The sequence below is a fragment of the Lithobates pipiens genome, unplaced genomic scaffold, assembly GCF_037356315.1.
Source record: "Lithobates pipiens isolate NorthernLeopardFrog02 unplaced genomic scaffold, aLitPip1_a1.2 Scaffold_18, whole genome shotgun sequence".
Taxonomy (NCBI): Eukaryota; Metazoa; Chordata; class Amphibia; order Anura; family Ranidae; genus Lithobates; species Lithobates pipiens.
The window spans coordinates 167,690,824-167,829,964 of NW_027507758.1; the positions used below are offsets into that span (position 1 = coordinate 167,690,824).

Genomic DNA, 139,141 nt, shown 5'->3' on the forward strand with positions numbered 1-139,141 from the left:
TGCTAGCTGGACCATCAAGATGTGGCCATCTTATTACCAGCCCACTAGCGAGTGAAATTCTGCAGCATTTTGGGGCATTGATTTTATAATTGGGGTTTTTTAGCTTGGTCCCCTGCTGCCCTCAATGATTCCTCCCTCTGACCTGCATGTCACTAAAGGACACAATAGTGGCATAGGGCTTGGCAGAAGGAATCACCAACCCCAGTAGAAGGCCTGGAAATCAGCACTTGACTTATCAGATCAGACTTCAGGGGAAGATTTCTCTTTAACACTGTGGCGTTTGGTGGAATGGGCAACAGGAAAGGTATTTACTTTCTTCTTTTGTAAGGAGAGCTTTTTGGCCAATTTTGTTTTCCTGACAGGTTAATGTTAAAGTATAACTGTGTACATGTACAGATTAAAACCCAGTTAGTGGTACTCTGCATGAAAATAAATCACAGAGGTCATACATGCTTGTTTGTATATGCCTATTAACCTTTTCTAGCAAGCAACATATGCCAAAATACAGGTCAGAGACTACAACACGTGCTTTAAAAGAGCACGGCATTTCCAAAGCATGTAAACATAGCAGTGCCACCTTAATCTGCTCCATTAGCTGCTTTAAACATGTTCCATTCAAACTAAATGACACTGCTTCTGACAAATAATTTAATTTTCAAAGTGGTTCTAAAGGTTCAAGGTTTTTTTACTTTCGTGTATTCTACCTTCTTTGTGCAACAGCCCCCTAGCTCCCCCTATTACTCACTGTGATCTAGTGATGTTCGCAAGACCAATAGCTGTCAATCAAAGCCAGTGAGCCAATCAGAAGAGAGTGGGGACAGGGCTGAGCTGCGGCTTTGTGTGTGAATTGACAGGAGCGAGCCTGCTTTGGTGCCCCCATTGCAAGCTGCTTGCTCTGGGGGCACTCAGCAGGAAGGAAAGGTCAAGAGTGCCAGTGGGGAACCCAAAAACAGGAGGATCAGGATTGCTCTATAAAAAAAACCACTGCACAGAGCAGGTAAGCATGACATATTTGTTATTTAAAAATAAAATAAAAATGTCCTTTAATATTACTTTAATTTTGGTCAGCATAATGCCTTGTACGCACGATCAAACAATCCGGTGGAAAATCCCCCCGTGTGTAGGCTTCGGCGGACTTTTTTTTACCCAAAAGTCCGGCGGACTTAGAAAGTAGTTTTGCACTCCAATCTGTCCACCGGACTCGCATTTCGGCGGACAATCCGGCCGTGTGTGTGCTAGTCCGCCGTACTTTTGAAATGAATGGACTTTTCCTGTCCGGAGAAAAGTCCGCTCATTTTGAGCGCGTCTCCAGGTAGCCGGGCCAGCGAAGGAGGCGTCGCTGGCCCCGTCACCTGGTATGGACTTAAAGGGGAATCCCTATGCTGAAAAATCGGCGTGGGGGTCCCCCCCAGGTCCACATCAAACCCTTATCCGAGCATGCTACCCGGCCGGCCAGGAAAGGGGGGGGGGCGAGCGAGCGCCCCCCCCCCCCTCCTGAGCCGTACCAGGCCACGTGCCCTCAACATGGGGGGGTGCCTTGGTGCTTGATGCCTTGATGTCACAGTCCCAGAGGATGCATAATGGGCAGGGACATCATCTGGCGATGTCCCTATATAAGTCGCCGCGCCACGTCACACTGCCATTGTGAGCGGAGGCAGCGACAAGGCAACTTCTGAAGAGAAGAGCAGAAGACGGCGACAGCGGTGACAGAAGACCGGGCCACCGCCGGATTTCGATAAGCCCCCCGCCTGCAGACCTCGACAACCAACAGCCAGGGTTGTTGGGAAGAGGCCCTTGTCCTCATCAACATGGGGACAAGGTGCTTTGGGGTGGGGTGGCCGCGCGCCCCCCCTTCCCCAAGGCACCCCCCATGTTGAGAGCACACGGCCTGGTACAGCTCAGGAGGGGGGCGCTCGCTTGTCCCCACCCCCTTTCCTGGTCGGCCGGGTAGCGTGCTCGGATAAGGGTTTGATTTTTCGGTGTAGGGGTTCCCCTTTAAGTCCATACCAGGTGACGGGGCCAGCAACGCCTCCTTCGCTGGCCCCGGCTACCTGGAGACGTGCTCAAAATAAGCGGACTTTCCTCCTCGTGTGTGGGCGAGTCCGTTCATTTCAAAAGTACGGCGGATAGTCCGGCGGACTTAGTACGCCGTATTAGTCCGCTGAAAAAGTGCCGTGTGTGGGCAAGTAGCCCATTTGGAAAGTCCAGCGGACAGTCCGGCGGGAAGTCCGCCAGACTAAGTCCGCCGGATAGTCGGCTAAGTGTGTACGCGGCATAACTGACACTGGCATCTCTATCCACTCTCCCTGGTTACTTCTATATGCATAAAGCAATGACACATGACCATGACCACCACAGGAAAGGTTCTGAGGTCTTTGACATTCAGATGGTGACTGACAGACTGGATTCACCTTCTTCAAGCTGTGAGAGAGGCAAGATAGCAGTGACTCCAGATAAAAGTGTGTACCAGAATTATAGCTCCGGATATCCCTGAGACTCCTTGGGACTACCAGAACACTGGACCACCTGCCATATTACTAATATGATGTGCTCCTACCCATCCACCCTAGCAGTGACTGACAGGGGAGTACCTGTATCTCAGGAGCAAATTGGAATACATTTTTTATTCACTAGATTTGTACCATTGAGTTGTTTATTGCAAGCTTAAAAGTTTATATTTGTCAGTTTTGGAAAGGAAATAACCACTAGATGACTGCAGTTTGTAGATTAGCATTCTTATGCCGTGTACACACGATCGGAATTTTGGTCGGAAAAAGATGGTTTTCCCAATGGAATTCCAATGGGATTTTGCTCAAGCTGTCTTGCATACACACGGCCACACCAAATTCCGACCGCCAAGAACGCGGTGATGTACAACACGTACAAGGGGGCTAGAAAAAGGAAGTTCAATAGCCAGTAGCCAATAGTTTCCATCTCGTATTTGAATCTGAGCATGTGTGAGTTTTTTCATGTCGGAATTGCATACATGCGATCGGAATTTCCGATAGAAAGTTTTTCCATTGGGAAAATTGAGAACATGCTATAAATTTTTTGCTGTCCCCTTCGGAGTGTCCCTTTACATCAGGGTCCCCATTGGAGTCCTCCCTTACATCAGAGTCCCTCTTTACGTCAGTGAAATACTCCCATCACACATGTTTCTGGAGGCGACCTCTACTGTAACGTGTGGGTGCTATAACAAAAGCCAGCTGGGAATCGGTATTAACAGGTTAAAGTATACATTGCCAGCACACCATGGATCATCAAAAAGCATTCAAAAAAGTTTATTATAGTGATCACATCAAAGCAAAGGGTTGCAACATTTTGGGGCCACACAAGACCCTTTCATCAGGCATGTGATAATTAAACCAGCTGCCATTATTACCGAGAAGAGATGTTGGTTTTCATCAAGCCTTAAAGGGGCACTAAAGGTTAGTGTTTTTTCACCTTAATGCATCCTATGCATTAAGGTGAAAAAACACCTGTCCGTGACTGGCCCCCCAGCTCCCGCGTTTTCCTTACCTGAACCCTCAAACTTGTCCCATGGGGACACGCTCTCTCTCTGCAGGGGGTTCTCAGCTATTGATTGAATAGATTGATAGCAGCACAGCCATTGGCTCCCGCTGTTGTCAATCAAATCCAATGGCGTGACCGCCGAGGGGCGTGGCCGAGTCCTGCATTCGGCGTCTATGGACGCCGAATGCTGGACTCAAGAGCGTGCCCGCAAGGTAACCACCCAGGAGAGCGCTTCTCCCAGGGGGCTATCTGATGCGGGGAGGAGCCGAGAGAGCCATCGAGGGACCCCAGAAGAGCAGGTTCGGGGCCACCTTTAGTGTCTTTTTTAACAATAGTCCCCTCGTGCATTGTGCCATAATTTAATTAGCATTAACTGCTCCAGCTCTCAAGAAAGCCAAATTTTTTTTCTCTCTGGTATGTGTTGGCTGTATTTGGTGCCTTAACTATTAAATGTTTCAAAATGTCCTTCAGGTGAGATGAACTTATGCACCAGGTGCTCCTCGGTACACATCCAAGAAGGCAAGAAATTGTGTGAGACAGTAACAAAGAATTTTTAGTCCGTAACATAAAGTACCCAGACAAGGGCATGCTAGGGTGATATGATATTTTAGTGGTTGAGTTTTCATCTACTTTAACAAACTATGCTTGCGTTCTATGAATTGCAGTGCTGGAGTAAATGTCCTTATATGCCCTGCCCGTGTGCACAGATCTGTACACCCAAAAAAGAGGAGATGGCTATGATGTGCAAGGCGGTGGGGGCTGTGCTAAGGAATTGACCCTTCCTGAACAGGTAGAATTTACTTAAGTTCATTTATTTCAGTTCAAAGTCACATTGTGGGCCAATAAAAATTCCTTTATGGAAAAATAAAATGCTGCACGTAACTATTTAAAATACTTGAGATTTCTGTGCTTTTGCCTGCATTTTTTTTGTTTGTGATAGCCTGTTTAACCACTTTCAGACCGGACCAATTTGCTGGTCAAAGACCAGACCACTTTTTGCGATTCGGCACTGCGTCGCTTTAACTGACAATTGCGCGGTCGTGCGACGTGGCTCCCAAACAAAATTTACGTTCTTTTTTTCCTATAAATAGAGCTTTCTTTTGGTGGTATTTGATCACCCCTGCGGTTTTTATTTTTTGCGCTATAAACAAAAATAGAGCGACAATTTTGAAAAAAACGCATTATTTTTTACTTTTTGTTATAATAAATATCCCCCAAAAATATATAAAAAAAAAAAATTTTCCCTCAGTTTAGGCCGATACGTATTCTTCTACATATTTTTGGTAAAAAAAAAAACGCAATAAGCGATTATTGATTGGTTTGCGCAAAAGTTATAGCGTTTACAAAATAGGGATAGTTTTATAGCATTTTTATTAATAATTTTTTATTATTTTTTTTTTTACTAGTAATGGCGGCGATCAGCGATTTTTATTGTGACTGCGACATTGTGGGGGACCCATCGGACATTTTTGACACATTTTTGGGACCATTGTCATTTATACAGTAATCACTGCTATATAAATGCAGTGATTCCTGTGTAAATGACACTGGTAGTGAAGGGGTTAACCAGTGGGTGGCAGTGTAGGGGTTAAGTGTTCCTAGGGGCGTGTTACTAACTGTGGGGGGGTTGGGCTTTCATTTAGTGAACACTGATCTCTGCTCCAATCACATGGAGCAGAGATCAGCGTCACTAGTTGCTAGGCAGAATGGAAAAATGTTGTTTACAACGGCACTTCTCCATTCGGCCGCTCCGTGAGACGATCGCGGGGATGCCCGCGGCGATCGAGTCCGCGGGTCCCGCGACCTGACTCACGGGGGTCCCGACCAGCGCGGGAGCGCGCTGCCGCCGGCGCGCTCCCGACGGCAGGGCGGCAAATTTAAAGGGACGTACATGTACGCCCATTTGCCTGCCCATGCCATTCTGTCGACGTACATCGTCGTGCGCTGGTCGGCAAGTGGTTAAGCAAATATTAAAGTGGAATCTAACTTTGTCTGCGAACCACAAACAGAAATTGATATTTGATTCAAATTAAATATTAAAAGCAAACCCCCTTATCCATCCATCCATTCTCCATGCTTTATTTTGTTGAGAAATCCCTTTGCAAAATACCCCCTAGAATTTCAAGCTGTTGCCATCTTGAGTAAGGGTAGATGATTTACGTAGCATTTACTTCCTGGAATCCATCTGCCCATAGCTCAAGCATGTAGGCAGGAGGGCATACTTAGCTGAGAAAGCCCCTTCTCCCCTCCCTAGATGAAAGAAAAAAGATGCCCATGAAACCGGTTCTGCAATCACAGAAATGTAAAAAAAAGTTTCAAACAAGTATACCTTCCTTTCTATTTACTAAGGCTAGGAGCATAAGGATTGAAAATAGTTAGCTTTGATTGAAAGAGTAAAAACTTACTCTTTACAAGAGAAGTATAGGTTTGGCTTTTTTTTTTTTATATCATACTTCCCTAGGTGGATGTAGCATTGATCCGATGCTGCATCTGTTCCCCGCCATCTCTAAGGGTGAGAACTGAGTGATCAAAAACACTGATCACTCAGTTCTCCCAGCCGTTCTGAACAGAGATCTGGTGACTGTCAGTCACCGCTCTCTGCTCTGCCCTGCCCTGAGCTCACTGAAGCACTGGGCTGTGGAGGGGGCGGGAGCGGTCGGCTCAGGCTCTCAATGGCTCACTCAGAGGCTGAGCCAGGTGCTGGTCAAGGCTTCTGGGTGGATCCCTAACATATGGTCATGATCTTTCCCCAGCCTGAATCAGCTCTTCGGCCTGCTGTCTGCTGAAAATGGGTCACAGGAGTGCAGATCAAACTGTGATCCACAGGAAAAGTACAGCCAAATTAGCTTTGGCTGTACTTCTTAAGGGCAGATGCAGTGATTGTAGTAAAACCATGCAGAATGTAATTATAGTATTATTAAGTCTAATAAGTAATAAATCTACCTTTAACACAGATTTCACTTTGTTAATTATTGACCTACATAGTTAGTCAGGTTGAAAAAAGACACAAGTCCATCTAGTTCAACCACAAAAAAACTAAAAATAAATAATAATAATATCATACAATCCCATATACCCGATTCTATACCCACAGTTGATCCAGAGGAAGGCAAAAAACCCCAGCAGAGCATGATCCAATTTGCTAAAGCAGGGGAAAAAATGTCCTTCCTGATCCCCCGAGAGGCATTCGGTTTTACCCTGGATCAACTTTACCTATAAATGTTAGGACCCAGTTATATTATGTACACTTAGGAAATAATCCAGGCCTTTCTTAAAACAATCTACTGAGCTGGCCAGAACCACCTCTACAGGGAGTCTATTCCACATTTTCACAGCTCTTACTGCGAAGAAACCTTTCCATATTTGGAGATGAAATCTCTTTTCCTCTAGACGTAAAGAGTGCCCCCTTGTCCTCTTTGTTGACTGTAAAGTAAATAACTCAACACCAAGTTCACTATATGGACCACTTCTATATTTGTACATGTTGATCATATCCCCCCTTAATCTCCTCTTATCAAGAGTGAATAAATTCAGTTCCTCTAATCTTTCCTCATAGCTGAGTTCCTCCATGCCTCTTATCAGTTTGGTTGCCCTTCTCTGCACTTTCTCCAGTTCCCCGATATCCTTTTTGAGAACTGGTGCCCAAAACTGAACTGCATATTCCAGATGAGGTCTTACTAATGATTTGAACAGGGGCAAAATGATCTCTCTCTCTCTGGAGTCCATACCTCTCTTAATACAGGAAAGGACTTTGCTCGCTTTGGAAACTCGACTCCAGCCAAATTGTTTTATTTATTTTTTATATGGGGTGAGGAAGTTATGTTTATATTAGTTTCTATGCGCCTGTTGTAATTTGCCATCATGTCCTGTTTTTTTATGGAGGCAGTGTTGCCAATAGGGTTGCCACCTCATCCCTTTAAACCTGAACACATATATTAATTATAAAAAAACAAAAAAGTAAACGCTGCACTGAGAAAATTAAATAATGGAAAGCTGCCAGCACCATAAAGTTCGATACTAAACTCAAATAGAATAAATTAAAATAAAGATGCAGCGCTTAATATTTTAAAATAAATTATTGGATATTGGTGAAAATTCTCAATAAATCAACACAGAGCAAAATATCACACTAAAGGGCTAAAGGTGACATCTCACTCACCATAACAAAACAAATGTGTTCTAAACGTGAACAACCAATAGTAAAAGTAATGGTGAAAAAAACTCTTACAGAGAAAATGAAAGCAGCCGTCATATAAAAAAAAAAAAGAAATAAAGTTGAATTAATCATAAAAGTGACACATATATTAAAATTGCTAGACCAATCACTGAAGAAAAAAACAAAAATATAAATAAAATTCCATAGTGTAAGTGTAAAGTGCTGCTCCAAAAGAAGTAATGGTGAAAAAACAGATCCCGCATCCAGGATAATTCACACCTAAGTGAGTATTGAGGTTCAATACCGACTGCAGATGACCACCATAGAGGCAGTCTTACCAGGCACAGGGAAATTCAGGTCTCCCACAGAACCTATACCGGCTTTCGCAGTTGAAGCTGTGACTGTAATACTCCCTTGGTGTAGTACAGTGATTCCCAACCAGGGTTCCTCCAGAGGTTGCTAGGGGTTCCTTCAGCATTGAGCAATTTCTGCCTCTCAGATAAGTTCCCACTTACACTATTGATCTTTTTAGCTACCTGTAAGGAGGTAATTCTTCCCAATGACTACAAGTGTAAGGATCATTCTTCCCACTGACCATCACACTAATGTATCATGAGTTGTAGATTTCAAATTTTTAGCAGCCCCCCCCCAGACCAGAGAACTATTTCAAGAGTTCCTCTGTGTTGAAAAGGCTGAGAAAGGCTGGTGTAGTATTTCTTAAGAAATGTTATATACCAAAACGAAATGCACTTACAGAAAATTCCATCCATTAAAAGCGTAGCAACAATCGTATAACAATATCAAAGTCTCCACAGGCTTCCTCCCGCCTACTACATACCGTGTTTCCCCGAAAGTAAGACAGTGTCTTACTTTCTTTTTATCCCCAAAAGCCCCACTATGTCTTACTTTTGGGGTATGTCTTATATTGGAAAAAAATCCCAGCATGCAGAGCTGCACTGCGCTACAGAAGAGGACTACAAGTCCCAGCAAGCAAGGCTGCACTGCATTACAGAGGACTACAAGTCCCAGCATGCAATGCTGCACTGTACTACAGAGGAGGCCTACAAGTCCCAGCATGCAAGGCTGCACTATGGAGGACTACAAGTCCAAGCATACAAAGCTGCTATGCTCAGCAGAGGAGAACTGTAAGCCCACACAGCCCGGTATGTTGGGACTTGTAGTCCTCCTCAGCTGCATCTTGCGGTTACATAATAAGAGCTGCAGAGAATCTCTTCACACCCCCCCTCCCCCTCCCCCTCCTTGGTCTCTCTCTGTATGACCAGCACTGACCTGTACCGGGAGGACACAGAGCCAGTGACACCTGTCGGCAGTGATCCGGGACCTGGCGCAATAATCCCCTTCTCTGTGGTTGCGTCGCGCCGTTGTGATCAGTCTCGGGCAGCGGCTGTCACTCACAGCCGAGCAGAGTGAAGCCACCTCCCCCTCCTCTTGTATGGCTACACAGTGCTGTGTATGGAGGAGGAGGAGGAGGGGGAGGCGGCTTCAGTGAAGCCGCCTCCCCCTCCTTCTCCTTCATGGACAGCACTGTGTAGCCATACAAGAGGAGGGGGAGGTGGCTTCACTCTGCTCGGCTGTGAGTGACAGCCGCTGCCCGAGACTGATCAGAACGGCGCTGTCTCTTCAGTCGGAGGGGGAGGGCGCTGGCCTGGCACCCCCCCCCCAGGGTGTGGCACCCGGTGCGGCCCGGACTCTTAGTACGCCACTGGAGGCGGCAATACCCCCGTGTTTCCCCGAAAGTAAGACATATGTCTTACTTTCGGGGTACGGCTTATATTAGCCGACCCCTCTGAAACTCCCGATACGTCTTACAATCGGGGGTGTCTTACTATCGGGGAAACACGGTAGATAGGTAGGGTTTTAAGAGGAGTTTTTTAGCTGTAAAAATGCTCTAAGGTTTTAAGCCATACACTTTTGTGGGAGTATAATTTTGCTAAAAAACACAACAGCTAAAAAATGAAAAAACTAAACTAAAAAAAACCCGAAAAACGAATTCTACAGCTACAGCTTTCTACAGCTAACACTGCTGGTGTTTTTTTTAACATCTGGTATGCATGAGGCCTAAAAATGACTAACACAACATTTTACTGGCGTTTCTAAAAGTTACAAAATTACATTTTTAAGTGTAACATTCAGGCTACAAATAAGTACAATATTATACAATACAAATAGCAATGTGATTTAAAGGTAGACATTAGGGGCCAAAAACATATTTCTTATCTTATTTTCAATATAGTAAGTAAGTAGCTCAGGGACAGGACTCAGGAGGGCAATAAATTAGAATAGGCAGGCACACACACATGAAATTGACTCTCACAGTGACAACAGCAGCAGTGAGCAGCATCACAGATAATGTTGATACCTCACCAACACGACACGTCCCCTCCTGAGTAACAAGTCTCTCTCCACGCCAGGTGATCCCTTCAGTCCTCTCCAGTCCAAACAGCACTGACAGCAATGCTCCTGGCTTGCCTTGCTCCAGTCCCAGTCCCACAGACCCGCACACTCGGCTCCGGCTCCCTTGCACCATGACATCCAATGATATGCTCAGGCACCACCTCCGCCAGACCTGCCCTTCCGCCGGCGCCTTCAGAAAACACTATAGCAGGCACTCAGATGGTCTCGGCCAGCTCTGGACCTGAACTGTGCATGTGCACTTCCGAGCCAAGCGTCACAGCCATATTTTTTACTGGCAACCTTTCACCTGTCACTGGCATTTACTGGCAGGGGAAAAGTGCCGTTGCTGGCTGCCAGGAAAGATACTGACATTTGACAACACTGCATGGAGATTTAGCATCAAATATCACAGACAGGCAACATTTATTCCTCTATATGCCAAAGTGAGACTTGGCAACAGGTTATTGTTGCTAAAGAGGTATTATATCAGCTCTTCCTTTCCTTTTTTTTGTTAAATAATATTGCTTCTCCAGTCCCTTCCTTTCATGAAATTACAGATACCATTTTTTTTTTAAATATATTATTTCATGAAGCCTGCACTTCTGTCTTTCTCACCTAGGTGACATTGTACCCCAAAACTCCCCTGAGATACCTATGTCATGCATCCAAGGAGGCTTCTAGACAATTTACATTACACTGTGCATAGTCTAGGCAATCTGTACCACACTGTACATGCACTGGAATGCTGTATTTTGGCTATAGTATAGATGCAAGAATATACCTGCGATCAAATTTCTGGTCAGAAAATTCCAATGTCTGAGATGAACAGAATATGCAACTATTGGAGGGAAAGCAGATGTCAACTGTTTTTGGTAATTTAAAGTGGTACGATTTCTGTGTAAATATACAACTTGTGTGAGTCCTTAGTGCAGTTCAGGGACTCACTGGTGAGGAGCTTTGATATAAAAAGGAGTGTTCAAGTTGATTACAACTTTGGAGTTAATATTCCTAGCAGTTTTACTCGCATTGCCTTGCTGGAAGAATATCACTGATGGCTCAGTAACAAAAAATAAATAAAAATTACATCAACATTTTTGAGTTGATTTTGCACACATATTTATTATATATCTATCAAACAAATGTTATTTCAAAGTTCTGTCTTGTCACCATTTACAATAAATATTGTACTTCAAAACATTTCCAAGTTTTGTTCCTGCCAAGCGCTTTTCAAATTCAGCATCCATTTCTTGACTTTGAGCTTCTGAGAAATAATTTTTCCAGTCTCCAACTTCCCCTAGAAACAGATGAAATATTAAAAATATAATGTTCAAATTTAAATAAATATTACCGGGGCTGAATAAAACAAATAGTACATTTCTACAATTGTATTATTACAGTGGTAATGTTAGGTTGAAGGGGCCATAGATATAGGTCATACGGTAAGTATGAAATATACAGTACAAATTACAATACCTTCATAATTTACAAGTTTGTCTATGCACTCAGCAATGCAATAAGCTATTGATCTATTCTAACTGTATTACAAGCCTGCCAAGTCTGCAGAGAAGCCTGCTAGCTTCTTTCAAAGAAGTTTTGCCCCTACATATCCAGCTCAAGGTGGGTGGATAATTCCTAGCATTTGTGAACTACTGACTAGACCATGTGTCAAATGGGTCATCACAATTTTATTCTCAGGGTATAAAATCACATTTTGTTAGTTAGTGGACTTGCAGCAGGACTTTGAGGAACTCCAGGCTCAGGGGTTGTAGTGATCTTAGTACCCATGGAAAGGTTTGGAATTTGTTCAGTTCTGCATTTTAAAGCCCGTAAAAATTATAAAGTTCAAGATGAAGTCAGTCCAGTCAGTTGTGGTGTCCCTGCATCAGGGGGATTTCCTGGCATCCATAGATATCAAGTACCCATTTACCAGGGACACCAGCATTTAGCTATAAAGGCAAAGCACTATCAAATTTCAGCCTAGATACAGCTCTACGAGTTCCAAATTGTTGGCACCAGCTTACCTGCCTACGAGGTTACATATAAGTATATGTATACGCTGTTTTTTGATCTACCTCTGTATGTGCCTGATCATTTTTAATAAAAGTTAACAAAGCAGTTTTACACTATGTGCAGCCTCTGTTCCTTTCTATGTGGGTATTGCCCGGCCTACATGCTGACCTATGGAGTGGCTAAGGTTTAAATTGGCAAGTCGCTGTGATGACTGGAGGCTTCTTCCCAACATGCTTTCTGATCTCGGTTATAAGGATCAATTGTATCTTGTAAGAGGATATTGTTTCTGTGGTTCAGGGCACAGTGTGTTTTTTCATCCCTTCAAGATATTTTCACCAGATTGGTGTATGACAGAATGCTTTACTTCTCTTGAACTTTTTTGGTTTCTTCAAGCACATTGAAGATTTTCACATCATTGGACTTTGATATATATCTGAGTTGATGCAAACCTATTATGTATATTTATTGGTTGTGACATCTAGTGTTGGGATGTTTAGCGGGTGCAGCTCTGAACACATTTTTCCAGAAGAAGAAAATATTTTTATTTAATAGAACCTGTGGAGTTGCCTGAAGAAGAGGGATGTGCATGGCTGCACTGACATCACTGATGCAGATCTCATATTAAGGGATCAGTTCATAATGGGCCTGAAGGCTGGCCCAGTCCAGAGGGCCCTGCGAGGGAAGGTTTAGGTGCAACCCATAATGTGGTGGTGGATGCAGTTGCGTGGGAACAGGAGTAAATACATGCAACGGTGGCAGCCACCAAGATATTTGCACCTGCATACTTCAAAGAGGAGGCCCTGGCACCTTTAACCCTGTCGCCCATGCAAACCTACTGACAAAACTAGTTCAAGATGTGGCCACCTTGAAACAGACAGTCTTGAATTCTAGACTATTTGTTTATCTCAATGACATCATCATTTTTTCCAAGACATTCGAAGAACAAGTGAAACATCTGGATTGGGTTTTCTTCCATGTGTTCTCTCACTTGGCACTAGAACCCAGCAAGTGCCACATGATCAGACAAAAGATAAAGAACTTGGGGCCCATTGTCAAGACCAGAGGTGTCTCCCTGACCTAAATCCCACAACAACCCTTACCAGTGTCGTCACCAGGGTTGGTGTCACCCGGTGGTGGAAAAATTGGCATCACCCCCCCTCCACCAACTATAGTCTCCCTTCAGTACAGACCCCCCTCCCTCAGTACAGACCCCCTTCCACTAACTACAGACCCCCTCACTCAGTATAGACCCCCCTCAGTGCAGACCCCCCCCTCCATCAGTGCAAACCATCCCCTCCATCAGTGCAGACCACCCCACTCAGTGCAGACACCTCTCTATCAGTGCAGACCTCCCCCAGTGCAGAGTTCAGACCCCCCTGGTGCAAACCCCCCTCCATCAGTACAGACCCCCTCCATCAATGCAGACCCCTCCTCCATCACTGCATACCCCCCTCAGTGCAGACCCCCAGTGCAGACCCCCCTCTATCAGTTCAGACCCCCCTCAGTGCAAGCCCCCCCTCCATCAGTGCAGCCCTACCTCACTGCAGACATTAAACTTTACAGACCTACGAACAGAACAGCAGCGTGTCCCTTGGACTCCCTCCTCCCTCTCACACAGCGGAGTAGATGTAAACAGAGGAAGGGGAGGTGGCTCCAGTCTGCTCCACTGTGTGAGACAGCCGGTAAGATGTGAAAGATCAGTGTATGGGGTGAAGACCACGTGGCGTTAGTGGTACCGCTGCCCACAGGTGTCACCTCTTTGGCGGGTGTCACCTGGTGCGTTCCGCCCCCCGCCCCCCCATCGACGCCACTGTCCCTTACCACACTTAAAGCAATGGCATCTGTGAATGGTTCAATTGCACCCTGCTGGGAATGCTGCAGACCCTAGAGCTAAGTCGCAATTATTGGTGGTACCAACACATGGGAGCCATAATATGGGCCTACACCAACACGGTCCACAAATACACAGGTAATACGCCCCTTCTTCATGATGTTCAGGCGGTATGGTCAAATGCCTTTGGACCTCCTGTTGGGGACACTGGGATCACTTCCCGCTCAGAACGCCTAGTTCCCAGGTAAAGGAACAGTAGGGTTTGATGGAGAAAGCCAAGCAGTTGGTGTCAGAGAAGCACAAGAATGTGGCTCCTGAACCTCTCTGCAACCGGGGGGACTGGGTGTTGATAAAGAATGCCAACCCGGAGAAGCAAGCTAGAGCCTAAGTGAGAGCGCACCCTGTATCTGGTGGTAGGGCAGCCTTTCCCACCTACCCCTGTTTATAATCTGGTCTCAGAGGGGCCTGACTCTCAGAATGGAAATATGCTGAAACCCATTGATGGCCAGGAGGCATTTGATGCCATGGATTTACCCCTGATGTGTGAAGCTCCAACTGACTGGTACCTGCCACCCCTCATGATCAAGCCTCTGGCCTATCACAGTTCCAAGCATGGCGACATTGAATACGTAAGGCCCGAAAGCCCATACACCCCATCCAGTGCCACTGACAGTATTGACACATCCAAAGATTCACCTGATCCCCTACTGTCTGAGTCACTGTCTGCAGCTGAACTCTTACCAAGCAACTTTACAGAGAATCCAGAGAGCTGGCGCTATTTGTAGTCTAACTGCAGGCAGCTGCCTGCAAGATATTCTGACTATGTTGTTTAACTTGTTTATTGTTCTGCCATAATTATACTTTGAATGTGCTTTTATTGCTAGTATTATTGCTGCATCCATGTTGTGATGCTGAGGACTGCATCTGTTAAAGATGGGGGTATTGTAGGCAGGTTCAGTCTATTTTCTCCACTACAAGTGGTGCTCTCCACAGCAGCACTGCAGTTAGAGGGGAAGTCAAGAGAAACATAGTTCCTCTATGGTTACCTGGGTCACTGAGGAAGCAACCAATTGGATGCAGCCTCCCCATGTGACTGACAGCCATCTTGGGTCAGGCAGAGCCATTTTAAGGCCCTGGCTCCCAGGTTTTGTTCGCATTTGTGAGTTGGTAGAGTAGAGACAGGTACTCCACTTGTTAGGGACAGCACTAGTGGCAGCAAAAGCTTAGGGATTGCAACCACTCTGGACACCTGCCTATTGGGCATAATATGGCCAGGCTGCATTCTTTCCCTCTCTACAGATGCTGACAGTTGGCTACAGACTGCTCTCTACATGCTGATGGAAGAGTGTTCCTGGTTGGGCTGCCTTCCCCCTGGGTTATTTGTGAACTATTCCTGCATCATTTCAATATAAGTTCTTTGGCTGCACTGGGACTGAGTGCGTTATTCCACCGCATCACACCTACATGTCAAGCATGAAGAAACACTGTTTCGGGAAGCAGCACATGTTAAGTGCATGCTATACTCTCTGCCATCAAGCTTTACATGCAGCAGTGTAACTGCACTATATAATTATTTTTTTGGGTTTGCCTGACTCATTGTGGCACTACTTTGGCACAACCCAGCTGGTAAGTATCTAAAGCAGAGCAGTGTCCTCCAATGAAAGAAAAAAGAAAATTAGAATGTTTTTACTCACCATAAAATACTCTTCCACGCATTCATTGGAAAACACAGCACCTGCCCTTCTAGCTTGCTGGTGCCACATGTGTAAATACTTTTGTTCTTGTAATTTTCACTGCTATGCTATGCAACTGAATGCCCAAGGATGTGGAGAAGGTTTTGGCCATCAGCAGGGGCTGCCCTCCGGGATGTATTTCTTTTTAAACAAACCTAGTTCCCAACTCCTGCAGGTGGCAATATATCTATTTGGAGAAAGTAGAGCTGTGTCCTCCAATGAACACAGAAAGCAGAATCTTACAATGGGTACAAAAATCCCAATTTTCCAATTTACCACTCATCATGACTTTCTTAATTGACAAAAAATGAAAGCGTTGTTTCCTTTTTGCATTTTTTTTTCTTTATTACAAAACTAGAACTAAACATGTGATTAGTACCTAGGAAGTTGGCATGTGACCAGAATGACTGTGTCGGTTTAAGCAGAAAGAGTAACAAGTAAACCTCTAATTAATTTGGCTAAAATCCTTGCAACATACTGTACATACAGTAGTTTACCTGAGAAAGATTGTTTTTTTCCCCAACAAGACTAGACTTATTGTTGCGATTACATTTTCAATGGTCTAAACTATTTGTGGAAAATCAGTGCAGTATATTAAATAATTTGACCATGCAATGCAGGTACTTTTTAAAGAAAAGGCAAATGTTATAAACAAATCTGTGCTTTGCATAAGCAGTATACTGTAGAGTTACTGTACAGTTTTTCCATGGCGTACCTTGCACTGTATTATCCTGAGTCACGATGCTGGTATTTTGGGGGGTTATTCCAGTTCTAATTAGGTTTATTTTGCAATCCTAAGAAATATTGAAGTGCGCTGCTCCAAACACAAACATGCAACAAACCTGTGCCTTCAATGCTGCTGGATGCTGGCATTCATCAGGACTTGCCCAGCCTACTGAAAATGAGTATCAAAAAGAATAAAGAGATGTACACCAGTTGCCAGCTCAGTCACCATGTGTAGAACAATGACTTCAGCTTGTCTACTAATGCATTTCACCTTCCCACAGACTTAGTCATAGAGATCAGTCATAGAGGCCCTCTATAACTAAGCCAATAAGAGGGTGAAATGTGTCAGGGCATGACTTGAGAGGAGACAAGCCAAAGCCGTTTTTATACATGTGGTGATTGGGCTGGCAACTGGTGTGCTGCTCCCTATTCTTTTTATTTTGTCTTTCAAATACTGCTGGTATATCACTGCAGGTGCATCATTTGCTGCAATAGTTCCCAATGTTCCAAATATTATAGCTTTAACTCAAAAGTACAATTTTTTATATATTCCAGCTTACAGAATGTCTCCAATTTACAAGCCAACCTCAATGCACTGTTTAATTGGGAAACAATGTTAAAAAAATAGGTTTAATATTGATAAATATAAAATTATGTGCTTGGGGGCTAAGCATATGCATATATCATACATAATACATCAATTGGAATCAATGGTGGAGAAGGATTTGGGTGAAAATAAAGGAAAGAAAGCCTAAAAAATAAAATGAATGCAGCTAACACATCTAAGAATTGCTAAGCTACAATATAATAAATGTTTTTGGATTTAATACAGCTTTAAGGAAGACAAAAAGTGAAGCATTAAAGCCTTAGAGAACAAGGCAATGCTCTAGGTTTCACCAATCCACCAAATTAAAATTTAAAATATAATGATACATTATACAATATATATAATTTTCTTGCCTTTTCGAAAGATAGCGTCGCCAATTTCACCATGTGTGTTTTTGGAATTATCCTTCATAGACTTAAATGTTCCTTTAACAGCAATATCTTTAACTTGCTCTTCAGTAAGAGGCATAGAAAAAAAATCTGAAATCTTCTTAATTGATCCTTCTAGATCCTATATGAATTTCAAGGAGTGTAAAGTAAAAAGTTAATTCATGATATTCTAATATCTGATATTATCAATAATACTATAGTGGTTGTAAACCTCAGACATGTAATATGAACAACACGCATCTGTTTTATACTGTTTTATTTCCTCTAACCAAATAACTGAGTGTAATTTCTTTCTGATGCCTTGTTCCTCTGTTCTGTGAGTCACTTCAGACAGATTTTCCTGACACCAAGAGATAAAAAGGTGAAGTGGGAGGAGAGCTCAAGTACACAGATTGTGATTTATATCCTTGGCTCTGCATGTTCTCCATGTACTGTATGAAGGGGAGGGTGTTCCCCTTCCCTCCAATCGGGGTTCAGAGTCCCCCTCATCTAGATCTGTGCTGTGAGACTTCAGATCCCTGCCTCCTGCTGCTAGAGCAGAGAAAAAATCCTTTGATTTATGAGGTTGATTTACTGAAATTGGAGAGCGCAAAATCTTGTCAATTAAAGGGATTCTAAAGTAAATTAGTTTTTTCTTAAAATAACAAACATGTTATACTTACCTCCACTGTGCAGCTCATTTTTCACAGAGTGGCCCCGAACCTGCGCTTCTAGGGTTCCTCGGCGGCTGTCTCTGCTTCTTCCCACAGGTACTTCTCACGCTCATGCGAGCTCCATCGCATGGTGAGAAGCACTTGCGGGTGCTCTCCCGTGATACAGCCGGCGGATATAGCCGCTCACTGTATCACACGGCCCTGCCGCCGGCGCACCGCATAATTGGATGTGATTGACAGCAGCCCGAGCCAATGGCTGTGCTGCCTTCAATCCATCCACTCCAGCCAATCAGCGGCCAGGCTGAGTGGTGAAGAGGATGGCAGGGGCGAGCGCAGGACTTTCGAGGGGTGAGGTAAGTAAAACGGGGGGGGGGGGCTGGGGGTGTCAGCACTGTGCATAGAATGCATTAAAGTGAAAAAAACATTTACCTTTACAAACCCTTTAACCCTTTCCCGCCGAGCGTACGCAGATATGCGTACTCGGCTTCCGGGTGTTATACCGGGATGATGCCCGCACCTGCAGGCATCATCCCGGTACCGTTTTTTGCAGCAGGCGATTGGCTATCCAGGTATAACAACCGATGCGGCTAAAAGCCGCTCGGCTGTTATGCCGGAGGAGCGGGAGGGGACGTCCCCCCCTCCCGCCGCCTCTCACCGCTGCTACCGGTGCTCCCGCTCGATCGGGAGCACCGATTCCGTGTCCGATGGCTCCGGCTGCTGCGGAGGAACTGGAACAAAGCCGTAATCGGCTTCGTTCCAGTCTCCTCATCGTAAACACGGAAGCGCCGTCATGACGTCACTTCCCGTTTACTCAGCTGCCAATGGCGCCGGTTTTAAAAAAATATCCGGTATTCAGAATCGCCGTTTTCGGCGATCTGAATACATTGAAGTGTAAAGGAGGGGTGGGGGGTCTTTTAGACCCCCGATCCCTCCACAAAGAGGACCTGTCACCACCTATTACTGTCACAAGGGATGTTTACATTCCTTGTGACAGCAATAAAAGTGATCAATTTTTTTTTTTAAAACAATTTAGTTATTTTAAAATAAAGAAAAAAATAAATAAAAAATTTTTAAAGCGCCCGCCGTCCCCGCGAGCTCGCGAAGCAAAGAAAACGCATACGGAAGTTGCGCCCGCGTATGTAAACGGTGTTCAAATCACACATGTGAGGTATCGCCGCGATCGTCAGAGCGAGAGCAATCATTCTAGCACTAGACCTCCTCTGTAACGCTAACCTGGTAACCGTAAAAATTTTTTAAAGCGTCGCCTATTGAGATTTTTAGGTACCGTACTTTGTCGTCAATCTACAAGTGCGCGCAATTATAAAGTGTGACATGTTTGGTATCTATTTACTCGGCGTAACATTATCTTTCACATTACGCAAAAAAATTGGGCTAATTTTACTGTTTTTTTTTTTTTTTTATTCATGAAAGTGTCCCTTTTCCCAAAAAGTTGCGTTTAAAACACCGCTGCGCAAATACCGTGTGACATAAAATATTGCAACAATCGCCGTTTTATTCTCTAGAGTCTCTGCTAAAAAAATATATATAATGTTTGGGGGTTCCAAGTAATTTTCTAGCAAAAAATATGGATTTTAACTTGTAAACACCAAATTCCAAAAATAGGCTTAGTCATGAAAGGGTTAAGCTTTGACAAAAACCTGGAAACTGGTTTCTATGCAGAGCCGCATCAGATTTTGCACTCTCCAATTTTAATAAATCAACCCCTACAGTATGTGTTTTTAGAATGATCTACTGAAGTTATAGGTTACAGATAAACAGGTACAATGTACGAATGAGACTTTGTTTCATCTCCGTGTATCATCTGAGGCGAGTCCCTTCTGTGGGAATATCTGAGGGTTTTCAACTACGGTAAGTACATTCCTTACTTTAAAAAGTGCCCTTCATGACTCAGAACATCACAATAACCATTTTGGAAGAATCATGTTTTTAACTCTGCACAACTTACAATGAATTCAGTACAAGAGCCTTGCTAACTCTATGAGAAAGTAGTCCTCAAATAGTCCATGTGGAAGTAAACTACCCAGATCACAGGGCTGTAATACCATAATGACAATCATGGACCAGTGTTTAGGGCAGAAGATTAGAGGGGCAGCACCAAGCCTCAAAATTTACAATCCTAGATAATATTTTAACTTGTTTTACTGAACTCTAACCTCTAGATATTTATGGCTAAATCTTAAAAGAGAACTAAAGGGGAACAGGGGTGAAGAGGAAGGCTCTTTATAGTTAAGGAAGAATAAAATGCCCTATACTTTCTTGTAGCCAGTATATTTGAAAAGTAGTTCTTCGATTAAAAAGACAACATGCATTCAATATGCATTTTAACATCATTTTTACTAAAAAATATCCAATGGCATAAGGGGTAGAGAATAGTACAGTGTGATGTCTAAATACAGTCCTGCGTTCCTAGAGATCAGACACCCACCCACTGTGAAGTTTTAGAGCAATAAACTAATCTTAGTATACATAGTAAGCATTGGTGGTCATCTCAGTTGAAGGTTAAAGGTTAAACCTCAGCAAAGTTTAAACTTTCAGTAAAAATATTGCAGAATGTTCACCTACTTCCTTCATATCTTCAAAAGTCATCAACAAAACTGTGTCTGTGTCAAGATATTTATTCCAAACAACAGCATGGTCAAAGTAAGAACCCCAGACAACTGAAATAACCAAAAGAAAGTGATTACCACAATATTTTCTCAGAAATACTAGTGTATATAATTAAAAATATAACAAATTAATCTCCACAGAAGAGATGGTATGGGCTGAGAATGTTTCTATTAAATTAATTGATTCTTTTAAAACCTATGTGCTTGGAAGTAGTTAGCACTATACACTATTATATGACTTGTGATTTGCAGGAACTCAGTTCCAGATACCTTGCTATTATAGCCTCAAAAAAGACTTGTCTGAGGTCCTAGAGAGCACCATAAATATGTTACCCATAGGTGATATAACATTTGACCGGAATAAACAAAATAAAATTAGAATAATTTAAAATGAGCAGCTGATATAACAGTGTCTGTCCCCTATGTTCCAGAGAATTGCATATGTAGCACCCCCTTGACCCCCAGTGGCATGGTGACACCTGCAGAGACAGATGTGGGCCCCAGACCTGTAGTTAAAATGAGGGACTGAAAGCCCCAGTCACTTTCTGTCCTTTTAAGGATTTTATTGGTCATAACACACAAGGAGGTGATAGTAGATCATTTAAAGACTTCTTCATATCCAGCTTCACTATGTCAGTTACTTTAAGCCAACCCAGCAACACTGTAGGTAGTATCCTAGCTGGTACACAAACTTTCATCTCTCCTGCTGGTTCCAGTTTCCTCTGTACTTTTTCAGTGCATCCCTCTCCAAGAGAGTCACCAGCCTTCTTCCTGGCTTTCTCCAGCAAGGTCTCTATTTTGGTATCCCCCATCGACAGGCAGGATGGTTCCAGGACCACTTCAGGCCTATCTCCACTCCCAGAGCACATGCTAAGCCCCACACATGCTTTTAGACTTAAGAGCCTAGTTCAGTCCAGCAGCACCTCCGGAGTCCTCAGCATAGGAAAGAAAATGGTTCACAAGGCCAGCCCCAAATATTGATACCCCCCCCCCCCAGAATGCACCAGTGACCTGAGCCTCCTACTGGTTGATAAAGAAAAAAGGCAAGAACACCCCGACTAATCCTAATCTTGTCCAGATCGATAGGGTTAAGGGGATTAACCCTATTCAGTCCCCCTGTTAAACGATCTGTACACACAGTCAGCTGGGGGTAATTGGTGTCAAAAACAGTAAATACCCCCTGGGGTTGTAGCCCTCTAAACAAAAAGCATATATTAGGAAAGGACTGGAAATTTCCAAAAAGGTATTCTTCAAGAAGGGTATACTGGATATAACAGAATGTTATTGATAGCTCTCACCCCACAGATAAATAGTACAAAAATTCAATATAATTAACTCCTCCAATACAAACAATTAAAATTAAGACAAGCTCTTAATGAGACACTGGTGTCTAACATATGTACTCATCCGCACCATCCATTCAATCCACACACATTACTCTATTGGAAAAAAAATTTGAACCATGCATGGTATTAAAAAATTTTAAACTCTCAGGATGGAAAAGGTACAGCGCTTAGTGAAGCCATAGGATGACGGAAATACAGCGCTGTAAGAGTAAACATGCCGGTGTTCACATCACACAAACGTAGTGATGTCTCTAAATGCTTACATGCTTCGGTTGTAACCAAGCTTCCTCAGAGCATGAGGAAGCTATGGTTCCATTAAGCGTTATACCTTTTCTATCCTGAGACTCTGTTAAGGTCTGTGCCCTGGTGACTGGAGAATATTGTAAGACTGTCGTTTCTATATATACAATGTTACTATGCCACTGAAATTGCTGGAAAAAATCCGAGCTCTGTGAATATAGAACCCTGATGTGTTTTGCAAGTTGATACTTATGTGGCAATCTACTGTACATGTGATGAGGCTGTCTGTATGAGAAACAGAAAGTATCTAAGAAGTAAAAGAAGAGCATGAGACAAGATGTCAAACGGTGAGCTGTGTTTGATAAATGGAAAGACTGCCTATTTAAAGCTATACCTGCTTGTTTCCTTGTCTAATTGCCTGACTGATACACCTGGCTTTGAAGATAAGCCTCTATGAAGTCCTACCAGGGGTCCTTTCATTTACTTGGATTAGATACTTCTTTACACAGTCACCTTCATTCAAAGGTAAAGCTAACAGGATATCTGTAGCAATAAAGTTGTCACGTTAGTGGAGTCAATCAACACATCGATGGAATTTTGAATAAGACTATCTAAAGATCTTTCATTATATCTTCCAATATCTTCCAATTTTTTTAATTCCATGCACGGTTCAAATTTTTTTTCCAATAGAGTGATGTGTGTGGATTGTATGGATGGTGCGGATGAGTACATATGTTAGACACCAGTGTCTCATTAAGACCTTGTCTTAATTTTAATTGTTTGTATTGGAGCTGTTAATTATATTGAATTTTTGTAGAGCATATCATCTCGAAAGGGATGGAACTTCCCTGGGTGTTGATTTTGGGAAGGTTTATGGATCAGAATATGTCAGTAGTGTTTACAGCTTTTTTCACACCTGCCGATATAAAATTTGCACACTATTGCAGTATATATATATACTGTACATATATATATATATATATATATATATATATATATATATATATATATATATATATATATATATAAATTATACATACGAAATTACAACGTTTTTAGCACACTACCTTTTCCACTCATGAAGTCGGAGAAAAATGTATCAAAGCTATCGTAGGTGGGAAGTATTGGATTGCTATTGTAGAAGTGAAACAGTGAAACAGCTGTATCCTTTGGATTGCGAAACATCACCAAAATCTACCAAAAAGATAACCAGAAATTACTTTTGAACATAGTATTTGTTAACCACAGCAGAACAGGCATAGGTATTAATGAATACATAAACCCAAACTCTTTTTGCAGTTGTAGATAGAGTAGGCAATAGGTAAAAACACCAGACAGGGGCTTTTACCCATCTCCCATTAGGGAGAATTGTCTCAAATACACAACATTAAGTGAAATAAAATATCTTCAAAGCAAGGGGCAATGTAGCCATTGGAAGATTTCTCCTCTAATCTTGTTCCAGTAACTTTTCAAAGTAGACATATCAGAAAGCGAGAAGAAAACACACCAAAGAATGGGAAATTCCTCTTAGACACTTGTTAGTGTACTAAAACAAGTTTCCTCATTGGAAGATATTACTTCTATTCCTGTTCAGATGACATCTCTAAAAAACCTTTTATGGTTATATTTTTATTACATATATCCATGCTGATGTGCTCTTGGGGCCCTTTCACGTTGGCATTCCGATCAAGTCCTCCTGTCAGTTTTTTAGATGGACCTGATGGATGTAAATAGGGGTATGCAGGTGTAAAACAGACACAAGTCTGAGTCTATTCAGGTCCAGAGAAAAAAAAGAAAAGAGGAGGACTACTTGGACTGTGGACATCAGTGTCCGTTTACATCCAGGCTGCCCATACAGCTAGCATGGGTCTACCTATGTCTGCCGGGCACAAACTGAATGGACACCAATGAGTGATTTAGCAAAAGAAAACTAGGCAGAGCTGATGCCACTAATTCCACAAAAGGTTGTGTTATCAGCTAAAAGCAAAATTGAGAGTCTGAGTGCATTTCTGGCAGATAAAAGAAGAAAACATGAGGAAATGTGCATGTATTGCAGACATTTCTGTCTATTTTTTTATTTTTTTGCCCTGTCATACACTATTAAAGATGTCTATTATGCCCTTGGCAACTATATTGCAGCTTTTATTTTTATATTACACATTTGAAAATAATAGCAGATTTAAAATTCTTGTGATCACTGGTATTTTTTTCTTGCACTAGCATGCCCCAATATTTTTTTGGAGTAAAAAAGTCCATATCACTTTTATACATGTTATTACTAAACAATAACCTTTGGACATGAAATTAGACATGCTGTGTAACTTACCTTTACTTTCTTCTCAAAGAATGATTTTGGGATGTCCTCGTAATGGAAATGGGTCGTTAAGACTCGTGGGGAAGAGTCAGCTTTTAGCTTCTGCATTATAAACATCAAAACACATATTCAGTTTCACTTTATGTATTATATTCAGGGCTAAAGAAGAGCAAAAAAACATTTTTAGTCAGATAAATAAGAACAAGTGCATAAGAATATTTAATATTTTAATTTCTTGCCAGCAGACACAGTTCTTTGCTTCTTTTCACGTTTTGCTTGCTGCCCCTACTTTCTCTTTAGAAAGTCAAGAAAAAGAAACTCTATAAACCATTTAAAAAAAAAAATAGATTACTGATTACCTTATAGTAGTTGTTCTCATGTAGATTTTTCCATTACCTTGGGAAAACTGAGGAAGTGGAAACTTAGCTGCTGTGGAATCTGAGAAGAACAGAGCCTTCTGGAAGCAACTATGACTTGTGGGGTATGTAGTCCCCAGGGAGACTGAACCTGTATTACTTTGGGACTAGATATCCCAGCATTACCAGAGCTCTGCAGGGAAAAAGGGAAGGACTATTCCAGAACTCCAGGTCTTCCACAATCCTCACAGTCCCCACCCCTCTAATTGGCTGGGAGTAAGCTGTGAGGCACACATACCATTTCCTGAATGGTGAGGAGGAGAGGATGAGAGTAGTCTGGGACCAGGAAATGGTTGTGCTGCATGCATAGAGTGTGCTGACAACTGGGGATGGTGAGCACTAAACAGCCTGCCACAGAGCTTACCAAGGCAGGAAGAGAGAGCCGTCTGATAGCCCGGATAGGACCGATGTCACTGTGAGGTAAGATACACTGCTCAGTCAGTGTCAACAAGTGACCTATGGGGAAGACCCTCCACCCTGGGAGATGGGAGGCTGTTCTGGGAGGGGAAGAGGAATTATACCTGTAGGGGTGATAGGGGACTTGGGATGGAATCTTGTCAAGGATGATGATTTGGGGGTGGAACTCTGCACTCTGTATATAGCATCCTTGACCCTGCACACTGTACATAGCACCCTCCTGGACCCTGCACTCTGTACGTAGCACCCTCCTGAACCCTGCACTCTGTACGTAGCACCCTCTGGTACCATGTACTCTCTATGTAACACCTTCCTGAACTCTGCACTCTGTACATGTACACTCTGTAGCACCCACCAATTTTCACATATTCGCCTCCTCCACCTTCTACCACAAGTTCTCTCCCTTCCCAAAGCACCCCCCAGTATGTATCTGACCCCCCCAGCACAAGTTCACTGCCTTCCCAAAGTGCCCCCCAGCACTTATCTGATCCCCTCCTCTACCAAACCAAGTCTTTACCCCTCCCAAAGCACCCCCCACCTTCTAGCACACGTCCTATCCACTCCCAAAGGCCTCCCCAGCACATTAAAGGGGTTGTAAATGCTTGTGTTTTTTCACCTTAATGCATCCTAGGCATTAAGTTGAAAAAACACCTGTCATTTACTGGTCCCCCATTTCACTTACCTAAACCCTCGAACTTGACCCACGGGGTCGCTCTGTCTCTCTGCCCATGGTTCTCGGCTGTTGATTGGATAGATTGATAGTAGCACAGCCATTGGTTTCCGCTGCTGTCAATCAAATACAATAATGCGAGGAACGGGGCCGAGTACTCCATTTGGCCTTGGACGCCGAATAATGGCAACTAGAGTGCGCTCGCAAGGTAAACCCCGGGAGAGAGGGGGTTATCTGAGATGGGAAGGAGCCGCAAGAGCCACTGGGGAACCCCAGAAAAGCAGGTTCGGGGCCACTCTGTGCAAAACGAGCTGCACAGTGGAGCTAAGTGTGACATGTTTGTTATTTAAAAAAAAAAAAACCTTTAGTGTCATTTTAATAACCCCATCTTTTAGCTCAAGTCCTCTCCCCCCCAAAGCACCCCTCGCAGTATACAGTATATATGTCCCCCACTCTACCTCACAAGGCCTCTACCTCCTAATGCAACCCCCAGCACATACCTGAAGCCTGGGTTTTTGCTTAATCATGCCCCTTAAGCCCCTCCCACTGTATAGTTTGGCCATACCCAGTTTTCGTGTGCTGCAGGCTTCTACTTGCCCCAAGTGTCCCTCATTCTCAAGTTTGAAAGTTGGGAGATATAGAACACCATGGTCAAAATTGGTGTAGCCACCTGATCATCAATGAATCCTGAACAAAGAGCAGAAAGAGACAATGGGTGACCCCGCCCCCCGACAACACGGGGAAAGTCATAAGGAAGTCCCCATGCGCCAGAGGGGGTGGGGTCACCGGGTGGCCCCGCCCTCCGTTATATAAGAACTGTCACCTCAACAGAAGCGTCACACAGGGGAAGACTCCCACTGAAGTGGATCGTGCGGAGGACGGAGCGGAGAAGAAGATGCCAGACGAGAAGACCGTAGGAAAAAGTGGAGGAAGAAGCAGGGGAAGAAGAAGAAGAACACCGAAGGAAGACCAGAAGAAAGAAGATGGAAGAAGCGGGGGAAAAATAATAAATTAATAAAGGAATTGTCAAAAACCATCTCTTATCTTTTTTAACATTTTTGACAATTTTTTCGTGAAATGGTAGTGGTACATTTGTACCCCATTACCAATTCACACAAGGGGTGGTGGGCTGGGATCTGGGGGTCCCCTTGTTAAAGGGGGCTTCCAGATTCCGATAAGCCCCCCGCCTGCAGACCCCCACAACCACCGGGTAAGGGTTGTGGGGATGAGGCCCTTTTCCCCATCAACATGGGAACAAGGTGCTTTGGGGGGCTACCCCAAAGCACCCTCCCAATGTTGAGGGCATGCGGCCTGGTGTGGTTCAGGAGGGGGGCACTCTTTCATCCCACCTTTCCTGCGGCCTGCCAGGTTGCGTGCTCGGATAAGGGTCTGGTATGGATTTTTGGGGGGACCCCACGCCATTTTTTTTTACATTTTGCCACAGGGTTCCCCTTAAAATCCATACCAGACCTGAAGGCCCACAACATTTTCACCACCACGCCATTTTTTTAAAATTTTGGCACAGGGATCCCCTTAATATCCATACCAGATCTGAAGGGCCTGGTGTGGAATTTGGGGGGCCCCCACACATTTTTTTTTACATTTTGGTTCGGGGTTCCCCTGTGGGAAAATCCCATGTAATTTTTATCAATAAACTTTTATGTGTATTGCCGAGACAGACAATTCATTAGAGCTGCGAGTAGTTTTAAATTCGTTTTTTTCCTTTAGAAATGTAATTTTGCTGTCAGACTGTTCTAAACACGGGAAACATGCGCCACTTTACAGGCATACTATAGACACCCCCCAGGTACGAAATTTAAAGGAATATTACACTTTTATTGTTTCACTTTAAGCATTATTAAAATCACTGCTCCCGAAAAAAACTACCATTTTTAAAACTTTTTTTGTGCATTGATACATGTCCCCTGGGGCAGGACCCAGATCCCCAAACACTTTTTATGACAATAACTTGCATATTATTAGCCTCTAAAATTAGCACTTTTGATTTCTCCCATAGACTTTTAAAGGGTGTTCCGTGGCCTTCGAATTTGCCGTGAACACCCCAAATTGTTCGCTTTTCGGCAAACGGGCGAAAAGCCAATGTTCGAGTCAAACTCATGTTCGACCCAAACATAAAGCCCATCCCTAATGCAAATTAATATCAGCTGGTACAGCAGGCATGTCCAAAGTCTTGAACGTTTTGAACGGCCCGCCTGGTTATCTAAAAATATATATCTTTTGTGGCCCCCGACTATCTCCTAGCGCCGGGGCCACAAAAGAGATATAGTCTCAGTCCAGCGGATTCGGAGATGGGAGGCGGTACGAGCGCCGCGCACACAGGAGTATTTCCTGTTTACACGGCAGCCTCTGTAATAGGACGTCCCATCTCCGCCATTGGACGACTGTTCTGTCCATCAAAGGAGGCAGGACTTTCTCTTAAAGAGGCTGCTGTGTAAACAGGTGATTCTCCTGTTCTTTGACGCTCGTCCTGCCCCCTCCATGTCCCCTCCAAGGCTGCACTGACCATGAGTACATTCCTGGCTAATGGTGGCTGCATTCCTGGCTAATAGTGAGTGAAATCCTGGCTAATTGTGCTGCATTCCTGGCTAATAGTGAGTGAAATCCTGGCAATGGTGGCTGCATTCCTGGCTAATGGTGGCTGCATTCCTGGCTAATGTGGCTGCATTCCTGGCAATGGTGAGTGAAATCCTGGCAATGGTGGCTACATTCCTGGCTAATGGTGGCTGCATTCCTGGCAATAGTGAGTGAAATCCTGGCAATGGTGGCTGCATTCCTGGCTAATGGTGGCTGCATTCCTGGCAATGGTGGCTGCATTCCTGGCTAATGGTGGCTGCATTCCTGGCAATGGTGAGTGAAATCCTGGCAATGGTGAGTGAAATCCTGGCAATGGTGGCTGCATTCCTGGCTAATAGTGAGTGAAATCCTGGCAATGGTGGCTGCATTCCTGGCTAATAGTGAGTGAAATCCTGGCAATGGTGGCTGCATTCCTGGCTAATGGTGGCTGCATTCCTGGCTAATGTGGCTGCATTCCTGGCAATGGTGAGTGAAATCCTGGCAATGGTGAGAGAAATCCTGGCAATGGTGGCTGCATTCCTGGCTAATGGTGGCTGAATTCCTGTCTAATGGTGAGTGAAATCCTGGCAATGGTGAGTGAAATCCTGGCAATAGTGGCTGCATTCCTGGCAATTGTGAGTGAAATCATGGCAATGGTGGCTGCATTCCTGGCTAATGGTGGCTGCATTCCTGGCAATGTTGAGTGGAACCCTGGCAATGGTGTGTGAAATCCTGGCAATGGTGGCTGCATTCCTGGCTAATGTGGCTGCAATCCTGGCAATGGTGAGTGAAATCCTGGCAATGGTGGCTGCATTCCTGGCTAATGGCTGCTGCATTCCTGGCAATAGTGAGTGAAATCCTGGCAATGGTGGCTGCATTCCTGGATAATGGTGGCTGCTTTCCTGGCTAAGGGTGGCTGCATTCCTGGCAATAGTGAGTGAAATCCTGGCAATGGTGGCTGCATTCCTGGCAATGGTGGCTGCATTCCTGGCTAATGGTGGCTGCATTCCTGGCAATGGTGGCTGCAGTCCTGGCTAATGGTGGCTGCATTCCTGGCTAATGGTGGCTGCATTCCTGGCAATGGGGCTGCATTCCATTCTAATGGTGGCTGCATTCCTGGCTAATGGTGGCTGCATTCCTGGCAATAGTGGGTGAAATTCTGGCTAATGGTGGCTGCATTCCTGGCTAATGGCGGCTGCATTCCTGGCTAATGGTGGCTGCATTCCTGGCAATGGTGAGTGAAATCCTGGCAATGGTGGCTGCATTCCTGGCAATGGCATGTGCATTCCTGGCAATGGCGTGTGCATTCCTAGCAATGGCGGGTGCATTCCTGGCAATGGTGAGTGAAATCCTGGTAATGGTGGGTGCATTCCTGGCAATGGTGGGGGCTGCGTTCCCAGCAATAGTGGGCGCGCAGATGGGCACTGACCCTTATTTTGCTTCACAGTTCTTTATTTAAAATTTTAAGTTTTTTTCCTGAAATTCCCTCTTAAAGTGAAGGTGCGTGCTATTCGCCAATAAATACGGTATATCCAAATAACACGCCCGAGCTCATCTCTTCAACACACACAGCCACAAAGGCAAGAGAATTTTTTTGGGCCGTGTATTAGTGTTCAAACAAACACACTTAGCCCCTGTACACACGGTCGGACATTCTGCCAACCAAATCCGTCGGATTTTGGCCGACGGATTGTGTCTGGCGGATTGTGTCCGAAACTGTTGCATACACACAGTCGGACCAAGTTGTCGGAAAATCCGATCATTCAGAACATGATGGCGTTATTTAGTTACGATGGGACTACATTCAGACTAGTAGCCAATAGCTTTGGTCTAGAGAGGCACGGAACTAAGCCAGAGGCTGGGAGGAGGGCCGGACATGACGAAGGCTGAGGGGAAGAGCGGAAAGAGTTAAGGTAAGGAGGTGAGGTAAGGGGGGTGGGGCCGGAGAAAAAAGAATGAAGGGGGCGGAGTGTTATTTAAAGGAAGGGGAGGAGCTCACACGGCAGCGCGGGCAGAAGAGGAAAAGAGTTGCAGAGTGAGGACCGGCTCCGGGATCAGGTGCTAGTGCGGAGGCGCGAAGCGGCAAAGGGGGGGTGGGTACTCGGTGGACTGTCCGGTACGGCGGGTGGGTTTTTTGTGCCACGAAGCGGGGGAGGAATCCAGGTTGGGATGGAGGGCTTGGACGCTATATTCGATCGGCTGCGGGCCGCAGCGGCATCACGTGGGACAGATTGGCTGCAGAGTCAGGTGGCGGCCATCACGGATTCGGCGGTGGGGGGGCCGGGAGCAGGGGGGGAGACTACTCCACGCGCTCGGCGGTCTCGGCCGCCGGAACGCTTTTCCCCTGGCCCCTCTACTAGAGCCCAGCGCCACCCTAGGAGCCCGGTGACGGACCCGCCGGCCCCCCCGGCGAAACGTTTGGGCACCGCAAGGCCAGGGGGGTCCGGGCGGAATCCTCCTCATTGGCGGGGCTCGGGGAGTCGGGCTGGAGGGTCGGAAGTGGCCAGCTCCCCGCCAGCGAGGGCAGTGCAGGAGGGGACGGCGGTCCCTCAAGGAAGCGTGGCGCCTTCGCCACATGGGGGGACTCAGCGGAGGAGGAGCAGTGTAACGCCTGTGCGCCAGCTACCAGACGCTGCGGGCAGGTCCGGACGGTCGGTGGGGAGAAGAGTGGCGGAGGATGTGCGGGGGAGGGATGTCGGACCGGTGAGGAGACCGATGGCGGCGGCGGCCACGCGGAGCGGAGCCAAGGGGAGGACCGATGACGGCGAGCGGGCTACAACGAGCAGTGGTCGATCTGCGGCCGCTGGGGTGGAGCCGCCCAGTGGGCTGACGGCGCCTCTGCTACCCACGGCAGGTGAGCGATCCGAAGGTGAGCTGTCGGGCTCAGAGGAGGAGATCCGGGACGGCGTTGCGGCGGCTGGAGCATCCGGGGAGGCGGCTGACGGGAGCAGACCCAGGCAGCCAGGTAAGGCTTTCACTCTCTCTCCTATTACTGTTAATGCTGATTTGTGTGGGATTGATGGGGGAGATGTGCGGGTTTCGGGGGGTGGCGTGGCGCGGGACACAGTGGGCCCGTTGGGGACGGGCTGTAGGCCCGACGCCGGCGGGTCACAGGATCCACTGCACTCCTTATTGGGGGGGCTGCAGGTGCTGCTTCAACGGTTTGCGGCCGGGGCCGCGGGGGTTCACCCGGGGGCGGCTCCGTGGGTTGGGGGCCCGGGGGGGCACTTGGGGCTGGGGTCACTGACACCGGGGGGCGGTTTGGGAAGTCCCGGGCTGAGTGGGGTGCTGGGGTCCCCTGGGGGACTGGAGGCCCCGGGGGGGCCGGGTGCGCGGCAAGAAGCGCCGCGAACAGTGGGAACTCCGCTGGAGGAAGGCTCCACGCCCGTTACAACGGCCCCACCGGTGGTAGTGCCGGTGGCGGTATCAACGACGGGGGACGCTGCGGTAAGTACGGCTGGGGCAGAAAAGAAGGGGGAGGCAGCGGCGCCCAGGGTTGATGTGGTCAGGATAGCGGACGCTGCGAAGTGCGAGGTGTATGTGTGCTATGAAGGGCCACTGGGCGCGCATCTGAAACAGGAAGTGCGGGATAAGATCGTCAAGGGTGAGTATGTGGAGATATTTTCCTTGCTTCCCCTCGAAAAGTTTAATTTGGATAGGGTGAAGCCGGACGACTCTAAGAAGGACGACGAGGAGAAGAGGCGGTATAGGCTTATACCGCGGACGTTCGCAAACTGGCTGCAGGCGTTCGCCATCATGGCCAGCGTTATAGGGGAAAAATCTCCGGAACACTGCTCGGCTCTCTTCTGCTACATGGACGCCATTGGGGAGGCACATAGGGTATACGGGGGCTCGGCATGGCTGCGGTACGACGAGCAATTTAGGCAGAGGAGGGCGGTTCGGCCGGATATCAGGTGGGATCACAAGGATATCAGCCTGTGGATGCGGTTGATGTCGTCGGCACGGGCTCCGTCGCAGTTTTTTCAGGGGGGGGGCGGGGGTACCCCCGCCTCGGGACAGCAAGCCGGTAAGAAGTTTGGAGTGTGCTGGCAATTCAACGAAGGGTCTTGCAAGTTTGGCGGGTCCTGTCGTTTCCGGCACGAATGTTCCGGCTGTGGCGGGAGCCACGCCCTGTCCCGGTGCTTTAAACGGGGGAAGCGCGGGGCTGACGCTGCATTTAAGAGGGACAACGCCGGTGAGGGTGGAAAGGATGCAACCTTTCCTAAATAGGTACCCGAATAGGGAGGCGGCGAGAGTGTTGGGGGAGGGGTTTTCTGTGGGTTTCAAAATTCCGTGCTCCATGGCTGGGGTGCCGCCGATGGCGCGGAACTTGCGTTCCGCGCTGTTGCATCCGGGGGTAGTTTCCGCGAAATTGGATAAGGAGGTCGCGCTGGGGAGGATGAGTGGCCCTTTCCTAGATCGCCCGTTGGCGGATCTGGTGGTGTCCCCGTTGGGGGTGGTGCCTAAGAAGGAACCCAACAAGTTTCGGCTTATTCACCACCTTTCGTTCCCGAAAGGCGGCTCCGTGAATGACGCGATTGACCCGGAGGCTTGCACGGTGTCCTATACTTCCTTTGACGCGGCGGTGGGTTGGGTGCGCCATTTTGGGAGGGGGGCGCTCATGGCCAAATCGGACATTGAGTCAGCCTTTCGGTTGTTGCCGGTGCATCCGGATTGTTTCCGTTTGCTGGGGTGCTGTTGGCGGGATCGTTTTTACGTGGATAGATGCCTGCCCATGGGATGCTCCATTTCCTGTGCCCTGTTTGAGCTTTTTAGCTCTTTCCTGGAATGGGTAGTGCGGGATTTATCCGGGTGGGGTTCTGTTATCCATTATTTGGATGACTTCCTGGTGGTGGGTCCTCCGGCTTCCAATGTGTGTGCGATCCTTTTGGCCACGTTGCAGCACGTTGCGGAGAAGTTCGGGGTCCCGCTTGCACCGGACAAGACGGAAGGGCCGGTGACGGTGTTGAGTTTTTTGGGCATCGAGCTAGATACGGTCGCCATGGAGTGCCGGCTACCGAGGGACAAGGTGGAGGGACTCCGGCTAGAGGTTAGGGAGCTGCTGGGGGTGCGTAAAGTGCAGCTCCGGAGGCTGCAGTCGGTTTTGGGCAAGCTCAATTTCGCTTGCCGCATCATCCCCATGGGGAGGGTTTTTTGCCGACGGCTGTCGGCGGCCACGGCGGGAGTCTCAAGTCCGACTCACTTCGTGCGGTTGACGGGGGAACATAGGGAGGATTTGCGGGTCTGGCACACGTTTTTGGAGGACTACAATGGACGTTCCGTGTGGATGGATGGGCCGGTGAGTAATTTCGACCTGGAGCTGGTGACGGATGCGGCGGGGTCGACGGGCTATGGGGCGTATTTTCAGGGTCAGTGGAGTGCCACGGCCTGGCCACAGACTTGGGTGGAGGAAGGGTTGACTAAGAACCTGGTGCTGCTGGAACTGTTTCCGGTGGTAGTGGCATTGGAATTGTGGGGTGGGTCCTGCCGGAATCTGAAGATTCGGTTGAATTGTGACAATATGGGAGTCGTGCAGGTGGTTAATCGGATGTCGGGTTCTTCTCCTCCGGTGATTAGGTTGCTGCGTCATCTGGTGCTGCGGTGCCTGCAGATGAACATATTGTTGTATGCCGTGCACGTTCCGGGGGTGGATAATAACCTGGCCGATGCCTTGTCTCGCTTTCAGTGGCAGAGGTTTCGGGACTTGGCGCCGGGAGCGGCAGAAGAGGGGGTCCCCTGCCCGGAGCGGCTTTGGACCATTGCTTCGGGATCGCCGCGGGATGGATCAGGAGGTCGGTGAGCGAATCGACGTGGGCAGCATATAGTCGAGTTTGGGGTGAGTGGCTGGAATTTTTACGGCTGGCGGATGCCGAGCTGGGGGACGTGGGGGCGGACAGTGGTTTGTTAGTTTTGTACTTTGTGGTCAGACAGATGGAAGGGTTGGGGTCGGTTTCTGGGATTGAACGGAAGCTGGCGGCGCTGGCTTTCTGGTTTAAGTTGCGGGGCGAAATGGATGCGACAAAAGGTTTTTGGGTGCGTCAGGCGCTGAAAGGGTACCGGAAGGGTAATCAGAAGAAGGACGGGCGGAGGCCGGTGACTTTTGCGATTTTGGGCGTGATTAGCCGGCAGTTGGGGGGTCTGTGTACGTCAGGTTATGAAGCGCACCTGTTTCGTACGGCTTTTTCATTGGCCTTTTTCGGGGCCTTCCGGGTGGGTGAGTTGGTCAGCCCGGCAAAAACTGTTGGGGGGGGTTTGTTGGGACAGGATGTTACAGTGGGGGATGGGTACCTGTGTTTGAAACTACGCCGGTCTAAAACGGATCAGTCGGGTAAAGGGGTGGACGTTTGGTTATATGCATTGCCGGGTTCGGAGATCTGTCCGGTGGCGGCGGTGACGGAGTTCGTAAAAATGCGACCGCAAGGGGAGGGCCCGCTGCTGGTGCATCGGGATGGGAGTTTTCTGTCCAAATTTCAATTTATTACGGTGTTTCGCAAATGTTTGAAGGCAGGGGGGTTTGACGGGGCGCAGTTTGCTTCGCACTCCTTCCGCATCGGGGCAGCCACAGAGGCTGCCAGATGCGGGTTGGACGAGACTGCGGTAAAACGGATAGGGCGATGGGAGTCCAAACGTTTTAGGTCCTATGTGCGGCCGCACTTGGTGTAGGCTGTTTCTGATGGGTCGGGGTGGGCTTCAGGCTGGTGTGATGGGGTGTTGATTTTTGTCTGTGTCTTTTCAGATGGAGGTTTACCACGCCTCGTCTGGATTCTCGGACACTCATATGTTTTTTGGGGGGCTCGGCGCGCAGATGTCAGACCGGAAGGAAGACAGCTGGGGATCCCACGTAGAGAGGCTTGCATCAGGTGGTTGGGTATCCCGGGGATGAAGTGGGGTAGGGTCATTCCTGAAGTTCACAGGTACGCGAGGCTTGATAGGCCCCCGGATGTGCTGGTAATCCATGCTGGGGGGAATGATTTGGGGCTTAGGTCTACCCGGGATATCATAGCGGATGTGAAGTGCGATTTTTTGACACTTCGGAGGGATTTCCCTGACATGGTCATAGTCTGGTCGGACATTGTAGCACGTACGGCATGGCGGATGGCACGGTCTGTAGTCAGACTCAATAAGGCCAGAATAAAAGTTAACAAGGTGTTGGGGAGGTTTGTAACACGGAATGGGGGTTTAGTGGCGCGCCACATGGAGTTGGAGGTTAATGTTGGGATGTACCTTCGGGGGGATGGGGTCCATTTGACGGCAGTGGGCATTGATCTATGGGCGTTGGGATTGCAAGATGGGATTGAACGGGCCCTGCGGGTGTGGAGGTGCCCTTAAGGATAAGGGGGGTCATCCTTGCGGGCTGTGGCGGTGTCTCTTGGTCTTTGATGGGGCAAAAAAGGAAGCAGATGATGGAAATGTGGGGGGGGAGCTCATAGGGATATGGCCCCTCCCCTTTTTTGGTGTATCACAGCGGAAGGGTAGGCTGGATACGGGATTTGGTGGCATTGCGGGTAGGTGGTTGTCTCCAGGCTTATAAACGGCCGGAGGCCTAGTATGGTTAAAAGGTGGTCCCGCAGTGTAATGGTAAAAGGTTATGTTTAAAAGGTGGAGCGTGGTACCGTCAAAGACCAACTGACTGGGAGTTCGTTAAAATTGCCGTTACCAAAAAGTGTTATATATATATATAGATATTTAATAAAGTTATTTAAGTTATTGGTTTGAAGAGTGTTAATAAAAGGCTGCTATGGCCAGTTATACTCCAAACTCCTGTGTGGCATGTTTATTGGGATAAGGGAAAATGGATAGAATAACGGTTATGGGGATTATATAAAGTAAAAGAAGGTTAATTACCTGGGGTAGAAAGTATGGAGAGATATGTCCCTAATGCATTGGTCAAGAGAGGCACGGAACTAAGCCAGAGGCTGGGAGGAGGGCCGGACATGACGAAGGCTGAGGGGAAGAGCGGAAAGAGTTAAGGTAAGGAGGTGAGGTAAGGGGGGTGGGGCCGGAGAAAAAAGAATGAAGGGGGCGGAGTGTTATTTAAAGGAAGGGGAGGAGCTCACACGGCAGCGCGGGCAGAAGAGGAAAAGAGTTGCCCACCCACCCGTCCCATAATTTAAAAAAAAAAAAAAAAAAAAAAAAAAAAAAAGTGATGAGGTGTCATTGGTGTTGTGGTCGTTCTGTTGTTTGTGTTTTCTTTCTTGCAGGTTCGGTGCTGAAGGTCGTCATAGCAGCTGTAGCGGCGGTGTCTCTTGGTCTTTGATGGGGCAAAAAAGGAAGCAGATGATGGAAATGTGGGGGGGGAGCTCATAGGGATATGGCCCCTCCCCTTTTTTGGTGTATCACAGCGGAAGGGTAGGCTGGATACGGGATTTGGTGGCATTGCGGGTAGGTGGTTGTCTCCAGGCTTATAAACGGCCGGAGGCCTAGTATGGTTAAAAGGTGGTCCCGCAGTGTAATGGTAAAAGGTTATGTTTAAAAGGTGGAGCGTGGTACCGTCAAAGACCAACTGACTGGGAGTTCGTTAAAATTGCCGTTACCAAAAAGTGTTATATATATATATAGATATTTAATAAAGTTATTTAAGTTATTGGTTTGAAGAGTGTTAATAAAAGGCTGCTATGGCCAGTTATACTCCAAACTCCTGTGTGGCATGTTTATTGGGATAAGGGAAAATGGATAGAATAACGGTTATGGGGATTATATAAAGTAAAAGAAGGTTAATTACCTGGGGTAGAAAGTATGGAGAGATATGTCCCTAATGCATTGGTCAAGGAATTTGATCTGAGCATGCGTGGCACTTGGTCTGATCAAAATTCTCTACACATGATCGGAGTATGTCCGATCGAACCAGTTGGTCGGAAAATATTTCCAACATGTTGGAAAATTGGGTCCGATGGATATTCCGACGGAATCAGCCCGATGCATACCACACACAGTCGGATTATCCGACAACACGGTCCGATAGGACACATTTGGATTCTCCGACCGTGTGTACAAGGGCTTAGACTGAATTTTAATGGTTCAAAGAATGTCAGGCAAAATGGTCGGCCCTCGCGCATGTTCACTTCAGCAATACTGGCCCTCTTTGAAAAAAAGTTTGGACACCCCTGTGATACAGTCTCTGATGGCCTATAAAAGGTATCTCATTACTAAGGTGTCACACAAGAAACATCTCATGATGGGTAAAAGCAAAGAGCTCTCTCAAGACCTTTGCAACCTTATTGTTGCAATACATACTGATGCCATTGGTTACGAAAGGATTTCTAAACTTCTGAATGTTACAGTGAGCATTGTTTGGGCCATAATCTGGAAGTGGACAGAACATAATTGCACCATAAACTGGCCACAACCAAGTTCACCTCGCAAGGTTTCTGACAGAGGAGTGAAAATAATTATCAGAAGAGTTGTCCAAGAGCCAAGGACCAAATGTGGAGAGCTTCAGAAAGACCTGGAATTAGCAGGTACAATTGTTTCAAAGAAAACATTAAGTAATGCACTCAACCGCCATGGCCTGTATGCACGCTCAGTACGCAAGACTCCATTGCTGAAGAAAAAGCATGTTGAAGCTCATTTAAAGTTTGCTGCACAACATTTAGACAAACCTGGGAAATACTGGGAGAATATAGTCTGGTCAGTTGAAATAAAATTTTTATTCTTTGGATGACATAATACACACCATGTTTGGAGGTCAAATGGCACTACACATCACCTCAAAAACACCCCCATACCAACAGTGAAGTTTGGATGTGGAAACATCATGGTGTGGGGCTGTTTTTCAGCATACAATACTGGCAAACTTTATATCATTGAAGGAAGGATAAATGTAAAAATGTACCAAGACATTCTTGATAAAAATCTGCTGCCATCTACTAAGATGATGAAGAAGAAATGAGGGTAAATATTTCAGCAAGACAATGATCCCAAATACAAAACCAAGGAAACTCTCAATTGGTTTCAAAGAAAGAAAATAAAGCTGCTAGAGTGGCCCAGCCAATCACCTGATTTGAATCCTATAGAAAATCTATGGAAAGAACTATCTGAGTTCATAGATGAAGCCCATGGAACTCTCAGGATTTTAAGACTATTTGTGCGTAAGAATGGGCCAAAATCACACCGGAGCAATGCATGCGACTAGTTTCTCCATACCGGAAGCATCTTGAAGCTCTCATTACCAACAAAGGATTTTGTACAAAGTATGAAATAAATTTTGGTTAGCGTGTTTAACCACTTGAGATCCGCGCTATAGTCAATTGACGGCTACAGCGCGGATCTCCTTTTCCGGGACTTTGTCTATTGACGTCGTCCCGTGCACGAGTGGCCTGCGCGCCCCCTGTGGGGCGCGCGCGGCGCGCTCTGTGATCGGCGAGTCTACGAGACTCGCCTGATCACCGATCCGTGCAAGGGGTCGATCCCGACCCCTTATCACGTGATCAGCTGTCAGCCAATGACAGCTGATCATGTGATATAACGGAGCCGGTAATCGGCTATTATTCCTCCTCGCGCTGTCAGCGCGAGGAGAAAAAAAAAAAGCCGATCACCGGCGGCCGTGATCGGGACATCAGTCCCGATCACGGCCAGCACTGCTAGTGCCCACCTGCAACCCTGTCAGTGCCCACCTGCCCCCTGCCAGTGCAACAATAAAAAAAGTAAGTGCCCCCCGTCAGTGCCACCCAGCAGTGCCCATAGTGCCACCCAGCAGTGCCCACAGTGCCACCCCGCAGTGCCCACATTGCCACCCAGCAGTGCCCACAATCTGCCTTAACAAAGGTGCTGCACCCGTGCCACATATCCGTGCCCATCAGTGTCATCTACCAGTGCCCAGCAGTGCCGCCCATCAGTGCCCAGCAGTGCCACCTATCAGAGCCACCTATCAGTGCCACCTATCAGTGCCCATCAGTCCCATCTATCAGTGGTACCTATCAGTGCCCATCCGTGCCACCCATCCGTGCCACCTATCCGTGCCACCCATCTGTGCCACCCATCCGTGCCATCTTATGTGCCCATCTTTGCCCATCAGTGCCGCCTTATCTGTGCCCATTGGTGCTGCCTTATCTGTGCCTATTTGTGCCGCCTTAACTATGCCTATCAGTGCCCACCAGTGCAGCCTATCAGTGCCCACCAATGCAGCCTATCAGTGCCCACCAATGCAGCCCATCAGTGCCCACCAGTGCAGCCTATCAGTGCCCACCAATGCAGCCTATCAGTGCCCACCAATGCAGCCCATCAGTGCCCACCAGTGCAGCCTATCAGTGCCGCCTCATCAGCGCACTTCAATGAAGGAGAAAAATGACCCGTTTGCAAAATTTTATAACAAACTTTTAAACATGATTTTTTTTTTTTGCATCTTTTTTTGTTTTTTTAGCAAAAAATAAAACTCCGAGCTGTAATTAAATACCACCAAAAGAAAGCTCTATTTGTGGGAAAAAAATGATAAAAATTTCATTTGGGTACAGTGTTGTATGACCGCGCAATTGTCATTCAAAGTGCATCAGCGCTGAAAGCTGAAAATTGCTCTGGGACTGAGGGGGGTTTAAGTGCCCAGTAAGCAAGTGGTTAATACCTTTTCCTTGTGTCATTAATTTTATTACACATAACTTGTGGAGGTAAGTAAACACCCAGGTCGGGGAAGGGGGGTAAGGGTTCAATTTAGGACAGCTTATGGAGCTGGGGGTTAATAATTAACTGTAAACTTGTTCTTCAGGCCATATACTGTACACTTAGAATGGTATAGTGTACTGAGAATTCTGCTTCTTGAGTTGGGAAAATACATTTAAGCCCCATACACCCTATCAGATTGTCTGCTGATTTTTTCCATCAGATTTACCAAAACCATATAATGAGGTCAAACCTTAAGGGTTTCAATGTGTATGCAATCAGGCAGGCCCTTGTACTACATGGTTTTGGTAAACCTGAAGGAAAAAATCAGCAGACAATCTGATAGTGTGTATGGGGCTTTACAGGTCTTAATTCCTGTTGTGAATACATATAGCACATATAACACACATAGGGGTTTATTTACAAAAGGCAAATCCACTTTGCACTGCAAGTGCACTGAAAGTGCACTCGGAAGTAAAGTCGCTGCAGATCTGAGGGGGACATGCAAGGAAAATAAAAAAACAGCATTTTAGCTTGCACATGATTGGATGATAAAATCAGCAGAGCTTCCACTCATTTACGATCTACCCCTTAGATTTAGAGCGACTTCCAAGTGCACTTGCAGTGCAACGTGGATTTACCTTTCGTAAATAACCCCCATAGTCTTGCACTACTAAGAAGTAGAAGTAATTCCTAGAGCTATTTAAAGCAGACATTTGATTGTTGTTAGCATACTTCTTATCCATACCCCTCTCTTTTATACAACACTAGTAAATAAAAATTGCACATACCTCAAATTTATCTGGGAATTTGAATTCTATCATTGGGATGATGGCAGATGGTTGTTTATTGTGCACTGCATGAACAATGCTATGTAAAAGCATTGTAGTCCAGTTTGAACCTAAGAATGCCAAGAAGAAGAGCACATGCATAAAATATGAACAAAATGCAATTATACATTTACTGTAAACTTTAAAAACACAAAGCTATCCACATTTATAGTATATAGTATGCAATCATACCTCTAAAACACTATATACAGTGGTGTGAAAAAGTGTTTGCCCCCTTCCTCATTTCCTGTTCCTTTGCATGTTTGTCACACTTAAGTGTTTCGGAACATCAAACCAATTTAAACAATAGTCAAGGACAACACAAGTAAACACAAAATGCAATTTGTAAATGAAGGTGTTTATTATTAAAGGTGAAAAAAAATCCAAACCATCATGGCCCTGTGTGAAAAAGTGATTGCCCCCTAAACCTAATAACTGGTTGGGCCACCCTTAGCAGCAACAACTGCAACCAAGCGTTTGTGATAACGTGCAATGAGGCTTTTACAGCATCCTGGAGGAATTTTGGCCCACTCATCTTTGCAGAATTGTCCTAATTCAGTTACATTAGAGGGTTTTCGAGCATGAACGGCCTTTTTAAGGTCATACCACAACATCTCAATAGGATTCAGGTCAGGACTTTGGCTAGGCCACTCCAAAGTCTTCATTTTGTTTTTCTTCAGCCATTCGGTGGTGGACTTGCTGGTGTGTTTAGGATCATTGTCCTGCTGCAGAACCCAAGTTCGTTTCAGCTTGAGTACACGAACAGATGGTCGGACATTCTCCTTCAGGATCTCTTGGTAGACAGCAGAATTCATAGTTCCTTTTATCACGGCAAGTCTTCCAGGTCCTGAAGCAGCAAAACAGCCCCAGACCATCCCACTACCACCACCATATTTTACTGTTGGTATAATGTTCTTTTTATGAAATGCAGTGTTCCTTTTACGCCAGATATACTTGGACACACACCTTCCAAAGAGTTCCACTTTTGTCTCATCGGTCCACAGAATGTTGTCCCAAAAGTCTTGGGGATCATCAAGATGTGTTGTGGAGAAATTGAGACGAGCTTTGATGTTCTTTTTGCTCAGCAGTGGTTTTCTCCTTGGAACTCTGCCATGCAGGCCATTTTTGCCCAGTCTTTTCCTGATGGTGGAGGCATGAACGCTGACCTTAACTGAGGCAAGTGAGGCCTGCAGTTCCTTGGACGTTGTTGTGGGGTCTTTTGTGACCTCTTGGATGAGTCGTCGCTGCGCTCTTGGGGTAATTTTGGGCGGCTGGCCACTCCTGGGAAGGTTCACCACTGTTCCATGTCTTCGCCATTTGTGGATAATGGCTCTCACTGTGGTTCGCTGGATTCCCAAAGCTTTGGAAATGGCTTTATAACCCTTTCCAGACTGATAGATCTCAATTACTTTCTTTCTCAATTGTTCCTGGATTTCTTTGGGTCTCGGCATGATGTGTAGCTTTTAAGGATCTTCTGGTGGACCTTACTGTGTCAAGCAGCTCCTATTTAAGTGATGCCTTGATTGTGAACAGGTGTGGCAATAATCAGGCCTGGGTGTGGCTAGAGAAATTGAATTCAGGTGTGGACAACCACAGTTATAGTATGTTTTAACAAGGGGGGCAATCACTTTTTCACACAGGGCCATGATGGTTTGGATTTTTTTTCACCTTTAATAATAAACACCTTCATTTACAAATTGCATTTTGTGTTTACTTGTGTTGTCCTTGACTATTGTTTAAAATGGTTTGATGTTCCGAAACACTTAAGTGTGACAAACATGCAAAGGAACAGGAAATGAGGAAGGGGGCAAACACTTTTTCACACCACTGTATATATGCTCCTAATGGGCAGACGCTATTATTTTTCAAATTTATTTGTCTGAAGCTGCAGTTGGCTCAGGCTAATTTTTTCCTAAAAGTTCTGGTTTCTGTGCCAGTCCAGCTGGGTTGCACTGGTTCCCACTTGACCATAGGTGTCGCTGTCATCGCCGGTAGGTGTGGAAATGCAGCAGGTTGGATGTATTGAATACCAACTCTTGCTCAGAAATAGCTCAGTGGGAGTGGTTTCCCTGCTGTCCATTCTGGGAGAGGGTATTTAAGCTACCGACGCCATTTTTGGTGGTTTGTTTTCCAGGGTCCGCTATCCCGACTTCATGGCCCTTCTGGCCTGGGGTCTGTGTTGCATGGTCCTGCGCCTGGGGCCGGCTAGCCTGAGGCTCTGCAACTGAGAAGGTAGGCCCAGAAAAGTCTTGGGGCCTACTGATCCAGGGGTGGTCCTGTGCTGTCTCGCCTGCAGGGAGAGGCCAAGAAAACTGGAGGATCCAGCGGAGGACTTTTCTAGTAGAGGACCGAGCACAAGGCTGGTGTCTCTGGAGGAGCCTGGAAACTCAGTTGGAGGACGCAACCTGGATCGATACTCATACAGTAATGCCGGGTTGGCTGAAAGAAACTGGTACTGTATGGTGGTTCTTTAAAACTCTCAAGATTTCTTAGTTCAATTGACAAGTCGGTGGCAAAGACTTGTTGAGCATCTCATCAGCTGCTAGGTCAAGTGAGAGGGGCCTATCCGATGGTTGCTGGATCCAGTTTGTGGAGCTGTTTGTCCTCTGGATCTGCCCAATACCTCTAGCCCGCAATTACTAGGTTCCTGAACTCCCCCTTTATCCTTTGACCCTCTATTGAAGGACTTTTGTGCTTATCTTGAATAAATGTTAAAAAAAAAGGACTAAGCCCTTGTACACACGGTCGGACATTCCGACGGAAAATGTCCGATCGGACCGCGTTGTCGGATAACCCGACCATGTGCGGGCTACATCGGCTGTTTCCGTTGGAATATCCGACCGACAAAATTTTAGAGCTGGGCTATAAAATGTTCCGACAACATGATCTGATCGGACTTTGTCCGATCATTTGTAGAGAATTCCGATCGGACAAAGTGCCACGCATGCTCAGGTCAAATTCCTAGACCAAAGCTATTGGCTACTAGCCTGAACGTAGTCGTAACAAAATAACGTCATCACGTTACGAACGATCGGATTTTCCGACAACTTTGTCCGACCGTGTGTATGCAACACCAGTTTCGGACAAAATCCATCTGACAAAATCTGAAGGATTTTGTTGTCAGAATGTCCGACCGTGTGTACAAGGGCTAAGTGTCAGATTCAACATCATTTGGGCTACTTTCCAATGGGACCCCTGTGACAGAGAGGCGAGCAGGTGAGGTAATGGTAAGCCCAAATAAAACCAGCAGCTCCTTCGGGGGTTAGTGCTATATATATATATATATATATATATATATATATATATATATATATATATATATATATATATATATATATATATAGCGGTTATGAACAAGCTATGTGCTGTAGGTTTGTTCTTAAAGTGATTGTAAAATCAGAAGGTTTTTTATCTTAAAGCAGTGGTCATCAACCCTGTCCTCAGGGCCCACTAACAGGCCATGTGTTATGTATTACCTTGTATTACCTTGGGGAGATGCAAATACTGCAATCACTGAGCAGCAAATGATATCACATGTCATGTATATGGCTGGGTTCACACTGCTGTGGCTGGGAGACCCGGATGTGATTCGCACCGCACTGCAGTGCAAATCACATCCGATCTCTGTGCGATGCGAGTTCAGCCATACAGATAGTATGGCTGAATTCGCATCGCACCCACCCCAAACTCGCACAGGACCCTTTTTTTGGTCCGCAGCAGAATCGGATCGCATGGGTGTTCACACCATGCGATCCGATTCCTGTCTGAGTTTGCAGATCGCACTGCAATATGCAAACTGATCTGGGGGTGTCATTAACGTTTCACTGACACTCCCAGCAGTTTGCATAGGGCAGTGTGAACTGCCGGCGGGAGGCATGCAATGCGGGAACCCGCTGCGGATTCGCGGCGTTCCCGCATCACTTCAGTGTGAACCCAGCCTAAAAGTTATCTTGCAAACCTGGCCTGTTAGTGGGACCTGAAGACAGGGTTGATGACCACTATCTTAATGCATTCTAAGCATTAAGATAAAAAGCCTTCTGTGTGCAGCAGCCCCCCTTATACTTACCTGAGCCCCATCTATGTCCAGTGATGTCCACACGTGCCTTGGCCATCTGGCACTCTCCCTCCTGATTGTCTGAGACCATATGCCATACACTGCATCAAATTGGTCTGCATGGCTGTCATTCCAAAAGGAAGCCTCTTCTAAAGATAATGCACAAGAAAGCCAGCAAACAGTTTTCTGAAGACAAGTAGACTAAGGACATTACTGGAACCATGTCCTATGGTGTCAAGCAAGTGTGGCGGCAACCAGGTGAGGAATACAAAGACAAGTGTGTCTTGCCTACAGTCAAGCATGGTGGTAGGAGTGTCATGGTCTGGGGCTGCATGAGTGCTGCTGGCACTGGAGAGCGACAGTTGATTGCGGGAACCATGAATGCCAACATGTACTGTGGCATACTGAAGCAGAGCATGATCCCCTCCCTTCGGATACTGGCCACACAAAAAATGTACATGTTGGGCCCAATTAGGGAGTCCTGGAGTAGAGGAGAGAAGGGGATCAGCTTAGGGACAGCATGACATGTGCGGACTGCACAGTCACTCTGTTAAAGGGCATAGCTGTTTATCCTTTAAGAGAAGGGGAGGGGCAAGCAAGGGATGCTCACGCCGGGAGAGAAGGAGGCGAGGGGAGGAAGCAACGTCAGGAAGCGACGGGGAGAAAGATTGACATGCTCCCACCGTTCTGTCCTCCTTCCCCACAATAATGGCGGCACCAGGGGGATCCTACACACTGTGCTTCAGAAGAGGGAAGGGCCATGGTGGAGAGCCTGTGAGTAAGAGGGATGCGGAGGAGGCGCTGCAGGGATCCCAGCAGCCTGACGTTTGTTATATGCAGAGGGAGGGGCCACCCGTCACCTGACCCCCGCCCCTGACGCGATTGGGGAAGCTGGGCTTGCCCAATGACGTGTGGGTGACCGGCCCCCCTCTGATGTAACGGAAACCTGCGTTACATCAGAGGGGGCGGGGTCACCCATACGTCATTGGGGAAGCCCGGCTTTCCTCACTAGCATCAGAGGGGGTGGGGTCAGGTGATGGGTGGCCCGCCCTCAGCATATAACAAACGTCAGGCCGCTGGGATCCCCGTAGTGTCTCCTCCATGGAGACAGAAGATGGATGGATGCGCTGCGCTGCGCTGGATCAGATCAGCCATCGCTGGACCCCGGAGAGATGATCATCCATCGCTGGATAGCAAGAGTGGATTACCACCACTGGAATCTTTTTTTATTTTTTTATTTTTAATAAAGGAATTTTTCAAAAGTGTGTTTGTCTTATTTAACTACTTTTTACACTTTCTTTGTGAAATGGTAGGGGTACCTTTGTACCTATAGTGAGAAAAAAACGTGCTATCCACAAAGAACAAATAAATAATAGCTGCCAGCACCACAGACTTACTGCAACAAACAAAATGGTGAAATAATAAAAAAGGTGCAGCGCTTAGATTATGACAATATCTATATAATCTTTTACCAGTGTAAATAATATAATCAACTTTAATAGTGAAAAAAACTCTGCATAAATTAACACTATTAATGATTCTATGTTTTAGACAACACTATATCCAAATATACAAAAAAAATTGATATACATATATCCACCCAGTTGAACGTGTTAAGAGTCCATAAGTGAAACAATATAGTGACAAAGTGCAATATCTTGAGAAGTTATAGTGACTTCAGTGAATACTTTGCAGAAATCCATCACCACTTGAGAGGAGGCTTACCAGATGTTATGGACCCAGTTAGGTATATACCTAGTGAGTCACACGAGTTTATTGATGTAAATCCACATGAAAAAACAGCTGGCAAAACTTGTAACTTCTCATGGGTACCAGAGTAGACAGAGAGATGACCCAAAAATAGATGAAATGGCTATCCACCTTTTGGGGTGACTGAGGACAGAGATTCTTCCACGTATATTATAGGCCAAAAAAGAAGAAAATACAGCCTCATAGTGAAATATCGTTTAAAACTTTTATTAACATTAAAAGCGTAAATGGGTACTCACATATTACAGGCAAATACAAGTATGGAAATAAAATCTGGCAACGCAGTGGCATCAACGAGCCCTACCTGACGTGTTTCTCCTAAACAGGCATCATCTGGGGACCTTTGTACCCCCTTACCATTTTAAACGGGGGGCCGGGATCTGGGGGTCCCCTTGTTAAAGGGCGCTTCCAGATTCTGATAAGCCCCCCGCCCGCAGACCCCCACAACCACCGGCCAGTGTTTCGGGGATTAGGCCCTTGTCCCCATCAACATGGGGACATGGTGCTTTGAGGGGTCACAGACCCCCAAAGCATCCTCCCAATGTTGAGGGCATGTGGCCTGGTACGGTTCAGGAGGGGGGGGCACTCTCTCGTCTTTTCCCTCTTTTCCTGCGGCCTGCTAGGTTGCGTGCTCGGATAAAAGGTCTGGTATGGATTTTTAGGGGGACCCCCACTTCAATTTTTTTTTTATTTGACACGGGGTTCCCCTTAATATCCATACCAGACCTGAAGGGCCTGGTAATTGAATTTGGGGGAACCCCACGCTTTTTTATTCATCAATGACTTTCAATGAGTGTTCTCTGTATTACGGGAGCCGACAATTCTTTATAACCGTGAGTGATTTTAAATGATTTTTTTTCTGCAGAAATGACACTTTGTGCAGGGACAGTTCTAAGCACGGGAAACATGCGCCCCTTCACAGGCATACTATAGACACCCCCCAGGTTCGAAATTTAAAGGAATATTACACTTTTATTGTTTCACTTTAATCATTATTAAATTCACTGCTCCCGAAAAAAGGCAGTTTTTAAAACCTTTTTTGCATTGATACATGTCCCCTGGGGCAGGACCCAGGTCCCCAAACACTTTTTAGGACAGTAACTTGCATATTAGCCTTTAAAATTATCACTTTAGATTTTGAACGTTCAAGTCCCATAGACTTTAATAGGGTTCTAAAGTTCACATGAAGTTTGGGTCTGTTCGCAGGTTCTGGTGCGAACCGAACCGGGGGGTGTTCGGCTCATCCTTAGGCAAAAGTGGATATTGAATCTACTTTCCGGCTTTTACCGGTTCACCCGGAAAGCTTTCGTTGGCTGGGCTGCACATGGAATGGGGCATACTATGTGGATCGTTGCCTCCTGATGGGATGCTTTATCTCATGTGCTTTCTTTGAAACGTTCAGCTCCTTTTTGGAATGGGTGGTATGGGACGTCTCTGGGATCAACTCGGTTATTCACTATCTGAACAATTTCTTATGTGTCGGCCCACTGGGTTCCAACGTTTGCGCCTATTAGGGACATTACTTTTTTCAGACGAAAACGAAATTCTGAAACGAAATATTTCAGTCTGCACATGTCTAGTATAGGGTATCAGGTACCTTGCGGTTAACGAGGGGTTAACCAGGAAGGGGTGAAAAGGTGGGTCACTGTGAAGGATGGGTACCGTTTCACAGTCTGGGAGTTGCGATTGGAGACCAAAGTTGATACGAAGTTTGTCACAGTGACCAGTGGTGTGTGTTCCCCTCCAAGACCCCAAAAAGTACAGAGAAGGTTATTATAAAAGTTATTTTAAATGTTATTTATTTAAATTTATGTTAATTTGTTAATAAAAGGCCGGCAAGGCCATTTACTCAAATACATTGTCACATTTTTTTGTGGGGAGGGATTTGGAGGGATTAGAAATTATGTTTAAGGGGTGGAAGAGACTGGGGGGATAAGTCCTTCACATGTCAAGGGGTGTACTCACTTGTTGCCAGCAGTTTAGACATTAATGGCTGTGTTGAGTTATTTTGAGGGGACAGCAAATTTACACTGTTATACAAACTGTACACTCACTACTTTACACTGTAGCAAAGTGTCATTTCTTGAGTGTTGTCACATGAAAAGGTATTATAAAATATTTACAAAAATATGAGGGGTGTAATCACTTTTGTGAGATACTGTATACATATATATATAGATAGATAGATAGATAGATAGATAGATAGATAGATAGATAGATAGATAGATAGATAGATAGATATACACACTCACAAATACACACCATATATTTGCTGCCCTTCCTGAATCCAGGGACTGCCATTGCCATGGCAAGTGGAGGACAATCAATAAACATCCATTTACTGATCATCTCTGCACCGAATGAAGTCAAATGTGATGAGCTTCTCATCACATCCAATTTCAGAGCTGTCAGTACCTGGCTACTGTCATTGAAGAAGCTGATCAAGCATGCTCTGTGCTTGATCAACTTCACTGAATCAAGGGATGACCTGATGTCTCCCTAAGGAGGACCTGTCATGCTATCACATAGGGTCTGGTAAGCTCTGTATGCGATAGTAATAAAATTAAGTGAAAAAAAGGTTTTTTTGTTTTTTTTTAAATGTTATGCATAAACAATAATAAAACAAATAGTTCCCTTAACACGTGCTGGGTGTGCCTGTGTACAAAAACATATACAGTGCCTTGTGAAAGTATTCGGCCCCTTGAACTTTTCAACCTTTTGCCACATTTCAGGTTTCAAACATAAAGATATAAAATTTTATTTTTTTGTGAAGAATCACCAACAAGTGGGACACAATTGTGAAGTGGAACGAAATCTATTGGATAATTTAAACTTTTTTAGCAAATAAACTGAAAAGTGGTGCGTGCAAAATTATTCGGCCCCTTTACTTTCAGTGCAGCAAACTCAGTCCAGAAGTTCAGCGAGGTTCTCTGAATGATCCAATGTTGTCCTAAATGACTGATGGTGATAAATAGAATCCACCTGTGTGTAATCAAGTCTCTGTATAAATGCACCTGCTCTGTGATAGTCTGAGGGTTCTGTTGAAAGCGCAGAGAGCATCATGAAGACCAATGAACACACCAGGCAGGTCCGTAATACTGTTGTGGAGAAGTTTAATGCCGGATTTGTATACAAAAAGATTTCCCATGCTTTAAACATCCCAAGGAGCACTGTGCAAGCAATCATTTTGAAATGGAAGGAGTATCAGACCACTGCAAATCTACCAAGACCTGGCCGTCCCTCTAAACGTTTAGCTCAGACAAGGAGAAGGCTGATCAGAGATGCAGCCAAGAGGCCCATGATCACTCTGGATGAACTGAAAAGAAATACAGCTGAGGTGGGAGAGTCTGTCCATAGGACAACAATCAGTCGTACACTGCACAAATCTGGCCTTTATGGAAGAGTGGCAAGAAGAAAGCCACAATGCAAAACGATATGTTTGGCATAAAAGCAACACAGCTCATCACCCTCAACACACCATCCCCATTGTCAAACATGGTGGTGGCAGTATCATGGTTTGGGCCTGCTTTTCTTCAGCAGGGACAGGGAAGATGGTTAAAATTGAGGGAAGATGGATGCAGCCAAATACAGGACCATTCTGGATGAAAACCTGTTGGAGTCTGCAAAAGACCTGAAACTGGGACGGAGATTTATCTTCCAACAAGACAATGATCCCAAACATACAGCAAAATCTACAAAGGAATGGTTCACAAATAAACGTATCCAGGTGTTAGAATGGCCAAGTCAAAGTCCAGACCTGAATCCAATCGAGAATCTGTGGAAAGAGCTGAAAACTGCTGTTCACAAATGCTCTCCATCCAACCTCACTGAGCTCGAGCTGTTTTGCAAGGAAGAATGGGCAAGAATTTCAGTCTCTCGATGTGCAAAACTGATAGAGACATACCCCAAGCGACTTGCAGCTGTAATCGCAGCAAAAGGTGGCTCTACAAAGTATTAACGCAAGGGGGCCGAATAATTTTGCACGCCCCACTTTTCATTTTTTTATTAGTTAAAAAAGTTTCAAAAATCCAATAGATTTCATTCCACTTCACAATTGTGTCCCACTTGTTGGTGATTCTTCACAAAAAATAAAATTTTTATATCTTTATGTTTGAAGCCTGAAATGTGGCAAAAGGTTGAAAAGTTCAAGGAGGCCGAATACTTTCGCAAGGCACTGTATCAGTTATCATCACACATACAAGAGTGAGAGTAGCAATTTCAGGGCCATCCTTCATGGGTAACTCTAAACAAATGACTTGTAAGGGCTTTTAAAGCAGTGCCTATGTACAAATGTGGATATCATTGACGCATGCAATTTGGCTTGACATGGTAGCTATCCATTTACTTGATATAAGCTCATGTTTTATATGTTACCAAAAACACTGGGCAATATTTTGTGTATGTGTGCACTAAAATAACTTAAAGGCTAAGTTCATCTTTTAGAAAAAAAGATGGTATGGAAAAAAAGGTAGGTAAAAAAATGTGCATTTATTATCTTTTTCCTAAGGAGCCTGCAGAGCATTGCACCTGTGATCAGCAGATTTCAGCATTCTCAAACTCCTGCAGACTCTCATGGTAACACATACAACATACGGGCAGCTCCTGTAGCAGGAAGAATAAATGAACTACCAAAATGTTCACCAGCACCCTTGTAGATCATTGAGAACCGCAATGACCACCATTTTATTCTCCAGAGGCTCTGCTTTTTAATGCTTAGTTCATTTTTAGTTAGTCTTCAGGCCTAAAATGTACATTTAATTATGTTCACAAAAGAAAAAAAAATGCAAAAATGGCTCAGGCGGTAAAAGGGTTGGACAAACAGCATTTTTTTTCCATTTCTCTGCATATTATAAAAATAGATTTAGGGGATTAAAAGAAACCCAGTAAACAAAAGTCCCACATATGCTAGAAATAAAACAGTGGGAAAATTATGTTGCTATATGAAGTATTTAAAAGTTACTATTGAGTAAACCTCCGCATATCAAAAATGAGTAAACTGCTACATACAAAAACGTCCATTTGGTCATAAATGGGTTAATATGTAGTTAATTTCCGTAAAGTTAAATCTGAACCAATTCTATTACATTTTCACTTACCACACTTAGGATAAGCTGACAGCATAACATCATCCTCACGTGTCTCAAATGTTTCCAAAGCTTTAAATGTGTCTATGTCACATATTGCAGTTGGATACAACACTCCATCGTATGTAAAAATTAACTTATCCTTTGGGATATTTTTAGAAGCCTCAAATGCTTTTGTGACCTCTTGGAGAAATTGTTTAGTGTCTACCATTATAATGGAATTGAGACTTCAAAATCTGAAATGCTGGAGCTCTAGAGATCGGACTGCCGTGTTTTATTCCCATTCCTTGGTTTTAATTAAAGGAGCTGAGAAGTATAGGGAGTAACCTGAGGCAGATCAGGTTACCTAATTTTGATTACATTGTGATATTTCAGTATGAAATGAGGACAGGAAATAGTAGGCTTAGTTTGTACAAAGGGCAATGTGACAGGATCATAACAAAGTCCAGGTTCCATTTATTAACAGCTGATCCCTTGCGCTGTTTTTTTTTTTCATAATGATTTTTATTTAAGAGAAAAAGTAACAAGCATAGATTTTGAACAGTAGCTGTGTGATTAACAATTGGTAATACAGATTTGCGTTCTATGTGAGATTCATTTAACAATGCATAAACCTTGAGAACATTGGTCCAGTTCCAAATCATTCTATGGGTCCATGTGGACAACAGCTATAAGCAACAAGTAACTCAAACAAAAAAGTTCTTTAGAGGTCTATTTGCTTATGGATATAGTGGTCATGGTCATTGGTTTCTAAGAGGTAAGTGGCAGAGAGGAGTCGGTTGTGGTGTAGGTTAGATACATCGCTGGGTGAGATTCGTAAAAGATCGGGTTCACGTTGAATAGGATAAGATGGGCTTAAGTGGTGCATGCATGGTGGTCTTTTGAGAATGGCTTAGTGAGGGGAGTAGGGGAGAGGAGGAGGAAAGTGTGAGGTTGGGAAGTGTAGGGGATGAAAAAGAAAAGGGCAAGAGAGAGAAAGAAAGAAAAATAAAGGGGGGAGGGTAAGGGTAGTTGTTCGTCTCCTATTTCCCTCTTTATCAGCTAACCTAATATGTGTCACTCCTAAGAGTTTGTGTGTGTCTCAGAGTGGGGGTGACCCTTAATGGGATAGGATCAAGGGAACAAGGTTTATGTGACATTATGGAGGTATTTTAATTATTGGGAGTTATAGTTTAGGTAGGATGGTTCTATTATTGGCTGGGCACATTGTGCAGCCGGGAGAATTCTGTGGTCGACTTGAAGTGTTTCCAGCATTCCCATTTGGTTACAAATTTTTTGAGGGCGTCTCGTGTGATGTGAATTAATTCTTCCATTTCCACCTTGTTAATTCCGTTGAACCATTCCTTAATTGACATGAGAATTAATGTGGCAAACTTCCTGCCAAAAGTTTTGGATGTTTGGGCAGGACCACCAAATATGTAATAATGTGAATTCAGGCTCCAGCAAGATTCTGGGATTGTGTGTTAAGTTTTGTGTAAAAGGGATGGGGTACGGTACCAGCGGAATTGGATTTTGTATCCATTCTCTTGAGTGGAGACATTTACAGAACCTTTGTGTATATTGAGGTATATTCCGATTCTTCTTGTGATAGGGTGAGGGAAAGGTCTCTTTCCCAGGTTTTACATGCTTTAGTATCGTTAGGATGATAATTCGTGTGGAGAAGTGAGTGCATGGTGGATATAAGATGATGTTGTTGAGATTTTTGTATGCTGAGCATTTCAAGAGGTGTGAGTTGTCTTGAGCAGAAATTGTTTTTTGTCTAGGGATTTGAGATAGTTTGTGAGCAGAAAAAACGTCCAGGTAGAAATGGGTGGTTTGTCCATTCGGGTAGACAGGTGAGAGATCCATAAATGTTTCCCATGTTCGTAAAAATTATGGACTAGGATTTGGTCTTCCGACCAATAATCTTTTATGAATTGGTGATTCATACCTGGGGGGGGGGGGAGTCTAGGTTCATTCTAATTGGGGTTAGCGGGCCTGGGGTGGTCAATAAAGATATGTGGGTGCAAACTTTGTGAACACATTGTATGGTGGGGTCAATTGATGGGTTTGAGCATAGTTATTATTATTATACAGGATTTATATAGCGCCAACAGACTTGTGCATCGCTTTACAACTTGGGGTAAATAGTACAGTTACAAAACAATACAATACAGGAGGGAATCATCATCAGAGCTTACAATCTAGAAGGAAGGGTCAAGTGGAACAAAAGGCAACAGTGGTGGGGGGATGATCAAATGTGGTGGGGGATAATCAAATTAAAATACAGTTGTTAGGTGTGAGAGGGACAGGCTTCTCTGAAGAGGATGGTTTTCAGGGATTGTCTAAAAGCTAATAGAGTTGGAGATAATCAGATTGGAGGGGTACCATAGGATTGGAGAGGCTCTAGAAAAGTCCTGGAGGTGAGCATGGAAAGAGGTGATGAGGGGGCTAGGGAGCAGGAGGTCTTGAGAAGAAGGAAGATAATTATTAGGGTGGTATTTAGAGACTAGATGAGTGATGTAGCTGGGGGCAGAGTTGTGGATGGCTTTGTAAGGCCCCATACACACTATCAGTTTTCCTGCTGAGTTTTTCCTTCAGATTTACCAAAACCACATAATATGAGGTCAAACCTTAGGAGATTCAATGTGTATGCAATCAGGCAGGCCCTTCTACTACATGGTTTTGGTAAACCTGAAGGAAGAAATCAGCAGATAATCTGATAGTGTGTATGGGGCTTTAGTAGTTGTTAGTATTTTGAATTTAATTTGTTAGTTGAGCAGGAGCCAGTGGAGGGATTGATAGAGAGAAGCAGACACAGAGCAATTGGTAAGGTGGATAAGTCTGGCAGCAGCATTCATGATGGATTGAAGGGGGAAAGACTATGTAGAGGTAAGCCAATAAGGAAGTAGTTGCAGTAGTCGAGGTGAGAGATGACCAGGGAGTGAATTAAGAGCTTTGTTGTGTCGTTGGTTAGAAAGGGGCATATTTTGGAGATGTTGCGGAGGTTGAGGCGGCAATATTTGAACAGTGATTGGACGTGGGGCTTAAAGGAGAGTTCAGAGTCCAGGATTACACCTAGGACCTTAGCATATCGGGATGGGCTTATAGTTGCGCCATCAATTTTGACAGAGAGGTCAGGACAAGGGGCACGTGGGGGAGGAAAAATGATAAATTCCGTTTTGGATAGATTAAGTTTGAGGAAGTGGGGTGACATTCAGACCGATATATCCGATAGTAAATTAGCGATATGTGAGAAGACTGAAGGAGTGAGCTGAGGAGTAGAGAAATAGATTTGAGTGCCGTCGGGATAGAGATGGTATGACCCAGGGAGGAGGTGTAGATTGAAAATAGGAGAGGTCCAAGAACAGAACCTTGCGGGACCCCAACAGAGAAAGGAAGAGGAGAGGAGTAGGTAGAATTGTAATGCCCCGTACACACGATCAGACTATCCGGCGGACTTGGTCCGGCGGACCAGAGTCCACCGGATAATCCGCCCGTGTGTGGGCCCCCGGCGGACTTAGTGCCCGGCCGTTCAGGAAAGGGGGTGGGGATGAGCGAGTGACCCCCCTCCTGAGCCCTGCCAGGCCGCGTGCCCTCAACATGGGGGGGCCTGCGGCCCCCCACGCAAGAGCACCTTGTCCCCATGTTGATGAGGACAAGGGCCTCTTCCCGACAACCCTGGCTGTTGGTTGTCGGGGTCTGTGGGCTGGGGGCTTATCGGAATCCGGGGGCCCCCTTATTAAAAGGCCCTTTTAGGAGGGGGGTCACTCGCTCGTCCCCACCAACTTTCCTGACTGGCAGGGCTCTAAGTCCACCAGTCTTTTGGGGGAAAAAAGTCTGCCGGAGCCCACACACGGGGGGATTGTCTGGTGAACTCTGGTCCCGGCCCCCACCCTATGTGAATGAGTATGGGGTATAATGTATCCCTACCCATTCACCTGGTGAAAAAAGTGTAAATAAAACACAACACAAGGTTTTAATATAATTTATTGCACAGCTCCGGTGGTCTTCCGTTTGGGGGGTTCGCTATCTTCTGCTCTTTTGCTAGCTCTTTTACTAGTGGAGGAGCCCAGCTTTCTTCTTCGTCATCGCCGCCGTCCGGGGGTCTTCTTCCGACTTCAGGGGTCTTGTCCCCCCCCTTCAGTTCTTCTTTCCGGTCCTCTGCTTTCTTCTTCCAGCTCTTTTACTAGCAGTGGCCCGGTCTTCTATCACCGCCGCCACCTTCTCTTCTTCTCTCCTTCTTCTCTTCTTCTTCCTTGAGATGTTGACTCGACGCTGTCTCTGGCCGCAATGACAGGAACGCGTTGTGCTTCGACTTATATAGGGACAAGGGGGTTGTCACCGGATGATATCCCCGCCCTTTATGATGTAACAGTCCCAGCATCCTCCAGGACTGTGACATCATAAGGGGACGGGGTCACCATGTGACATCATCCGGTGACCCCGGCCCTTGTCCCTATATAAGTCGCCGCACAATGCATCGCTGTCATTGCGGCCAGAGACAGCGTTGAGTCAACATCTCAAGAAAGAAGAGAGGGCAGCGGTGGTGGTGACAGAAGACTGGGCCACCACTAGTAAAAGAGCTATAGGAAGAAAGCGGAGGCTTCGGTAAGAAGAACCGAAGAGAGGGACAAGACCCCCAAAGTTGGGATAAGACCCCCGGACGACGACGACGGCGAAGAAGAAAGCCGGGCTCCTCCGGTAGTAAAAGAGCTAGCAAAAGAGCAGAAGATAGCGGAGGAGTCCGGCGAGAAGACCCCCCAAGACGGAAGACCACTGGAGCTGTGTAATAAATTATTTTAAAACCTTGTGTTGTGTTTTATTTACACTTTTTTCAAGAGGTGAATGAGTAGGGGTACATTGTACCCCATACTCATTCACATAGGGTGGGGGGCTGGTATCTGGGGGCTCCCTTATTAAAGGGGGCTCCCGGATTCCGATAAGCCCCCCACCTGCAGACCCCGACAACCAACGGCCAGGGTTGTCGGGTAGAGGCCCTTGTCCTCATCATCAAGGGGACAAGGTGCTTTGGGGTGGGGGGCCGCAGGCGCCGCGTAACCCATGTTGAGGGTACGCGGCCTGGTATGGCTCAGGAGGGGGAGTCGCTCGCTCGTCCCCACCCCCTTTCCTGACCGGCCGGGGCTGTGTGCTCAGATAAGGGTCTGATATGGACCTTGGGGGGGACCCCCACGCCGTTTTTTCAGCATAGGGCTTCCCCTTTAAGTCCATACCAGGTGACAGGGCCAGCGACATGTCAATCTCGCTGATAGCCATGTTCAAAATGAACTGACTTTTCTCCGTGTGTGGACAAGTTTGTTTATTTCAACAGTCCGGTGGACTCCCGCCATAGTCCAGGGGTTTGTCCGCCAGACCTAGTGTGCTGGCAAAGTCCGGTCGTGTATGGGCAGGTCCGCTCATTTGGAAAGTCCAGTGGACCTCCACTGCAAAGTCCGGTGGTAAGTCCCCTGGATAGTCCGATCGTGTGTACCCGGCATAAGTAACACTAAAGGTGCGATTGGATAAGTAGCAAAAGAACCAGCGTAAAGTACAGTCATGGATACCAAAGGGGTGGAGATTTTTGAGGAGGGGATGGTCAATTGTAGCAAAGGCAGCTGAGAGGTCGAGGAGTAGGAGTACAAAATATGGTTTTGGCCGTTAGTAGATTGTTTGTTAGTTTTAGCAGAGCAGTTTCTGTGGAGTGTTGAGGACGAAATCCAGACTGAAGGGGATCAAGAAGGCTATTATCAGCAAAGTGGACGCTCAGTCAGTTGTAGACCAGACGTTCAAGGAGTTCGGCTAAAAAGGGGAGCAAGGAGATGGGGTGTAGGTTATTAAGATTGGATGGGTCTAGTGAGGGCTTTTTAAGTATGGGGCTGACAGGTGTTTGTTTTACAGAGTTGGGAAAGATACCAGAAGAGAAGGAGAGAATAAAGATGTGGGTTACAGAGTGTAGAATAGAGCTAGAGCAAACGTAAACGTAGCATTTGAGAGGGCACAGGATCCAGAGGGCAGGTGGTAAGATGGGTGTTAGCAAGTAGTTCAGCAACTTCATCTATAGTTGTGGGGTTGAAAAAGGGAAGTAATGAGTGTACCTGTGGGCATGAGGTATAATGTGTGGAGGGTATCTGAACAGTAGAGATCACCTCACGAATTGTATCAATCTTCTGTTTGAAGTGATTGCCGATCTCCGAGGCTATGAGTGAGTTGATGGGTGGAGGCATTGGAGGATGAAGTAGAGGGCTGAAGGTAGAGAAGAGTTTTCGGGGACAGGATGATAAAGTGTTAATGAGAGAGATGAAATAGTTCTGCTTGGCAGTGAGGAAATCTACAACTGAGTGGAATGTGCGCTGATTCAGCAGAAGGAAACAAGATATACCTGTGCTCAGATTCCAGTAGCTTGTACATGCATATAATCTACCAGGTGCTAAAGGGGTGTGACCACATTAACACAAAAAACTGTCTGAACCCTCTGCACACTGCTATACCCTTTAATGGAAACTTTACACTAAAAGTATGGATATTTAGTTCATAAACATTGCAATACATGTTTAAGCTGGCCAACTGTGTCAAAGTATTCTCTCTTTAGCCAGTTCTACTCTGCTTTGCCACTGCAAATGATACTGTGGACACAATGCCAACCTGGGACACACAGACAAAAAATGGGGGACAGCTACATGGTTTAGGTCTGACCCCTGACCTGTAATACAATGGAAACAAACTATACCTATGCTCAACCATGACGCAGTTGGCCAGCTTAAACATGCATTGCAATATTTGTGAATTAAATATCCCTATTTTTTCATTGCAAAATTTGCTTAAAAGGGTATAGCAGTGTGCAGAGGGTTCATCCAGTATTTTTAGATTCAACAAAAGGATCCTGATGATGCGCTTCTTTTCTCTGCAGCACAATCTGTCCTCCTGTGAGTGTCAGAGACTGTCCAATACAGCCTGAGAAATCCTGAGACAGTAGGATCAACTCCTACCAAACAGCGGGACATCCTAAAAATTATGGACCCCAAGCTGCACATCCTCCAAGTCTGCTGAGTGCTACATACCACTTCGGAGCTGACAGAGTTCTTGGTCATGAGGAACTTCCTCTGCCCATGGCTGGCATATTGGGCCATGAAGGCTTGCCGGGAGTGTGAGACTTGCTCTGTGCACAAAGCCCCTCCTGAAAAGACCACACCTATAACCATCACCACCTCTAAGCCCTATTAGCTGGTCATCATGGGCTTTTTAACTATCTCTAGCTCGCCTTTAGGGTATTGCTATGCCCTATATAAAATGTAAAGAAATCCAAGCTAAACATCAAAACTCACAAAGTAAAGCAGCCACCAAACAATTGTGATATCAATCACTAATCAGTAAATATATTCAAAGGTAGCGCTACATTTACAAAATAACAAATTAAATCATAAACAAAATACAGTGCAACAAAAAAAATGCAACAAAAATAAAGTGCAAAGTGCTTGTGCAAGAAAGTTCATAAATTCATTCAGAATTATATTATAATTGGTTGGACAATGCTCATTACACCACCTGGTGTCCCAATCTCCAGCTCATCCTCTACTAGGATCCTTTCTTCCACCATGCAATGTCACCCTATGCCCTAGTTTTTGTCGACCACTTCACCAGGTTCATGGTGGTGGTCCCCACTATGGTCCAGACAGCCCCAACCATGACTAAATTGTTCTGGGGGCAAGTTGTCCAGCCATGCGGTTGTCCCAAAGGTATACTCTCAGACCAGATCTTTCCTCCAACTTCACTGTATGGCTGTATGATGTAGCTTTAGATCATCCCATTAAGAGACCCGTACACACTATCGACAAGCTGTTTGCTAAACTTCCGTTACTCTAGGTAATCACTTGCATTTTCACACTACTCCATTCAACACAATGATTTAATAACCACTCAGTGACTATGTGTGTGCCTGTTGATTACATTATGCCTCTTCTGTGCCTGTTGATTACATTATGCCTCTTCCAGTAACTTTAGATGAGGCAAGGACAATGTTTTAATCCTTTATTTAAGAAAGTGCAAAAAAGATATCTCACAGTCCAACAGATAACAGCATTATTCTTTCCAAGGCACAGATCAATGCTAGTGTCTTCAGGGTGAACCCCAAGTTCAGATGACTTTACATGGGAATGCAGGCCGCACCTACCCTCCCCGAATACCAAAACTTATATAGCTTATTTAAATAATGACTCAACACACTTATTGGCAAAGAATTGGCCGCTGCACTTTATTGGTATATTCAAATCAATAAATAAATAATAATCATAATCCGATAATTTTATTGCATCATAAAATTCTTATATTTCCAACGATCAACTTCAAAACAGCTCAGTCTTAAAGGACTCGAGCATACATAAATCTTTTAACCAAAGTCCCCCCTACATAATGTAGGGTGACAGACCACATAAACGTGCTTAGCGACAAGAGAAGGGGGGGGGTGGGAAGCTTGTTGCACCTTCACTGCCTGGCTGGGAACAGGTGTAAGTGCCCCTGTGAGAGGGTCCTATATATAATAAGCCCCCTTTCTAGAACATTCCCCATAGGTCACGTGACCATTTGGGATTTCACCAATAGCCTTGCAACCCTTAACCCCGCCCCCAGCCCAAGGGACATTAACCCAAATACATTAAGCTGTATATAGCCCTAAATATTTACAATATTGCTTCTATCCTCTTATTAATAAAGGGAGGGGCGGCCACATGCCCATGCTGTCGGGCTCAAAGCCTTGAGCCCTCATAGTTCATTCTGATACTGATGGATGCCCCTTTTGCTTCCCAGGTGTCATTCTCAATCTCCCTCCCTTATAGGTACACGATCTCTCTCTTCTGCAAAGGGAAACCTCTGTGGTGCTGTCATCAGGGGGAAGCGCTGAACTCACTCTGTACCAGACCATTGTCCCTTTTATATCACACAGGACCAAAGAACTGGACCCAGAAAAGAACCCATCAAAAAGACCAATGAAACAGCAAAGGCATTAATTCCTACCCCCGCCAGCACAGCGCCTAACTATTTCAACCTGCCCACATGCACACCGATGCAGTATGCTGCTCAAACAACAAAAGCAACTAGTCATTAGTACATGCAACTCACTGTATGTTAATTGTTACTGCTGAATGATAACTGCATAGTTTTAATTATAATTATTAATTTGCCTTTTATCACCTGGTGAATTGGTGAGAAATAAAAATTGTATGATCTTTTGATAAATTTGAAGTAACTTGAAAATAGGGCTCATGTATCAAATGCTATTGTTAATAATTGGTAAAGGAATATATTGCTTAAGAAGGATAAGGAGAAAAGAAAAACCAAACAGGTCCAGTGGGTAAAAGGGTAATAAAAAACTTTGTACAGAGGTTAGTTCACTTAATAGGAAGATTAGAGCGAGCACTGAGAGTTTATGGCTATTGCACACTTTACTTTATATTGCACTTAAATACACAACTATGCACCTATTTAACCCCTTAATGTCTGAAGATAAAACAAATCATAATCCCTGACCGGTGTTTTGCAACTTTGACATGTGCTAGTAAAACTGTACATATCATTGCAACTACTTAGTGCATCAATTATTCTTTGTTCTTTTCAGGATATTGCCATTGTCATTACCCAATAAAAAACAAAACAAAATAACTCATAATACATTTTGGCCATACCATATACAGTATGTATACATTACTTGATCTGAAATATTTAATCTATTTTTTTTTTTACATCAATTCATATATCCATATAAAGTGACAGTAATATTAGAAGGATATAAGAAAAAAAGGCAAGTTGGATTTCTCAATCTGCATTCCATGAACAAAGTCCCATCTAATTGGAAAGTCCACACACTAAAGCCCCGTACACACGAGCGGACTTTTCAACATCCAAAGTCTGACGGGATGATTCCGGCAGACTATTCGATCGTGTGTGGGCTGCAACGGACTTTTGATTCGCAAAAGTCTGACAGACTTTAGAAAATGGAACATGCTTCAAATTTTTCCGACGGAACTCTGCCGGACCCAGTTCCTACCGAAAAATTTGCTCGTGTGTATGCTATTCCGACGGACTAAAACCGACGCTAGGGCAGCTATTGGCTACTGGCTATGAACTTCCTTATTCCAGTCGTACGTCATCACGTTTGAATCCGTCGGAGTTTGGTGTGATTGTGTGTGGCCAAGTCCGCTCATTCGGAAAGTCCGTCAGAACTCTGTCAGAACTCCGGCAGAACTCCGGCAGAACTCCTTCAGAAGTCTGTCGGACATAAGTCTGGTCGTGTGTACGCGGCATAAGATTGCACAGTGATCTACCACCAACACCTCCGATTGTGTGCAAGACCGGGGGACAGATCGCCCCTGTTGAAAAATGCTCTTACCAGTCTAAACTGGAAAATAAGCTCCCATCAATAATCACAGGTGTCACTCTATGGCGAGGTGTCCCTTTCTCACACAGCGGTTCAAATGTTGGCTCTTTACACTGATACTCTCATGCGGAGGTAAAGAGCCAATTTTTGAACTGATGTGTGAAAGAGGGACACCTCGCCATAGAGTGACACCTGTGATTATCGATGGGAGCTTATTTTCCAGTTTAGTCTGGTAAGAGCGTTTTTCAACAGGGGCGATTTGTCCCCCGGTCTTGCTCACGATCGGAGGTGTTAGTGGTAGATCACTGTGCAATCTTAGTGTGTGGACTTTCCAATTAGATGGGACTTTGTTCATGGAATGCAGATTGAGAAATACAACTTGCCTTTTTTTCTTATATCATTCTAATATCACTGTCACTTTATATGGATATATGAATTGATGTAATGTTATGTAGGGCTGCCTGATGTGAGTCATTCTTTTGTGTATTTAATCTTGTTATCTGACAGGTGTATGGTAGCAGCTTCAGCCCTAATAGGCTTTAATAGTAAGGAGGTGCATTATAGTGCACCTACCGGTCCATTGATCTCATTAGATTCATAAGCGCTTGGATTTTGGGAGGGCTAGGATTCGCTTTTTAATACTATTGAAAGTGTTTTATTATATCTTTTGGACAAGTGCAAAATTTAAAAAAAAACTGTTTATTTTGCCAGTATTCTTAGGAGCTGGTCATTTCCTGTGCTTACTGTTCTACAGATGGGGTTATGAAAATAAGGAGGAGGACAGAACAGGTGAGCACTGTGTTTTTTCGAATTCATCCGAAATGAAGTAGGCAGGGCTGTCACCGTGTGTTAAGGATTTCGGAACTAAAATACACTCCTTTCTCAATTCAAAGAGTGACACAGACACTTTTTACAACTGTGTCTTGCATATGTTTAGCAAATGTTGGTGCACATGAAAGATGTACTGATCAGAAAGAAGTACATACCTGTACATGGGGGCATGGGTTTCCCAAACTTTAAGAACTACTATTTGGGTCACGTGACACATCTTCCCCAAATATTGCATGCAATATTGAAAATGTCAATTCACCGTTTATTTACCCCAAAAAAAGCAAAAGTGCTAAGTAAATACTGCATAAAACAGCATTAAAGTCAATTCACTAAAGGAAAAAATTAAATGAATGCGTTGAATAGGTAGTGGTCCAGGCATGCTATACTGAAGAAATGGAAAAAATATAATATCCAATCTGAAATAGTCTCTATCTTTTTGGAATAGTAGTCTCTCAACAGTAATGCATAGAAACAAACATACTGTATCGATAAAAACCCAGAAATGTAACATTTAGTGAAATATATTTATTTTCTTCTATCATTTCACCAAGTTTTCAGTGACATTGTTGTTTATATACAAGCATATACATCATTTGCTACAAATGTTACAAATGTTTAGGCATTCTCATGTTTATTTCTTTTGTTTGTATTGGTACAGTATGACATAAAAAAGTGGAGAAACAAAAAGCCAAATCTGACACATTCCATTCAAAACTTCAAAAATATACTGGACAAAATTATTGGCATCTTCTCAAAATTGTAAAAAATAATTATATTTAAAGTTTGTGATGCTCCTGTAATTTCTAATTAAGCTCGCCTGTATCAAGTAACAGGTGCTGACAATATAGAAATCATACCGCCAACCTGTTAAAATGGCGAACATTTGGCTTAACTTTTCTGTTGTGTGTCTCTGTGTGCCACACGGAGCCTAGAGGCGATTCAGTTCGCATTGTGCGCTTTACAACTAGTTAATTCATTCATTCATGGAGAAGAGAAAGAGCAGCAAAGAATTGTCTGAAGATTTGTGAAAAAGCATGCACAATCTCAAGGTTAAAAGTCCATCTCCAGAGATCTTAATGTTCCCGTGTCCACTGTGTGCAACGTTTTCATGAAGTTTACAGCCCATGGCACTGTAGCTAATCTCCCTGGATGTGGAGAAAAATCTATCAAAGATTGCAATGAAGGATTGTTTGAATGGTGGATAAAGAACCTTGATCAACTTCCAGACAAATTCAAGCTGATCTTCAGGTACAGAGTACAACTGTGTCAGCTTGCACTATATGTCGCAATCTGAAGGAAAAGGGATGCTATAGTAGGAGACCCAGGTGGACCCCACTGCTGACACACAAACATAAAAAATCCAGGTTGGAGTTTGGCAAAAGCCAAAATCCTTTTAGGAGAATGCGCTGTGTACAAATGAGAATGTGCTGTGTACAGACAAAAAAAATACAGCTTTTTGGTAAAGCCCATCATTATACTTTTTTTCAGAAAAATAAACTAGGCCTTTAAATAAAAAAATACAGTCCCTACAGTCAAACATGTTGGAGCTTCACTGATGTTTTGGGGTTGCTTTGCTGCTTTAGACACTGAATGTGCATAGCATTATGAAATCTGATGACTACCAAAGAATTCTGGGGTGCAATGTTGAGCCCAGTGTCAGATAGTTGGGTCTACATCAGAGGTCATGAGTCTTACAACAGGACAGTGACCCAAATCACATGTCAAAAAGCACCCAGAAATTGATTAAAACATCCATACCATACCTCACAACTTTTCAGGATGGGAACGAGGAACACCTATTAGCAAAAGCATGTGTGATAATACACACCACTTGCCCTGCCCATATAACCCCCCTGGCGGTATTCCCGAGTCTGGCTCAGGGTGGAAGTTTTATACCAAAAGCGGTAACCCCGAGCCAGACTCGGGACCGCATCGCTGGATCCAGGAGGACGTTTACTTACCTTCTCCCTTGGATCCAGCGATGTCCTCCCACTGTACGAGCAGCTCATCCTCTGCTCTATTCATCACGGAGCCTATCTCCGATCCATGCGAGCGATGCGACACACGGGGACGGAGATCGGTGCCAAATTCAAAAAGTGAAACACACAGTATACATACAGTATAATGTAATCTTACAGATTACATTGCTGTATGTAATTATTTTGATCCCCTTTCTCCCTAGTGGTCTGCTCAGTGCCCTGCATGCAGTTTTATATTTTAAAAACTGTTCTTTATGCCTGGAAACTGGAGATTGTCCATAGCAACCAAAACTGTCCCTTTACATCAAAAATTATTTTAGACCAGCTAGAAAGCAGCGATAATAAATTGGAATCACTCGCAGAATTGAGGGATAGCGATTTGTGGGGAGATCCGTCATCAAATACTGAAAAGTAATGACAGTGACAATTCTGCAACTGAGAAAATTTCAGTGTTTTTGATTTGATTACATTATTAAATATTTTTTATTATTGTTATATTATTATTTGGTATAATTATTTATAGTTATTTATTATATTATAATTTATGATTTCATTTTTCAAACTTTATCATACCCGGGATGTCTGCTAGACTCTGGTTTGGACAGATTTAAGTGAGTTATTGCTAAGAATTACAGGACTACAATATAAAACGCCAAATTTTCATGCAAAATAATTGTACCGCTTTTAACACCGAAAATCTGAAATAATCATACCGCCAGGGAGGTTAAAGGTGATTTATACAGAAACAGATTAGTTAAACCCAAAAGTGCTTTTTTGATCACCACTTTTAACACCACTTCCTTTACACCGGCTTTTGAAATGTAAAAATGCAGCAATTTAGAAACTTGATGAAAGGTGTAGCACTGTGAAACACTTTTTAAAAGATAAATAGCGCATTTTTTATATTATACTATACTATATAGATCACATGAAAATGAGGCACAAATAAGGAGGAAAGAGGGATGGAGGGACTTTGTCCCAAATCAGGGACCAGGGCAGCCACCAGAAATTGTTGGGTCCCTTACACAGCTTTAGGCTTGGGCACCCACCAACATTCCCCAGGGCCTGCCCACAGGCCATCTCATTAAGTCTGCACATCAGCCACCCCACCTGTATGCACTTAGCCCCCTCTTCACACCTGTATGCACTCAGCCTCCCTCACACCTATATGCACTCAGCGACCCTCATCCCTGTATGCACTCAGCCCCCCTCAACCCTGTATGCACTCAGCCCCTCTCACCCCTGTATGCACTCAGCCCCCCTCAACACTGTATGCACTCAGCCCCCTCACACTTGTATGCACTCAGCCCCCTTCACACCTGTATGCACTCAGCACCCCTCACACCTATATGCACACTCAGCCCCCTTCACACCTGTATGCACTCAGCAACCCCCTCACACCTGTATGCACTCAGCAACCCCCTCACACCTGCATATGAATCAGCCCCCTCATATCTGTACACACTCAGCACCTCCCTCACATATGTATGCACCAGTCCCCCTTGCACCTGTACACACTCAGCCCCCACATACCTGTATGCACTCAGCCCCCCTCATACCTGTATACACTCAGCACCCCCCTCACACCTGTACACACTCAGCACCCCCCCCCATACCTGCATGCACTCAGCAACCCCTTACACCTGCATATATGTTAGCCCCCCTCACACATGTATATGTCCCCCCCCCCCCTCACTCCTGTACACACTCAGCCCCCCTCCTCACACCTGTACACACTCAGTCCCCCTCCTTACACCTGGATGCACTCACCCCCTTCTCACACCTGTATGCACTCAGCGCCCCCCCCCCCCCCCTCAATCCTGTATATATGTCAGCCCCCCTCACACATGTGTTTGTCAGCCCCCCTCACTCCTGTATATATGTAAGCCCCCCTAACTCCTGTATGTATGTCAGCCCCCTCACTCCTGTGTATATATAAGCCCCCCTCACTCCTGTATATATGGCAGCCCCCTACATATACACATCTGTAAACACACAAAGCTCTGGCCGCTCCATGTACACAAACAGCCCCCATCCTTTTTCTTCACAGCCCCTACTTGGAAATTAGGTCTTCCTACCTAGTCCCAGCTCTTGTTTCAACAAACCTGACATGTTGCTGAGACACAGAAGAGCTGCAGCCAATGACACAGAGCAGCAGAAGCTGCCAAGATCGTTTAAGTACTGCACAACACGGCTCCAATTCACCCGCTCCTACCTTCTCTTGGCCTGGTCGGACCCCTCCAGATGCTCGGGCCCCTTACAATTGTATTGGCTGTCCCCCCTGATGGCGGCCCTGTCGGGGACAGTCCCTCTAAATCAGGAACAGTTGGGAGTGTCTAATCCCTTGTTAGAACACATGTAATGAGAATAATTTAAAGTTTCACAAATATCTTTAGAGATAGCTTTGGTGAAAATATTCACATAACAAAATCGGATTAGGAATAGACAAGTATCAGTGGCGGAACTACCAGGGTTGCAAAGGTCTCACTTGCAACTTGGCCCTGGCATTCCACCACCATGGCGGGCTCCAAGACAGCAGGAAGGGGTCTGCTGCAGGACAGACCATGCTGGCTGCATCAATAGGCTGAGCAATGGTAAACTGGGTGCCCCAGGTCATGGCCCTGGCACATAGCAATACCTCTGTTGTCCAATAGCCTCCTCTCTTCCTAAAATGTCATAAGCTGGTCAGGAAATTAGATGTCTAATTTATGCATAATATATGTTCCTTGAAAGCCCAAAGGTGCTCTTGGGATTTTGTGTCTTTCTAGCTGTAAAAAAAGTCTCACACATATTTGGAAGGTATAGCAGAATGTTTTTTGGGGTGTAATTATAACTATGTCTATGCTGTGTGAGAAATAACTTGTTAAAATGGCAACTTTGTAAAAAAAAAAAAAAAAAAGATTACATTTTTTAATTTTCAAAAAAGTTGTGACCAAAAAATTACAACTTTAAAACATTCACCATGACTCTAATTTTCAATTACTAAATGCCATGGACTGTCTACTTTTCAAAAGGGGGTCATTTGGGGGTTATTTGTATTGTCCTGGCATTTTAAGGTCTTGAAAACTGTCTACAGGACTATACATGACAGAAGAAATCAATACATCAGGATTAATCAATTTTCAAATATGTATACCATAGTTTGTAGACTATAACTTTCGCACAGACTAAATAATATACACTGATTTGGTTTATCTTTACTAAAGATATGTGGCATAATAGATTCTGGCCTAAATTTATAAAGAAGGATTATTATTTTTTTTTGCAAAATTACAAACAGAAACTAAGAAAAGGGTGTTTTTTTAATCAACATTTTCAGTATTGTTTGTTTATATAGCAAAAAATAAAAAATCCACTGGTAATTAAATACCACCAAGAAAAAAGCTCTATCTGTCTCAAAAAATGATAAAGATTTAATTTGGGTACAGTGTTGCATGACAAAATGTGCAGCACTGAAATCTGAAAATTGGCATTGGTAGGAAGGGGGTGAAAGTGTCTGGTATTGAAGTGGTTAAAGGGTTAAAACATGGAGAAATGTGTTCCAGAGGTGTACTAAATATGTGTTTATTTTTAATTTTTTTCCTTAATAAAACTGTACAGCACTTGTTTTTTGTTAGAACTATAATAACATTTGAGAGAGAATAGTAGTTTCACGTGACAGTAAAAACATACCTTGAAATTTGCAGAGTCACAATGACAGGACGAACTTTTGACCAGTGTACACACCCAGTCAAGCTGCGCTGATATCTTACATATGTTTTTTTTCCTGCTATGATTGAATGATCTTTAGTATAAGCTTGATATACAAAGGAATAAACACAAGGTTACGTAATTAACATTTATGCAGTATATTATAAATATATCATTACACATTCTAAAAAAATATACTATTATTATTTTTGTTTTATTTTTGCAGTCCTCAGTACAGTGACAAGGACATATGCAACCATTTTGGGAGGTATAATCAGTACACAGGCATCACTACAATTCACAAAAAGTGAAAATATAACAAATGTAAACTATATACATTCAATGTGGGGATCGTGAGAAGGGAAATGAGAAGTATGAAGGGAAGCGGGATGTCACCTTAAGGTAGTCACTGTCTAGTAGAGTTGGGGAAACGGTTCAGGCCAAGCAAGTTCGACCCGAATATCGCCTGTTTGCCCATTCGGCAAACACCTGAATTTGCAGGATGTTCACTGGGTGCTGCACAGTGCATTCTGAGCCCTGATTAGGCAACTTTGCCCAGTCAGGGCACAGTAAAAAGCTGGTTGTAAGGAGTGGGTCTTGAAGCCGACAGTGGCGTCCTTAACAACCGATGAGTCATCAGCTGTCAATGGGCTTCCCCACTGAGAGCTGAATAAATGAAAAACATTGCCGGCAATAAATAAGGGGAAAAAACAGCGTGGGGGGTCTCCCCCAATCCATACCAGGCCCTTCGGGTCTGGTATGCCCTCCCTGCCCCAAATTGCTATGTTAGATGCACCAATTCCTGCCAACAAGGCAGGAGTACAGAAGAGGGATGATTTTGATGACTTTTTGTTTCATACAAATGAGTTTATATTAGATTGTAGCTTCCTCAATTGCTGGGACAAAAGCAGGTGGGGTAGGGTCCTAAAGAAGTAGAGTTTGTGGTGCAAAAGGAACATTTTTGCCAGGGCAATCCATCCAGGCCAGGAGACTTTAACCACTTCAGCCCCGGACCAATTGTCAGCCTAAGGACCAGAGGTCTTTTTACAATTTCACACTGCACTGCTTTAACTGGTAATTGCGCGGTCATGCAATGTTGTACCCAAACAAAATTTGCATCCTTTTCTTCCCACAAATAGAACTTTCTTATGATGGTTTTTCATTGCCTCTGCGATTTTTTTTGCGATATAAATGGAAAAAGACCGAAAATTTCGAGAAAAAAATATATCTTCTACTTTTTGTTATATGAAAAATCGAATAAACTAAATTTTAGTCATACATTTAGGCCAAAATTTATTCAGCCACATGTCTTTAATAAAAAAAATGTCAATAAGCGTATATTTATTGGTTTGCGCAAAAGTTATAGTGTCTACAAACTAGAGTACATTTTTTGGAATTTACACTGCTTTTAATTTATGACTGCCTATCTCATTTCTTGAGGTGCTAAAATGGCAGGGCAGTACAAACCCCCTCCCCCAAATGACCCCATTTTGGAAAGTAGACACCCCACGGAAATTGTTGAAGGGCATGTTGAGCCCATTGAATATTTTTTTTTGTCTCAAGTGATTGAATAATGACACAAAAAAATAAAAAATAAAAAGTTTACAAAAAGTTGTCACTAAATGATATATTGCTCACACATGCCATAGCTATATGTGGAATTGCACCCCAAAATATATTCTGCTGCTTCTCCTGAGTACGGGGATACCACATATGTGGGTCTTTTTGGGAGTCTAGCCGCGTATGGCACCCCGAAAACCAATCACTGCCTTCAGAATTTCTAAGGGTGCAAATTTTTGATTTCACTCCTCACTACCTATCACAGTTTCGAAGGCCATAAAATGCCAAAATAACACAAAACTCCCCCCAAATTACCCCATTTTGGAAAGTAGACACCCCAAGGAAATTGCTGAGGGGCATGTTGAGCCCATTGAATATTTCTTTTTTTGTCCCAAGTGATGGAATAATGACACACAAAAAAAAAAAGTTTACAAAAAGTTGTCACTAAATGATATATTGCTCACACATGCCATAGTTATATGTGGAATTGCACCCCAAAATATATTCTGCTGCTTCTCCTGAGTACGGGATACCACATATGTGGGCCTTTTTGGGAGTCTAGCTGCGTACGGGACCCCGAAAACCAATCATTGCCTTCAGGATTTCTAAGGGTGCAAATTTTTGATTTCACTCCTCACTACCTATCACAGTTTCGAAGGCCATAAAATGCCAAAATAGCACAAACCCCCCCCCAAATGACCCCATTTTGGAAAGTAGACACCCCAAGCTATTTACTGAGAGGCATGTTGAGTCCATGAAATATTTTATATTTTGCCACAAGTTGCAGGAATATTACAATTTTTTTTTGCACAAAGTTGTCACTAAATGATATATTGCTCACACATGCTATGGGCATAAGTGAAATTACAACCCAAAATAAATTCTGCTGCTTCTCCCGAGTACAGGGATACCACATGTGGGGGACTTTTTGGGAGCCTAGCTACGTACGGGACCCCGTAAACGAAGCACTGCCTTCAGGATTTAAATATAAAACGCTACCAATAAAAACTGTTAGCGATCGCAGGGATCAGGCCTGACTCTGCGAACGCTGCAGTTATGTGTTTAGTGTTTTGTAAGTGACAGTGATCGATCGATACTGCACTTGGGGGGGCTGGGCGGAGGGGCAAAACGCAGGTGCCAGCAGGTATCTGAGCTGATCCCGCTAACAATGTGTTTTTTTTTAACCCTAAACTGCTGGGAACGCTAGTATAGATCTGATCAGATCAGATATTGATCTGTTCAGATTCTATACCACTATGGGAGGTTTATGCTTTGCGCGTGGGTGTTAGCGGTACTGGCACTAACCTAGAGCTGCCTGGGGCGACGCAGACCCTGACCCTAAAACCTAATTGATATCACCCGCCGGGTGATCAGGGGGTTAAACCTTTATTGGGTAATAAATGGTGGGTGCCCTGATGCTATAAAAAGCAAACTAACTAACCAGAGTCACCCGTAACACTTATACAGTGATCGCTGGTGAAAGGGTTAACTACGGGCAATCAGGGGGTTAAAAACATTATTGGATAGTATATGGGGGTACCTAGCGCTATAAAAACCTGGCGGTGAACCTAAAAAAATAACTAGCTACCTAGCGGCACCAGTGACACTAATGCAGCGATCAGAAAAATGATTGCTTAGTGACACTGGCAAAAGGGGGTGAAAGGGTTAACTAGGGGCAATCATGGGGTTAAAACCATTATTGGGTAGTATATTGGGGTACCTAGCGCTATAAAAGCCTGGCAGTGAACCTAAAAAAATAACTAGCTACCTAGCGGCACCAGTGACACTAATGCAGCGATCAGAAAAACGATTGCTTAGTGATACTGGCAAAAGGGGGTGAAAGGGTTAACTAGGGGCAATCAGGGGGTTAAAACCGTTATTAAGTAGTATATCGGGGGAACCTAGCGCTATAAAAATCTGGCGGTGAACCTAAAAAAATAACTAGCTACCTAGCGGCACTAGTGACACTAATGCAGCGATCAGAAAAACGATCACTTAGTGACACTGGCAAAAGGGAGTGAAAGGGTTAACTCTAGGGGCAATCAGGGGGTTAAACCTTTATTGGGGGGGTAGGGGGGTGATCGGGGGTTGGATTTCTGTGCCTATGTGTACCTACATGTCAGTGCAGTGTTTGGTGCACTTACTTTCTGTGTTCTCCTCGCAGTCCGGTCAAAAAGACCGCCCTGAGGAGAATGACATCACTTCCTCCCTGCCTGTGTTTACAATACACAGCGGGGGAAGCTTCTCATTCGCCAGGAGGGATCGAGAGGGGATGGCCAGAAACCAAAAGCCATCCCCTCATCCCGGATCGCTCCTGAAGCGAAACGGACCGCCGCATCCAGCGGGAGGGGGTCCGTTCGGACCTCCCACCCGCTGGAAGGCAAGCACGTACATGTACGTGCTTGTGCCTGTCGGTGCCATTGCACCGACATACATTGCCATGCGGCGGTCCTTAAGTGGTTAACTTGCTTCAAGTCTTTTGAGATTTGTTATGCAGCTTTTCGACAAATCTGTTGTAGTTCATAGTAAGAATGTTGCTAGAAGGTGCAGTCAGCTGTACACCTAAATATGAAAGAGAATTGTTTGGTTCCCAGGAGAGAGAGGTTAAGCTAGAAATTAGATTTTTGAGGGAAGAATTGAGGTAGATATTTAGCATGCTAGACTTGGAGTAATTGGTTTTATATAAAGAGATGGAGCCGAATAACTCTAGGGTGCTTTGTATAGTGGGTAGGGAAACTAAAGGACTGGAGTGGGAAAGGAGGACATCATCCTTGTACAGGACTATTTGAAACTCCTCTGAGCCAACCAGGATGCTTGAGGTGTTATAATTGGATCTTATTGACACCGTGTCAGGAACCATGAATCAGACTGAGACAGAAGTGCAGTAAAAATGACACTATTTAATAAAAAGGTAAAATGGTATAAACAGACCAAGCGTAGTCAAAACATAGCCAGAGTTCAGTAACCAGGACGGGTAGTCAGAACAGGCCAGAGAAACATGAGTCCGAAGATCAGCGAAGTCAGGTGCAGCAAGCAGGATCAGGAACCAGAAGGGAAATCAGCCGAGCAAAAGTCTTTAACAGGAAAACACAACAGAAAGAGTCTGGATATGTTGACCAAGGCAAAGGCACAGAAGATCTGATCCATGCAGTTTAAATAGATAGCAAAGCTAGCTGATGAGCAGGAATTGAAGAGCATCGTGGAGTGAAGAGTGCAGGCGAATTACAGTCAGCTGAGCACAGAGCTTTGAGAAGGAAGGGCTGAGCCCAGCCCTGACATACTGCCAGATGTTCCATGACTAGGGTAAATATAATAGGGGTAAGTGGGCACACCTGACAGCTCCATTTGTGATGTCAAAGGGGTCAGATAAAAGGCCAGAGGTCCAAACTCTGGCACTGGGGAAAGTATAAAGACCCAAAAACGCTGAGATGATATGGGGCGCTAAAGCCATATTTTAACAGAACCTGTTTTAGATAATTTCAGTGCACCCTGTCGAAGGCCTTCTCTGCATCAAGAGACAAGAGCAGAGAAGGCCTTCGGCTGCACTCTGCCCTATGAATCAGGTCTATAAAGTGACAGGTTCCATCAGAGGCCTGACGTCCCTCCAAAAACCCTACTTGATCTTTGTGAATAAGCAATGGGACATATTGGGAAATCCTGGAGGCTAGTAGTTTTGCAACAAATTTAATATCTACGCTCAGAAGTGAAATGTGTCAATAGTTAGCTGGGTTATCTGTGGTTTTGCCAAGTTTGGGAATTGTCACTATAAGGGCTTCTAGAGATTCTTTAGGGATTTTTCCTGAATTTGCAAAGGAAGAAAATGCTTTTAGAAGATGGCGTGGCAGCAAATCTTTGAAGGTCTTAGATTACTTTAAGAATTTCTTCAGTTGCGAAGGGTCTAGAAAGATCGTTTAGTTGGTTGGGTTGGAGAGTGGGCAAGTTGTTGGATGATAGGAAGCTCTGAATGGCTGCTTGGGTAGGATGAGGGTCTACTCTTGGACCTTTTTGCTGCCTTTGATACAGTTGACCACCCCCTCCTCCTCAAAAGACTCAATTTTATTGGTCTCCATGGCTCTGCTCTCCATTGGTTTGAATCTTAGCTATCTCATCACACCTTCAATGTCACATCACTAATTTACTAACAGACATATCAGCCTGGATGTCAAATCCCTTCCTCAAACTGAATCTATCTAAAACTGAGTTCTTAAAATTTCCTCCCCCACGTGCCCCTTCCCCTGACTTCTCTGTCAAGATCAATGGCAGATCTATCAGTCCGTCCCCACATGCCAGGGTGCTAGGGGTAACCTTAGACTCTGAACTGTCCTTTCAGGCCCACATACAATCCCTGTCCAAATCATGCTGCCTTAGCCTCCGCAACATTTCCAGAATACGCCCCTTTTTAACTAATGACACCACCAAGCTTCTAATTCACTCCCTGGTTATCTCTCGCCTTGACTACTGCAACTCCCTCCTCATTGGATTACCTTTATATAGACTAACCCCCCCTTCAGTCCATAATGAATGCCGTTGCAAGACTCATCCACCTTACCAACCATTCAGTGTCCTCCCCCCTCTCTGCCAATCCCTCCACTGGCTTCCACTCACCCAACTTATAAAATTCAAAGTACTAACAATAATTTACAAAGCCATCCATAACTCTGCCCCCAGCTACATCACTAACCTAGTCCCAAAATACCAACCAAGCCCTCCCAAGACCTCCTGCCCCCTAGCTCCCTTGTCACCTCCTCCCATGCTCACCTCCAGGATTTCTCCAGAGCTTCTCCCATCCTTTGGAACTCCCTACCCCAATCTGTCCGACTGTCCCCTAATCTATCCATCTTTAGCTGATCCCTGAAAACCTTTCTCTTTAAAGAAGCCCATCCTGCTTCTAATTAACACTGTTTTATTTCCTCCATCAGCTCATCCCCCACAACTATTACCTTTTGTATCAATTGACCCTTCCTTTTAGATTGTAAGCCCTAACGAGCAGGGCCTTCTGATTCCTCTTATACAAAATTGTAATGTAACTGTAATGTCTGCCTTCATTTTGTTAAGCCCTGCACAAACCGTTGGCGCTATATAAAACCTGTATTATAATAATAATAATAATAATAATACAGGGTAATCTTTCAAATTATACAATTAAGCATAAAATTCACTGAATCTATTGGCAAAATCTTGTGGGTTAGAGAGTTTTTTGCCTTGAGAGTCTAGCAAGAAGGAGATTTTGGATTGTGCCATCTTAGGTTTTTATTGTCTTGCCAATATTGTGCCTGGCTTATTGCCCTGGGCATACCAGCTGGTACGCATTTTTTTGACATAATAAAAATTGCCGTGTAGCAAAGAGTGTAGTTGAGTCCTTAATTTATGCAATTCCTCCTCATCTTCAGGGTTGGAAATAGACTAGTGGGAGCACGCAACTACTCTAATATCATAAAGTAGTTTAAAGATGGCTTGTTCACATGTCCTATTCTCCTGTGCACCAAATTTGATTAGAAGCATTCTAATGAAAGCATCATCAGATCCAGATCCAGAATTGACCTCGAAAAACTGTTGAATCTCAGACCTGATCTTTTCCTGGTAAGATAGGTGGGAAAAAAGGGGGGAGTTTAACCTCCAGATTGTTTGTTGTCATTTAGATGGAAAAGCATAGAGTTCCAGTGAAACTGGAGCATGATTGGACTATGTAATCAGACCAATTTGAGTGGAGCTCACACATTGGAGTAGATGTTTGTTGACCAGGAAGAAATCAAGTCTGGAATAAGACTTTTGCATGGATGAATAGAACTTGTAGTCTCTCTCCGAGGCATGAACACACCTTCAGGGGCCATAAAGATCCTCCAGTAGTTCATAAGAGGTTAGGGCAGTAGACCGTCTTCTACAAGAATTAGTCCAGTCATGGGAGTGATTTAAGATGGTATTAACCACTTTCCACCTGCGCTATAGCCAAATCATGGCTACAGCGTGGGCTTCCAGTGCCGGAGTGCTTCGAACTCGGATGATCACAGAATCCAATGACAGCTAATCAGGAAGTAAACAGAAGCTGGTTACTGTTTATTTTTTTTTTCTCCTCATGATCAGAGTGAGGAGAAAGAATAAAGAGAGTAACCGGCTTCTGTTACAGGGATATTGGTACCATTCTGTGCTGTTAATCAGTTCCCATGAGTGCCATCTATCAGTGTCCACCAGTGCCAGCTTTTAGTGCCATCAGTGCTGCGCATCAGTGCCTCATCATCAGTGTCACCTACCAGTGCAGCCTATCAGTGTCATATACCAGTACCCTTCAGTTCCACCCTTCAGTACTCATCCTTGCCTCCTCCTTTTGATTTTGGTATGCGTCTAGGAATTTTGTTGTTTATCCCCATTGGTATACCAGGTTGAGGTCCCTGAGAACTTTAGTTATTAGGGAGAATTCCTTCTGCATCTGTGCAGTGGTGCCAGAAATATCAGCAAACAGAGCAATTTTTGAGTAAGTAACAGGAAGGGTGTGTACAGATCTAGCGACCTTCATAATTTTGCCTTTTTTATGAAAAAAAGTGGATGTGGGCTAAAACATCTCTTGGTATGGATGTAGGCAGATATTTAGGTTTGTAGATCCTATGTGCATGGTCAATTAAAAGATCAGATGGGGAAAGAGATGGGATGAGTTTAAGGAAATTCTGCTGGAGAAATGGGACCAGATCGGAATTTTTAACAGTTCCAGGTATACCCCTGAATTTGATATTATTCCACCTGGAACGACCTTACAGATCTGCAACTTTGGCTTTTAGGTATTGGATCTCTTCCGCATTACCAGAATGTGCATCGACCAGTTCCTTATTAACAAGAGTAATTTACTCTATCTGTCTTTCAAGTTGGTCAGTTCGCTCTTCCACATGATCTATTCTACTATGAACTTGAGAAACTGAGGAATGGAATTTTGCCTGTATATATTTGTGGAGAGTTAAGAGCATTGATTTTAACAAGTTTTCAGAGACTGGGTTGCTGGTAGCTGGGATACAGGTCAGGGAACCCAGATCATCGCCCTCCTGACTAGCACAGTCATTTTATTTACTGGAGCCTTGAGAGGAGAGTGAGATGACGAGTCAGGAGCTCTCTTGCGCCTGTCAGCAACCTGGGGAAATGAGCAGAGCTGTTCCCTGAGTGAGGATTCCTCCATAATGGCTTGTTGAGAGCAGTCAGGCAACGGCGAGTGTACTGTGTCCCCAGGGTCAGCTCTACCTTGGGACTCCATTGCCAGTTAGGGGAAGAAATCTGTCAGCTTGCGCGGGACTGGGGGCTTATATTTCTTATATATATTATATTTATATTTCTGGGAACATAGCCTTAGTAGTCCCCAGTGCTGGCGGGTGTATCGGGCATGATGTGCGGCAGTCTACTGTGCTGTAAAGCATCTGATTATCTCCCTTTGGGACAGAGTAGAGGAGTCATGCAGCCTATCGGCTCTGCAGCCAAGCCATGCGCCTCAGGATTTTAAAACAGCACACCTAAAACACACATAAAACACACAGGTGTGAACAGGGCCCTAGAATAGTAAGAGGCCAAGTTGTACTTTTTCATTATTTGCCTTTTTACTAATTTGGGTGTGTACCATATTATATAGTATGAGGCCAGAATGACAGCAGTGATAGGACACTGCAAAGAAGCTAAAGCTAGAGCCACTTTTATACAAAATGGAACTTTGTGTAGAAGTCACCCTTTGTGGTCCCTATACTGAAATAAAATGGTAATTTCATAATTTCATAAGTAAACCTTCTTTGTTCTTTGTTAAATAAACCTAATCCAGATCCAGTGTAGGTGGTATTGAGTGTTATTTGTTATATGGCTTTGCCATGGCCAAATTGGCCATGCATTATTTTTTTTTATTTTTTTTGTTCAGCCAATCGGCTGAACGAAAAAAATAGACCCATTTCCCCATCCACACATTTGTAAGCAGGTTGGAAAGTTCTAGCTAGCTGCTACCCAGCAGGGAGAGAAAGGGTTAACTTAGTTCCCTGGTGTTTTTACTTGGTGAGCTGCTGCTGGAGGCAACCAGTACAAGAGAAGGATGATATAACAGCCAGACAGTGGGAGAGTGTTAAAGGCAAGGGTGGTGGATCTTATGTATAGTGTGGGGAGTGGTTTATAGCCTACCTCCCCGAGCAGTAAGTGCCACAGCAACCAGGACCGTATCTGCATGGTGAAGATCCTAGGGACCTAGGTGTATGATACAGAAGAGTTAATTATGCGCATGCATGGGGTCCGCACTGGTTTCTGGTGGGACTCGCTCTGTCACTGGGAAATGGGTGGTGGAGTCTAGCTGGACTCGTGGAACTGAACACTTTAATGTGGTGTCTCCTTCAAAATGTTGCATCCTGAGCAGGTGTATGTATTGTGGGACAAGGAGGCACCTGTATGGCAGCTTCAGGTTATGATACAAAGACACCAGGGTGTACGGCTCACTTCTAAGTCAGGGTGACACCATAATGTTGATGGCACATGAATGCGTCCCAGCCATTAGCAAAAACGTACACCTGGCAAGTTTCCCTCACCCACACATTTGAGGTGGATGGGGAAATCAACCCCGCTGTGTCATTGTACTCTGAAAGCAGGACTCTCCCATCATCAGAATACACTGAACAGCCCTGCAGCCCATTGGTTGTATGCGCAGATTGAGCAGACATTTTACAACATTAGACTCCAACTCTGGTTACCAGTTGCTGACTTGGCTGGGTAAATGTTTGTGTATTTTGTAATTGTAAGTTTGTAAGTGTAGTTTTCCTTTATTACTGATGTAAAATCCTCCAGCTTCCCTTTTCACAACAATCAGCTTTCTTTTAAATGTTACATACTGTATACAGTTAAAAGCAAAGTGTAGTGCTTGTTTTAAAGCGGTGTTCCAGCCTTCCCCTCCAAAAATTTAAAGTCAGCAGCTACACATACTGCAGCTGACTTTTAATATTAGGACACTTACCTGTTCTGAAATCCAGTGTTGTCGGCACACCAGCCGATGTTGGGTGCTGCCGCCACTATTGCCAATAAGGGAACCCAGAAGTGAAGCCTTGCGGCTTCATGGCCGGGTACCTACTGTGCATGCGTGATGTGCGCTGTGCTCTATTACTGGCCCAGCAGCAGGGGAAGGAGGAGGAGTAGGCTGGGTTTCCTATGTACCTCACCGCAGCGAGGTCCAGCAGAAGTGGAGACAGTATACCTGGGGAAGAATCAGAAAAGTGGTGGAACTCTAATTTAAATTTAAACACCCAACTGGCTTTTTAAATATATGAGTGTTTTTTTCTAGATATTGCTGTAGGACTTACCTGGTGCCCCTTTTCAAATTGACTACTTGCTAATTGTGATGTTTCGCCTTTAACTATAATCACATGATCACTGTCAGTGCTGTACTATGCTGCAGTTCAACATGCCCTAATGTTTGCACAGACTAAACATTTCTCATCAAAGTCTCAATTCACAAAGTCCCATAAGTTTATTTTTTGTTTTTTTTACTTGTGGTTGGTATTTTATCTGATCAAAGATGTTTTATTCATAAAAATAAATGTGCCGCAATCGCTACAGTACACAGAACACTACAAAACACAGAAGTAGTGGGGAAGAACCATAGAGCATTGGGGGGCACTAGCATTTGGCACAACCAAAAGTGCCTCCCTTAGGTGTTCTATTTTTAGTAACATGTGCAACCAACTGTATGCCAATAAGCATCAAACCACTGCATTTTATATATAAAAACAAAACATATATATATATATATATATATATGCGCTAAAATCAATAGTGGTTCAAAACTGATTATAAATATACTTTCCAAGGGGTTTAACTAAACCCTTTATATGACCCTAGTCATATAAAGTGCTCTCATGCATAATGTGCAAAAACAAATCCAATCCTAATCACGTAAAGTGCTCTTATGCATACTGTGTGGTTTTGCACAGTATGCATAAGAGCACTTTATGTGATTAGGATTGGATTTTTTTTTTTGCACATTATGCATGAGAGCACTTTATATGACTAGGGTCATATGAAGGGTTTAGTTAAACCCCTTGGAAGGTATATTTATAATCAGTTTTGAACCACTATTGATTTTAGCGCACTAATATTTTATATATTATATAGTACGTATTGAGGGGTCAATTTTTTGGTGCAGTTTTTTTCAGCACAGTAACTGGTGTGGTTTAGGGTTCACAATATTGATATTGTATACATATCAGTGCTTGAGTAAATCTTCAATATATATCCTTTTATTTAATACAGTCACATGAAAACATAAAACTTGAAAAGTGATCTAATGTACCAGACCAAAACACATCAAAAAGTGCAGTATTTTTCATAGTTTATCATATTTCCTAGTTTTGTTCCAGCAAGATACTTTTCAAAATGTGCATCCACCTCCTTGCTCTGTTCTTCGGTAAAAAGACTCTTCCAGTCCCCTACTTCTCCTTTAAAAGCAATACATTTTAAATAGTTATTACTGTATAACTAAAGAGTTGGAATCAAAATGCAATCCTATAAAAAAGACTTCATAAAAAATAAATACATTACAGAATAAATTTTTGAGCTTGTTAAATTAAACAAGTCAGAATTGTAACCATATTTTACACCACAGATGACTTGTTGAGTTACATTTTAGAATATTATTATTATCTTGCAGCATAGTCACTAAATATTATTTGCAGACAGCATACATTTTACAAGCATACCTTTCACAACCAGATTGTACAATGTTTGAAATGAGCGAAAAAAAGGCCAATGTTCTGCTATAGAGTAAACCAAGTACTTTATTATTTAACCACCTCAGTACTATGCCATAGCCTAAAGGTGCCTATGGAGTGGCTCTCTTGTTCTAGGAGGGCTTCCATGGATGTCCTGCCAGAACACGCCTATCACGTACCCCCTGGGGCATGCATCGGGCGTGTTCTGTGACCGCTGTGTTCTTTGGACACAGCTGATCACAGATCGAGGTAAAGGGTCAAAACTAATTTGATGGTTATTGGCATTCCCTTTCTCATGTGCTGTCAGTGCGTGATGAAAGGAGAGCTGATAACCAGCAAGTCTGGCAGGGCACATGTACACTGATAATCAGTGCCCTGATTATCAGTGCAGCACCATCAGAGTACATTAATGCAGCTTATCAGTGCTCATCAGTGCCACCTCATCAGTGGAGCTCCACCAGTGCCTATAAAAAAAGGACGTCAATTTTGTTTGGGTACAGCATTGCACGACCGCGAAAAATGGCCTGGTCATTAAGGGGGAAAATCCTTCCGGGCTAAGTGGTTAAATGCCACCAAAAGAAAGCTCTTTATGTCTCAAATTTTCATGAGTACACTGTTGCATGACCTCGCAAATGTCATTCAAAGTGCTACAACTCTGAAAGCTGAAAATTGACCTGGGCAGGAAGGGGTGAAAGTACCCAGTATTGAAGTGGTTAAATTTGGTTGTGAAAACAAGCTCTCAACATACTGACTATTTCTAATGAACACAGTAAGCAGGAAAACACTGTCTACAAATAATTCAATTTAGTATGAAAAATAAAATAAAATAATCCATGGAGATATACAAATTTTCTAAATACAAATAATTTTGCTTTGCATATGATTGGGTGGCTGAAGTGAACAGATTTACTCTGTTATTATTTTTGTAACTCAAACCCAACGTATTGGATTTAGATCTGTGTTATTTGTTTGTACAACCCAGGATAAATCCGGTTTAATATTTTACCTTTTCTGAAGAAAACATTCCCAAGATCTCCATGCGTGTTACCGGATTTCTCCTTCATAGAAGAAAAGGTCGTTTTTTCTTGTACTAACTTGATTTGATCATCCTTCAGACCTAAGCCATAGAAGTCATTTATTTTTCTCAGTGCTTTTGTGAGGTCCTTAAGACAAAAACAAAAAAGGAAAAATTATAATTATATATTGTCTTATGCATTTTTGGGTGTGGAACCATTCAGAGAAAATACATTTGTGGGGACATGGTCTTGAATTATGCTGAAGAACCACAAAGATATGGACTGTTGGTTGTTGAACTTAAAATGCTAGCCAAAAGCTAAAGGTATTGTTTTGATGGAATCAGTTCCTAATGAAATATGTAAGCCCCTTTGATATATTCTATAGATGTATTGGTTCTGTACACAAATCTACCAGACAAAGCCAGTATTCATTTTTAGGTGCAAAACAGCAGCTTTACTGCAAACAACAGTTTTTAGTATTACTATAGACTGTAGGGAAAACACTTACCGCTTTCATGTCTTCAAATGTAAGTACAAGGATAGTCCCATCATCAATATGTTTCTCCCACTGAAGAGTATAATCAAAGTACGATCCATAGATTACTAAAATAAAAGACGATATGTAACAGTTACAATACCACAAAACATTGACAGTAAACCTTGTTTACTAATAGAGCAAAGCATGCTTACTTTCTGTAAAAAAAATGTGAAATTTTAGATATCTAAGCACATCAGGTGAGTGAAAATCACTTTCAAAGATTATCCATTAATGGCCAAGGAAAATTAAGAACAGGATTTTTGCTTGCAAATGATTGGATGAAGATAGTACAACTTCATTTAATTTATTAAGCTAAGTAAAAATTCACTTTACAAAAAAACTGCCCTTAGCTTGGAGAATGAGGTGAAGTTGTACTGACTTCAATCATCCATTCATGTGCAAGCACAAATTCCTTTTCTTATTTTTCTTGCACATGACTGGGTGTTCTTTGCAAAGTGAATTTTCACTTTATTTCACCTAATTCAATACCAGGGGCAGACAACTATTGCCCTCCAACTGTTTTGGAACTGCATGGGCATTGAAAAACTGCCAATTACAAGCATAATGGGAAGACCAGTAGTTACTCCCAGAGGCAGAGGCATGATGGGACTTTTAGTTCAGAAACAGCTGGGCACATAGTTGCCCACTCCTGCACTAAAATAAGTGAACACTCACTTTGAAAGCCAACATATCTAATCTGTTAGTAAAATCAAACCCGCTGGCTCCTACATTACAGGGTTTTGGTGTTCTAGGTTTAGCTTTAGAACCAACTGGCAATTAACAGGTAAAGGTTTTCACATTCAACAGAAAGCAGCTTATTATGCTATATCCCCTCACTAGATATTGCCTTTGATAAATATTTAATAGCATTTTAAACTGAAGTAATGGCAACATTTTCAATGTATAGGGAGCACGATACAGTTTATTGAGTTTATTTATTTGTTTGCCTTTTTTTTTAAACTGTATTTTTTAAACCTATCAAGTCAGTACCATTTCCAGTTATATAATCCTTGAAGAACAAGTCCCAAGATTCATATGTTGGAAGCACGGGATTCTTGTTTGAGAAATGATAGAAAGACACAGCTGTGTCTTTTGGATTCCGAAGGATGAGTAACATCTGCAAAAAAAAAAAAAAAAACACACACAAGGCTTAATATGGTAAAAAAAAAAAGTATTGTTCGCTAATATCGCTATGTTTTACTTCAGTAACCTGCGTGCATGATTGTCCTGAATTATCACATATATCATAATTTGATAGGTATATAAATACATTATATATGGAGCTATTATTAAGATGAAATATTAAAGTTTATCTCAGACCAAAAGTTTTTGCTTAGAATTGGATAGAATATTGCAATAAGGATTTTGCTGTCCTATTGGGGATATTTTCCTTAAAACAGACCTTCCAATATTAAACACTGGAAGAAAGATGAACAGCATTTTAAAAAGGAATGCCCCCCCCCTCGCTTGTTATACCTTGAAGACAGAATTTATCAACTTCCTAGTTCCTATAGTCAAATAAATCGAGTGGGTGTCATATAACCTCCAACTCCTGAAAAAAAAGGAGTTATAGGCTTTCTAAGCCTAGTCACATATTTTCATTCAGTCCACCTGTTGAGAGTACCAGGTAGGTGTAAACATGCCACATTCAAAAGTTGGCTAGACCTTAAACAAGACATGGTGGACCCACCTCTACAGTCCTTTCTATGGCAACAGACACATATTAATTTCATTATTAGAAACCACCCTCTAGTAGAGTCTATTTTTCTACCATTGCAAAACACTTGACGTGCTTGTCTGTTTCTCATAAATAACCCTCTATTAGGGCTCCAGCAATAGGGTCACCTGTTTTAAAGTTTGGCCTACACGATCCCAAGTTCAAACAATTCTTAAGCTTTAACCAATTTAGACTGAAACATTTTCTCTCTTTCAGGAAAAGGAAATCTATTTCAGACATTAGAGTCATGCATGACCCATCTTTAAAATTCTGGAAGGCTATGAAACTCAGACACTTTTTTTATAATATCACCTACCTAACCACCTACACCTATAGATGTCCTTTGAAAAACTCTGTGTGGACCCTTTCCATTATACCTTGTCCACTGCATATAGTCTTCTTATACATCCTGCAGATGACTTTGAACTTCATTTTCTAACATCCTGGGAATGGGATCTCAGTTTTACTATGTTACTTTTTCTTAAAAATCATATGTATCTAGCAGAATCCAGAAAACCCTGTATGAACTATTGAATAGATTTTACTCCTACACATAATTTTTTACTCAGTCCCCTCAGTAAGCTGGTGGTGCAGCCACACGAGAGGCTCCTTATTTCCCATATTTTTGGTTCAGCTCTTTTGGGAAGACATAAAAAAAAAAAAAAGGAGTGACTGTGTCAGGAAAGGCATACTGTGCCAGGGTGCATACATGTGCACAAGTGTAGAATTAAATTTAGCTAGGTTCATGAACAGGTGTTTGCATGTGCAGATATGTGTGCGCCATCATGCCCCAGGGCTCATTTATGTATGCCTGCCCTCGCTATGACTGATGCCAAGCAGGCTATTTATGCAGAACTGATGCACTGGATCTTTGCCGTATGGTCTACAATAATTTCCTGCATAACCTGCTACCCATTCCTGTGCCTGACCTTCTGCTGCTGACCCGATCTGCCCTGACTATGTCTCTGCCTGCCTCAACACTACTGACCCTAGCCTGGCCACTCTTCTGTTTTCCATTTGCACCTGACTTGTCTGCAAGTTACTGATCCGGTCCACCTGACTCTGCTCAGAACCTGTGGCTACCAACTTGTACTGGGATACATACCAATATGCTAGTGCCTGCTGTCTGTCTACAGGTGACCGGCTGAATTCTACCATGTTCGTCACAGCCTGTCATCTCTGCTGCTCTGCAATCATGGCCCAACCTGCATCTGGGAACATCTCATCTACATCTGTCAATGAAAAAACTGTCAGGCACTCATGCCCCTCCATGCTCTGGTGCCTCCTGTGAGCCGAACATGTAACAGACGCCTACCTCTCCATGTCACTGGTACATGGCAGACTGCCAAGCTAACAGGGATCTCGGGAATAACCCTGCTACTTACCTTCTCAATCTTTCCCAGTTACCCAGGAAACAATACAAAACTTATTGTGTAATTAATATCCTAAAATGCTGCAAGAGTGTGCATTTCATTAAAAAAAGAAGAGCTCTGATCCTCTCACCATAGGTAAAATGGATCTCTAATGTTAATGAGATCTATTAAATGGAAAATCTTATTGCCTCCTTAAAATGTGTTGGTAAAGGTCCTTTCACACAGGCAATCAGATCAAGTCCGCCTGTCTGTTTTTCAGGCTGGCCTGATCGGATGGTCCATGCACTTCTATAGACAGGCTACCTTTCACTACCTACAATCTGCTTGTCTTTACTGCCACCATTATCAGCTCCTGATAATTCTCCTGGCATGCCACCATTACCAGCTCCTGCAACCTCCCCGGGCCTGTCACCATTCCATTACCAGGTTCTGATGATTCTCCTGGCCTGCCATCATTACCAACTCTTGCAACCTTTGATGGCCTAGCACAATTACCATCTTCTGCCGCCAACTATTCACTGGTTGTTAGGGACGTCGGCGGACTCTGCTGTTTAGGAGCTATCAGCATTTTATCTGCCAAAATGTTGCCACTCCAGAATCTGCTGGCAGTGGGGTTTTTTTTTGTCACTAAACTCTCCTGCCACAAAACGCTGCTAAAACCCTATGTGTGCATGAGCACATAGGATAACATGCAGTGGAGTTTAGAGGCAGTAAAAAAAGCCCCTGATGCTCTTAACAGTATTGCCAAAAATGGCCAGTGTGCATAAGGCTTTATTGGCATGGTTTGGTATGTTTGGCAGCCCACAGTGCAACAGTGTGAAAAGGCTGAAATGTAACGGTGTAGTTGCCACTAGTAACAAACATCCACCATATCACCCCGCTGCCAGACTCCCATATATATCTTGCAGAGACAATGAACAGTCATTTGCTTTGTTTTGTTTCATTGGGGGTACAACTTGGTTGGGGAAAGAGGTATATGGGATGCCCATAGCACAGATCACTTTGCCATCATATTTAGAGATTTTATGGATTTAGCATATAGTTTGAGCCTGAAGGAATGATGTGCATGTTTAACAGCTACAGTATTTTTCCTGCATCACCCTGCAGACTATTGTTCCTCCTCTGCATAACTCCTGCAGACTATTGCTTTCAGAACGTACTCATCAATGACTATGTAAAGATGAGGACATCACCCTTGACCGTGTAAGGGTGATGTTCCCAGAAATCCTCTTCTTCTGCACAAACGTATGCTGTAGCATATTCATTTCTTGTCACATCTTCTTCTGTAAGCAAAAGAACCCACTCTGAATAGTTTTTCATGCTGACTCTGGTTGCTCACTGCTACTAGGCAAAAGGCCTGCAGTACCTCTCCCCGAAGGCCTAGTAGTTTAAAAGCATGTTCTGCAGGCATGCGTGGGGCTCTGGCTGATGGACGCCTAGTCTCAGAGCTCTGTCCTGCTCCTGATCACCACCCATGAAAGCAACTATAAAGCGGGGATACCCTAGGACACATTCCTGTGGCTTCGGGTACACATAGGAATGCTATGGAGACCCGTCTCCTCACAATCCCAGAGACAGCCGAGATATCTAAGATGGAGGCAGAGCGGCCACCTCATGAGGCTACACGGGCAGGGATCTCTTCACACGCAGCCTGGTGGGACACAGCGGGGAGAGGTATGTGCAGCTTCCCCCAGCACCTCACCACACAGAGGCCCTACCTCACCAGCCTCTACTAAGTCCCTCATAAACCAAACTCTGGATGAGCTCCTTATGTCCCCCATGAATGCTACCTCACCTAGACCTGGCGACCCCCTGATTGGCACAAGCCAGATCACCTCACAGTCCCCTGAAATGACACTCGCCAAATTTGCAGAGATGCTGGATAGGGGACTCGCCCAGACCGCTGCCAAAATAACCACAGACATTAAAATGGCTAACCAAAACACAGTTCGCATACAGGACATTCATACTCAAATACGTAAATTGCTGGCGCTATATAAATCCTGAATAATAATAATAATAATAATAATAAATGATTGCTGCCATGGCTAAAATTGATGACCATGAGAACAGGTCTCGATGATATAATTTTAGGATACGGGGTTTACCCGAATCAATCACTGATATCCCTGCAGCAGTTAATTCTCTCATCAAAGAACTTATCTCTGACATTGCCCCGACAGAGCTGAACTTGACCAAGCCCACAGGGCACTAGAGCCACCACGATCTGATGGTCTCCCTGTGACATTCTTGTTAAGCCACATTACTATGCAGTGAAAGAAATGTTATGAAAATGTGCCAGATCAGCCCCCCCAACTCCAAATCATGGGGCACCCGATCCAGCTTTTTGCTGACATCTCCCCCTCTACTATACAACGTAGAAGAGCTCTCAAACCCCTGATAACAGGGGCCAATCCCAATTCTTTGTCTCCCTATTTAGCACCTTGAACCCACTGATTGAAGGTACTGTCATATACGGAGGGGACTCCAACATAGCTCTGGACACAGGACTAGACCAATCTCGCCCCTTGGGTAAGGGACTTATATGTCCCACCAGGCAGAACCTTAAGGTTGCTAAACAGGTCTACAGTCAAGGATTAGTGGATATCTGGAAGGAAGTTAACCCAACTTTACAAGACTACACTCACTATTCCAACCCCCAAAAATCTTTTGCCAGAATTGACCACTTCTTCATTTCTACCTATGATATATCTGTAGTGTCTAAATCCTACATGAAAGACTCTGCCTGGTCAGAACACTCTCTTTTCTTCTTGATAATGGGGCGACCCCGAGACAGAACAGGAGTCCTTGCTGCAAACTCAACACTTCAATCCTTAGTAAGCTGACCCATATTAGTGATATTGAACAAAACATTCGAGAGTACTTTCTCTTGAATGACACTGGGGACATTTCCCAGACTATGCTGTGGGCAGCCCACAAGGCTACCCTTAGAGGAAAGCTAATTTAGATGGCTTTGAGGCTACGAAAAGCATGTAAGTCAGCTATAGAAAAACTAGAAAAAGACTTCTTTAACAAACAACATAAAAGGGATCCCACTTCTGTACCGATAGAGACACTAGACGCTGCACACACTACTCTGAACTTAGCTCTCACAGCAGTTGCAGAGAAAAGCCAGGACGTTCTGTTGGCAGGGTCCTTGAAAAAGGGGGAGCCCTTCCACCAGAATAGTGGTCACCTTATTTGACCTAGATACCTGGGGGTCAGTAACCGGAGGAGATGTCCAATTTTTCCTGAATCCCTCCTCACATGAGTAACACAACGCCATTCACCTCACTTCCACCCTGGCAACAAATGATTCCAGGATGGCCGACAGAGCGTCCATGGGCGCCGCAGGTGCAGGGGAACCATTTGCTATCATAGGGGTGTCTGAGGAAGAAGTGCCCTGAAAAGGCACGCTGTGGGTGTTCCCAATCCTTGTCAATAAACTTATCAGAATAATTTAGGTAGTGAAACACCTTAGCGGTGCGGATCGGCTGTGGAACCCAAAAAAGACCAACACATCCGCAGATGCCCCAGCCGTATCCTCTATCCCTCTAGTGATTTCCTGCACTAAAAAAGGACATGGAGGCTTCCTCCTCACTGTCAGGCGGGTCATGGTCCTTGACTTCTGAAGTGTCAGAAGAGGGGCCGCCTGCCACAGCGGAGCCGAGTCTGAATCAGAGCTTTCCCCGGCAGACGGGGGCATTTTTTACCCACCTTGTGCCCGCACGCCACTTCCACCCTGGCAACAAATTATGCCAGGACTGCCTTTAACAAAGCGTCCATGGGTACCGAAGGTGCAGTGGAACCAGTTGCTATCATAGGGGTGTATGGGGAAGAAGCGCCAGCATCCGACGCCATGTCTGACCCACTCTCGCCTGTAACCCTAGACCTAAGGCAATAGACAAAAGATGCCTACCCTCCTAGCTGCCACAGACTGAGGGCCCCCCCCCGCAGGATTCACCACCCTGACTCAGGCGTTGTGCCTGGGTCAGCAAACTTGAAATGCCAACCTCCGAAAAATGTTGACATCACCAATTTTCCCATTTTCTCCATACATTGTGGACCTCAAAACCTGACCCGTTAACAATCACATATTATGAACTCTGGTGTGGACAAGCCATGGAGCAGTGGGGAGGAATTTCGGTAAACTACCGGGCACTTGCAATGGTACCTTCTAAGACCCTATTCATGCTTGCATGGCAGAAAGATCTGGGACAAACCTGGAGCTTAGAAGAGTGGCATAGGGCATCTGAATCAGCTTCCCAGGGAATCTTGAACATAGCTCTGGTAGAAGCAAATTTGAAAGTCTTAATGAGATGGTATCTCGTTCCACTGCGACTTGCTAAAATATACCCATCCTCTTCCCCCCTGTGCTTTCGTAAATTGTGGACACATGGGTTCAATGTAACATACTTGGTGGCAATTCCCCAACATTAGAAGCATATTTAACAAAATTTTCCACTTACTCTAGAAAATTTCAGGCCTCTCCATACGACAATCGTCCCAAATATCAACTTCCCTATACCGGGGGCTCCCAAAATATCCTGAATTATGGCTATGGAAAAAATGGTCAGTATGTTATTAGATACTATTATAGTTACATAATTTGTTGAGGGGATTTTTTATGTTACAACTCAACTACTTGATATATTTTCCCTTCTCACTACAGGACTACCTGTGCACCAACCGGTCCGGATCCCTGGAAGGTGTCCCCACAGAAGCATATACCACACAATCTCTATAACACGACCCATTATGGGTATCACTCTTACATTTGCTGCGACAAGGGGTCCACTCTACAATACCGTCTCTGTATCTGGGACACTTGGGTAACCACACAATTGGACCACTTCTCACGGCAATCCTGACCGGTGAAATATAATGTACTACTTTAGCTAAGTGTTTTTCTTACCCCTTATATTACCACGCACTGGTATTCCTGACTGACAGGCTCAAGCTATGTCTTGCAATAGTTGTTTACGTTATCTCTATTTTTTCCCACGTTATTAAATTTTAGGTTCACTGATAGCAACCTTTGAGCATGGTTTACTGTCCCCCCTCTCCATGATACAGTTAGAGCCCATTGGGGTGTCTGCAGTCACCGGGAATCCTCCCTCCTCAACACAAGTGGGAATATGCTTCATATCCTCATTTGTAGATGACTATTGCTTCGAAAAATGTTATGTTTGATACTTGCTGTTTTAATGTAAAACAGACTGTTCCACTTTTATTTTGTTCCTTTATAAACCTCAATAAAAACTATTGAAAATAAAAGCATGTTCTGAACAGTGGACTCCTGTTCCCAGCTATCCCAGCTTGCAAATCCTGTGCCATCAGGCCACATCAATTTGACATTACTCCCCACAGTCTCTCCTCTGATCCAGGACTCCTCATCAATGACCGTGTAATGATGAGGACTTCACTAATGACCGTGTAAAAGTTATGTTCCCTCATAGACTTCCTGGCACATCCAGTCCTCCACTTTGATACACTCACTGACCTTTCTCTGCTCCGAGTCCCTGATGGAGAACTTAAGCTTCACCTGCCCCTCTGCTCTAGGAGTTCCTCATCAATGACTGTGTAAAGATGAGGACTTCCCTAATGACCATGTAAAAAAGTTAAGTTCCCTCACAGTTCTTCCTGGACCTCCCCTTGTGATCAGCGCAAACCCCCCCACCCCCGCTGCTGTCTAGTACTCCATTCTCCACTTCACTCTGCCAACAACTCCCCCCCAGTGGCTCGTTACTTCAGCTTATATAGGAAGCCCACCCCTGCCAATACCAGTTGGGGATTAGTCAGGGCTCCCACATGAGCTGCTTGCAACTACAGTTCCAGGCCCTGCCCCTCTTCCAGTCTTCCAGAACATTCTTCCTGAAAGCAGGGGAGGCGCCTCAGAACTAGAGCACAGGTGGTCCCAACCACTGCTACTCTAACCACTCCCTGCCCCCAGATCAAAACAGACAGGCCTAGCTTAAAGCATAGGCCTGCCTACATTTTCCTGTGCTGACAGTTTTCCTAGCACAAATCCTATGCTAGCACCCACCTATTGGTAGAGGGTGCTACAGATATAGATCAAAAACTACCCAAACTATCCTTTTTCAATTTACATTGGCAAGTTAGAAACATAACAAATTACTTTTGAGAAATACACTTTTAATTAATAAAAATACAAAAACAGAAATGTTATATATTGCAGCACACCAGTCATTAGATGTGCTGGCTGCATTAATTTTATTTTTTCATTTTGTTTTCTTTCCTAACCTAGTAATCCTACAAATAACACATTTTCTGTCCCTGGGTGGCTGTGTTACCTCTCTCAACTGTAACTTGGAAGGACACATACATGGCACTAGGCTGCCTTCCTGAATTTGGTATCAGACATGCCTTCTTTTCTTAATCTCTATTACATGGGAAGCAGGGACACTAGCTTGAGCACACAATTGTTTGTGCTTTCTGTTCAATTTACATACATTTTCAATGACACTGCATTTCTAGCAAGATCATTAGGCATTTTCTGCACTTGCTGAAAATGTTCTTTGCCTGAAAACTGAAAAGCCACCACACCGATGAACTTGTAAGCTGCAATATTTAAAACTTAAACATTAGGTTTAGTTATGCTTTACATTACATTAGGGATGAGCTCGATGTTAAGGTCGAATATCAGTTTGACTCGAACATCGGGTGTTTGCCCACTCGCAGGAACGCCCCATAATGCACTGCAAGATCGCAGTGTATTGCTGTATGATGATTGGCCAAATGACACACCTGACTTGCATGCTTTGGTCAATCACAGTGCGCTGTGCTGAGAGAGCCATAATTGGCCAAAGGCAGGGTGCCTTTGGCCAATAATGGCTCAGGGGGACTAAGTCCACGCCCCACACTATATAAGCCTGCTTATACGGCGGCAGTGTGTAGTGTTGTTGGTGTGGACAGAGAGATAGCTTGCGTTAGATTAAGCAGGCAGGTTATTTAGTTAGTGGCAGTGTATTTGATCTATATTTATATATATATTCTTCATTTAGCATAGACTATATATGCAATGTTTATTCGATATTCAGTCAGTATATTATATATATATATATATATATATATATATATATATATATGTATATATATATATATATATATATATACTCTGCATCCAGTGTAGCCTATATCTACAGTGCATTCGGCTGTGTACTGTTTCTAATACACTTCAGGTGGTGTACATGGTATCTAATACAGTGTGTAAAGTTTCTACTACTTTTCTAGTGGTGTACACAATATCTAATACAGTGTGTACAGTTTCTACTATACTTCAGATGGTGTACACAGTATACAATACAGTGCAGCCATAGTACAGTTATGAATACAGTGCAGGCGGTGTACATAGTATCTAATACAGTGCATACACTTTCTAATACACTTCAGGCCCATTATCTAATATAGTGTAGTGTGGTGTTGCAAAACAAAAAAATACATCATGTCTGGAAGGCCACCAAGATGAGGCAGACGCACACAGGCCACTAAAAAAGGAAAAGCAGCCTTTGTATCTAGGAAAAAAGAGAAACAACGCGCTAGACTAAATTAATAAATAATATAAAACAACAAAGGCAGCAGCTCAATGCGAGATACACACATAAATGGGCAGAAAAAAGAGGGGAAGAACTGCGCCAATATGCATACAATTTAGGTTAATTATATTAATAATTAAGCAAACTAATAGTCCATATGGAAATAATAATAATGGTTGAACAAATTAATAGTCCATATAGAAAGCCAGTCCTCCTTTACATGACACCAAAGTGACTCCACACACAGAAAGAGTGCCTGACCACCGTATCATCAGCCTGTTTACCAGATAGCAAGCATAAAGGGCTTTGGCTGTAACCCAGCCACGGCCTTTAGCTTGCAAAGTTGAATGCTGGAACACACAGGGAGCAGACCATATAGCTGAAAATCCCCCTAGGCGTCTCACAGAGTCCATAGCCATACTTCAATGATATGCTCAGAATATGTTCAAGGGAGAGAAAAAAATGCTTTGTACCACCGTGTAAAATAACGGTCCACAACAGAAAGAAAATCTTGAAATCCTTCAGTCATGTAAAGGCAAAAGACAATTCAGCAGCAGTTCTTATTCCTAAGTGTAAGCTTGCCTGTACTAGGATTCGTAGTGCACTCCTCCATCCACACCACAGACAAATCTCCTTTCAATCCTTTACCAAAGCAGAAATTTCAGACTACAGTCAACAGTGGTGGTCGTGGACATGGTGCATCCTCTGCAGGTGGCCGTGGGGCACGCTTGTCCTTTTTTTCTGCTGCTGGCCATGTTATTGAGCCACAACATGCAGAAGAGCATGGAATCATAGACAGGGCACTTGAGGCAGAACAGATGAGGAGGACTTCCTTTATCTAGATAACATTCCTGTGGGCCTGCCAAACACATAGGAAGAAGAAGAGGAGGAGGAGGATTGCGTCAGCTTGGATGTAGAGGATAACACTCAGCAGCAGTCTTCAAGGGATGGTTTTCAGTCCCCAGAAACCCAAGCAGTTGTACGTGGCTGGTAGGGGGTAGTTACGGATCATATCCTTAGTGACCCAGAGGACTTCGAATCAAATGCCTCTGCAAACATACACTGCATGGCCTCCCTGATTCTGCAAAGCCTGCAAAAGGATCCTAGGATTCGTGGTATCAATGAGAGGGATCATTGCTGGCTGGCAGCCCTTCCTGGTCCACTTTACAAGGGAAAGGTTACAGAACTCATCCTGCCTTTGCAGAGGGAGCAGAGGATGAAACATCTTCAGGAGGCCTTGAAGAAAGGTTTGTGCAATGCATTTCCAGACCCTGGGAGGTTACCATTCCCTAGTGCTGGACAACATGTTGCTGAGGCTTCATTCAGTCAGAGGAAGAGCGGTGGAGAAGGTGGCCACCTAACCGATGCCTTTAAACAATTTTTCAGTCCTCAGAGCCAAGGTCTGATTGGTTCAAGCAACCATCGGCAGAGTCTGTATTGTATGGTGCAGGAATATCTAGAGGCAAGAGCAGACATGGAGATCTTTCCAAAAGAGCATACACTGGGTTACTGGGTCTTGAGAATGGACCACTGGCCAGAACTTGCTCAATATGTAATTGAGCTACTGGCCTGTCCTGCATCCAGCATGCTTTCTGAATGCACATTGCTGCTGGAGGGTTTTCAATGGATCAAAGAGTGGGCCTGTCCACAGACTCCGTTGATAGGCTCACATTCATAAAAATGAATCAGTCTTGGATCAGCAGCTATCAAGCACCTGATGCTGATGTAACTGATTGAATTTGCTATGGATGTGGAATCCCTTGAAGACTGCCTATGCTGACTATCTTATTCCTGCTCAATCTTGATGATGCTAGCTTCCAACAATATTTTTGGTTTAGGGCACCACCACCACCACCCAAGGCCCAATTTTTCTGCCCCTGTTTAACAGGAGCATGTAATTACAATTTTTGATATAATATTTCACAGCAGGGCCATTCCTGCACCCAACAAAAGTAACTGTGAGGGCTTACAGTGTTCTGGTACCACCAACACCTAAAGCCAAACTTTCTGCAGAGTATATAGGGCAGGTTGTATAGTATAAACATAGGTTGTTCAGACTATATAGTGCCTGAGGGACCCCCACACCATTTTTTTTTAAATTTGGTGCGGGGTTCCCCTTAATATCCATACCAGACCTGAAGGGCCTGGTATGGACTTTGGGGGGTACATCCACACCTTTTTTATTTTTAATTTTTATCTATATTTTCAGGATTCCAACATTACAGCCGCAAGCAGTTTTAAATTAAATATTTTCCTTTATAAATGTAATTTTGCTGTGGCACTGTTATAAACATGGGAAATATGCACTACTTTACAGGCAGGCATACTAAGGACACCACCCAGGCATGATATTTAAAGGAATTTTTTTTTATTGTTTAATTTTAAGCATTATTAAAATCACTGCTCTAGGAAAATAATGCAGTTTTTGGAACTTTTGTTTACATTGAGGCATGTGCCCTGAGGCAGGTGCCAGGTCCCCAAACACTTTTTATGGCAATAACTTGCATATAAGCCTTTAAAATTATCACTTTTAATTTTTCACGTTTGCTTCCCATAGAGAAACGGTGTTCACACAAATTTTTTGCCTGTTCGCATGTTCTGCTGCAAACCGAAGGGTGTTCGGCTCATCACTACATTACATTCACATTATTTTAAACTGTTTGTTCTTGGGTTTAAATACTATTCAACTGTAACCTTAATGCCAGCCTCTATATGGAATGAGATGTTCCAAAAAAATATATAATAATATAATATAAATATAGATATAGATATAGATATAGATATAGATATAGATATAGATATATATATATATATATATATATATATATATATATAGATATATAGGAGATAACCTCAGATAACCTCATGATCATTAAAGAATTTTTGTTAAATTGTAGTGAATAAACATATAAATCTGGTTGAGCCATGTGCTCAGCAATATGCAACAAAAACTTTGTGAGGGAGTTATAGTAAGCAGCATCATCCTCTATACCACAAGACCTATATATCTAGTTACTTTCAAGAGATACAAAATCAGACTGGATAAATCTATGGGTAGAATAGAAACTGCTAAACTATATAGCCTAAATGAAAGTTTACATAGCTGATGGTTAATGTTATTTTTTGTAACTTTGCTGGTGAAGTTGTACATACATTTCAACCATATTTGAACTTTTTTTTTTTTTTTTGCAAATGGATCAACATGCTTATTAATACTATACCTTGGTCTTCTTTTCAAAAAAAGATTTAGGAATGTTTTCGCATGTAACGTGTGATGAGATGACTCTAGGCGATGGCTGTTGACTCATGTACTTCAAAGAAGGAAAATAAAAAAAGTATGTTAATTTTTTTAAACAATAAAATACAAAGGGAGAGAGGAAAGAAGCATTTGTCTGTTAGGCCGCGTACACACGCGGGGACTGTTCGCCCAACTTTGTCCGTCAAACAGTTTCAGCAAACAGTCCGCTCAAAATTAGCATGGACGGACATGGCCACACACGACGAACGAACAGTTTGCTGAAACCGTGCGCGATGACGTGAACGGCACGTACGACGGGACGAAAAATACGACGTCCTATACACTGCATTATAACTTTCGGCGTGTAAATCCTTTCTGAGCATGCGCGGAACTTAGTTTGACGAACAAGCCTACACACGAGGGGACTGTTCGCTGAAACAAAGTTTCAGCGGACAGTTTTTCGGAATTTCCGAAAAACCTTGTTCAGCGGACTGTTCGCTGAAACTGTCCGCTGAAAGCCCACACACGGGCGGACTGTCCGCCGAAACACTGTTCAGCGGACAAAGTTGGCCGAACAGTCCCCGCGTGTGTACGCGGCCTAAGAGTCACTTATGAAGGAAAATGAATAACCCCAGGTGTCTCTTTCCTGTCCACATCCCACCTCATCACACAAACTGATGTCAACTTGGTACCTCCTTGATCAACTGTTGTGACACCACTGCTACACAGCTCTAAAGCTGTTGCTTTTCAGAGCTGATAGGCTTTGTTTGATGCAAACTAACCCATTAATTTAAAATAGAATTTTGACCTCCAATTAAAAAAAATATATGCTGCAGCACTTAGTTATATGTGCAAGTGTAATCCAATGCTACCATGTGGAAAAGAACTATTAACTAGGGTTGAGACAAATGGATATGGTTTGTTTTGTTTTTTAATAAATTCTGACTATTTTTAAAGCTAATAGGCAAGGGATTAACTTACATTACTAAGAGACAGTTTCCAAGTCTCATGCATCAATGCGCAAGTACTCATGACTTTTTGGAGCAAGCACAAACTTTAAAATCAAGATTTCTTGAAAAAAGTTATGATCTAAATACACTCAATAGAACAATCGCCTAGGTCAAAACACATGATAGTGAACAATTATTGAGAGATAAAGATAACACAACAAGAAGTTCAGACACCTTTAACCTCTCTTTTCTCACTACCTTTTAATCATAGTACTATTTACATAGTTACATAGTTGGTAAGGTTGAATAAAGACAAGAACAGTTTATCCAGTTCAACCTGTGTAGGTGTGTGTGTAGAAATATTTATTTGGGGAATAACATCATTAAAAACATTGGTCCATTCTAAAAAAAAGAAATTGGGCCCTACATTACCTGATACTCCATCAGCAGTATTTAAGGGAGACACCAGCATTAAGGAATTGCATTGCCCCAATATCTATGATTCACAAGTCAAACCAGTTTGTTTTTTTAATAATATGAAAGGTTACTATCCCTGCAAAAAATGTAGTGTCTGTCAAGTCATTGCTTTTAGAGGATATAAATTAACATCTTTTCAGTCTAACCAAGCACTTAAAACATACAACATCAGTTCCTTTGTTTCTCGCAGTTTCAGAAAACAAAGGAACTCATGTTTTTCTCCTTTTTTGTATATACATATTTTTTTTATATATAAATGTTTACTGCTAATTTTTATGTGATTTTTGTATATTAGAGCAATTTTCTATTGGACCACTAGGGGGCATTCTACTTTATATGGTGACATCCTGTTACAACAATGGATGAGTCCAGGTGAGTTTATAATCTGCATTGATTTGCCCTATTTTCCACATTATATTATGGCAGTGGTCATCAACCCTGTCCTCAAAGCCCACTAACAGGCCAGGTTTTATGTATTACCTTGGGGAGATGCAGACTAAAATACTGCAATCACTGAGCAGCAAATGATATCACCTGTGATGCATTTCAGTTATCTTGCAAACCTGGCCTGTTAGTGGGCCCCCGAGGACAGGGTTGATGACCACTGTATTATGGGTTTGGTTATTTCCTGATCCTTCCAATGAGGTTTGAGCCAGCATTGATCCTCTCTCTGTGTAGTACAAAAGACAGTGGCTAATATGTGTTCCTGGAACCCCTGATGACGTAATTTGTGACTAAACTGGTCAGCACAGTGGTGTAGTGGGTTGCACTCTCACCTCGCAGTAAAAAGGGTCACTGGTTCGAATCCATGACACTACCTGCCTGTGCCTGCATGGGTTTCCTCTGGGTACTCTGGTTGGTAGGTTAATTGGCTTCTGTCCAAAATTTGCCCTGGTATATGAATGTGAGTTGGGGACCTTGGATTGTGGGCTCTTTGAGGGTAGGGAGCAATGTATGTGTGGAGCACTGCGTAAATTGACAGCGCTATATGGGTACCTTAAATAAATATGGATAATTGTAGACACGCACCCACACTTACTCAGGATGGACTGGTGTCTTTATTCAACCTTACTAAACTATGTAACTATGTAGGTTAAGCTTCGGAATACATCTAGCGGCCATCTTTGATATGGGAAAACTGAGCTGCATTCCTGTACAACAATGTTTGACATCTGTGAACCACTGAACGTGTAATTTAAAATAAAACAATGAATTTTAATGTGGTTTTACAATGTGGGGATGTTTCTTATGTTTTGTCCCCAAGTATATAGCATTGGATTGCCTGGGCTGAGTTGATTGGAATGAGCATTTTGGTTGTATTCTACCCTACTTGGAAAGTTTGGAATGATTGAAGATTGGGCTGGTCTTAGTTGCTGGAGGAGGCTGCCTATACAATTAAGTGTACTATTGAACATTGGGCTGATCCTCGTTGCTGGAGGAAGCTGCATATACAATTAAGCATGCTTTGACCTATCCTTTCTAAATGGTAATTTTTTTTTTCTGGCAAGTGTACTATCCGATTACATCAGGGTAGAAGCATTCACACTTAGAGGTTGTGGTTCACTAGTCATAAGAAAGAAGTGTACTGAAGATCTGATCACCTGGGTGTTACTTTTGTCTCATGTGGAGTTTATATGTACAGCTTAAACACTTGACTTCTGGAAGAATTACCTCCATTCATGACCAGGACATTTTTTTGCGAAATCGCACTGCGTTACTTTAACTGACTTAACTTAATTGCGTGGTCATGCAACGCTGTACCCAAATAAAATATATGTCTTTTTTCCCGCAAATAGAGCTTTCTTTTGGTGGTATTTGATCACCTCTGCATTTATTTGTTGCGCTAAAAAACAAAAAAAAAAAACATTTAAAAAAAAATAAAGTGATATTTTTTACTTTCAACCTATTCAATAAAAAAAAATAAAAAAAAATCAAATTTCTTCATAAATTTAGATTAATATGTATTCAGCTACATATTTTTGGTAATAAAATCCCAATAAGCATATACTGATTGGTTTGCTCAAAAATGATAGCATCTACAAACTATGGAATATATATATATATATATATATATATATATATATATATATATATATATAAATTTCACCGAATTATAGCGGGACTGCGATATTGTGGCTGACATTGACACTTTTGACACTTTTTGTGGACCAGTGACACTAATGCTGTGATCAGTGCTTAAAATATGCACTGTCACTGTACTATGAGAGTGGTTGGGAAGGGGTTAACATCAGGGGTGATCAAAGGGTTACCTGTGTGCCAGCCAGTGTTTTACTATACTGTGTGAGGTTCTTTTACTAGGGAAAGAGATGGAATTTATTTCCTGCTTTGCATGGACACAAACTCCATCCTTTCCCTCCTGTTACATTTATGATTTTATATCCTGTATCAAGATATAGTGTTAGTAGCTTCACTTTTATGTGAATTAATATATTCTTTTAAAAGTGGATTCTTTTTGTTTTAATAGGCAAGGGATTGCCCTCTATGCATTTACTAATACACATTAAAAAAACTTTGCTGGGAGCTGCAAACCATTTTGCGCAAATCTCCATCATTGTACGTCTGTACTGTGATGCTAAATGCCGTTGTTATGGCAGCAGCTAGCTGCCATAACCCCAGTATTTTCAACAATGGCGAGCGGTGCTCTATCAGATAAAAGTGGTCCCTGTGACAGGTGCGCCCCAAGATTAATTTTATCGGGGGCAGGAGAGGGCCCCCCCATCACATTACGCTCATCTTCGCCGCTTACTGGAGCTGTCGGTAGTGGCGGAGACAATCTCATCTTTCCCCCTGACAGACATGGAGCAGAGTGAGGGAAAGATGGCCCCTGCTTGGCTCCATAACATTGAATGGTGGAAACAACATCAAACATCACTGACACCCAATGATCTCAAAAGGGGGAAATTATTTTATTTTTTTGCAAAAATAAAAAACACATTTATTTTTTTATTTTTAATTGCATTTCAGTGTAAGTGTTAAATCTGAGGTCTTTTTAAGAAAAAAATTAATTTAAAGCACCCGGCCCGCCAAGCTTGCATGCAAGAGCAAACGTATAATACGTAAGTCACGCCCGTATAGGAAAACTGTGTTCAAACACGTGAGGTATCGCCTCGATCATTAGAGCAAGAGCAATGTCTAGCACTAGACAATCCTGTCTAAACTCGAAACATGTAACCTGCAAAAATGTTTAAATGTCGCCTTTCAAGATTTTTAAGGGTCAAAGTTTGTTGCCATTCTACTAGCGGGAGCAATTTTGAAGTATAACAAGTTGGGCATCAATTTGCTTGGCGTAACATTATCTTTCACAATATAAAAAATATATATATAAATGTGAAATATATATAAATGTGAATACAATATTATAAAAAGTCTCAATAAAAAAGTCCTTAAAAATTTTGTAGCAGTGCTTCTTGTCCAATCTAATTGACTAGACAAGCATTCATATATAGACCATACTAGTCTGGTCAATTAGATTGGACAAGAATTGCTGATACAATATTTCTAAGGACTTTTTTATTGAGACTTTTATAATATTGTATTCACATTTATGTATTATATTTAAGCAGCTGCTTTCCGAGTTTACATTTGTACTATATATTTGGGTATCGTGGGGTTTGGATTTGCCCAAGGCGCAGAGCGGTGATTTTAGGTGGGCGTTCAAAACATCTTCATTAGTATTCTTTTATAAAAAAAATACGGCTAACTTTACTGTTGTCTTATTTTTTAAGTCAAAATTTTTTTTTTTCCCCCAAAAATTTTGCTTGTAAGACCGCTGCACAAATAGGGTGTAACAAAGTATTGCAAGGACCGCCATTTTATTCTCTAGGGTGTCTAAAGAAAATATATACTAATATATATATATATATATATATATATATATAAAATATGTTTGGGGTTCTAAGTAATTTTCTAGCAAAAAATAAATAAAATATTTTAACTTGTGAACAACAAGTATCAAAAAGAGGTTCAGTCCTTAAGTGGTTAAAAAAGATATAAAATGAAACATAAAAATATACAATTCCTTTAAAAACATGTTTGATGAATGCCATAAACCTCCCTATGAAGTGGCACACCTGTTCAGGGCATACAATATACTATAGCAAGTAACAGTTGCAGAGAAACAAAAAATACCATTTAAATTGCTTGTAAATTACATTCCAGCTTTGTTTTTTAAAGCAGAGTTCCACCCAAAATGGAACTTCCGCTTTAAGTGATGGTGACCCTGACACTTGGCATGTCCTTTTTGGGGGTGTCGAGCGCCCACAGTTAGAATGCTGGCACTGCAAAGAGAAGGGGGAGAGGAACGAGGCTTCCAGCACCCGCATTGCTGGACTGTGGGACAAGCGAGTGTCTGATTATTAAAAAATTACACTTTTTGTAGCTGCTGACTTTTAAATGAGTGGAACTCTGTTTTAAATATAAGAACTCCCCAAAATATATACCAGACCCCAGTGGCGGCTGGTGCTCAATTTTCTCCCAACCAACAAACCACCCCCCAACGCTCGCTCGATCGCCGCTTCTCCCTCCCTGGCACTCAATCACGGCATTGCTTGCCCGCCAGCCCCTCACTTACCTCATCCAGGTCGCGGTATCTGCAGATTCTCCTGCTACATCTCCTCGAGTCCCAGGGGTCGCTTCTCCTCCCAGCCAATCAGGAGTTAGGACTCGTGGCCAATCAGGTCTCAGGACCCACTTCCTGATTGTCTGGGAGGTGAAACAAGAAGACATTAGCAAATATTAATTCCCTAATGTCACACAACTGGGCTGGCTTGGGGCCCCGAGCCCACCTTTTTTTAAGCCAATTAGAGACTCCAGCTCTAATCATGTGTTTCAGAAAAAAAAAAACATTGGAATCTATACGTCTGGCGTTCTGCATGTAGATTAGGGGCCATGTGCACAGATTGGGGGGGGCCGCACCCCTGCATGAGCAGCCACCACTGCCAGACCCTTAAGTTTGGTAATTTTTTAGTGGACATTTAAGGGTCCCCATGCCAGTTTTTCACAAAAAAAAGCAAATTAAATTTGGCAGCAAAGTTTGTTTTCTCCAAAAATGTCACTTCTGCTGTAGGACATCCTATAGAAAAGACCAAAATGACTGGGATTCCCAAGAACAATTCATACTAAACCTTTATCTTTCATAAAATGAAAATGCAGCATGGGGGTTGGTCCTAGAAAATATTGTCCTCAGGTTTCGCCCTGGTGGATGTGGGGGTCTGTGAGCAGGGATCTTATCACAATCTGGACGCTTCCTTTAAAATAATGAGGCCCCAGATATCCGCCCCCCATGATGTGAAATTTAAAAAAAATCTAATAAACACACCGAATGTTTAAACATTCCTTAAAAAAGAAAAAATGGTCATGGTCATATATGTCATGTTGATGTTTACCCAAAAGTGGACAAACAAACTAATAATTGCCACATATGCATTTTTCGCTAATAGAGAAAAGGGGGATGGACTAAAAGACATGATCATGTAATACTCAATGCGGGGGGGGGGGGTGGAGAATTGATCCCCTGCTGATTTTGTACACTTGTCCACTAACAAAGAAATGATCAGTCTATAATTTTAATGGTAGGTTTATTTTAACAGCGAGAGTAGGAATAACAACCAAAACAAATCCAGAAAAACGCATTTCAAAAAAGTTTAAAATTGATTTGCATTTTAATGAGTGAAATAAGTATTTGACCCCTTCGCAAAACATGGCTTTGTACTTGGTGGCAAAACCCTTGTTGCCAATCACTGAGGTCAAACATTTCTTGTAGTTGGCCACCAGGTTTGCACACATGTCAGGGGGGATTTTGTCCCACTCCTCTTTGCAGATCCTCTCCAAGTCATAAAGATTTTGAGGATGACGTTTGGTAACTTGAACCTTCAGCTCACTCCACATATTTTCAATGGGATGAAGGTCTGGACACTGGCTACTGGGTACATGGCCCTTAACAGAAAACACCCCCAAAGAATAATGTTTCCAACTCCATGTTTGGTGGTGGGGATGGTTTTGAGTTGAGTTGATGCCAAAGAGCTTGATTTTGGTCTCATCTGACTACAACACTTTCACCCAGTTCTCCTCTGAATTATTCAGATGTTCAACAGCAAACTTCAGATGGGCCTGTACATGTGCTTTCTTGAGCAGGGGGACCTTGCGGGCGCTGCAGGATTTCAGTCCTTCATGGTGCAGTGTGTTACCAATTGTTTTCTTGGCGACTATGGTCCCAGCTGCCTTGAGATCATTGACAAGATTCTCCGTGCAGTTCTGGGCTGATTCCTTACCGTTCTCATGATCATTGAAATTGCACGAGGTGAGATCTTGCATGGAGCCCAGACCGAGGGAGATTGACAGTTATTTTATGTTTTTTCCATTTGACAATAATCACACCAATTGTTGTCACCCTCTCACCGAGCTGCTTAGGGATGGTTTTGTAGCCCATTCAAGCCTTGTGTAGGTCTACTGTCTTGTCCCTGACATCCTTGGACAGCTCTTTGGTTTTGGCCATAGTGGATAGATTGGAATCTGATTAATTGATTGATTCTGTGGACAGGTGTCCTTTATACAGGTAACAAGCAGAGATTGGGAGCACTCCCTTTAAAGAGAATGCTCCCAATCTCAGCTTGTTACCTGTATAGAGGACCTGGGAGCCAGAAATCTTGCTGATTGATAGGGGATCAAATACTTATTCCACTCATTAAAATGCAAATCAATTTATAACTTTTTTTTCTGGATTTTGCTGTTATCCTGTCTCTCACTTTTAAAATAAACCTACCATTAAAATTATAGACTGATCATTTCTTTATCAGTGGGCAAACGTACAAAATCAGCAGGGGATCAAAATACTTTTGTAATGTGTAAAAGGCCTGACATTTTACGCATTCTTATGCCGCGTACACATGACTGTTTTTTCCATCAGAATTAACTCTGACGGTCTTTCTGACAGAGTTCCGACCGAGTTCTGCTGAAACAGACTTGCATACACATGATCACACCAAAGTCTGTTCGTTTAGAATGCGATGACGTATGACGGGACTAGAAAAAGGAAGTTCAATAGCCAGTAGCTAACAGCTGCCCTTGCGTAGTTTTTGGTCCATTGGAATAGCATACAAACTAACGGTTTTCCCGATAGGAATTGATTCTGTCGGAAAGATTTAAAACATGTTCTATTTCTAGGTCCATCAGAATTTTTGAAAAAAAAAAAAAGTCAGATGAAGCCCACACACAATCGGAATATCCGATGAAATGATTCTGTCTGACCTTTTTTTCCGGAAGTCCGGTCGTGTATATGCGGCATTACATTACATTATTTAAATTAAAGTGTGTAAGGTGCTACCTATTATTTGCTATTACTTTTTATGTTATGATGTGTTACCTTTAACAAATCTACAAAGTAAAGAGTTACTGATTATGTATTACCTTATCCAGTATTTAAAGCTATGACAGTTTTTTGTACATACCTCGAACTTCTCTGGATTTCCAAACTCCAACATAGCTTGATCCAATGTCGGCTCTTTGTTGTGCATTTCAAAAAGCATTTCATGTAATATCTGTATTGTCCAGTTTGTTCCTACAATGCAACACAACACATTATACTTCAGAGCATATCACAATGTTTACTCTCCTGCACTGTGCAGTAAGTCCCAACTTGTTATCAGACTCTTATCTTGACATACAGTGCCTTGCAAAAGTATTCACCCCCCTTGGCATTTTTCGTGTTTTGTTGCTTCACAATCTGGAATTAACATAGATTGTTTGAGGATTTGCATCATTTAATTTACAGAACATGCCCACAACTTTAAAGATTTTATTTATTTATTTTATTGTGAAGCAAACAACAAATGACAGAAAAAATCAATGTGCATAACTATTCACCACGCTAAAGTCAATACTTTGTAAAGCCACCTTTTATGGCTATCACAGCTCCAAGTCGCTTTGGATAAGTCTCTATGAGCTTGCCACATCTTACCACTGGGATTTTGCCCATTCCTCCTTGCAAAACTGCTCCAACTCCTTCAAGTTGGATGGTTTGCACATGTGAACATCAATCTTTAAGTCTGAACACAGATTTTCTATTGGATTGAGGTCTGGGCTTTGACTAGACCAATCCAACACATTTACATGTTTCCCCTAAAACTGCTTTAGCAGTGTGTTTGGGGTAATTTTCCTGCTGGAAGGTGAACATCCGTCCTAGCCTCAAATCACACACAGAGTAGTACAGGTTTTGCTCAAGAATACCCCTGTATTTATCACCATCCATCTTTCCCTCAACTCTGACCAGTTTCCCAGTCCCGACTGCTGAAAAACAACCCCACAGCATGATGCTGCCACCACCATGTTTCACTGTGGGGATGGTGTTCTTTGGGTGATGTGATGTTTGTTGGGTTTGCTCCAGACATAGCATTTTCTTTGATGGCCAAAAAGTTCAATTTTAGTCTCATCAGACCAGAGCACCTTCCTCCAAACATTTTGGGAGTCTCCCACACCTTTTCACCAATTCAAAATGTGCCATTTTGTTTTTTGCTGAAAGTAATGGCTTTCTTCTGGCCACTCTGCCATAAATCCCAACTCTATGGAGCGTGCGGCTTATTGACGTTCTACGTACAGATTCTCCAGTTTCTGCTGTGGAACTCTGCAGCCCCTCCAGGGTTACCTTAGGTCTCTGTGCTGCCTCTCTGATTAATGCCCTCCTTGCCCGGCCCGTGAGTTTTGGTGTACGGTGTATTTGGTACGCCAAATTCCGAACATTATGGGCCGTTCGCGTCAAATTCGAGTGGCATGTCACGGCCCATAATTCACTGCGGCATCGCAGTGCATTGCTGGCTGCTGATTGGCCAAGCATGCACTATGACCCGCATGTTTTGGCCAATCAAAATGGAGAGCCATAATTGACCAAAGCCAGGGTGGCTTTGGCCAATTATGTCTCAGGGAGTTTAGTACACGCCCCACACTATATAAGGCCGCCTGCGTGGCGGCTTTGTGTAATGTGTTGCGGTGGTGGTTAAAGACATAGAGAGAGAGACAGTGTAATTTAATTTGAGTAGGCATGCGAGTCAGTTAGCTTCAGTTACAGTGTATAGAGGATATATATGCATCCCTGGTGTGTTGTATATATATTTATACACTGTATTCAGTTTAGCTAGATCCGCTCCTGTTATTCTCTTCATAATATACTGACAGGTAGGGAGCTGCAGTATTTTCACTTAGTGTACTGTGTCCTTTGCACAGTGTGCACCTAAAGCTTTACCTGAATACAATTGCCAGTGTTCTCATATAAATACAGGCAGGGAGCTGCAGTATTTTGTTTTAGTGTCCTTTGCACAGTGTGCAACTAAAGCTTTACCTGAATACAATTGCAGGTGTTCTCATACAAATACAGGCAGGGAGCTGCAGTATTTTGTTTTAGTGTCCTTTGCACAGTGTGCACCTATAGCTTTACCTGAATACAATTCCCGGTGTTCTCATACAAATACAGGCAGGGTGCTGCAGTATTTTGTTTTAGTGTCCTTTGCATAGTGTGCACCTAAAGCTTTACCGGAATACAATTGCCTGTGTTCTCATACAAATACAGGCGGGGAACTGCAGTATTTTGTTTTAGTGTCCTTTCTACAGTGTGCACTTAAAGCTTTACCTGAATACAATAGTCGGTGTTCTCATACAAATACAGGCAGGGAGCTGCAGTATTTTGTTTTAGTGTCCTTTGCACAGTGTGCACCTAAAGCTTTACCTGAATACAATTGCCGGTGTTCTCATACAAATACAGGCAGGGAGCTGCAGCATTTTGTTTTATTGTCCTTTGCACAGTGTGCACCTAAAGCTTTACCTGAATATAATTGCCAGTGTTCTCATACAAATACAGGCAGGGAACTGCAGTATTTTTTTGTGTCCTTTGCACAGTGTGCACCTAAAGCTTTACCTGAATACAATTGCCGGTGTTCTCATACTAATACAGGCAGGAAGATGCAGTATTTTGTTTTAATGTCCTTTGAACACTAAGTCATACGACTTTGGCGCTGCAGCTGTGTGAAACGAGCCTTAAAGGGTAGCTGCTGACTTTTAATAAGCAGACTTACCTGTCCAGGACGCCCGTGATGTTGGCCACCTGAGGCCGACCCGTCCCTTGGCTCTCGGGTCCCGGGGCCACCGTTCTACCGAAGGGAAACAGGCAGTGGAGCCTTGTGGCTTCACTGCCCGTTTCCTATTGTGTATGTGCGAGTCACTCTGCGCTTTGTGAATGGGGCGTGCTGTGTTCTGGAACACACAGTTCCCAGAACACACAGCGCCCCATTATCCAGAAGACAACGCGAGGAGGAGAGAAGACTGAAGATCACCGCGGAGTAGGAAGAGGCAGATTAGGACGATTTGCCTAGCAACATTTCTGGTAAGTTTAAAAAACATTTTTTTTTTCAGATTTTTTGCAACATTTTTATGTAGTTTTGTTTTTCAGGGTGGCCCTCCACTTTAAAGGGGTTGTAAAGACAGAAGTTTTTTTTTTTACAATACAATGTTAATGACACCCCCAGATCGGTTCACAGATCGCAGTGCGAACTGTGAATTTGTACAGGAATCAGATCGCATGGGTGAGAACACCCATGCAATACGATTTCAGCGTGGGGAAAAACAAGTCCCTGCACCTTTTTCTGTGCGAATCCAATGCGTGTTCAGCCATACAACTGTATGGCTAAATTTGCTTGCTCAGACCTCGCATGTGATCGACACCTGCGGTGCGGGTACGAATCACATGTGATGTCTGAGATCGTGCTAGTCGGAACCTAGGCTGAAGCTCAACTTTACTGCCAACAAAACGCAGTGCACCAAAAGCTGCGCATGACACTTTTTTTTTGTAGCAATGAAGTGCAGGTGCATTGCTTTAGTGCATTAGCCAGTCATAGCGTAGTGCTGCGCATTCTCATAATGTGTGCAAAATGGTGTGAACCTGACCCATATCACAAGTATGAATGAACAGAAATACAATCCCTTTTACCAGACAAATCAACTCCCATGTATGTATTTTAGCAGTTTATTTAGCAGTTTGCTTGAAGCTCAGCTTTAGGAAAACAGACTCCCATATGACAAAACAAAACTCTCACATTCAACACACTTACCACATTTTGGATAGGTTAGAATTAGAACATCATCTTCTCTAGCTTCTAATTTCTCCATTGCTTGAAAAGTTTCCACACTGCAGAGAACACTAGGATACAGAATCCCCTTATAACTAAATTTCAGCTCTTCTGGTGTCATCTTACTGGCCTTTTCTGCAACTTTTTTCATTTCTGCCAGGAATTTCTCCCTCTTTGTTTGTTTCTCTTCAGCAGTAGCCATTTTTCCTATGGAGTATAATCACAGAGACAGAGTAAAAGAGGCGAGTACTTCCTTTATGAGGTCCTGGGAGGGGGAGGATTATATATCAGAACTGCCTTTTTCTTGCTCTCTTTCACTGTTTATTACACAACCTCTAAAGCAATGCAGAAACAGGATTGGTAAGGTCAGCCAAATACAGAAAAATGACAAATCACATTCTTAACCTTGAGGCTACCAGTGTTTACACGAGAGATGCTCTGAAAATTGTCACATTTTACCCTACCCAGTTTGTTTTTCAGCCAATGTGAGTGGTGGGATAGCCTCCCTTAAAGGCTAAGTTCACCTGTAAGAAATAAATTACCATAAATGCACATTTTTCTACATGAAAAAAAATGTGCATTGTGCCTGCGATGAGCAGATTGCAGGTGCAATGTCAGCCTCCTGCATGCCTGCCCATACCTCATTGTAAAGGGAAGCAGACCTGGATAGGGTGACCACATTTCCAAACTGTCATTCAGGGACAATTTTGCCAAGGACGGGGGGTGGGTTGTTGAATGTAGTCTCTGAGTTGAATGGGATTTCAGGGGCGAGTGATTTGTCAGGTGAATGGCTGGTTTTAGCACTTATATCATCCCAACACCATGCTTGATATGGTGTTAGGATGATCATATCATATTATTTCTATTACTACATTACTACATTGTAATATATAATGAAATAGTTCAACTCACCATAATGCAGAATAAGTGGGAACCCTGAGCTTGTCACTTGCCACCAGATGCAGCATGCCACCGTCGCCTGCTACCAGATGCAGTGTGTCACTTGCCACCATCACCTGCCACTAGATGCAGCGTGTCACTTGCCACCATGGCAGTGCGGCCCAGGGACCTGTTTTAGAGCATGCTGGAGTGGGCCCAGAGAAGATGGAGGAGGTGGGTGGCAGTGGCTTTGCTAGGGTTGGTGTCATCCCACCGATGTGGTAAATCATGGTGTCAACCCCTACCAAGTAGAAATATTGCTCTCGCTCTAACGATCATGCCAATACCTCATATGTGTGGTTTGAACACCGTTTTCAAATGCGGGCACGACTTACGTATGCAATTGCTTCTGCACTAGCGGTTTAAAGTTTTATTCATTTTTTTCCTTATTTATTTTATTTTTTATTTTTTACACGGTCCTTTTAAATACAAATTTTTGGGTCACTTTTATTCCTATTACCAGGAATGTAAACATCCTTTGTAATTAGAAAAAAAGCATGACAGGACCTCTTAAATGTGAGCTCTGAGGTCAAAAAGACCTCATATCTCAAATTTACACTAAAATGCAATAAAGAAATAAAAGAATAAAAAAAAACAAAAAAAAAACTGTAGGGCGGAAGTGACATTTGACGTCGCTTCTGCCCTCCAATGCTATGGAGCAGAGCGGGGCCATTTTTCCCTCACTCGGCATCCAGCCTGTGGGGGGAGAGGATGCAATCATCTCATCGACCGGGATGCGGCGGAAGGGGGGGGCCCTCTCCCATCCCCCATAAAAGTGATCTTGCGGCGAAACTGCCGCGGAGACCACTTTTATCTGAAAGAGGACCGTCCATTCTAAAGGATACCGGAGTTATGGCGGCTAGCTGCTGCCATAACAATGGTATTCCTCTTCAAACAGTCGATGTACAATGATGGCGGCCGTTCCTTAAATAGTTAAACTTGGAAGTTTCACTTAACCACAAGAAAATGGGTTGAACCACTTGCTGTCTGGGGCAATTTATTTAAATTTTTCACACACATGTTAAAATTAGCTTTTTCTATTAGATAATTAGAACTTCCAAACATTATATATTTTCTGAAAGGAGAGGCCCTGGGGAATAAAATAATGTCTGCTGATATTTCTTATGTCACATGATATATAAATGTGGAATAAATACATACCAAACACTTCGGGACTCAAAAAGAAATGGCCAAAAACGACAGTACCTAAAATTCTTCATAGGTCATGCTTTTAGACCCCTTTCACACTGGAGGTGTTTTTCAGGCGCTAAAGGGCTAAAAAAAGCGCTAGTAAAGCACCTGAAAAATTCCTCCCTTGCAGCCCCAGTGTGAAAGCAGTGGGGCTCTTGCAGGACATTAGAAAAAGTTCTGCAAGCAGCATCTTTGGAGCAGTGCAGTGTATACACCGCTCCTGCACATTGAAATTAATGGGCACCGCTGCCGAAGAGACTGCAAAGTGCTTCGGCAGCGTAAATTTTCGGGTATATTTAACCTTTTATTCGGCCGCTAGCAGGGGTTAAAAGGGCCCCGCTAGCGGCCAAAAAGAGCTGCTAAAATGAGGTTAAATCGCCGCTAAAACTAGTGGCACTTTACCGCTAACACAGCCACAAATTATTCCTGTCTCTCTGATGTTCGCAGTGATATCTCACACGTGTGGTGCAATCGCTGTTTACATACACATGCAGAAACTATACGCGCATTCGCATTTTGTGTGTTTGTGAAGGGAGGATGATGATGCTTTTTACATTTTTTTAATAAAAAAACGATACAAACGATACAAGTGTATTGGCGCTGCCAGAGAGTTAAAAACAAGTGTGATTTGGGAAGATTGGTCATAGCAGTGGAAACTGCAGTTACATAGTTAGGTTGAAAAAAAGACACTATCCCATTTACACAATCCTATCCTATATCCACAGTTGATCCAGAGGATGGTGAAAAATCCTAGCAAAGCATGATCCAATTTGCAACAGCAAGGGAAAAAAAAATCCTTCCTGATCCACCAAGTAGTATATATTTTTAAATATAACAATTACCGCAGCTACCATAAACAATTGCAAATATCCTTAACATATCCAAATTGATTCACAATCTAGATAAAGGTTTAAAATGAAACAGTTTAAAATAGTCAATCCATGTCATGACAATCATGCAACCCACTTCACTACTCATTATGCTAGAGCCTACCCCCTCTCCTTTGCATTCACTGATTCCAATTGCTTATCCACAATGATAATCAATAATGCTTTTGATGAACATACAATCTCCTGCAGGACTTCACTTCTCAAACCAACTCTTCCCTTAATGAGCTTACCAAAAAGCCCCAGTCCAAAGTAAAAGGGAAAACTAATAGTGTAACTCCATAAAGACACATTTTGTAAAAAAAATTCAATGAAATGCCACTCAGAAATATAATATTAAATATAGCCCATTCAATCTTTAAAGGAAGTGCACAAGAAGCCCTCAGTATACAGCTTGCTTGGTGTCTCACTCTGTCCCTTTGCTTGCTAACAGTGATACGTCACTTTCAGTTGCCAGGGTCTATTGTCACGTCTGGGTTGCAAAAACAAATATATGTGCTGGTTTGGTTTCAGAGATATTGCGCATTATATTTAATGAAACCTCTCCCACTTTGCATCACATGTTATTACATTTTAACCACTTAAGGACCGCCGTATTGCCATTGTATGTCATCGCAATGGCACAGGCAGGCACAAGCACGTACATGTACGTGCCTGCCTTCCAGCGGGTGGGGGGTCCGATCGGACCCCCTCCCGCTGGATACGGCGGTCCGGTTCGCTGCAGGAGCGATCCGTGATGAGGGGATGGCTGTTGGTTTTTGGCCACCCCCTCTCGATCGCTCCTGGCCAATGAGAAGCTTCCTCCCACTGTGTATTGTATACACAGGAAGGAGGAAGTGATGTCATTCTCCTCGGGGCGGTCTTTTTGACCGGACTACGAGGAGAAGACAGAAAGTAAGTGTGCACCAACACTACACTGACATGTAGGTACACACAGGCACACAAACCCCCCCCCCCAATTTTTTTAGGTTCACCGCCAGGTTTTTATAGCGCTAGGTACCCTGATATACTACCCAATAATGGTTTTAACCCCCTGATTGCCCCTAGTTAACCCTTTCACCCCCTTTTGCCAGTGTCACTAAGTGATCATTTTTCTGATCGCTGCATTCACCAGCGATCACAGTATAAGTATCACTGGTGACGCTGGTTAGCCAGTTAGTGTTTTAGGTTCCCCGTCAGGTTTTTATATAGCGCCAGGGACCCCCATATACTACCTAATAAAAATTTGAACCCCCTGATTGCCCCTAGTTAACCCTTTCACCAGTGATCACCGTATAAGTGTTATGGGTGACTCTGGTTAGTTTGCTTTTTATAGCATCAGGGCACCCACCATTTATTACCCAATAAAGGTTTAACCCCCTGATCACCCGGCGGGTGATATCAATTAGGTTTTAGGGTCAGGGTCTGCGTCGCCCCAGGCAGCGCTAGGTTAGCGCCAGTACCGCTAACACCCACACGCAAAGCATAAACCTCCCGTAGTGGTATAGAATCTGAACAGATCAATATCTGATCTGATCAGATCTATACTAGCATCCCCAGCAGTTTAGGGTTCCAAAAAAATGCATTGTTAGTGGGATCAGCCCAGATACCTGCTAGCACCTGCGTTTTGCCCCTCTGCCCAGCCCACCCAAGTGCAGTATCAATCGATCACTGTCACTTACAAAACACTAAACACATAACTGCAGCGATCGCAGAGTCAGGCCTGATCCCTGCGATCGCTAACAGTTTTTTTGGTAGCATTTTATATTTAAATCCGGAAGGCAGTGCTTGGTTTTCGGGGTCCTGTACGTGGCTAGGCTCCAAAAAAGTCCCCCACATGTGGTATCCCCGTACTCGGGAGAAGCAGTAGAATTTATTTTGGGGTGTAATTTGACTTATGCCCATAGCATGTGTGAGCAATATATCATTTAGTGACAACTTTGTGCAAAAAAAAAAAAAATTGTAAAATTCCTGCAACTTGTGGCAAAATATAAAATATTTCATGGACTCAACATGCCTCTCAGTAAATAGCTTGGAGTGTCTACTTTCCAAAATGGGGTCATTTGGGGGGGTTTTGTGTTATTTTATGGCCTTCGAAACTGTGATAGGTAGTGAGGAGTGAAATCAAAAATTTGCACCCTTAGAAACCCTGAAGGCAGTGATTGGATTTCGGGGTGCCGTACGCAGCTAGACTCCCAAAAAGTCCCACATATGTGGTATCCCCGTACTCAGGAGAAGCAGCAGAATATATTTTGGGGTGCAATTCCACATATAACTATGGCATGTGTGAGCAATATATCATTTAGTGACAACTTTTTGTAAACTTTTTTTTTTTTTGTGTCGTTATTCAATCACTTGGGACAAAAAAAAAATATTCAATGGGCTCAACATGCCTCTCCACAACTTCCTTGGGGTGTCTACTTTCCAAAATGGGGTAATTTGGGGGGGTTTTGTGTTATTTTGGCATTTTATGGCCTTCGAAACTGTGATAGGTAGTGAGGAGTGAAATCAAAAATTTGCACCCTTAGAAATCCTGAAGGCAGTGATTGGTTTTCGGGGTACCATACGCGACAAGACTTCCAAAAAGTCCCACATATGTGGTATCCCCGTACTCAGGAGAAGCAGTAGAATATATTTTGGGGTGCAATTCCACATATAACTATGGCATGTGTGAGCAATATATCATTTAGTGACAACTTTTTGTAAACTTTTTTTTTTTTGTGTCATTATTCAATCACTTGGGACAAAAAAAAATATTCAATGGGCTCAACATGCCTCTCCACAACTTCCTTGGGGTGTCTACTTTCCAAAATGGGGTCATTTGGGGGGGGTTTGTACTGCCCTGCCATTTTAGCACCTTAAGAAATGAGATAGGCAGTCGTAAATTAAAAGCTGTGTAAATTCCAGAAAATGTACTCTAGTTTGTAGACGCTATTACTTTTGCGCAAACCAATAAATATACGCTTATTGACATTTTTTTTACTAAAGACATGTGGCTGAATAAATTTTGCCCTAAATGTTTGACTAAAATTTAGTTTATTCGATTTTTCTTATAACAAAAAGTAGAAAATAACGGAAAATTTATGTCAAAATACTTACCGTAATTTTCCTTTCCTGATGGACTCCATGGCAGCCTACGTGTGGGTTTAGTCCCGCCTCCATTACCCTATAGGACGATACTCCCATAAATCTTTGCTCCCTGTCAGAGGCCGTGTTCGGTAACTATCCTACTCCAGCCATTTGGGAGGGAACTCCTGCTGCCATGGAGTCCATCAGGAAAGGAAAATTACGGTAAGTATTTTGACATAAATTTTCCGTTTTCCTGACAGACTCCATGGCAGCCTACGTGTGGGAAATAACTCGCCAAGACACACCCGGGTGGGCAAAAATGCTGCTTAACAAAGATTTATTTGACACCGTCAACCAACAAAACTTTAACTCCAAAGTCAACTGAGGATAGAGCCGCCGGCTCAACACAATAATGAGACATAAAGGTGTGTATTGAAGACCACGAGGCCGCCCTGCATATCACGTCAGGAGCCACGTGGCGAGAGGCCACCCACGAGGTAGAAAGACTTCTGGTCGAATGCGCCGTCACCGCCTGAGGAGGAGCCAAGCCCTTTTGTCTGTATGCCCACTGGATTGCTTGAACTATCCATGCCGCAATTGACCTGACTGATGCTCTAGTGCCCTTGATCTTCCCACAGAACCAAACGAACAGGAAGTCCGACTGCCGGAATGGAGCTGTAGCTTCCAAATAGAGCTTTAATGAGCGCCCAACACCAAGTGGATGAATTTCCGAGGAATCCGAGGATCTGAATATGGGTAGAGAGATTTCTTGATTTTCATGAAAAACCGAAGTGACCTTAGGGTTTGACCCCAACATTGGAACTAGGACCACTCTGTCCGGAAAAAAAGTTAGAAAAGGCTCCTTGACTTCTAGAGCTTGAATCTCTGATACTCGTTTTGCGGAGGTGACCGCCACCAGGAATGCAGTTTTGATGGAAAGAGCCTTACTGAAAAGAGAAAAGAAGTCCAGAACTAGAGGCAGATCCCATTTAGGGAATCTGGGTTTTTTCTGGGGTCTCAATCTTACTGCACCTTTGAAGAACTGCTGGATAAGGGCATGCTTGGCCCACTGAACCCCTGTAAATGCAGAGATAGCCGAGACTTGAACCCGAAGGGAGCTAATTGACAAGGGTAAGTCCAAGCCTGATTGCAGGAAACCCAAAACGTCTTGAACTGTGGGTGAAACGTAGGAACTGGTTCTGGAGGACACATAAGATACAAATTTGGCCCAGATCCGTTCATACACCTTATTAGTACTTCTTCTCCTTGCACTTAAGAGGGTGGAAATGGCTTCCTTCGGACACCCTAGTGCTTCCAGCCTTCCCCTCTCAAGAACCAGGCCCTCAACTGAAGGTGAGCCGGACATGGATGGAGAATCTAACCCTGGGAGAGCAGGTCCCGTCTGGATGGTAGAGGAACTTGGTCTTGAAAGCTGAGGAGGGATAGGAGAGGAAACCAAGGCCTATTGGGCCAATGCGGAATTATTGCCAACACCTCCACTTCTTCCCATCTGAGTCTCTTCAGGAACTGAAAGATAATTGGAATTGGAGGGAAGGCGTATGCCTTGTGGAACCACCACTGCTCTGTTAGGGCATCTATCCCGTAGGCCTGCGGATCCTTGAACCTCGAATAGAACCTCGTTAGCTTCCTGTTGAAATGGGAGGCGAAGAGATCCACTTCTGGAGACATCCCCAGGGATAGAACCCACTGAAACACATCTTCGTGAAGGGTCCACTCATTGTTGTCCAAGTGGACTCGTGAGAGAAAGTCTGCTTGGACATTGAGAACTCCAGGCACATAGGCTGCTGTTAGGTTGGCCAGATTCCTCTGGGCCCAACGCATTATTGGATCCACTTCCCTCAGCAGAGACCGACTTCTGGTGCCCCCTTGCTTCCTTACGTATGCGACCGCAGTCGTATTGTCCAGCCTGAGTACTACGGATGCTCCCACTATCAGATGTGGAAATACCAACAGCGCTAGGAAGGCTGCTCGTAGTTCTAACACATTTGACACTATTCCCCGAGAGGGAAAGTCCCAAATGCCCTGAGCCACTTCCGATAGACAATGTGCCCCCCAGCCCTTGTTGCTGGCATCTGACGTCACTGAGATCCATTTGATTGGAAGAAGAGAGTGGCAATTCAACAGGTTCTCCCGACGAAGCCACCAGAGGAGGGAACCTCTCATGGTCTGAGTAATCTCGATGGACTGGACCTTTTCTCCCGACCATTGGCGAAGAAGACCCATTTGAAAGGGGTGCATCCTCCACTGTGCCCACTTCACCATCGGTATGGTAGACACCATGGTGCCTATGATATTTAGGCAATGAAGAGCACTGAAGAGAGAGTCAGGTGGATCCTGTCCCGTACTACTGCAATCTTCTCCTCGGGCAGAGAGATGGTACCTTTTGCCGTATTGAACAGAGCGCCGAGAGACTGTGTAGGAACTAACTGGCTTTTCTCTAAATTCAGGAGCCACCCGAATTCCTTGAGGGTTGCGATGACTTGATCCCTGTGTTTCAAGAGACAATCCTTGTCCTGAGCAAGAAGAAGCAAATCGTCCAGATAATGATGAATCCGGATTTTCCTGACTCTCAACAATGCTACGACTGCTAGAAGGACCTTCGAGCATGTGCGAGGGGAGGTTGACAGACCGAAAGGAAGGCAGGTAAACTGTAAATGAAGCTGGCCAATGGAGAAACAAAGAAACTGTTGGAACTCTGTGGCCACTGGAACGTGAAAATAGGCGTCCTTGAGGTCTATTGATACAAGCCAGTCCCCTGTCTGCACTGATTGTTGAATCGTGGACAGAGTTTCCATTTTGAACTTCTCCTTTCTTATGAAGCGATTTAGACGCGTCAAGTCTATTACGGGTCTCTACGTACCGTTCTTTTTCTGAACCAGGAAAAGAGGGGAATACATTCCCATGCCGCGTTGGTTGTCTGGAACAGGAATAGCGGCGCCTTGATCCAACAAAGATTTTATGTAGGTTAAAAGAATTTTTTCTTCCGACCTTGGAATGGATGTGGGAACACACTTGAGTTTGGGGACACTGCTGAACGACCAAGTGTGCCCGGAGGAAACCGTCTTGATGGTCCAAAAATCCTGGATCAAGGCCCGCCCAGACGTGCCGAAAGTGGAACAATCGAGCTCCCACCCGGACCGCCTGGACGGGCCCGATCTCAAAAGGACTTAGTAGGCTCCTTTTCCCCCATCGAACTGCCCTTTGCAGATTTTTTGAGAGATGTCTGTCTGGATCTCCAAGATCTGGAAAATTCCCGTCCAGGCCTGTAAGTGCGTGCCTCCCTGGAACGATCTTGACCCTTAGCACTATCCAGCTTATTGCCGAAAAGGGAAGAACCATCAAAAGGAATACGGCACCAAACCTGCTTAGAAGCGGGATCGGCTAGCCAAGGACGGAGCCACAGGGCACGCTTGGCAGTTACAGACGAGAGCATAACTCGAGCCACCAGTCGGATAATATCGATCGAGGCCTCTCCCAAGAAAGCTGAAGCCAGTCTTAGTTCTCGAATGGGAGAACTCTTGGCCAGATCTTCTGAGACCTTCCTGAGTGTTTCATCAACACTATCAGACCAAACTTCCATCGCTCTAGACAGAGCCGCTAAGGCCAGAGCCGGTTTACAGGCCATGCCAGCCGTAAGATAGATCCTCTTCAGGTCAGAATCAATTCTCCTATCCAGAGCATCCTTAAAAGAGACTGTGTCCTCAAGAGGAAGGGTCACATGTCTGACCAATCTCATTACAGCCGCATCCACCAGAGGGGAAGACTTCAAATTTTTAACTTCTTCCTCCTTAAAAGGGTAAAGTCTCTGGATCTTAGATAGAAGAGAATTCTTTTTCTCTACCTTGCTCCACTCATCCGAGATCACTTCTCCCAACTCTGAGAGGAAAGGGAAGCCAATACGCTCTTACTTTAATTGCTTAAAAAACGTTCTTTGCTTCGCCGGAGCCACTACCGGCTCTTCCCAGTTCAGTGTTTCCTCGATGGCTTTGACCAAAGGAGGAAGCAAAGTCAAAACCCAAACCAGACTCTTCTTCCTCAGATTCACTATCTGAGAGGACAGCAGACGGATGGCTAGGCAAAGAGGAATCCCATGTGTCCTGGGCCTGAGCATCCCTCCCCGGAGACCTTGGAGACTCTATGGGAGACAACTGGGGGGCTTCAAATTTCTTTAGACTGTCCTTGACCAATCTTTCCACCATAGACTTCAGATGTTGGTCAGAGTCACTCCTTTCACCCGTCGCTTTAACATAACAGGCATCACAAAGGGACTTGTCAGCAGGAACCTGCGTCCTGCACCCCCAGCATAAACCTTCAGCTGCGTGACTTGGGCAAGCTGTTGAAGGGCGGGAAGATTCCCGACTACGGAGACTGGTTCTCGGAGGAGAATCATGTCGTCTGAATCTGGAAGAGGAATGCCGGCGGTGGGACTTAGACAAATCACTTCCTCGGTGAGAACTCCGGCGTTGAGTAGACCTAGAAGGGCTGAAAAAGGGAAAACCCAGCAGTGTTAGTGGAACATTCCCCAATGTTCCACTGCCCCCCCCCCCCCCCGGCAGGTAACCCCAAAAAAAGTACCTTCTCTGAGAGGGCTGGCCACTAGCAGGCGGCGAGGCATCCAAAGGATCCATCAGGGCTGGGAATAAAACAGACCCAATTAAACACAGAGAACAGCTAGGGTAAGAAAAGATAAACTGACCTTTATCAAAGACACATACCTAATGCTGAAGAAACCAGGGCTCAGGAATGGCACTGCAGGCTTTACAAGCATCCCAGAGTCTCTGCAAGCTGTTCTCTGTTTTTAAAACTGCCGCCTTAATGCCGTCACGAATTACGTCATGAAAACGTTAGTGCGCATGCGCGAAGCCCACAATGCACATGCGCAAACCAAGCCTCGTCCTCGCGCCGGTCTCGCGCATGCGCAGAACGACCGAGCGGCGAACGAGGAAGTAACTGGGCGGCTGGAATGCAAGGAAACCAGCCGCCCAGCAAGCCAGATACATCGCACAGCGCTGTATGGGGGGAAAAGACACACCGCAATAAAACAAGAAACACACAGAAAATGACACAGAAAGGCTGCCATGGACAACATACAGCTCACCACTCCTGTAGAGGGACACCAGCCGAGGTAGGTCCCCAAACACATGGCGGACTTCTGGGAGGGGGGGCGATAGTCACATGCTAGTAGCTAGGCTCACGACTAACACGCGGCTTCACATGTCAGTGACCAGGCATACACCTCTTCAGCGCCTCTTCCATATGCCCCTTTTCCATACTCCGCTAGTAGCTAGAGCTTATTGGAAATATGCGACTCCAAGTCGCTCGGCCGGTCCGTATCGCAAAAAAAAATGCAAGTCTTCAGGGTAAAAAGACACATGCTAGGTCCTATGGAGGAGGACAAAAAAAGAACACGGCCTCTGGCAGGGAGCAAAGATTTATGGGAGTATCGTCCTATAGGGTAATGGAGGCGGGACTAAACCCACACGTAGTCAGAAATCATTTTTTCTCAAAATTTTCGGTCTTTTTCCATTTATATCGCAAAAAATAAAAATCGCAGAGGCAATCAAATACCATCAAAAGAAAGCTCTATTTGTGGGAAGAAAAGGACGCAAATTTCGTTTGGGTACAACATTGCATGACCGCGCAATTACCAGTTAAAGCAGTGCAGTGCGAAATTGTAAAAAGACCTCTGGTCCTTAGGCTGTTTATTGGTCCGGGGCTGAAGTGGTTAAAAAAATATAAACAATTTGTTTGTGCTGATTTGTACCACGTTAGATTATGTAACCGAAAGCCCTGCCCACTCTGCACTACGTTATTACATTTCAAAAACAAATATACCATATTTATGCTGCATTGGCAGGAAAAAAATAAGAATATTGGTATAGTGTATGTTTTCATATAGCACTCTCATTTTGTATCAGAAAGAATGATTATGGGACTCATTTATGCTTTTAGCCTGAGCTACCCTGAAAACCTAAAATATATCTTTGACATTTTTCAGATCTTTTTAGAGCTTGATGTGAGGAATCTATCTTCAAAAGTTCACACTTTAAAGTGCAAATGACTTTCCTAACAGGCTTAAATTTTTTTTAATACATTCAGTGTTCTATGTTCTTTACAGATATACCGTATGTTACATGTGTGTGTTTCAGTTTGATTTGTTAGCCGAGAAAGAGTTTTATTTTAAAAAAAAATGCTATATAAAAACCTTCAAACATATCTCAATTACATTTGAAAAATAAATTTTTACCAGCTTAAAAAAATTGGGCAGCACAGTGGTGTAGTGGTTAGCACTTTCACCTAGCAGCAAAAAGGTCACTGGTTCAAATCCCAACCATGACACTTTAAGCCCTTGTACACACGGTCGGACATTCCGATGGACAATGTACGATAGGACCGTGTTGTTGGATAATCCGACAGTGTGTGGGCTCCATCGGAGTATCCAACAGACCAAGTTTTCCAGCTGGGCTATAAAATTTTCCGACAACATAATCCGATCGGGCTTTGTCCGATCATGTGTAGAGAATTTCGATCGGACAAAGTGCCACGCATGCTCAGATCAAATTCCTAGACCAAAGCTATTGGCTACTAGCCTGAACGTAGTCCCGTCCTAATGAAATAACGTCATCACGTTAAGTACGATCGGATTTTCTGACAACTTTGTCCGACTGTGTGTATGCAACAGTTTCGGACAAAATCCGACGCATTTGGTTGTCGGAATGTCCGAACGTGTGTACAAGGGCTTACAGTTTGCATGTTCTACCCTGTGCCTTTGTAGGGTTCCTCACATGCTGGTAGGAAATTGGCCGTAGTATGTGTATGTGAGTTAGGGATCTTAGATCATAAGCTCATTGGGGACAGGGACTAATGTATATGTAAAGCACTGCATAAATTGATGGTGCTATATAAGTACTTGAAATAAATAAGTTAATGTATGTGTTTCTATCTTAAACTTTTCTATAAACTGGAAAAAAATATGTTGGCTTTACTTGAACATATGGTCTATAAACTGGAAAAATTGAGTTGGCTTTACTTAAAACTGTAGTTCCAGACAAGTTATGGTAAGTACTCCTAACTTAAAAGACAAAAAATTAGTTGGCTTTACTTAAAACAACAAAGTTGAAAACATGAAAAGTCTGAGTCAGACAAAAATAAGTTTAGTTGACAGTACTTAAAAAGCTGATGCAAATAGTTGCCTCAATTTTTTAGAGTAGACCCAGCACAATATTTTTTACAGCGTATATAATTTTGTACATAATTTAATGTATTTAATTCTATTTACATATTTGGACAAATATTGCTGGAGTTAGTGCATCCACGTTTTTAATCTATTTAAATTATATGATTTTATATTTGTTTAAATTAAGTTGTATATTTAATAAATACTTTTCATAGGTAAATTGATCTTTGCTTATTAATTATGAATACATTTATGAATAATCTCTTGTTGTTTAAGGATAGGATATTAAGTTAGTATATTGTTGTAGATCTGAATATTTAGTTTTTTTTTCCTTTCCAAAGATACAAATAGTTCAGGAGGGTGGGAAGCGGAGGGGAAAAAAAGCAGAAACTTTCTTTCCCATGTCCTCCCTCCCCAATTCACCACTCCCCACTCCCCTTTCCTGCATGCTCATTTTTAGTTAATTTATAGACTAATGTACTCTTAGACTGTCTTCATATAAAAAAAATAAAATGATGGGAGGAGAGACTCCCCTGACCAACCAGCATGAAGTGGGATGGGTCTGAAGCATAGCTAATTCTGTATCACTCTTTTACCGGGGCCACAATGCTACCTAAGTGCTTGACATAGATTTTGTTTGGTAAAAAGTAAAACGTCCAAGTGCAATTTATCCTGCTAGAAAGTTGAGCTGGTAAATGCTACCCAAATGTTATGGATTTTTTTTCTCCTGGTTATGTAATGTGGCTGTTTTTTTATTTATTATGTTGTTTACATATTTGAACTGTGAAAATATTATGAGTAGGAATTAGATAAGTTAGAATTAGAATTAGATAAGTTAGGGGTCTGTCTAGCAAGATAAACTATCCTGAATACATTGGTGAAAGTTTGTAGAAAGGAAAGGGTCAAATGGCTGTATGAAATGAATGCTCTGGTGTTATAATACATACCCTTGACAAAGTCATTGTTGGCGAAATGCATTGAGTAGAGTTTGGTAACATGCACAGTAGGTGGCTCCCATTGTCTGTGCAGGAGAGTGAGTGAGATCTCTAATGTGAGACTAGGGAGGAAGTTCGTTATAATTCAATATGTATGTTGTTTTATATAGTGCTAAGGCGCACTAAAATTATGCAAGTGTGATTTCAACTCTTTTTTTTTTTAAATAAAGTCTGCTGAACTTTATTGCAATATGGAGGTTATTTACTAAAGGAAAATCCACTTTGCACTGCAAGTGCACTTGAAAGTACACTAAAAGTGCACTTGGTAGTGCAGTCGCTCTAAATCTAAGGGGTAGATCTGAAATGAGTGGAAGCTCTGCTGATTTTATCAACCAATCATGTGCAAGCTAAAATGCTGTTTTTTATTTCCCTTGCATGTCCCCCAGCGGATATACATACTTCCAAGTGCACTTGAAGTGGATTTTGCTTTAGCAAATAACCCCCTATGTGCGATCCTTCTTTGCTTTCTTGGTATATGGTTGCTATGTGAGCTGGAAGAGTGTTTTATAAAATGGTGACATACATCAGAAATTGATCAACCAAACTAAGAAAAAAAAAAAGATTTTGAAAAGTGCAATTATCTGTCTTGAAGAGAGGGGTAAAGGAGAGGGTGAGTGTTATTTCCATTTTGGGTGGTGGTGCACTGGTGTATTAGGAGAATAGGAAATAAGAAAAAATAAGGTTTTCAACAGGAAGGACTCAAGGATATTATGTATACACAGTGGTGATAAGTCACAAACAAAGATTTCCCAGCACACTTACCAGCTAGCCTGCAAAACAACCAAATTGACCCTGTGTAACAATTTACTTTAAAAACAAAGGGTTTTGTTTACACACAATTGCAAATATAATTGCGTAAGCCTACATTAAGGCTCGGTTCACACAGGGGCGACACGACTTCAGGATGACTTTGTGAGGCAACTTGGAGACGACTTGAACACGACTTTTAGACACGACCTGGGGTGACTTACAAGTCGCCCCAAGCCAGGCGACTTTTGCTGTGGCGGAAGAACGGAAGGCGGCGGCGGGCGATGGCGACGGCGACAGAAGACTAGGCCACCACCTGTAAAAGAGCTATAAGAAGGCGCGGTGGCCCGGCAGAAGAACCGAAGAGGGGGACAAGACCCCCGAAGTCGGAAGAAGAGGCCGGCGACGAGGAAGAAAGCCGGGCTCCTCCGCTAGTAAAAGAGCTAGAAGAAGATAGCGGAGGAGTCCGGCGAGAAGACCCCCGAAGACGGAAGACCCCCGGAGCTGTGCAATAAACTATTTTATCTTGTGTGTTGTGTTTTTTTTTGTACTTTATTTTACAGGTGAATGGGTAGGGGTACATTGTACCCCATACTCATTTACATAGGGTGGGGGGCTGGTATCCGGGGGCCCCCTTATTAAAAGGGGCTCCCGGATTCCGATAAGCCCCCCGCCCGCAGACCCCGACAACCAACGGCCAGGGTTGTTGGGAAGAGGCCCTTGTCCTCATCAACATGGGGACAAGGTGCTTTGGGGTGGGGGGGGGGGGCGCACGCCCTCCTCCCCCAAGGCACCCCCCCATGTTGAGGGCACGCGACCTGGTACGGCTCAGCAGGGGGGGGCGCCCGCTCGTCCCCACCCCCTTTCCTGGCCGGCCGGGTAGCGTGCTCGGATAAGGGTCTGGTATGGATCTGGGGGGACCCGCACGCCGTTTTTTCGGCGTAGGGGGGTTCCCCTTGGAATCCATACCAGACCTAAGGGCCTGGTATGCTCTCGGAGGGGGAACCCACGCCAATTTTTTTTCTGAAATTTGGCGTGGAGTTCAGAGCTAATAATTCTGTCAAAGTCGCCTCCGTATAGACAGAGATCTGACTTGGAGGCGACCTACATTGAAATCAATGGGTACAAGTCGCCTACAAGTCGAATTCAAGTAGTACAGGAACTTCTTTTGAAGTCGGAGCGACTTCAGTAGCGTGCATTAAGACGGCTCTCATTCACTTACATTGATTTTTAAATGTTGTCCGACCTGAGGCGACTAGGGGCGACCTGAAGTCGGATCGGTGTCGCCCCTGTGTGAACCAAGCCTAAGGCTCCCCTGTGTACTGCAATCCTAACCCTATCATTTTCAGAGTCTCCCAAGCTGGAGCATATATACAGTGCCTTAAAAAAGTATTCATATCCCTTAACATTTTCCACATTTTGTGGATCTCTGCAGCTCCTCCGGAGTTACCATGGGCCTCTTGGCAGCTTCTCTGATTAATGCTCTCCTTGTACGGTCTGTCAGTTTGGTGGATGGCCATGTCTTGGTAGGTATGCAGTTGTGCCATACTCTTTCCATTTTCGGATCATGGATTGAACAGTGCTGCGTGAGATGTACAAAGCTTGGGATATTTTTTTTATAACCTAACTCTGCTTTAAACTTCTCTACGACTTTATACCTGACCTGTCTGGTGTGTTCCTTGGCCTTCATAATGCTGTTTATTCACTAAGGTTCTCTAACAAACCTCTGAGGGCTTCACAGAACATCTGTAGATTTAATCACACAGGGGTGGACTCTATACACTAATTAGGTGACTTCTGAAGGCAATTGGTTCCACTGGATTTTAGTTAGGGGTATCAGAGTAAAGGGGGCTGAATACAAATGCATGCCACACTTTTCAGATATTTATTTATAAAAAAAAATGAAAACCATTTAGAATTTTCCTTACACTTCACAATTTTGTGCCACTTTGTGTTGGTCTATTACAGTGATGGCGAACCTTGGCACCCCAGATGTTTTGGAACTACATTTCCCATGATGCCCTGGCACTCTGCTGTGTAGTGGAGCATCATTGGAATTGTAGTTCCAAAACATCTGGGGTGCCAAGGTTCGCCATTAATGCTCTATTACATAAAATCCCAATAAAATACATTTACCTTTTTGGTTGTAACATGACAAAATGTGGATAATTTCAAGGAGTATGAATACTTTTTCAAGGCACTGTAGCAGTGAATAGATTAAGGGCGGGTATGTCTAGAGGGAGCTCATCCTTCCTTAAAGGCACAGGCGCACCAAAGACACCCAGCAAAAGCACAATGGTAGCTGAAGACATTCAGTATGTCCCTGCATCCAATTCAACCAACTGTACAAAAAAGTGGCAACCACCCCAACCTATAACTAGACTTTTCACTAAGGTGTACATAGAAGGGCAATGCACATCACAAACAAAGACTTCCCAACATGCTTACCAGCTAGCCTGCAAAACAACCAAATTGACCTGGTCTAAGAATTCACGTTAAAATCAGAGAGTTTTGCTTGCACACATTTGCATTTTGAACAGTGGTGATATGTGAAACATTTTGAAACATTTTATATTATTATACTTTTAATGCACAATTTAATGTAACTAACTTGCTTTTACACACCTTTTAAGTGTGTTATATGGTTATTATATTATATGTATTGAGTGTTAAGCATGCTGCATCATTTATATCTATTTTTTGTAGCCTATCATAGTTGCCTCTCCCCATTGTGTCCTTGGTGTACCTGCATCAAAAAGCCGTTTTCTTCTTACATATAGTGAGCTTTATTCTCTTTAAACCACCAAACACCATTGTGTTCTGGATAGTATAGGACAGTAGTCTGGAACATAGGTCTATGTTTGTTTTACTTGGACAAGATTTTGTTCAAATTTACTGTTTAACAGATATACAGAACACAGGGTACCTTGAGTGGTCACCAATGAATGTGAGAAAATACCTTTTGGGGAAATTTTCCTAGGCATTTTTCCCTTTATTCAACTTATACACTTTAATATTTGACTGCATGGGTGAATTCGTATGCCAATGGTAGACCAATTTTATTTAATTTCTTTAAAGTTTGGGGATTTCTGTGTCTGAGACAACAGTGCCACGTGTGGATACAGTGCAAATGTTTTTTTTTTTTTCTCTTCAACGGTGTTGAATTGACTGCTTCACTGCACTTCAGTGGATAAAGTTCATTTGTGATGTTTCCTTTCACTAGTATGTGCCTCCTTTTGTGTTAATACAACTGTTATCTCTGAATGTCACTACACATCCTTGCTTGGTGAACTTCTTCAGTGCCAGGAAGTTACTTTCAATAGTTGGAAAATATAACACATTTTTGATAGGCATCTTTCTGGTAAGGCTAGGATCACACTATGAATCACCTGTGAATTGCGGAGGAATGCAAGTTGTATGGACAATGCCACTTTTGAACAACAAGCCAAAAAACTGAGGCATAGGCTATGGATCAAAGGCTGAATCAAGGTGTAGCCTTCAATCGTACTAAATGTTAGTCATAGTAATCACTCACTTATTTTAAAAATAAAAGTTAGATAATAGTGTTACGTTTATTATTAGATACAACAGACACCCCGGGAACTTAGATCTATACTTCAAAAATAATGGTGCCTCTTAACTCGTGACCCTACTATTTCTAAATTTGGGAAATCATGACCAAGCATTGGGTGCGTGCTCCCTCGTTGAGGAATAAACTAGTCAATAGTCACTTTCAGAGATCGAGCAAGAAAAACAATATTGTCCAATGGGGCACATACAAATGTGGCAACTGGTAGTATTATCAATACTGATAGGAATGTTATTTTACGGAATGTAAAACGTTTTTTGCCAAAGCAGTTTGCTAACTGCAATATGCAGGGGGTGGTATACCTTTTAACCTGTGAATGCGGCTCCTATTATGTGGGGAAGATCATATAAGAATTCTGGTGTCAAGTGTATGATCACATCTATGCAATACAAATTGGCAATACAAATTGGCGACCTGTGCTCCCCTATTGGGAGACATGCAGCCATTGATCACAAATATCACCCCACCTCTCCATCTAGGTGTTGCTCATGACACCCGGAACTTGCGGTGTATTTAAGGAAAGGAGCTGCACTGTGTGGGCATGCCCTCTGACGAAGTGATGAGGAAACGCGTCAGCTTGACCACGCAGCATCCTACACCGTCTGATCATCTGTTGACTCAGCCCAGGAACACCATTTCATAAGAGCTCAGCTGAACGGTGAGCATCTGACAAGCGATAGCGACGGGAGCTATTCAGGTTTTATATGCCTTTTATATGCCTGCTTTGAATTTTTAAATTGTAAGTGCGCATTTGTAAGGGGGTTATTTTTATCAACAATAAATTTTATCGGATTACGCTATGTGCGCATTTCTTTTGCTTGTCATGAGCAACACCTAGATGGAGAGGCGCAGTGCCTACTGACAGAAATTGTTTAACCTCCCTAGCGGTGATCCCGAGTCTGGCTCGGGTTGGGATTTTAGTTCCACGAGCGGTAACCCCGAGCCAGACTCGGGATCACATCGCTGGATACAGGGAGGACACAGAGAAGTTACTTACCTTGTCCCCTGAATCCAGCGATGTCCTCCGCGCTGTGTGATCGAGCTGTCCTCCGCTCGATTCACACAGTGCCAAATGCCGCCGAGCTCCGTTCCCTGCAACGTTAAAAAGACACAAAACACACACAGTACAGTCTTACAGATTACAGTACTGTATAAAAAAATTACACACCCCTTTGTCCCTAGTGGTCTGTGCAATGCCCTGCATGCACTTTTATATTATAAATACAGTTTTTTCTGCCTGAAATTTGGAGATTGTCCATAGCAACCAAAAAGTGTCCCTTTTTCAGTGTTTTAGGATTTGATTACATTATTGAATAAGTTTTATTATTCTTTATTATATTATAAACTTTAACATACCCGGGATGTCTGCTAGACTCTGGTTTGAACAGATTTAAGAGAGTTATTCCTAAAGCCGCGTACACACGGGCGGACTGTCTGTCCAACTTAGTCTGCTGAAACACATTTCAGCGGACAGTTCGCTCGTGTGTGGGCTTCAGCGGACTTTTTCAGCGGACAGTCTGGCGGACTAAGTCTTTCGGAATTTCCGTAATACAGTCCGTTCCAACTTTGGTTTCAGCGGACAGTCCGCTCGTGAGTAGGCTAGTTGGACGGACTAAGTATGGTGCATGCTCAGAAAGGATTTACACGGCAAAAGGTTGCATTGCTGTGTATTGGACTTCCGATTTCTAGTCCCGTCGTACGTGCTGTACACGTCATCGCGCAAGCTTTCAGCGGACTGTTTGTTCATCGTGTGTGGTCAAGTCCGTTCATTCGAAAGTAGGACGGACTGTCCGTCGGATTGTCTGACGGACTTAGTTGGCCAGACAGTCCATCCGTGTGTACGCGGCTTAAGAATTACAGGACTACAATATAAAACGCCAAATTTCCATGCAAAATAATTGTACCGCTTTCAGCACCTAAAACCAGAACTAATCATACCGTCAGGGAGGTTAAAACACAAGCTTAATACCCATGTTTATCTGGTAAGTCCATTACCTTAGGGGAGTTTTCACACATAGTGTGGTGATGGAATTCAGCTGGATTTAACACCACATGAACTTATTTTGGACATATATATATATATATATATATATATATATATATATATCAAAAATTGCATTAATTCATTACAGTTGTTTTCTGTGATCGTTTAGTGACACTAATGTTAGAGTATTTACTGTAACATATTTTGAGATCATGAATACAGTGTGATTGTGAAGAGTAGGATATTTTTGTTTCAGAAGATAAAACTTCTGGTTAAGAGACACTGGGGTTGATTTACTAAAATTGGAGAGTGCAAAATCTGGTGCAGCTCTGCATAGAAATCAGCAATCAGCTTCCAGGTTTTATTGAAGCTTAATTGGACAAGCTAAAGTTAGTATCTGATTGGCTACCATACACAGCTGCACTGGATTTTGCACTCTCAGTTTTTTTAAATCAACCCCATTGTCAAATTATTCTTCTTTTCATGTGTTCAGTAACTGTAAATACATTTTTACTAAAAATTCCCCAAAAAATCGAAAAATAAGTATGTTTACAGTTTTGCGTTGGGCTGCATTCATAGCCATCTTGGGCTGCATGTGGCCCATAAATCACAGGTTAGACACACTCCTGATTTCCAACATTAAGCTCTCTGCTAGATGGTACATATATGTCTTTTTTAGTTGGGAGCATGATATTGTGTTTGTGCTGATTTTAAATATTCAACTGGCTTTTTAAATGAATGGGGAGCTTAATTCTAGATATTGCTGTAGATTTTTTTAGTGCCCATTCTTAAACATTCTCAGTACTATAAAATGAAAAGCTTTTGTGTGTATGGACTAAAGGTATCCTGCTAAATCCTGAATTTATGAAACCACAAGAGTTTTTTTTTTTACTTCTGGTCATTATTTTATCTCATCAAAGATATTTTATACACAGAAATAAATGTGTTATTGTACAATTAGGCGGTAATGAGATGTTACCCCGATCGTGTGTGATGAGGAGCACACGGTAACATCTCGTTAACGTGGTTTGTTAACATTTAGTGATTGAATGTGAAAGGATCACAGCCGATCATGTGGTAAACAGCCCCTGGCCAATGGCTGTTTACCAGCGTCGGTGATGAGCACTGTTCCCGGGCAGATGCTGTCACTGACGTGCATGCGCAGCGTGCCATGCAAAGTGGGTCGGTACCAACTGTGATCGGCCGTGACTTCATCACGGCTGATCACGTGGTAAACAGCCATGCCCAATGGCTGTTCACCCCCTGTGTCCGTGACATGCCACCACCGAAGGAACAGGGATGCGCGCATTGCCTGTTTAAGTGGCCCTCCCAGAACAAGAGCCGTGCCGCCTGGCCGTCATATGACAGCTGGCAGGCGGCTAGCGGTTAATATATATACAGTATCTCACAAAAGTGAGTACACCCCACACATTTTTGTAAATATTTTATTATATCTTTTCATGTGACAACACTGAAGAAATTACACTTTGCTACAATGTAAAATAGTGAGTGTTCAGCTTGTATAACAGTGTACTATTTCTGTCCCCTCAAAGTAACTCAACACAGCCATTAATGTCTAAACTGCTGGCAACAAAAGTGAGTACACCCCTAAGTGAAAATGTCCAAATTGGGCCCAATTAGCCCTTTTGCCTCCTCCATGTCATGTAACTCGTTAGTGTTCAAGGTCTCAGGTGTGAATGGGGAGCAGGTGTGTTAAATTTGCTCTTATCGCTCTCACTATCTCATACTGGTCACTGGAACTTCAACATGGTACCTCATGGCAAACAACTCTCTGAGGATCTGAAAAAAAGAATTGTTGCTATAAATAAAGATGGCCTAGGATATAAGAAGATTGCAAAAACTCTGAAACTGAGCTGCTGTACGGTGGTCAAGATCACACAGCGGTTTTACAGGACAGGTTCCACTCAGAACAGGCCTCACCATGCTTAACCAAAGAAGTTGAGTGCACGTGCTCAACATCATATCCAGAGGTTGTCTTTGGGAAACAGACGCATGAGTGCTGCCAGCATTGCCGCAGAGGTTGAAGGGGTGGGGGGGGGGGGTCAGCCTATCAGTGCTCAGGCCATATGTCGCACACTGCATCAAATTGGTCTGCATGACTGTCGTCCCAGAAGGAAGTCTCTTCTAAAGATGGTGCACAAGAAAGCCTGTAAACAGTTTTCTGAAGACAAGCAGACTAAGGACATGGATTACTGGAACCATGTCCTGTGGTCTGATGAGACCAAGATAACCTCAGGTTTCTTCACAGTAAGAGCTGTGAAAATGTGGAATAGACTCCCTGTAGAGGTGGTTATGGCCAGCTCAGTAGATTGCTTTAAGAAAGGCCTGGATGCTTTCCTGAATGTACATAATATAACTGGGTATTAACATTTATAGGTAAAGTCGATCCAGGGAGAATCCGATTGCCTCTTGGGGGATCAGGAAGGAATTTTTTCCCCTGCTGTAGCAAATTGGAGCATGCTCTGCTGGGGTTTTTTTTTTTTTGCCTTCTTCTGGATCAACTGTGGGCATAAAATTGGGTATATTGGATTGTACGATATTTTTTATTTTTTTATTTATTTATTGTTTTTTTTTTTTTCTTGGGAAAACCAACTTTATTAAGTACATGTGGTTACAAACATATTCAACACTCAGTAAAACAAACTCATGAAACAGAGTAATGGCATAGCAGTACAAGCCTATCAGATGTTACAGAGTCCTCAGAATACACAACTAACACATCATGCCGTGATCGACCAGGGGAAAATACACTTGTTATACCATACCCCTACCCCCCCACCCCCCCCTTCAAGTAGGTAGTTTTCTTTGTCCCTTTTTTACTCTGTGTCGCATTGCCGATTCATCCTGACGTTGCTGTAGTTAGCCCCTGCATTTATCCAGTTTTACATACAGGTTTCCCCATCACCTATCCATCTGTCCCATACTTTGGAAAACTTTTGTAAACATCCCCTGTGTTGATATATCAATTTTTTAAACGGCAGCATGTTGTTGACATCCCTTTTCCAGTCGCCAATAGTTGAAGGAGAACTCCTTATCCACATACGGACAACTGCCTTCCTTGCTACAAACAGGGTTTCGTGGATAAATGTTGCTTGATATTTGTCGATATCGATGTCTGGCAGCAGTCCCAAGATAGTCCCAACATAGTCTTGGGCCTGGTGCCACCGGAGAGCCCATGACATCATGTAAGAATTGAACTACCTGTAGCCTGTACGGCTGCAATTTATCACATTCCCAGATTTTGTGATAGAACATACCAGGATTGTGACCGCAAGCGAGACAGCTGGATGATTGGTCTGGTCTGAATTTAGCAAGTCTCTGTGGCGTGAGGTATGATCTGTGGATAATGTATAGTTGCGTCAGTCTATCCGAGAGCTTGTGAGACATCTTCGGGACATTATCTAGGATTTCATCCCAGTCAGTGTCGGTAATGTCTCCCAGGTCTGGTTCCCAGTTTGCCTTGGCTTTTTGGATTACTGCTACTGTCTTGGGGAGGTGAAGTGTGGAGTAGAGATTGGAAATCAGCTTTCTGGAGTCTGCGTCTAGGAGTATATCAAGGAGCGGGGGGCGTGTAAGAGACAGCTCCGTATTGCTGAATTGGGCTTTAAACGCATGGCGCAATTGGAGGTAGCCAAACTGTAGGCGCCGCGGTAGTGCAAATTCCTCCTGGAAAGAGCGAAATGACTTCGGACCCAGCTCCGTCATCACCTGATATAAATATACCACCCCGTACGAAGCCCAAAGTCCCGCGTCAGGGAGCTGTTGTAGTTCCACCAAATGGATGTTGGCCCAGAGTGGTGTGTGTGAGTAGATGTGCCCTATATTTAATTTCTTTAAGGCTGTTTCCCAGGTTTTTTGATGGTGTTCCAGCATGCCATCATTATATCTACAAGGCCGTCTGTGTACTTGTCCGCCCCTGAAGATGGCCTGCAGTGGGGTCATTATAGGATTACCCGGATTGTCTCCTACCAGGGCTCGATATCTAGAGGCCTCTGTCATATTAAAATAGTGAAGATGGGATAACTGTGCTGCAATGTAATATTCTTGTAAGTCCGGGAGCGAGGCTCCCCCCATGTTCGCGGGATTTTTAAGCATCTGCCAGGCCAATTTATGCCGGGCGTGACCCCATACAAAAGTGTTGAGGATGCTCTCCAGTTTTTTAAATAATCTAAGAGGGAGACGTAGTGGGGCATGCCAGACCATGTATAGAATTTTGGGCAATAGTACCATTTTCACTAAGTTGATCCTGCCCATGACCCCCAGAGGCAATTTGGTCCAGGCCTGTGTCTTAAATTTGAGCAGCATAAATAGGGGTTCTATATTACGTGTGCAGTAGTCCCTCAGGTCTCTTGTGACCTGCACCCCCAGGTATTTAATCTCCCCCACCCTCTGCAGAGGAAGTTCTGGGGTGTTCTGTGGTGGTGGAAACTGGTCAATAGGGAGAATTTGAGACTTATCCCAGTTCATACGTAGCCCTGAGTAATTGCCCATGCGTTCAATGATGGTCAGTGCAGCCCGGAGAGATGGACCTTGGTCAGCCAAATACAAGAGCGCGTCGTCCGCGTAAAGACCTATTTTGTCCAGTGTGTTTCCAACACGCAGGCCCTCTATATCTGGGGACGCCCTAATAGCCATGGCCAGAGGTTCTGCCGCCAGGGCATACAGGAGAGGGGACAGGGGACATCCCTGTCTAGTTCCCCTCTCCAGTGGGAACTGCTCCGACATCCACCCATTGACAAAAACTCTAGCCTTAGGCGACTGGTATAGGATACGTATCCATTTCTGGAAGTTGGGTCCGAATCCGAAGCTACCAAGGCATTCCCACAGGTAGAGCCATTCTACCGAGTCGAACGCTTTCGCTGTGTCTAACGTTACAATGACTCGGGAGCCCGCGTTGTCATGGCGCGCCTGTAGGTTCATAAACAACCGCCGTATGTTCATAGCCGTGTTCTTCCCCGGCATAAATCCGGTTTGATCGGGGTGGACAAGAGCCAGTATAACTTGATTTAGCCTAGTGGCCAAGATCTTCGCCAAGATCTTGATATCCACTTGTAACAGGGATATAGGTCTGTAGGATTCAGGGTATCCCGGATCCTTCCCTGGCTTGGGGAGTACTATAATTTGCGCCTCTTGCATAGATGGGGGGAGAATCCCTTCGCTAAATATGTTATGGTATAGTTTTGTCAGAGTGGGGGTAAGAACTTCGGAGAAGGTTGAATAAAATTCTAGGGGCAGGCCATCTAGACCTGGGGCTTTGGACTTGGCTAGTTGAGAAACTGCCTCTGCTACCTCCTCACTAGAAATAGGGGCTTCCAGCATCGTAAATTGGTCAACATTGAGCCTCGGGAAATCTATCGCGTGTAGTTCTGTTTGTATGTCCTGCCTCGTGTGCGTAAGGTGGGACCGATACAGCTCCCGGTAGAAAGTCCTGAACATTTCAGCCACAGAGGCGGGGTCGGTGACCTCCGCGCCCTGCGGAGTCCATAAGGATACCACCACCGGGGGTTTGTCATTTCGGTTTGAAAGGTATGCTAGGAGTCTTCCGGCCCTCTCCCTGTGTTCAAATACCCGCTGTCTGCTAAAGAATATATGTTGTTTAGCTTTCTCCATGTGGAGCTGGGACACAAGTCTAGACTGTAATTTAACCTGTCGTAGTTTATCTGCATTGGGGTCAGCATTATAGGCTAGTTCCAGCTCTTGTAATGTGGTCGTGGATAGCTGCACAGCTAGGCCCGAAGAACGTTTCAAGCGGTCAATTTTTCTGGATAGTAACCCCCATCCCATTCCGTCGGGTCAGTGTATGTAACTCCGGTCTCGCTCAGTATATGGCTGAGCCCTCCTGCAATGGCCTCTATATCCAGTAGGCTAGATAGCCAGAAAGGATTGAGCCGCCATACCCGCTTAGGCGCTGATCCCGGGAGCACAATAGTCACCCAGCATGGGGAGTGATCCGAGAGGGCCCGCGGTGCCATCCCCGATCCCCCCACCCTGGGCAGCAGTATATTAGAGAGCAAAATAAGATCTATCCTAGACATCGTACCATGACTTGTGGAATGGCAGGTATATGCTCTGGTGGTTGGGTGTTGGTGACGCCAAGCGCCTGTTGCAAATTCCGACATCAGTTTACCAAATCGGGTTAAGTTATATCCGTCAGACTGCTGTGTTCCCCCTCCCGACCTGTCCAGCCCCAGATGCATAGTCATGTTGAAATCCCCCATCCATACCGCCGGTATCGAGGGGTTCTGAGCCATATACGCCAATCCCTTTGTAATTACCTCAAAGTAAATGGGGGAGGAACATAACATGCCAAAAGGAGAAACGGGCTCCCCCCTAGAAGGGCGTGCAGAAACACGAATCTGCCCTGTTGGTCTGTCTCCATTGCTATCAGTTCAAAAGGGGCCTTTTTAGCCACCAGCACCGAGACCCCCCGGGATTGGCTTGTGTGGGTGCTATGAAACACCCATCCCACCCACGGCCGTCTCAATGCCGCCTGAAGGTGGCCTGTTATATGTGTCTCTACTAGAACTATTACATCGCCCCTCTGTGTCTTGAGGAAGTTCAGAACAGCAGTCCTTTTAATTTTGTTACACATCCCCCTAACATTCCAGGTCAGAAACTTCATAGATGCCATATCCCTGTCCATCGTATATTCGTGGGGCATGTGCGGCTCCGGTGCAGCCAGCCCGAGAGTGGCGCCAATCGCTTGCCTCTCCCCGGCCGTACACACCCCACCCCACCCCACCCTTTCTTTGGTCGTTCATACCGCATCCAACATACAATTAATAGGTATTTCCCGTGTAGATAATAACCAAACAATTCAACCCAACCCCCCCCACCCAGCTTTACACCGCCCCAACATGGTGAAAGCATATCATCCCGAACTATAGTCTCAACTCTAAACATCCAGTGCAGAAACGCAACTGGAGGTACACCACATTGAACAGTATTGTGCATATTACACCTAGTTGAGAACAGTCCTTAGGAGGCAGCTCTTCACGCTGTCAATCAGCGGAGCTCCACGGTGTGGCAGGGACCAGTGAACCTGGGATCCCCCCGTGTGGGCTCCCCCGCCTTTCAAAATATCGGTTGTGTTGTTGAAGTGAGTCCAACCACTTCGCCCGCCCTGGCATGACCCCTTCCCGCGCTGTTGTCCATAGTAAAGTAAAACATTAAACGTAGGTATTGCATGCCCCCTGTAAATAAAGTATGTAACATGTCAGGTCTGTTACACTCCTCCAGCTATCCAGGGAACAGATCCGGTGGCGCAATAGTTCTGAGTGTAGGGAAAGAATATCTGCAGGGGACCATCTGCCCCACATTCCCCTCCGTCCCCTCGGGGCAACTTGGGCAAATAATAGCGGTATGGGGCTCAGCTTATGAGCCCTCCCCCTAAAAATAGTACAGTTTGAATCTTACTCCAGATTTGTAGGGGGGATTCCTGCGAACTGCAGTGGAAGAGGAATGGTACTGTGTAGGGCATAGCCAAGCCAGGGGCAAGGATACTCACGGAACCTCCGGTGTCTCGGACACTAGGCCGGCCTGCCTCGCTGGTCCAACCAGGCTGTCACAGCCGCTGGGTCGTCAAAAAATTGGGCACGGCCATCCTCCTCGACCCACAACCTTGCCGGAAACAACATGGCATATTTGAGATGCTGTATACGAAGACGCCGCTTGACTTCCTGAAAGAGGGATCTTTTCCTTTGTACTTCCCCGGAAAAATCTGGGAACACTGCCACTCTGGAGTTTTCCACTTGTATGTTGCCTTTTTCCCTGGTGAGTCTCAGGATCTTATCTCGGTCACGAAAGTTCAGAAACTTCGCTATAAACGTGCGGGGTGGTGCTCCAGAAGGCGCTGGCTTCATAGGAATACGATGCGCGCGTTCCACCGCAAACATCACCGAAAACTCTGCTCTTCCGTACGTATTAATAAGAAGGGATTCCAGGTACTCGGCAGGATTCGTTCCCTCTAACTTTTCAGGGAGACCAATAAACCGGAGATTGCACCTCCTCAAACGATTCTCCATGTCGTCCTGGTGGGAATGCAGCATGTGTATCTGTCTTTGCATATCCTCCGCGGCGTGTCTCAGCGGGTGTAGGACATCCTCGGCCGCCCCTATCCTCGTTTCCACCTCGGTGACTCTGTCCCGGAGCTTGGACATATCCTGCCTTAGTAGGGAGATGTCTGTTTTGACGTTGTCTATTTTGGCCGTCAGTGTCCCCTGGAGTCCCGCTATGGCGTCCAGCACTTTGGCAGTGTCCGAGGCCTGGCGCTCTGTATCCGTGCACGTGCTCGCGCCATCTTCGGCCTGCCGGTCCACTCCTGATCGGCGGAATTGCGCCAGCTTGTCTGCGGCCCCCGGGTTTCGTTTGGTGGGGCGACATCTGACCTCGGTGTCCTGCCAGGGTGCGAGCAGTCAGTCTGCAACTTTTGGCTAGATTTCTGTACACAGGATGGGAGTAGGATTAACGGCGGACGGGAGCTCACCCACAGCACGTCTTACTCCATTGCTTGCCAGGCCACGCCCCGATTTATTTATTGTTTTTAAGGTTGAACTGGATGGACTTGTGTCTTTTTCAACCTGACTATGTAACCTTATTTGGTTCAGATTATGTCAATCGTGTGTGGCAGCAACCAGGTGAGGAGTACAAAGACAAGTGTGTCTTGCCTACAGTCAATCATGGTGGTGGAAGTGTCATGGTCCGGGGCTGCATGAGTGCTGCCGTCACTGGGGAGCTACAGTTCATTGAGGGAACCATGAATGCCAACATGTACTGTGACATACTGAAGCAGAGCATGATCCCCTCCCTTTGGATACTGGGCCACAGGGCATTATTCCAACATGATAACAACCCCAAACACACCTCCAAGATGACCACTGCCTTGCTAAAGAAGCAGAGGGGAAAGGTGATGGACTGGCCAAGCATGTCTCCAGACCTAAACCCTATTGAGCATCTGTGGGGCATCCTCAAACAGAAGGTGGAGGAGCGCAAGGTCTCTAACATCCACCAGCTCCATGATGTCATCATGGAGGAGTGGAAGAGGACTCCAACGGCAACTTATGAAGCTCTGGTGAACTCCATACCCAAGAGGCTTAAGGCAGTGCTGGAAAATAATGGTGGCCATACAAAATATTGACACATTGGGCCCAATTTGGACATTTTCACTTAGAGGTGTACTCACTTTTGTTGCCAGCGGTTTAGACATTAATGTCTGTGTGTTGAGTTATTTTGAGGGGACAGCAAATTGATACTGTTATACAAGCTGTACACTCACTACTTTACATTGTAGCAAAGTGTAATTTCTTCAGTGTTGTCACATGAAAAGATATAATAAAATATTTACAAAAATGTGAGAGGTGTACTCACTTTTGTGAGATACTGTATATACAGTCTAGTATATATACAGTTGACCAGCTGCAATCCTGGAAGTCGAATGTGCTCCACAGACCGGAAGTAAATTGCATCCCGGATAC

General features: G+C 43.9%; 2 protein-coding genes across 2 annotated transcripts; both read right to left on the reverse strand.

Annotated features, from left to right (window-relative positions):
* Positions 1-11,183: 11,183 nt before the first annotated feature.
* LOC143987551 (sulfotransferase 6B1-like) lies at positions 11,184-52,310 on the reverse strand. The gene is made up of 7 exons (XM_077486354.1): positions 51,980-52,310; positions 41,021-41,130; positions 24,573-24,662; positions 23,314-23,440; positions 20,617-20,711; positions 17,345-17,501; positions 11,184-11,378 (listed from the first exon to the last, which is right to left on the reverse strand). Exons 1-7 carry the CDS (start codon positions 52,176-52,178, stop codon positions 11,248-11,250), a joined length of 909 nt encoding a protein of 302 aa, XP_077342480.1. The 5' UTR covers positions 52,179-52,310; the 3' UTR covers positions 11,184-11,247.
* Positions 52,311-80,582: 28,272 nt separating this feature from the next.
* LOC143987553 (sulfotransferase 6B1-like) lies at positions 80,583-109,327 on the reverse strand. Its single transcript, XM_077486355.1, has 7 exons — positions 109,052-109,327; positions 105,407-105,516; positions 96,497-96,586; positions 83,620-83,746; positions 82,600-82,694; positions 82,082-82,238; positions 80,583-80,802 (listed from the first exon to the last, which is right to left on the reverse strand). The coding sequence occupies exons 1-7, from the start codon at positions 109,269-109,271 to the stop codon at positions 80,672-80,674; spliced, it is 930 nt and encodes a 309-aa protein (XP_077342481.1). The 5' UTR covers positions 109,272-109,327; the 3' UTR covers positions 80,583-80,671.
* Positions 109,328-139,141: the final 29,814 nt, after the last annotated feature.

Excerpts from the sequence above, each read along its gene's own strand:
- LOC143987551 (XM_077486354.1), bottom strand. The coding sequence starts at position 52,178 with ATGGTAGACACTAAACAATTTCTCCAAGAGGTCACAAAAGCATTTGAG. Across the intron at positions 24,663-41,020 it reads AATTCCCAGATAAATTTGAG|AAGCTAAAAGCTGACTCTTC; the intron begins GTATGTGCAATT and ends TTTATAATGCAG. Across the intron at positions 17,502-20,616 it reads CTTTTGAAGATATGAAGGAA|GATCTAGAAGGATCAATTAA; the intron begins GTAGGTGAACAT and ends AAATTCATATAG.
- LOC143987553 (XM_077486355.1), bottom strand. The coding sequence starts at position 109,271 with ATGGCTACTGCTGAAGAGAAACAAACAAAGAGGGAGAAATTCCTGGCA. Across the intron at positions 96,587-105,406 it reads GAAATCCAGAGAAGTTCGAG|TACATGAGTCAACAGCCATC; the intron begins GTATGTACAAAA and ends CCTTCTTTGAAG. Across the intron at positions 80,803-82,081 it reads GAATGTTTTCTTCAGAAAAG|GAGAAGTAGGGGACTGGAAG; the intron begins GTAAAATATTAA and ends TTGCTTTTAAAG.